Genomic DNA, 144,179 nt, shown 5'->3' with positions numbered 1-144,179 from the left:
TTTAGAGATAGAGGATGGTAACAGGCCCTTCCAGCTCTACTGCACAGCCCAAATATTCCCATATGATCAATTAACTGTCTAACTCTGTCCATTTTTGCAACATGGGAGGAAACCGGTACACCTGGAGGAAATCCACGAACTGCTTACAGTTGTCTGTGGATTCGAACCTGGGCTGCTGTAATGCTAACCTTGCTGCACACAGAGCTAAAAGGAAGAAGGTGAATCAATTAACACAGAGCCTTCAAAAGAGGATACAAGTCCAAGACTATACAGAAGCACTGGATTATCAGAGATGCTGACACTAATATGAAACTCAGATCAAGACACAAGACCTCACAGCTCTTATCCCGATGCCTTTTTCAGTAATCTTTTTCTGATATTGTTCCACCCAGCTCCTCTCAGACAGGTTTTGATGCTGTTTATGCAGAATTTTAAAAGTGTAACAAATTAATGATCAGATTATAACGAACATGGAGCAAGAGGCAAGAGACAAACACAGGTAGGTGGGTGTTTTTGGTCAGTGTGGGCATGTTGGGCCAAAGGCCCCATTTCCACCTTGTATGACTCTATGAAGCTGCAACTCTATGGCTTTGTATGTAGTGGAAAAGGCAAATGCAGGTATATTGCTAGAAAACCAAAACTTACGATTTGCAACGAGTATCGATGGTTAAAACTTGCTTGTCAAGACCAACTGTGACAATTAAAGATTCAATGAATGGCGAGAAACAAAGTGCTGTTGCAGGGGCTTTGTGAACCTTCTCAAAACTGTGCTGCAGCTGCATCAAGTTCAGATCCCATAATACAACTGTGCCATCATTTCCAACACTTCCCAAATGAGATGCTTGGAGGCAGGAAATCTGTAGATCATGGAGAGGCTGAAATAGGAAGCAATCTGTAAATTTATCCTATTTCCATTAGACAAACCTGATGCCAAGATCAATCACAAGTTAGGCAATCAATTTCATTCATAGCAACCATCTACAGCCCGTTCTCTCCAATCTTAAATTATCACATAACGTCCCCATCAACTTATCTCCAAAAAAAATACATTATCTATCCACAGAGGCTCAAGAATTACATTCTGTTTAGCGAAACAGTGAACAAGTGGTACAGAAGAGTATGGCATAAGAATATGTTCTTCATCCCACGAGTCTGTGACAAACGATGTGCAAATATTTTACCCATCATGATAACGCGCGTCCACCTGGAATAGTTTTTGATTTGCTGTAGCTATTGAACGGAACGCCCAAATAAATAGCTTTTTACTGTTTGAACTCAAGATGGAGGCCTGTGGAATTCTGAAAAGCACATACACATACTACATGATTGCATTTCAAATACAACGAACAGACATACGATTGTCTCAGCCATAAAGTAGTGGCTTTCAGACCCAAACACAGAAATTTAATTGAAAAATATCCAAGCCCCTATTCCAGTGAAGTGGAAGGTAGCTACACTGTGGAGATAACGTCTTTCATGCAAGATAATAAATTAAGATGCTGTCTGCTCTCTTAGATGTAGAGAAAATATCCTACAACACATTTTGAACAGCAATATGGCATATATTTCTGGCCCTACCAATCAACATCATTTCGAACCTCACCTGATCAGTATTCATCATCATCAAAATGAACTTACAAAGCACAGACTGTCCATCGCATTGACAACATTACACATAGAAGTAATTGAACAATATTTGGTGCTTCAGGACATTCTGAAAGAGCTGTGAAAAGCATACAAATACAAATTTTCCTCCTACTTCGTGATTTCATCCCAACTTTTAGATAGAAAAAGTAGTTTCCTCTGAAACATTTGTCCATTTCTCTTGCTTCCCAGTGATAACGAGTGGACTGACAAGAGTACACAGCTTCCAAAGCACAGATAACGATTGGCCATCTGGATTTTGGTGGGCAATTTTTGACCAAATAACTATTAATAAATATCCACACTTTTTTTTTTTAAAAAGCCTAGTTTTCTTGACTTTTGGTTCCACTTCTCTCCTGAGGTAACAATTCATCACATCAATCAAGCAGCTAATTTTCATCCAAGAGCTTGGACAGTAAATGTCAGCTGACCCTCAACCAAGAGAATGAAAGGGTATTCAAGCATGAACAGAAATAGACTGGTTTATTGAAAGCTCACAATCACAGATCAACAATTTCCAGTGAGGATAATTGGCAAATATTACAGCTTCAAGTGAATTGTCTCCTCAACCTGGAACAAGCTTGTGAAATATTGGGGTTGTCACATCAGTCACAGTAGTTTATTGGATAATGAAAAACACATTGAAAGACACAGCTAAGCAAGAACAACAACAGATAAATAGTCACTACTTACCAAGAGTAGGATGAACATATTCCAGGGAAATGCTGCCTCAAATTGGAAATAAATCTAAGCATTTTCCTTCCCACCCTTCAGGTCTATCTATTAGAAATCACATCATGTTCTTATTTTCCTTTTTATTCAAATGTTGGTCCTGAAACTCCCTGGAGTTTTTGCACAAGATAGTTTTGAAAAACAAACATCATTTTAAAATGTCTCAAATTTTTCTCTTTCAGAGAAAATCTTTCAGATTGCTAGTAAATAAAAATAAACTCCTCACAGTACAAGATTAGGTGAACCCACAGTAGTTCAATATTCACATTTGAAGTCAGCTGAAGTTAAGTCATAAACCTATAATTTGATATTAGGTATCAATCTATCAGTAACACTTTAGACTTACTTTATCATCCTCTTACTGCCTCATTAACCCATTTGACCAAGGACCTCTACAACTCATTACCATGAAAATCCAAGCCTCCTGACATCATCAATATTCATTCTGTTCGGTTCACACCTCCCACCACCTATTCTGCAAATTAAATGACCTTTCTCCCCCTTTCTTCCTTTCCCAGTTCTGACAAGGGGGCTTCAATATGAATGTTAACTTGGCTTCTCTTTCACAGATGACCTGCTGAGCATTTCCAACATTCTCAGTGTTTAATCGCAGATCAAACTTGGTCTGACTAACTCAAAAGGAGTATACGAGGACTATAACTTCCTTGATTAAAACAGGTCCAACTTTTAAAACATTCATTATTACTTCATGGAATGAACCATCTGTAGCAGAGCACAAAAATGATTTGTTAGAATTAACTTGTGCTGTCAAAATTGACAGAATCTAAACCACATCCATTCAAAGTGTCAGAGCTCCTTCTCGTGGTCACTGCACACTTTACCTGCCGACTGCGACAACAGAGCTTGGTGGCAACCTCATCAGTCTGCATGCTGTGAAGAACAATTTCACCACTTCGAGACCCTGAGAAAATCCAATGATCACCCGCATCATTAACGAGACAAGTCACAATATCCCGGTGACCCTAAAAAGAAGAAATAAAGCATCCAGCGATTCTCTTGACACTGAAGCACCATTTCTCACACTTCCATTACTCACAATAATTCTCAATACTAGAACTAATGCTTATTGCCCCCATTTCATCATTTCTGACTACTACCCGTAGAACAACCCATTTACGAATACAGACTCAAGTGGGAAAATGTAGCCATTTTAACTAACAATTTGACATTTAGCAAATGTCACGAGCTCCCTTCAGAATAGATATGGCATTATGGAAGGTGGAAGGCTGAATCTAAAAACACATGGTGCAGCAGCAAATAATTGAAGCAAAAAAAAATAATCAGCACCAAATTTTAATCATTACTCAACCAAATTCAACTTCCCAATATTTAGAAACTTTTGGGAAGTTTTAAGATAATGGAACAGAAAGGTCAGGATAAAGAGCTTACTTTAAGATTTACTCAGTCATTTTTATTTTCTTCATGACCAAAGTCTTCCTCAAAAATACTAAAAGTATTCACTTCTACACCATTCACCACCCACTCCCAATAGATTTCCTCAAGCCCTTCTGAATGCTTCTTTTCATGGCCTTAGACCTTGCACCCTGAAAATGGCTCGTTAATTTTGTTGTTGTTTAAGAAAAAAAGTTTAATTTGAATGACTATTAATTGTAAAAACTACACACTGTTGAAAATAATAACCTGCATACCAGCACAAAAAAAATGTACAAAGGACACTACAGGAGGTGCCGCAAAAGTCAAGCGATTTTGGAAGGGTGCAGTTGATATGACCAAAACAAAGGTGATAACCATCTTTTGCATGCCACATTTATGCAAATTAATGAATAATAGAATTGCTTTTGGCATTCGTAGGAAAGAGTTGGCGTTTTGGCCAAGACCTCAAAAATCCAGACTTCCTTGTGTATGCCAGAGCTTTCTTGGCACTTCTAGTTGCCAAAGATTGCAGCAGGATCTTGATCAGTCAAGCATGGGGGATAGAATTAATGGAACTTAATGCAGAAAAAAAATGAAAGGTGCTGCATTTTGGGAGACCAAAGTGGGTAGGACCAAAACAGTGAATGGTAAGGATTCTGGAAGTGTTGTTGAGCAGAGAGATCTGGTACATAGTTCCAGTAAAGAGGCATCACGGGTCAAAAATGCTCTAAGTACATTGGCCTTCATCAGTTAGAGAACGGAGTATAATAGTTGGAAGATCTTGTTACAAGTAAAACTTAAATGTATGTAGACACCATGGTTGAAGTAAAAACACAATGCTGGAGAAATTCAGCAAGTCAAACATTTGTCTTATATAGAGCAAGAATAAAAATATATCCTGTCATTTTAGGCTTGAACCCTTCATCAAGCTATGGAAAAATCTCAGCAGGCATCCAAGTAAGATTGATTCTGACTTCTGCCGCCATTTTTCCATAGCTTGAAGGGCTCAAGCCTAAAACATCAGTTATATACTTTTATTGTTGCTCTATAAAAGAGAAATGTTTGACCTGCTGAGTTTCTCCAGCATTGTTTTCAGGACATGTTGCAGTTGTACAGACTGGTGAAGATCCATTTGGAGTACTGTTTCCAGTTTTGGTTACCATGCTGCAGAAAATATGTTGTCAAGCTGGGGAGTGTTAGGTCTGCTTTGTTCATGAATGAGTGAGACAAACACCAGGCTGAGTCGAAATCAGGGTTCTTTGTTCTTTATTACCGGATTGTAACACTTGCAACTAACCATGTTAGTCGGAGAATGCATTCTGCCGTTATCAGCAAAATGGTGATTTTTTATACCCTTGGATACATGCTTAGAACATCATCATATCATTACTTGTCCAATGACCAAAACTGTTGCTATCCTTTCCCTGCTAGCTTCCTGCCTCTCAATCCATCAATGTCTCTCTTATCTTGTAAGTACAAGGATGCATTCACATCTTGTTACAGCCCTGTACAGGGTAACTCCTTACACATTCCCATCTCATGATGTTTTACCTTACAGGAGGGAGAAGAGAAGATTCACAAGGATGCTGCCAGAACACAGTGGCCTGAGCTAATAGGAGACGTTGAGCAGGATACGGCTTTATTTCTTGGATCGCAGGAGAATGAGCAGTGCTATCATAGTGATATGAAATCATGAGATAAATAGATCAAATGAATAGAATAGTTTTCCCCTACAGTAGGGGAAATTGGGAACCAGAGAACATAGGTTTAAGGTGGGAGGAGGCAGAGGAGATTTGAAAGAACTCTAGAGGTAAATCAGGAATGGATAACAAACTTTAGTTGCACTCATTTCCTGAAGCTACATACCATGTAAGATTTCTTCAGTTTTTTGGTTTTTATGTCCCACAGATTCACAGCACAATCTGTTCCTCCACTCAAAATCAAGTTCGAAGTAGAGTTCAGTGAGACACACGTCTGTCCACTCTGCCAGAACAAAACATAAGTTAATATTTATGCCCAACAGTTAAATCCAACAATCTGCATTCATAGTCCAACACAACTGCACATCCTTTCAACAGATCTCTCCAATTGATCCCAATCCCTTGCCCTTCCTGCTTTGCCATGCATTTCCAGATTCACCACTTGCCAAGGAGGACAAGACTGAGGGATGCATTAGCAGAGTTAACAAATTAGGCAATGTCATATTAACAAAAACAAAGGTGATCTGAGTGAAATGAAACAATACAAGAGGCACTTGGGATTTTGATATCCATTTATTTGGAGGTTAAACACAGACAGGGCTGATTGAGGGAAATATTTTCCAGAGCACTACACAAGGAGCAGGTATGACCTGTGTAGAGCTCGTCGAAAGAATCAAAGACTTGTTGATCCAAACCAAGGCTTTTATTAGCAAAAGACAGGAGCTCTTCACAGGTGGCCGACTAGTCCGGAATGATCCGATCTGGCTAGGGACACAACTCTTTAAGGCCCAGACAATAGGTGTGGCTTAGCTCTCAGCCAATCGCTGTAACTATATACACTATATACATTGGTGATAGATCTGTACTATCACAACCTGCTAAACCATCAACCAGTGAGAATTGATTCCAGACAAGAATAGAAACAATGAAAGACACTCGACAGCTGAGGCAGGCTATAAATGACATAGCCTGCTACAAAACTAAATCCGATGCAATTGGAAACAGAAAAGCTTCTCTCGCAGATGAGCTCAATGCCTTCTCCATCTGATTTGGCCTCCAGAACAAGGAAGAGTGACTACACATCCCCACATACCCTGATGATCCTCTACAGTCAGAGAGTTATCATGCAGGCTGCCTTCAGGAGAAGGAATCCAACGAAAGCATCGGTCTGGACAGAATACCCAGCTGAGTACTGAAAACCTGTGTTGACCAAATGGCCAATGTATTCAGATATCTTCAACATCTTACTCCAACAGGGCATGTACTCACCTTTTTCAAAAAGGCCTCAATTGTATCAGTGTTCAAAAGTGATGATCTGCCTAAATGAATATTGGCTGGTGACACTCATATCTACAGTCATGAAGTGCTTTGCCAGGTTGGTGTTGAAGCATATCAGCTCCTATCGGAGCAGTGACATGGATCTATTCCAATTTGCCTACCACAGCAACAGATCTCCAGCAAATGTGCAGAGGCATCTCACTGGCTACAGTTTGGTATTCAACACCATCACCACCTCAAAACTAATCAGCAAACTCCAAGACCTGGGACTCAATACCCCACTGTGCAATTGGATCCTGAATTTTCTCACCTACAGACCCCCAATCAATGCAGATTGGCAAGAACATCACCTCCACAATTTCCATCAGCATCGGAGAATCACAGGGCTGCATACTAAGCCCCACCATGCCCCCACTCCCTTTACACCCAAGGAGCTGATTGTAGACTTAGGAAGGGAAAACCAGGCAGTGATCATTTGGATTCAGGTGAGAAAATATAAATTCCTGGGAGTCACCATCTCAGAGGACCTTTCCTGGACCTACACAATGTCATCATGAAGAAAGCATGCCAGCGTCTCAACGTCCTCAAGAGTATGCAGAGTTTCAATACAACATCGGAAACTTTGGCAAACTTCATTGGAATGGGTCTGATTTGGGCAGACGTCGAAAAATTCATAGGAATCAGAAATGTCAAAAATTAAATGAAAAACGCAAGGTCATTATTAAAAAACCATACAAGGCCCAGCATGGTAGGAAGCCGACTATCCACATTAAGCAAACATACCAAAAGTCACTTTTAAGAATAATGAAACAAATGTACAAGTATAAATTATCAGGAGGTAATGCCTTCACAAAAAGAGGTCATATCTCACAGCTTTTTGGAAATGGGCATCTAGAGGATGATCTGGCAAGAAAACAGAATCAATTTGGCACATTTAGACTTGAGTAGATTTTCCATAAATGGAGAGGTGGTAGATCTTAAAGTTTCAAGGCCAAAAATGAACTCAATGAAAAGTTAGTAGGTACAAGGAGATGCCTGCAAAGTGGGAAAGAATCAGAGCAGGACTTTAAAATGTTTCAGAGAATGGGTTATTTTTGACCCCCAAGGGTAGAAGGGAGATTATTACAACCAAGTATCTAGTAAACAGAACAAGTCTGCAGACACTGTGATTCTATTAAATACACGAAATTGCTGGAGAAATTCAGCAAGGCATGCCTTGACAAAGGGTCAGGTGTGAAACATTAGTTATACATCTTTAGTGAAAGATGAACATTTGTTCGTGATAGTTTATTAAAAGGATAGTTTTACTGTACCTGTTCTGCAAGACTGAAAAGTTGTACTGGATTGGTTTTACAGCTGGACACCGAAATGTTGTCTCCTCCGCTGGAAGCACTCACGAGAAATTGATGTTTTATTGGTTAAAGAGGAACAGCCACTGTGACAACTCGGTTCTAGTAATGATCTACATTCCAACTCCTACATTACATATTCAGTTTGAGGACATGGACGATCAAGTTTGATTTACAATTGGCATAATAGATTGGTTTCATAAGTTGGTCTTTTTCTCCAACAATTTTGTCTGGATTTCACACAAGAACATTTTCCAAATAAATGTGTTCCTTTAAACAATGTTGAGGGAACATCCAGCTAGAGGGACAGTGTGCTGGCATCGACTGGGCACTTTGAAAGGGGCTATTCTGCACTCACTGGGTCCCAACCTGAAAATAAATATATTCAGGTTTACAAGGAGAGAGCATAACAAATTATACATCACGACACAACTGCTGTTTTGGATAGTTGAAGAATATGGCTAGCACGTGGCCTTGTATACAAGCAGAAAAACTCTGAAAACATTCATCAAGTCAGGCAGCATCTCTGGAAAGAAACAATATTTTCCTCTATTTTGAGTGAAATTTCAACCAAGTTTAAGTTTATTGATCATGATTGTAGAAGTACAACCCAACAAAACAGTGTTCCCAGCCCTCGGTGCAAAACACCTCAAACACACATAAAGATGCAACATACATACAAACAATGCATATGTACTATATGCATATATAAATATAAAGACCGCAGAGCCCACCTCACTGACAAAAGGCAAAGGAGGAAAAACCCAACACCCAACCCCAACCAACCAATTTTCCCCTGCAACCGCTGCAACCGTGTCTGCCTGTCCCGCATCGGACTGGTCAGCCACAAACGAGCCTGCAGCTGACGTGGACATTTACCCCCTCCATAAATCTTCGTCCGCGAAGCCAAGCCAAAGAATATAAATATTAAAATAAATATTATTGTTTAACAAATAGTAAACTCAGAGGGCTTGTATGAGCATTTCATCAGTCATTCAGCAATTGCACTGCCCATGGGAAGAAGCCACTTCTCAGCCTGGTTCTATTACTCCTGTATCTCAGAGTAGCTGAAAGAATGCTGTGTGCTGGGTGGTAGAGGTCATCAAGGATTTTGTGAGCCCTCTTTAGACAATGATCCTAGTATATCCCATTAATGTCTTAACATAGTTTCTCTGTACATCAATGCTCCCCAAGTGCTTGGAGTGTTTCCACATTTACTCATAGAAACGTAGGAGTAGTCCATTTGGCCCTTCAAGCCTGCACTGCCATTCATTTTGATCATGGCTGATCATCCACTCAGTACCCTGTTCCACCTCTCTCTCTCCATACCCCTTGATCCTCTGAGTCACAAGTACCAAATCTAACTCTCTCTTAAATATAGCTATGGAACCAGCCTCAATTACTTCCTGTGGTAAAGAATTCCATAAATTCACCACCCTCTGAGTGAAAAATTTCTTCCTCATCATCTCAGTCCTAAAGGACTTCCCCTTTATCCTTAAACTGTGACCCCTGGTTCTTGACTTGCTCAACATTGGGAACAATCTTCCTGCATCTAGCCTGTCAAATCCCTTAAGAATTTTGAATGTTTCTATTAAATTTCCTCTTAATCGTCTAAACTCCAGCAAGTACAAGCCCAGTCATTTAGCCTTTCTTCATATTCAAGTCCCGCCATCCCTGGTATCAATCTGGTAAACCTTTTCTGCACTCTCTCCATGGCAATGATGTCCTTCCTCAGATAAGGAGACCAAAACTGAACACAATACTCCAGGTGAGGTCTCACCAAGACCCTATACAACTGCATCAATACCTCTCCGCTCCTGAACTCGAATCCTCTTGAGATTAACGCCAACATACCATTCGCCTTTTTTACTGCTTGCTGCACCTGCCTGCCCACTTTTAATGACTGATGCACAGTGACACCCAGATCTCTTTGCATCTCCCCTTTTCCTAATTGGATACCATTAAGATAGTACTCAGCCCTCCCATTCTTTCCTCCAAAGTGGATAACCACACACTTATCCACATTATATTGCATCTGCCATGCATTTGCCCACTCACCCAACCTGTCCAAGTCACCCTGCACACTCTTAACAGCCTCTACACAACTCACAATCCCACCCAGCTTCGTGTCGTCTGCAAACTTGGACATGCTGTTTTATATTTCCTCATCTAAATCATTTATATATCGTAAATGATTGGGGTCACAGCACTAAGCCTTGTGGTACCCCCACTAGTAACTGACTGCCATTCTGAAAAGTACCCATTTATTCCCACTCTTTGCTTCCTATCTGTCAACCAGTTCTCTATCCACCTCAATACCATATCCCCTATACCGTGTGCCTTAAGTTTGTATAGTAATCTCCTGTGTGGGACCTTATCAAAAGCCTTCTGAAAATCCAGGTAAACCACATCTACTTGTTCTCCCCTATCTACTCTACTAATTACATCCTCAAAAAGTATACGCTGATCTTTGTGAGGTTTTTCAGTTGGTTGTTTTTCCAGACTCTTTTGTGTAGTCTTCCAAAGGCGCTATTTGCCTTGGCGAGTCTGTTGTCTATCTCATTGTCGATCCTTGCATCTGATGAAATGGTGCAGCCGAGATAGGTAAACTGGTTGACCGTTTTGAGTTTTGTGTGCCCAATAGAGATGTGGGGGGGCTGGTAGTCATGGTGGGGAGCTGGCTGATGGAGGACCTCAGTTTTCTTCAGGCTGACTTCCAGGCCAAACATTTTGGCAGTTTCCGCAAAGCAGGACGTCAAGCGCTGAAGAGCTGGCTCTGAATGGGCAACTAAAGCGGCATCGTCTGCAAAGAGGAGTTCACGGACAAGTTTCTCTTGTGTCTTGGTGTGAGCTTTCAGGCGCCTCAGATTGACGAGACTGCCACCCGTGCGGTCCCGGATGTAAACAGCGTCTTCATTGTTGAGGTCTTTCATGGCTTGGTTCAGCATCATGCTGAAGAAGATTGAAAAGAGGGTTGGTGAGAGAACACAGCCTTGCTTCACGCCATTGTTAATGGAGAAGGGTTCAGAGAGCTCATTGCTGTTTCTGACCCGACCTTGTTGGTTTTCGTGCAGTTGGATAATCATGTTGAGGAACTTTGGGGGACATCCGATGTGCTCTAGTATTTGCCAAAGCCCTTTCCTGCTCACGGTGTCGAAGGCTTTGGTGAGGTCAACAAAGGTGATGTAGAGTCCTTTGTTTTGTTCTCTGCACTTTTCTTGGAGCTGTCTGAGGGCAAAGACCATGTCAGTAGTTCCTCTTTAATAACTGACATCTTTAATAACTGACTAACATTTTCCCCACTACAGATGTCAAGCTAACTGGTCTATAATTGCCTGATTTCTCTTTCCCTCCCTTTTTAAAAAATGGAGTTACATTAGCCACACTCCAGTCCTCAGGAACTACTCCAGAATCTAAAGAGTTTTGAAAAATTATCAACAATGCATCCACTATTTCATGGGCTACTTCCTTTAGCACTCTGGGATTCAGATCATCTGGGGACTTGTCTGCCTTTAATCCCTTCAATTTATCTAACACAACCTCATAACTTACACTCATTTTCCCCAGTCCTTCCATCACATTAGCCCCGTGGTCTCCTATTATTTCCTGAAGATTATTCATATTTTCCCTAGTGAAGACCGAACTAAAGTAGTTATTTAATTGGTCTGCCATGTCCTTGCTCCCCATTACCAATTTATCTGCTTCTGACTGCAAGGGACCCACATTTGTTTTTACTAGTCTCTTTCTCTTTACATAGCTATAAAAACTTTTGCAGTCATTTTTTTTAATGTTCCCTGCCAATTTTCTCTCATAATCTCTTTTGCCTTTCCTGATTAATCCCTTTGTCTTCCTCTGTAGAACTCTGAATTTCTCCCAATCCTCTGGTATTCTGTCTTTCCTGGCTAATCGATACACTTCCTCTTTACACTTGATACTCTCCCTGATTTCCCTTGTTATCCAAGGATGTACTACCCTCCTGGAGTTATTTTGTGTGCCAATTTACAGGAATTGCATTTAATTAGCACAACACTGTTACAGCACCAGTAACCAGGGTTCAAATCAGGCCATGTCTGTAAGGAATTTATACATTCTCTCTATGGCTGCATGCATTTCCTCCAGGTGCTCTAGTTTCCTCCCACCATTAAAAATGTACTGGGGTTGCACGCCAATTTGGTGTAATTGGTCAGGAGGGTTTTGTGTGCTGAAAGGTCCTGTTACCATGCTGCATGTCCAAATTAAATTTTAGACTTTAACAAATATTTTATTTAAAAGTTTTAAACAACATCTACAATTATTAAAAGAATAAATTGGGGAAAAAAAATAATACGTGTGGTGTGTGTATATCCCCCTATCCCTCCCTCCCTCCCTACCCATCAACCCCTAACATAAAAGGGAAAAGAAGAAAAAAGGAGAATGTCAAAAACAAAAATATAACCTCAATTCAAATAGCAATGGAGCTGAGAATTACCACTGGAATGAGCTGTTGAGAGCTCCTCAAACTTTTAAAACAACATGTTGCAAATATGGGCTCTGTATTTTCAAAAAGAAATATTATTATGTAGATTTCAAGTGGAATACAAGAACGTAATTCAACATGCCATCTCTGCATTCCTAAATCTATATCTGATTTCCAAGTAATGGCAATGCATTTTCTATAAATAGTTAAAGCTAATTGTAAGAATTCAATTTGATAGAGTTCATCTTAATTTAAGACTAATCATTTTAACATTACCCAACAAAAGTAAAGTCAGATCAAGTGGAAGTTTTATCTTTAATATTTTCTCCAAAAATAATTACATCTCTATTCAAAAAGGTTTTATTCTGCGACACTGCCAAGTAGAGTGGAAAAAATGAGCCTACTTCTTGACCACATCCAAAACATAAATCTGAGAGTGCTGGATAATTTGTTTTTAAATTTTTGGGGAGTTAAATATAGTTAATGTAAAAAAAAATTATATTGAACCAATCTATATCTTACATTAATAAATGTTTCATACTATCTTTACATAACTGCATCCAATCATTCTCATCTTTCTGTCTATCTTAATCAACCTCCCACATTAATCTTGATTTATGAATACCTAACAGGAGCTTTTCTTTGAAGTAATTTATACATTTCTGAAATAATTTATTCATATCATCCTTAGTTATTAATAATTGTAATTCATTTTGTCCAGATAATCTCAAATTTTGACCTAATTTTAACAAAAAAAAGTAGTATTCAGGACATAAATTTTTCCTTCATTTGTTGAAAAGTAATAAATTTACCAGCTTCAAAACAATCTTTTTTTTGATCCCCATTTGACTCCAAATCTTCAAAAATTGATTATTCATTGAAAAAGGAAGGTCTATTTTGATAGGAAGGCATTTTCATAGAAATTAAACCTTTTCCACCTAACTCAATCTATTTAATTTTAGACTTTCTGCACAAATCAGAAAGCGTGCAAAACATTGCGTAAAAAAAAATCCAATGACACAATCGCATTACCTACTTAATTTAACATTTTGAGTGCAGAAATAAAACTTTGTAGAATTACACATTTATAATGGGAGGACAGCTCAAGTGTTCAGACACCTCTGAGTATGCAAATTCCAGTGTTTGGTTGCAGGGTTCTGTCCAGTCACCTGAAATGTAGATTGCCAGTTATTCTCTCCCCTAGTCTAATCCTGAGAACAGATTAACATGATCTCTTATTAATTTTCTTCCTCCATGAAGTTATAATAATTCAGAATCAGAATACCTCACACACGATGCCCGATTTCAATGGTCTTAAAGAATCAGTGGAAGCTAAAAATGAGTTTTATTCTTTTGAAGGCTGTTTCACATTGTTAAATTCATGGCTGCTATCCACAATTCCATAACTCCTGATTAAGATCCAACATAACCTTCTCTTGGTTCCAGGAGAAAATTCTTTCTAAAGGAGGCCAAACTTGGAGGGAATTCTAACATGGGCATCAAAATGACAAAGCTACCATGTCCTTACATGAATATACATATTACTTATTGTCCCCAACTGACTATCTACAAGAATCCAGCAGCAATAAAACCTGGTGGCAAGCATTTGACCACAAATTCTTTTTAGATAACTGTAAACAATAAACTGCAGATGTGGGAAGTCCAAACAAAATAAATAAATCTGGAGGAACTCAGCAGGTCAAGCTGCATCAGTGGTTGATAAGAACTGTAAACGTTTCAGGTGGAAATCCTTCAAAAAGCCTAAGATTGCAGAGGGGAGATAGCCATTCAAATGAGGTCTGGGTAGGAGGCATGGGGTAGGGGCCAGTAACCTTGGAGGGTTGAAGGATGACAAAGAGATGGAGGGATGGAGTTAAGGAACATAGCCAGTTAAGTGGCAGGTGCCAAAGGGAGAGTGAGGCAAGAAAAACAACAAAAAGTCATTCAATTTTGCCCCAACCCCTTTTTGTTCACAGAAGTAGTCTCAGATTTTCCAGATTAATATTTACAAGACTTCAATACCATTCTTGGGGGAATAAAATACTAATGCCTAAATCCATAATTCTCATGGAAATTATAGATCCTATTGTTTATTAGCATTTTTTCCCATTTCATAGCAAATACCAAATATAACAGGTTTCAGAATTGGGCACTCTTGACCCTCTCACCAATACCACACTCATGCTCATTTCTATTATTTCTTTCTTCTGAATAAATTTATTATTGTAAGTGTGACTAAAGCACAATTTACTCACACGATGGAAATTCATCACTCCCTCTGCCAGCCATTCTGCACAAAGAGCATAACATTGTAGTTCTCGGGGCCTGCACAGCCAAATACAAGTCAGTGTGGCAGAGTATTCCTTCCTGCAGAAGTTAACACCAGTACCATCCCCTGGCAAGAACAATGTACTACAGCAATGAAATATCCCCAATACTTATGCCACATTATTTTTCTGAGAAAACAATAAAAGATGCTTAATTTTGGACTGTGGCTGAGTATAAATTTGAAGTACATCTTAATCAAACTACTAAATAAACCAAAAAAAATAAAGGAGTATTTTCCCAGAGAACTATCAGCAACTTTACTTGGCCCAAGACAAATGATCAGTCTTTATGAGCTACTATAACTAATGAGTACCAGAACCTCAAGTTTTGCTCTGCATTATTGCTGAATAATGCAAAAAAATTAAGTAATCACAATGAATGATAATTTAAAAACTGATCAATTAATCATATAATTAAGTACTGGACCACCTCTGAGACATTGAACCACATGATAATCTCCACCAACACTTAAAAAAAATTTTTCCCTACAGTTGACTTGTAATTTCCACCTTTCTGCCCCACTGGATAGAACAGCAAATTTAGTATGTTGCAATGCACAATTTTCTGCAGTGAATAGATTTTCTTCCATCTTATTCTGTGTAAAAAAATAATTTAAAAATTTTTAAATTTTTTTTTTTTTTTTAAATCACCTTTCCTGTGCTCCTCCAGCATTCATACACGAGCAAGTGTCACTGCATTACTTATCTATGAAGAGCACGATAAGTGACTCAGAATCATTTCATTTGATCAGTAGATTTTTCAATGCCACTCTAATGTACTCATCGCAACTGGTCCACGAGAAAGTCATTTGTGGTATTCAACACAAATTTCCTATTTTTCCGCTGCTAGTTTAAGAAAACATTCTGCAGTAAGCTGGCTCCAGAATGTAAAAATTACATGTGTTGAGGGACCCTTAATATTTAAGATGGGTCTGTTTCAATAAACAGAGAATAACAAAAGTGTTTCAAAATCTTTTTCATTTAACTTTTTTTTTAATTATCTAATATCAGGCTTGTCACCAAATAAAATTAGAAACATCCAAATACACAGATGAATGGCGCATCATACAATTGGAATAAGCAGGGAGATGAAGATGAAACTGTCAAACTGACATTTATCAGTAACTAGTTTAATCCAAGTGCAAAGCACATTTTTCAACTGAAATCCTGTGCCTCTCTTTTACACATACATGAATGGCGACAAACCATTCTCCTTAACGGGTTGGTTCTCAAGTTAAAGGATATTATTGGAGCTCCAGCAAACAGAAGACACGTCATGCTCTGATCCATGAGGGTTGAAGCAAGCTTCTGGAGAGAAGAGCAGCAAATTCCAAATCTGGATACAATTGCCTGCTGACACCAATTTCAAAGTCTCGCCCATGATCCTATAAAAACATTGAAAATTCAAGACACACAACAAATGCTTCCACAAGAAGCTTTCCACTTGCAGCTACACACTCCAAAGATATCAAGATTATACCACTTATCTTAATAAATTGTTTCTATTTATTGTGGTATATATTTTAAGCTAGTCATGTGCTTTTCTCCAAAACCATCAATTTTTCTTCTTCACTTTACCAGGACATTCCTTATAACTCCTACTATCATTCAGCCACTCAAGTCATTCAAACATTCCTAATCCATGCCCCATGACAGACGTACCCGTTTGTTTAATCTGTCCCTCCCTCCTTCCTCTTCCACTTGAATCTTATGATCACCAACTTATCCCAGTTCCAATGAAATATCAATAAGATGAAACAATGCCCAAACCAAATATTTCCAGCATTTGGTTTTTTTTAAATTTTCTCATATTGGAGTAGAGAAGTACTTTGGAGTACAGAATTGCTTTATCAACATTTCAACCTTTGGCTTCTAAGTAATTTGTTAAAATAACATGCTTAAAATAATGTTGTTACCTTTGTTTCATTCTCAGACAAACATTTGGCCAAACTTTGAACGATCTTCAAACAGAACAAGATCAGATTGTGGCCCAAGTTTTGCATTCAGGAGTATCAGCTTTGTCAAGGAAATAATACTTGAAAGCTCTCAACTTTACCAAATATTCAAGATAGAACTGTTGCCACTGTAACCAAATTCATTCCAGCCACTTCATTTGTTCAATAGGTGTTTAAAAACCCCCGCCCTTGTCATTTATTCTTTGCTCATGTGCAGTTCCAATACTGATAGTCAAATGCATTCTAGTACATACAAACAAATTATTCAAAACAACCTCACTCTTCTTCCCTCGTCACTAAACAACCAACCACTTCGGGACTCTCGTCAAAACTGTCCCATCATATCAAAACCTTGGCAACTTCCCCAGACTCGGATCCTTTGAAGTGCGTGCTATTTTCTCCCGTGAACGTGAGCCCGTGACCGAGCGCCGAAGTGCCAGCCCACCCGCGGCGGGAAGCCCATCCACCCACCCCAACGCGGCGGGAAGTCCAAGCCAGAGCCGGCTCACGCCTGGAAGGGTGGGGGGGGAAGGACCTCAGGCGCCGATCAACGTCCCGGTGAAAGCAACCTCCGTGCGACCCACCGCGAACTCAGTGTGGGAACCTCCGGACACACACGAGAAGAGGCGCAGAACCGTCCATAAAGGCGGAGTATGTGATACCCCCAATTTATTTCAACTGAAATCGTTGGGGTGGGTGGGGCAAACAGAGGCCACGTGACGAGAACCTGCCTCCCTCCCTCACCTTTTCGAGGCCTCGAGGGTCCTTGGACCCTTGACTGGGGCCATCAGACATATTACTAGCGTTGTTCACATTTATAGAGTTAAAGGAAGAGCTGGCAGGCACCCTTTTTGTTGGTGGTTCGTCCTTGAATTTACAGTGGTTCTCAACCTTTCTCATCCCACTTTAAGGAATCCCTATGCCCTCCACGCTCTGTGATGAGTAAGGGATTGCTTCAGGTGGGATGTGAGTGGGGAGGGAAAGTTGAGAATCACTGCTCCAGACCGAATTGTCACTGAAATATTTTGCTTGAGAAAAATTGTCACTGACCCATTTCCTTTGGAGTTATGAAACCATGCACATAATGAGTCAATCAAGTACGATTAAAACAGTAATTTTCAACCTTTTTCTTCCCACCCACATACCACCTTAAGCAATCGCTTACTAATCACAGCTCCTATGGCAAAGGGAATACTTTATTGTGAGTGGAAAGAAAAAGGTTGAGGACCACATTTTCCATTGAGATTCTGAATCATTACTACAGGATTGCTAATTACACAATCTAATCGCACTCAACTGCAATCTTTCTTGCTTTATTTTGCAAAGCTGATACTGCTAATTGCAAAACTTGGGGCACAAAATGATTAACTCTGTCGTGGTATTGATTTTATTCTGTTTCAAGATAGATTGGAATAATTCAAAGATGGACCAAATTTTTGTTTCAGAATTAAACTATTTCATCCATACCCTCTCCTGAAATTAGCCAAATTATGATATGGAAAGCTGTGCACCATGAATTTCTGGTTTATTTTGGTCTATTATGGTTTATTTTAACTTGAGTCCAGACTGGCACTTCATTCATACTTCCTTTCCTTGGGGTTCTTTCCTTTCCAACTCCCACCAGCCCACCTTGGGTCTCTTAACTATTTCATCCATACCGTCTTCTTGCTCTCTCCCACCTAGTTCTATCTGCCCATCATCACCCCTCCCTAATCTGGTTCTTCCCACCACGTGCTAGCCTCTGTCTCTGCTTCCTTCCCCCCACCCCCCCCCCCCCCCCCCCTCAGCAGGAGGACTACATCATTCCCAGTTTCACCTCAGACCAAAGTTCAAATTTATTGTCTGAGATTCTTTTACTTGTGGGCCAGGCAGAATTTCTACCTATCAGTAACTGTAAATTGTACTCAATAAAATGATGCATATACAAAAGAGAGAAATTTAAACAAACTGCAATATAGAAAGAATAGTATTCAGCTATAAATAATGTGAAAATTAATACCCTTGAAATTAATCTCTGATTTAGGAGTCTCATGGTTGGGGGGTGGGTGGGGCAGCAACTGTTCCTGAACCTGGCAGTGTGAGTCTTGTGGCAATTGTCTGTCTTACCTGATATCAGCTGTGTGTACAGAGCATGTCCTAGATGGTGTGGATCCTTGATAATTGTTGCTGCTCTCTGACAGCAGTATTTCAATGGCAGGAAGAGTTATGCCTGTGATGGACAGGGCTGTGCTCACCAACTTTTGCAGACCCCCATAGCATGCCATGATGCAGCCAGTCAGCACACTTTCCAATAACATCTATAGAAATTTGCCAAGGTTTCTAGTGTGATACGAAGCCTCGGCAAACTCCTGAGGAAGTAGAGCTACTGATGTGCTTCCTCCACAATGACATGTTAGGTCCTGGAGTGGTCGTGTGAGATAATGACTACCAGGAATTTAAATTTTCTCATGCTATCTATCTCCGATTTTCCCCAGTGATCACTCTCTAGTTTTCCCTCTAAAGTCTGCAATCAGCTCCTTAGTTTTGGTGACGTTGAATGAGAGGTTGTTGTGAGGTCACCATTCAGCCAACTTTTCCATCTCCCTCTTGTATAATGACTCATCATCCTTTTTTATATAGTTCACTGGTATCATCAGATAATTTGTAAATGGTGTTGTCTTATCGAGCCAAACAATCATAGGTGTAAAGCGAGCAGAGCAGGAGGCTAAGTATGAAGCCCTGTGGTGCTCTGGTGCTGGTGTAGATTGTGGAGGAAATGTTCTTATCATTCTGAACTGATTGGGGTCTGGAGGTGAGGAAATCCAGGAAATACAGTGGGGTATTGATACTCAGGACTTAGACTTTACTAATTGTTGAGGGGATGATGTTATTAAATGCTGAACTGTAATCATTAAAGAGCATACTGTGTAGATGACACTTTCCATATCTTTCTTATTTCCCAATTTCAAAATATGTCATCTTTTTAGAAACGAAAGCTTTGATATTCCAAATTACAATCTTATCACTTCAATAAACTAAACTTCGTAATTGTTGCTTTAGGTAGTCTTTAAGTAGTTGATATAACCATTTTATATAACTTTCCATCAAGATTTTCATAACAATTAATTAACAAAGCATTCAATTATATTTAAAGACATAATGATATAAGAAATGATTAAAACCAATAAGATGATAAGACAAATTCAAAGAAAAGTATTTTAATTTTTACACCTCCTCCGTGGTTCTTCGAAGACTGAATGCAACCTCCCCGTTCTCCTGAATATTATGGCATATGACATCATAGTAACTATGGTAACTCTACAAAAACAATTTATCCTTAAAGGGATAGTCATAGAATTAACAAAAATCAAAAAACACAAGGTTTTAACCTTTATATATTGATGTTTGCATCTTTGCTGTCCAGGTGTTCCAGGGTTCTGTGTGGGGCCAATGAGATGGCATCTGCCGTGGACCTGTTGCTGTCGTAAGCAAATAGGAATGGATCAATGTCATTGCTCAGACTGGAGCTGATGTACTTCAACACCAGCATCTTAAAACACTCATCATTGCGAACGTGCCACAAGTCGTTAGTCATTTAGGTAGGTTACCAGACATTTCTTGGGCACCAGTTACAATTGAGGCCTATTTGAAACAGATGGGTACCACGCCTTGTCAGAGTGAGATGTTGAAGATGTGTGTGACTACGTTGACCAGTGGTCAGCACAGGTTTTCAGTTCTCATCCAGATACTCTGTCTAAATCAGATACTTTTTTCAGATTTACTCTTCCGAAGGCAGCCCACACATCTTCTTTGGATGCTGACAGTAGAGAATCATCAGGGGACACGGGACTACGCAGTGGTTCTTCCTTGGTACAGTGGTCAAATCAGACATAGAGGTAATTGAGTTCATCTGGGACTGACGCTTTGCTGTCTGCTATGGCACCGAATTTGGCTTTATAGCAGATTATGTCATTCAGGAGTGAAAAATGAATCTCTGCAGGCTGTTATAAAATGAACAATAATGGAGGAACTCGGCAGGTCTCACAGCATCCAAAGGAGTTAAAAAAATATATAACTGACTCAGGCCCAAAACATCTTTACCTCCTATGGACACTGCGAGACCTGGTGAGTTTTTCCAGGCATTTCATTTTTTTTGTCTCCTTTAGGCCCTGCCACAGCTGATATGTATCATTCATTATTTCAGCAATCAGCATGTCTCATCCCTCCTTTTCACATCAATATGCTGATAATCTCTCCTCTGTGCTTTGTAATACATCCAAGACCTTTACAATTCCTGTGCCTCCACAGATGGCCTTTGACTGCTGAAGTTCTACCAGCAGCTTATTGATTGCTCCAGAATCCAGTATCTACAGTCACTTGTGGCTCAGTGATATGGCATTGTTTTGCCACTTGGTGGCATTAGCGTATCATGTTTGTCCAAGAGGACATGGCTCATTTAGAAGATAATGAACAGAGATGAAACAATAAGTCTTGGATTTCCATCACCTGAAAGCACCTTATAATCAATGAATTGTCATCAATTTCCTAATGTAAGATATGTGTCAGTAAATTTGAAGAGTTTGCTCCCATCAAGTGTTGCATTAATGATTAGATAATGTCTTTTTTTCAGCAATATTCCTTTAATTTGGAGATGCAGCACAGTAACAGACCCTTCTGGTTAACAAGACCGCTCCACCCAGTTATGAAGACACATTAACCCCAAATGTCTTTGGAACATGGGAGGAAATTGGAGAACCCAGAGGAAACCCACACAGATGAGAGGAGAACATACAAACACTGTACAGACAGCAATGGATTTGAACCCAGGTCACTGGCACCATAATAGTATTGTGCTAACTGCTGAGGAATAAATATTAGCTAGGACACATATGTCAAACTCTGGCCCGCTGGCCGCCGCGCCAGTATAGCGCATGCACAGCTAATACTACAAATCCCAGAATGCTTTGCAAATGCATTGCCGCCGGCCAGTCAGCCCGCTAATCGCCCCCACCTCCTCTCTTTACTTTCATGAGCATCTGCAACCTGTCGCCCAACTCACATGAAATAAACCCCTTACGAAAAATGGCCAAACGAAAGACAGAAAACAGGACCTTTCAACACAGGTGGGAGGCAAACTCTGACCCCAGAGTTTGATGAACTTGCATCTAAGAAGAGATGCCAAGTATCTGGTTTAGACCCAGGTGCATCAGAGTAAATCACAGTGTCGCAAGCTAAGCTTGGATTAATATTTTCTTTCGTTAACTTTGGACTGTTCATAGTTGAAAGATTGGATTTTTATTGAAGCAAGTTGTTAATTTTTTGACTTGTTGGCTTGTGAAAAAAAATACATTTAAAAGGAGCTTAAAGGCTATAGAGAAATATTATTTATTGAATATTTTATTTCTCATTTGTTAATGCTTCTTCTGGAAAGAGTTTAACCAAAACTATTATTAAACATTTATTTTAATAAGAAAAAGTTTAACATTACATATGTTGAAAGAAGAGAAAACATGTAGATGTTGTTGAAAATTTTCAATAAATATTTCGTTTGGCCCACAACTTAGTCCAAGTTTTTAATTTTGGTCCTCTGTGAATTTGAGTTTGACACCCCTGAGCTAGGACATGAAGGTTGGTTCCTTTTTGCAAAAGTGTCTTGGATTGTTGTCTACTCCAGAAAGTATTGCAAGGATTCTTTATGATGTCCTCTTTGGACTTATCCCACCTCTGTCAGTAAAGACTCTTAATCTTGCATGAGAGTGAAAGGCAAAAGTAAACCTGTACACACTGGTACTGCATACTGATCGGAACGTAGTGTAAGGTAAAACATCATGAGATGGGAATGTGTAAGGAGTTACCCTGGGCAGGGCTGTAACAAGATGTGAATGCATCCTTGTACTTACAAGATAAGAGAGACATTGATGGATTGAGAGGCAGGAAGCTAGCAGGGAAAGGATAGCAACAGTTTTAGTCATTGGACAAGTAATGATATGATGATGTTCTAAGCACGTATCCAAAGGTATAAAAAATCACCATTTTGCTGATAACGGCAGAATGCATTCTCCGACTAACATTGTTAGTCGCAAGTGTTACAATCCGGTAATAAAGAACAAAGAACCCTGATTTCGACTCAGTCTGGTGTTTGTCTCACTCATTCATGAACAAAGCAGACCTAACAGTAGCCAGTGCCATTAGTGGAAGTAGATAAAATAGTAATGTTTGCAGTAGGAAATAACCAGTGCAAAGTTATACTTTCAGACTTGACTATGGAGACAACTTTGATTCAGACCCTAACTGCAGAACCTCAGACTTCTTCCTCTGAGTGGTACCTAGTTAGTTACATTGAACATAACAAGATCTTCCTCCAATATAGCGTATTTGGTGAAGTGGAATTCATGATTGGTGACCTATATACAGTACATATATCTAGTCCATTTCAAAAATTTGTGTGTATTCTGTTCTCACAATCTAATCCCAGAGCTACATTCTCTGGGGCAATGTTATGGCACAGAAAAACTCGAGGTGGAAGGAGACTCAAGCAGGGATTGTAGAAGGAAAGAGATGTGTAATTAGGCCTGTCGTTGATGCAGGATACAGACAGTGTAAGGAGAAAAGGTAGGACAAAGGCAAATGAATAAATTTCAAAAATGAAAAATGCAAAATAGGTCTTGCATCGGATTGAAAATGAACAGATGATTCAAGATTCCTTTATTGTTTTGTACATATCTTCTTTGGCTTGGCTTCGCGGACGAAGATTTATTGAGGGGGTAAAAAAGTCCACGTCAGCTGCAGGCTCGTTTGTGGCTGACCAGTCCGATGCGGGACAGGCAGACACGATTGCAGCGGTTGCAAGGGAAAATTGGTTGGTTGGGGTTGGGTGTTGGGTTTTTCCTCCTTTGCCTTTTGTTTCTTTTTACACAAAATTCCCTTCTGCCTGCCTGCTGTTACAGTTCCAGGAACCTGGGTTCAAATCCAGCGCTGTCTCTAAGGAATTTGTATGTTCCTCCCATGTCTGCGTGGGGTTTCCCCAAGTGCTCTGGTTTCCTCTCACCTTCCAAAATGTACAGGTTTGTAGGATAACATGGGTGTAATTGGGCGGTGCAGGTTTAAGTGGGCAATATTGGCCCCAACCGTGCTGCAAATTAAAATTTTTAAAAGTAATTTTTTAAAAATTAAAATCATGGAATATGAAAATTGAAAAGATCACTTCACATTAGGCCATTTCAATCAGGCCAGAAGTTGAGATGTAAACGCAGAGAAACTCTGCCAAAACACATAATCACCTACCTTTCTGAATGTGCAGAGGTGGTCTCCAAGCCACATATTCCAACCCCTCTCCGAGAGGGATAATCTCCGCAGTGCAGCCCTCCGCAAATCGATCTGAATGTACAGCCACGCTAAGCGGCTGTTTAGGGGTGGCCTGATGATGCCGTCAGCCCACTACCCATCTCCCCACTCACCCCTCTCCCTCCAAGTCAGGGGCAGCGGGGAGCCCTCGGGGAAGTCGGCAGAGGGGGCTGTCAGCGGGGACCGTCGGGGCAGAGGGGGTTGTCAGCGGGGACTGTTGGGGCAGCAGGAGCAGTCACTGAGGACCTCATAGCAGTAGGAGCTATCAGCGGGGGCAGCGGGGACTGGCGGGGCAGCAGGGACCAGTGGGGAAGCAGGGGCTGTCAGTGGGTGGCAGATGCGGACTGCGACAGCCACACCGGCCGATTCGGCCTTTGGGGCCGCTCTCTGTGGCTCAAAACGGCAGAGTAATGGCCGTCTTCCCTACCCATAATCCCTCACACAGCTGGAACTGTTTTGGGAACCATAGAGCGGTTTCAGCTGCATGGCGGATTATGAGTAGGGAAGGTGGCCATTGATGACAGGTGGCACTATTTCACCAGTTGCCCCGCCTCCGTTGGATCCGGAGGGCCCTGCGAGGCGCCTCTGGATATGAAAGGGATACTGGAGCAGTCTTTTAGGGCTGCTTTTTGAAAGATAAGTTCCCATTTTTCCATCTGCTCCATATCCGGTCTCAAGGCGGAGGCCCGACATGAAATGGCCTGGAGGCACTTCAAAATAGTCTACCTTTTCTCAAACCTTTGGTAATTCTCTATATATTTCAGATTTCCAGAATGTTGTCCTCTCTGTGATCCCATAGGGTTCCATTCTGAGATAACTAAAACAATTGATTATTTTCCTCTGTTCCCTCTTTGGGTTATGGTAAGCTTCAGTCTTGCAGAACCCACTTCATTTTTCAGCTCAACAATAAATTAAAGAAAGATAGTAATGCAAAAGGCACAAATGAAATGCTAGACTTTCTATTGTCTACTGCTGACATGGTGATTGAGCATAATGACCTCTTTTTACCATTAATCTTGCAAATGATCTGTTAATTCCTGTAATCAGCAAAGCCTTTCAGCGGCATGTTTAGGGTATGTGGCAAGGATTGACAGGTAGCAGTGGGGTGCACCTCATTTTTTGTTGCCCTACTCCTACAGTTTTTCAAATGGAATAGAGAGCTGAAGACACATTTAAATTTTTGACACATGTTCCCTTGAAATGAAATTTTATAAAAAGCAAGATGACCCTTCTTCCTCTCGCTGCATGGCATATTTAGATATTGTCCCACAATTGTTAGCATGGTTTTAATACCATTCATCTGGATAGAAATTGCTCTATCAGGTAGATGCAGCATTGATTCAGGAAGGATGGGTCATGACTGACAAACTGACTGGTGTTCTCTCAGGATATAATGAGAGCAGTGGACAAAGGGGAACAGGTGAATGTTGTATACTTGGATTTCCATAAGGTTTTGCATGAAAGACCTATCCATAAAATAAGAATGTATGAAGTTGGGGGTAATTTATAAGCATGGATAAAGAATTGGCACTTCTCTAGTTGGCTATCAGTGGTGAGCGGCAACATCTGTCATGATCTGAATAAAGGGCAGAGCAGGCTCGACGGGCCAGATGGCTAACTCCTGTTCCCATTTCTTATGTGCTTATAACTGATGTCAGACTACCTGGTCAAAAGTTCTTTTGATTTCTGTCTTCCTTCTTTTTTAAAGATGAGGTGACATTTCCATTCTGTGGAAACCATTCCAAAGTTGTGGAATTTTGCAGGTCACAACCATGTTATCCTCAATATCCACAACTACCTCTTTCAAAACCATGGGATGCATAAAATTAGGTTATTAGCTTGTCTTTCAGTGCAATTAATAGCTGGACTTTGTCTGACTACCTCACTTTGCCACATATTTCTGGATTGGCCCTCGTTAGTTCAGTGGAATCGGATGGCTGCAATGTCCTGCTGGTGATTATGAGTTCACACTTGGAGGTCATCTTGAGAAGGAAAAATTCCTCTCTATTCCACCTCCACCACCACAAGCTGAGCATAATGCCTGCTAGAAACCTTTTCAAATAATTATCAAGAAGGAGATTTCCCTCCTCTAGCAATGCAATTGAACAGGGCAGAGAGTAATCTTGTTGCCCGTGCAATTTCGCAATTTCAGTTCAGTTTTTCTTTTACATTGTAATGAGTTGAAACACTGTCAGTTTTCTTCAGCTACCTTTTTGTATAACCCCATATTTTCTAAAGGAACGTTATAGTTTTAGTGAGTTCATTTGTCGCTAATTAGCACATGAATACGTAGATTCCTGTAAAATCTCTCATTTCCATTCTCATGGAATCGGAAATTAATGTTATTTTTTTGTCAGATCATGGAAGATCCAGCTGCCATACTTGTGCTGATGTAATATTTGTAATATTTTCCTTAAGTTTTTCCCAAAAATTGCTTTATACTGTTGGACTCTGGCTTTAACTTACTCTTAATTTAGTCTATGTGTAGTCTGAGTCCAGCGCGTTCTTTGAATGAAGTGATAGGAGAAGGTATTCGGTTCAACAGTCAATTTATTACACAGCACAAGAATAAAACTTAACAGAGCTCTGGGTCAGTCTGTTAGTTCATAGGTCACCTGCCAGTGAGCTACTCCCCGAGACTGACCCCTATTGTCCAGTTGGCACAGTTTATATAGGTCAATCTTATCACACAGAACAAAAGTTGTTTTCCCTGCTAGATCTTTTTGCATAAGGGTTATCACAAGTCATCTCCTGTTTTGCAGATTTCTGGGGTGTAGCATTCCCATGTTAATCCTCCAGGCCAGACTATCCTGTTGTTTAGATCTGAAATTAATTCATCCCCAGATATTTCTAATCACCATTCGGTCCCTGTCTGGCCAATTTCTGCTGTTCTCTTTAACACCTCCTCGTGCCTTAATCTTCCTCCTAGACTGGTTTTCCATTCCCTTTGATTCTTGCGGGCCATTCTTTGTTCTGATCTGGCCTGTGTCTCCTGTGCTACTTCCCACCTCCTTCAGTTGAGCATTCCTCCTAAATCGTTTTATGCATATCCTCTCCCTGTATCTTGGGAGCAGCCAATTTTGTTCAGCCAACTTTGCTCCATGCTGTGACAGCCACTTAGCCACATTCCTCTTTCCCTGACTCATGCAGTCCAAATAAACTTATTGATTAATCATTTATTTCATACTGTTTTAACCCCTAGATTCCAACAGTCCCCCTTTTGGTCTCATGAAAATGAGACCAACCACCAGTTAACTTATTAGATAGAGAAATCCGGGTTACATGCTAGGGTTGGCATTTCTGATCCCTTGTAATCATTACACTCTTGAGAGGGCAGTAGGGACAAATACATGCCTTGGGGTCTGGGGATGTCTCTCTGTGACAGCGCTCGTTGAAAGAGGCACTGGAGGCAGGGAAGGATGCATGGGATCAGAATCAATGCCAAAACCACAAATCCAGCAACTAGCACTATAGTATGTATCCATCCCCAGTCTCCAGAGAACAAATTTCCCAGCCATGCGCTGCCCAAGGGTCGCCAGGTCTGAACCGGGACGTGAGCTAATTTGCGAATACCTGAAGAAATCTCCTTTACTGCTTGCCCATTGTCATTGATTTTTAAACAACAATAGATTCTACCATCAACAGTCCCCGGAGTCCAATATGTTCTTTAAAGGGACCCGTTCAGAAAGTTCTTAGTCCGTAGTTGCTCACAGGTTCTCAGTCGCCGCCGTACGAATCTGTTCCAGTGTCCGTGCTGGTGGGTCCGTGGCTGCACACTGACTCCAATGATACCACGTCTCGCCTTTTCCCTTTAGTCGAACCGCGTGGGACGTCCTCTCCACCCCTCGGTAGGGTCCTGTCCACCTGGGCTCCGACCACTTTCTCTTGATGACCTTTAGCAGAATCCACTCCGCGACTGAAGGTATCGGTGTTTCCCCTTCTCTGTTGGGACTTGTGACCTGTTGTGAAAAATCTGACACCAGAGCCGTTAGTTTATCATAATACAGCTTGCATCCCATTGAACTTACCTCATTCTTCGTAGTCTGACTTCCGGCTCCCGGTCCCGGGAACTGGTGCCCCGTTCGTAGTTCATATGGAGTGAATCCTGTCACAGAACTTACCGAACTCCTTATTGACATTAATGCCAGAGGCAACGCATCCACCCAATTTAGTTTGGTCCGTGCCTGTACTTTCCCGATCTTACCTTTTATTGTTTGGTTCATCCTCTCCACTATTTTCTGCCATGTTAATGCCTTCATGGGTAAACGTAACATTTGGAGCATTCAGGATCTTTTCTAGTCTCGTCTGCCTTAACGAAGTCATTGTAAATGCTGTGGAGCTCACAAATGCTACAATACTATGTGTTGTTAATACTGTCAGGCCATGTCCCATTACTATGTGTGCCACCTTTTGTAGAATCTTTGCTACTCCTGCTGCATGTCTTGTACATGGTGGGTGTCTGTCTTCCGTTGGGTCTAGTGTGATACTCCCATACATGAGCACACATCTTCCACCCCCTTTTTTCTGAAAAAGAACACCATCAATTGTGTGTGCTTTTTCAGAAACATCCAAAAAGAAAGGTAGTTTATAATTTGGAATCGCCAAATCTGTAGCTGTTGTAAGAGCTTGCTTCAATAGAATAAAACTCATCTCAGCCTGTGCAGTCCAATCCAGTGTAGCTCCCAGGTTCCTCATCCCCTGCTCATTCACCAAAGTTCGCAGTGGATGTGTCAATTCACCATACGATGGGATAAACTGCCTACTATAACCTGACAAACCCAAAAACGAAAGCATCTCTTTAACTGTCTTTGGTTTTGTATGATGTATTATCGCTGTTTGATGTGCAGGGGAAATCCCTGTGCCTTTCGCTGAGACCATTCTCCCTAAAAAGGTGACCACCTGTCTGCAGCATTGCAGCTTTGAGCGAGAGACTTTAAAGCCTGCCTTAAACAGCTGCACTAGCAGGAGACAGGTGGCCTCCAAACAGGAAGCACGATCAGGTGCTGCTAATAGGATGTCATCTACATACTGGATCAGAACTACCCCACCTGGCAGTGCTAGCCCCCCCAGCTGTTCTTTCAACACCTGATTGAAAATCCCTGGAGATAAAATAAAGCCCTGTGGAAGCCTAGTATACCGCAACTTTCTACCTCTATACGTGAACGAAAACACATCTCTTAATGGTTCTGCCAGCGGCAAGCAAAAGAAAGCATTCGCTAAATCTATGCAAGAGAACCACTTGTGGTTGGGGGTTAAAGCAGTCATGGCAGTATATGGGTTTGGTACTGGAACTGTGGGTGTACTCACAATACCATTGATGCGCCTTAAGTCATGGGCCATCCGATATTTGCCCGTGTCTTGTTTAGGAACCGGTAAAATGGGTGTATTCCAACTAGAACGCGAATGTTCCAACACCCCTGAATACCTAAGGCCATCAATGGTCTTTGAGAAAACTTCCTCAGCATCAGGTTTGTGGGGATACTGCATCTGCCAAATAGGGGTGAAATCTGACAGTTCGAAGGTTATGGGATCAACCTGCTGACAAAAACCCACATCTGCTGGTCCCACTGACCACAGGTTCTCAGGGAGAGAATCTAGCATAGGGGCCGAGTCGGGGTGATCCATCTTCTCTCTACCATGAAAGCGTTCAATCTGTCTATGCTCAAGGAGGACTTGATCATGTGTCGGAGACAAAATTCTGTATGCCTGACCAGATGAGGAGAACTGCACTATCGGTATTTGGGTGTCAGACCAGTCCCTTAGGGACTTCAAGTTCCGACACATCGGTCCCAAATCTTTTGCCTGATGAGTAGTGCCAATTGCAAGGGTGACATGAGGAATGGCCTCACCTGCCATCTCATACCATTCCAGCTGTTCAGATGTCAGTGCCACCGCAGCGGCCACTCCCTCCTTTCCTATCACTATGTAGTCCGAATTAATTTCCCATTGCCTGCCCTCTACCTCTTCATAAAAGGCATGCTGATACATTTCATCCCCATCCCTATCGTAAAAGAGGGTCATATGGGGAGGGTCCGAGGGAGGGGTATACGGGTGTAACGTCTGGATCCACGGCTTCCATTGATTATAAAGCTTTAGCAGCCCTCCCTTCTGTGGGTCCTCAGGTTGCAGCAGCCCCCAGTAAATGTCAGCCCATTGTCCCTCAGACGCGGATCCTCCAGCTGCCGCCAACAACATCTGAGAACTGGAATGCAGTGTAGTTATTGAACAGTTCATAGACTATCCATTTGGAAAGGTGACTTCTATTCCGCTGGGTCCACAAAGGATCGATGCTCCGCACTTGACCAACAGGTCTCTGCCCAAGAGATTGGTAGGGCACCTGGCTGACAAAATGTACTGATGTGTAAAAGTCTGTCCTGCCACAGAAGTGACTAGTGGTGTAGAAAACGGCAGATTTTCTGGTGTACCCGAGAACCCTAACAGCTGGACGCTAGAGGATGATGTTTTATCTTGAAATTCAGTGCCAGTGAGTGTTGAAAATCTGGCTCCCGTATCCACTAAAAAGGATACTTCCATGTCCATAACTTTAATCTGCAGGAAAGGGTCTGCCAACCTAGCCTGCTCGTGGGTGCTCGGGCTCCGTCACTGTGGGCAATATTGCTCCTCCTCTGTCAGCAAAGGGAATTGTCTCCTCGGAGCTAGAGCCGCATAGGGTGCCTGATGTACCAGGGGTGGCACTGACGATCTCTGGGGCTGGACCCAAGGCTCCTGTTGTGGTGGTCCATAGCCCCTTGCCCCCGGGTCCCGAGGCTCCCAAACTAGGGGACAGTCTCTCTTCAAGTGTCCTGGCTGACCGCATCCAAAACATACGGCTGGCTGCCTTCGTGGAGCACTCCGAACTCTCCCTCTTACTCGGAATCCCCCCATTGGACCTCCCATTCTGCCCCCATCGGTGGGACCCGGTGCCCAATATGGGGCCGGGTGCCAATTAGTATCATTCCCTTGTGGTGGCTGCGGTGGCTGCTGAATCATCTGGTTCGCACCCTTTGAGGAAATCTTTTTTTTTTTTCCTCATTTGCCTTTTGCCTAGCCTCTGCCAATTGAAGCTTAAGGAGTTGCCAGACTCCGTAGTTTGTTTGTCCTCCTTTGGCTTAGCCCTGTAACGTTTCATGTGATGGGTCAAATGTTTTTCCCATTGCTCATTCGAGCAGCCAGGAATATCAGGGTTATTCTCTAATGCCTCCCTAACTACAGCTGGCAGTCCACTCGTTACTGCAGCCCTAAAGAGTGTAGTCTGCAAGGGATCTGTGGCTGGGTGTACTCCTGCCTTATCAGTCCAACTCTCCCTACACTGACTCAAAAAAGTCGAGATCTCCTCATCCTCCTTTATGGAAAAGGTCAGGGACTGCATGACACCGGGGGGAACGGGGAACTTATCTCTCATTGCCCCTCCTATTGCCGTAGCATGGTTGGCAAATGGCTCAGCATCGAGGCACCTAGTGATTCCTGCGATCATTTCTACCTGCTGAATCTCCCACAGCCCAAGCTGTTTCCCCAATAATGCTCTCCAATCCCCTATGGCTATCTTATGTCCCATCGTAACTTGGCAGAACTTTCCCATCCACGCTCCACCTCCCTCAGTCGGAGGTGGCATTTTATCCAAAATACAATTCATGTCAGTGAATGAGAAGGGTTGATACCTCTCCCCAATTTGCGGACCCTTATAAATTAGCGGCATCTGTCTATATCTTTCTGGAAGCCGTACTTCCCCCCTTTCCCGCAACGCATATCCCAAAGGGAAGCGAGGGTTCTCCTGACCCTGTCTTCTGTGTGTGATCATGCTTCCCTCTCTGCTTCTCCTAAGTACAGTAACAGCCGGATTTTTTCAAACCCTCGTGGTACCTTCCCCTGACTCTGCAGCTCTTTCCAAATCTGTTCGTACCGTTCCCTAGCCTGTCCTTCCTCTCCCTTCGGTCATCCTCCCAGTAATTGATTCCTTGTATTTTCCCACTGTCTGTCTACAGATGGGGGAACTCCTCTGTCTTCCCCGAACTCTTGCCCTACATCCCTTATTACTCCTTCCATCTCTGTTCCGATTTTTATCCCTTTAGACCTCGTACTCCCTGGCTCTCTCTCCTGGTAGGATTTTGACACCCTGCACTCTACTTCGACCCTTTCCACGTTATTATAACCACCAGATGACCAGCAGCTCCCTGAAAACAGGTGTTCCCCTTCAGGGATGATCAGAGAGAGAGAGCCAGCTGGGGGATTATGTGTCTCGTGGTTGTGTGAAGTGTCTATTGTTTGTTTTGCGGTTAGCTTGTTAGTTTCCCCCTTTGTGTGAAATGTACATTGTTTGTTTTGCGGTTAGTCTGTGTACACTGATGCCTCACTGTGTGACTGCCTATCCCCACTGTGTTTCCCTGATCCGTATTCTAAATACCTTGCCTCTATGCCCTCTCTACCCTGTAAAACAGTACAATCTGTAACCTCTGCTGCCCCTTTTTCAGAAGTACTTAAAACATCGAGAGTAATACAGTGATATACACAGCAACAATACCAGTGTGCATGAAAAAACAGTTAAATGCCGAACACCTTATACAGATACTTATTATACACTACTATGGTACACGATTCTTAAACAAATACTTATTACACACTATAGAAACAAATAACTATAACACAATACACCTTATACGGATACTTATTATACACTACTATGGTGCACGATTCTTAAACAAATACTTATTACACACTATAGAAACAAATAACTATAACACAATACACCTTATACGGATACTTATTATACACTACTATGGTACACGATTCTTAAACAAATCCTTATTATACACTATAGAAGCAAATAACCATCACCATACACCTTATACTAATTGGCCAAGTGTCTAAAGCTATCTCTCGAGATCGCTACGAGGGGACTCCAACCCCGTTCTACTAGGAGGACTCCAACCCCCTTTCTACTAGGAGGACTCCAACCCCCTTTTACTACAGGGGACTCCAACCCCGTTCTACTAGGAGGACTCCAACCCCCTTCTACTACAGGGGACTCCAACCCCGTTCTACTAGGGGGACTCCAACCCCCTTCTACTACAGGGGACTCCAACCCCGTTCTACTAGGGGGACTCCAACCCCCTTTTTGTTTTATTCTTTGGCTTTAACGAGGGCTTTTGCAGAGTAGTGACAACACACAATTTATCTTTGCCAATAGCAGAACTTCGTTAAAACAGGCGTCTGCTTACCTCCCTTTGTAGGATGGTCACTTGTTGTTATCACCACACCACAATCGACCGGTGTTTCGTATCTTTTTCTTCCGTCACTTCTCCATCTTCATCACGTCGGGGTCACCAAATTGTTGGACTCTGGCTTTAACTTACTCTTAATTTAGTCTATGTGTAGTCTGAGTCCAGCGCGTTCTTTGAATGAAGTGATAGGAGAAGGTATTCGGTTCAACAGTCAATTTATTACACAGCACAAGAATAAAACTTAACAGAGCTCTGGGTCAGTCTGTTAGTTCATAGGTCACCTGCCAGTGAGCTACTCCCCGAGACTGACCCCTATTGTCCAGTTGGCACAGTTTATATAGGTCAATCTTATCACACAGAACAAAAGTTGTTTTCCCTGCTAGATCTTTTTGCATAAGGGTTATCACAAGTCATCTCCTGTTTTGCAGATTTCTGGGGTGTAGCCTTCCCATGTTAATCCTCCAGGCCAGACTATCCTGTTGTTTAGATCTGAAATTAATTCATCCCCAGATATTTCTAATCACCATTCGGTCCCTGTCTGGCCAATTTCTGCTGTTCTCTTTAACACCTCCTCGTGCCTTAATCTTCCTCCTAGACTGGTTTTCCATTCCCTTTGATTCTTGCGGGCCATTCTTTGTTCTGATCTGGCCTGTGTCTCCTGTGCTACTTCCCACCTCCTTCAGTTGAGCATTCCTCCTAAATCGTTTTATGCATATCCTCTCCCTGTATCTTGGGAGCAGCCAATTTTGTTCAGCCAACTTTGCTCCATGCTGTGACAGCCACTTAGCCACATTCCTCTTTCCCTGACTCATGCAGTCCAAATAAACTTATTGATTAATCATTTATTTCATACTGTTTTAACCCCTAGATTCCAACAATACTCTTCGTGGTCTTTAAATGAGTGAAATCATAGAAATTGGCCCAGTGAAATCTCATGAAAAGATATAAGTAAGTGGTCCAGCCCTCGTAATTTAAGTATAAAATTTTGACATAGTCAGATTTATTTGATTGAAGCCTATCCATAATTTGCAGGATGTGTCATTTCTATAAAATATGTGTAATATCATGTATTGTCCATGTTTTCAGGTCCTCCATTATTTATGAGTGTGCAGGGAAGTAAGTTTGACTTAATTGAAAGAGAAGGGTTGTTATCATTTCACAGGACAGAGAACAGTACCATGACTATTCTTTGGCTTGGCTTCGCGGACGAAGATTTATGGAGGGGGTAAATGTCCACGTCAGCTGCAGGTTCGATTATGGTTGACAAGTCCGATGCGGGACAGGCAGACACGGTTGCAGGGGAAAATTGGTGGGTTGGGGTTGGGTGTTGGGTTTTTCCTCCTTTGCCTTTTGTCAGTGAGGTGGGCTCTGCGGTCTTCTTCAAAGGAGGTTGCTCCTTTGACTACAATGCAGGGAAATTGCAATATAGCAAGGGATTTGCTGGTGTAAAACAGAGAAATGACAATCAAGAAATGAGTTATGTTGTGTAATCTAATTTTTAAGATTGTTTACTTTATAGTGATCAAAGCAGCTGGAAATTTGGACTGGGTACTTTGATTCATATGGTGACTTCATATGGTATACAGTAGTAAGTAATAAATTCTCAACAGAACTAGAATACAGGGTACAGAATCTGAAAAATGAAGCAGTTTCTATATTTTCATCATTCACTCTTTGGAATTTTGTCCTGTATCAACTAAAAAGCAGTTTATTTTTCAATTGAAGGTACCTAAAATTCATTGGTTTAAAATTTAATTTGGTGATTGATGTCATTTGATTTATGTACATGAATTGAAGAGGGTTGAATTTTCCTTTTCTTTTCAGCAAGAACCTGAATAAACATGGTAATTTCCAAATGCACATTTGGCTACTGTGACATTTACATGAGACCAGACCTTTAAATAGATTGAGCACATTTCAAGAAATGTTAAGGAGTACTAAAAGCCAGGCTGAATGAGTTATCTCTGCATCAAAAAAAAGTCAAAACTTGTGAATACTCATATATCATGCATTGTGATCTTTACAGAGATTCTGGACTCATTCTGCAGACAAATAATTTTTTTTCTCTGTAATCAGATTTTTCTCCATCAGCAGCTCCTATGGTGGAGTCTTTTGTCGGGGGGGTGGGGGGGTATTGTTCCTGCATGCAAGAAAAATGGTTCCTAACCAGCTTCTGGATAGCAGGTAGGACAGAAACAGTGGATCTACTGGGACAATTGGGTTTGTGGAACTTTGGTGGGAGCTGGAACTGGGCAGTGCGTGATTGGAAAAAAAATTGAGAACAGAGTCTATGAGTGGAAACCATGGATCTGCTGGGGCAACTAGGTGGGTTGGCAATTGTATATTGCCCCCTGAGAATCAGAATTCAATGACAAAAACATGTCATGAAATGTGTTGCTTTGCAGTGTGACAGAATATAGATATGTTTTTGGGAGATAAATGTGGACAGGTTTGTTAGTGTAGGTCACTTACAAACACTTTAAAACAGATCTTATTTAAAATACTGGAGCTCTGCTAATGCTAGATATATCGGCCCAGAGCCTTAACAGAAGCTTTGGAGAGTGCCCAAGAGACTTCACTCATGGATTCTTGTTTAAAAAAGGCAACAGATGAAAGAACTTGTCAGAGCTGCTTTCTGTGTAGAGTGGAATTTCTTGTTCTAGGAGGGTCATGTGGTTTTGCAAGTAGGTTTTCTCTCTGAGAGAGAGAGAGATCAATTCCTCAGTTTTACAGTTAGCAACAGCAACTGGGACAGGAACAGGACAAGCTGGCAAGCTTGTGGAAAACCCAATTTGGAAGACGGGTTTTTGAGTTCTTAGTTCAGCCTGGTCAAAACCCTTTGTGGTTCACGCAAGAGGAGAAGACTGGGTGTCTAATGTTTCACTTGAAATATGGAAAGGAACTCTGTGGTAACCTGAAAGAAAGAGGTTATTATCTGGAGAACCCTGATGGGGCAAGTTTCTTCGGCAAGACACTGAAGTGGTTGATTGAAAAGGAATCAGTTGTGGGTGTACAGCATACAACATATCTTTCTCTGAAAACCGACAAGAACCTTCCTGAGTGGTAATCATTTACCTTTCAAGCACAAAAGCTTGGTGAACTTTATAAAAGTTAAATTCTTTGCACAGTATAAGAATTGCCTGCAACCAGTGAACTTGGAGGAATGAGAAGTGAGATTGAACTGTGAATCAAAGAACTTTTCTGAACTTACACACACATTACATACACGTGCACTTAGAATTAGAAGGGGGTTAAGTTAGGTTAGTTAAGTCAATAGTGATAAGTTAAAGTGTGATTCTGTTTTCATGTTTAAAGATAATTAAAAGCAACTTTTGTTTAAGTAATCATTTGTCTTGGTGATTATCTATTGCTGCTGGATTTTAGGGTCCTCTGGGTTCATAACAGCAGCAGCATTGCAGTGCAAATATTGCTATAAAATTACATTATAAAATAAATAAATTAGTAAAAAATTAGAGAAAGAGAGGTAGTCTCTGTGGTTCATTGTCCATTCAGAATCTGATGGCAGAGGGAAAGAAACTGTCCTTGTGCCACTGAGTGTTTGTCTTCAAGCTCTTGTACCTCCTTCTCGATAGTAGCGGTGTGAAGAGTGCATGGCCTGGATAGTGGTGGTGGTGGGGGGGGGGGGGGCGGTGGGGGGTTTCTTGAGGATAGAGGCTGCTTTCTTGGAGATGACCTCGATGGAGTGGAGACTAATGCCTGTGATGGCGCTAGCTGAGTTCACAATTGTCCGTAGTTTTTTTCTTTTGTCCTGTGCATCGGCACCTCCATACCACACAGTGACGCAACCAGTCAGAATGCTCTCCTGTAGAAATTTGCAAGAGTCTTTAGTGACATACCAAATCTCCTCAAACTCCTCCCAAAGTACAGTCACTGGCGAGCCTTCTTTTTATCACATCAACGTGGAGGACCCAGGACAGATCTTCAGAGATGCTGACACCCAGGAACTTGAAGCTCTTAACCCTTTCCACTGCTGACCCCTTGATGAGGACTGGTTTGTGATCTCCTGATTTCCCTTTCCTGAAGTCCTTAATCAGCTCTTTGGTTTTGCTTCCGATGATTCAGAAAGGTTCTTGTGGTACCACTTAACTAGCTGAGCTCCCTCCTTCGTGAACTCTACATCATTGCCGTCTGTGACTGCTGATGACCATGGAGTTATCGGTAAATTTGAATTGTGCCTAGCCACCCAGTCATGGGTGTAAAGCAAGTAGAGAAGTGGGATAAGCACCTGAGGTGCACCTGTGTTGATCGTCAGTGAGGTGTTTCTGATTGGGTTTGGTTACTGATCTGCAGCCACTTTCTTCATTCTTTCAATTATGTCTGCCAATGGATTTGTCAAGAAATCCTCATGTCTGGGAGCAACAGAATTTTCTGGGCCTTTCAGTCAACTGATACTCATTTTCTTCTGCAGGCCTTGTCAATGTAGAACACCAAAATTGCCACTGGGTTTGGAAAAAGACTGAGCTAACACTTAGCGGTACTCTAATCCACCAATCTATATTCATTACCCCTGTAAATATTTCAGGGAGTTGGTCTTGATCTTGATCTTCTGCAATAAGTTGAACTCGTTGGACAAAAGGATAAGCCATATGATTTGAGTGGGATAGTCTGTTAATTGACATTTCAGTGCTTTGGTGATGTAGTTCAAAATATATTTCATAAGTTTGCTGTAGAATTCTTGTGACACAGGAGTCATTCAGTCCATTGAGGCTAATCAGTTCCATTTCCCTACAGAGAAGAGGTGGAAAATCTTGTGATGTGATGTAAGAGTAAAACCCTGAGTCTCAATGTGGACAAGACAAAGAAGATGATCATGGACTTCAGTAGGACCAGGAATGGTAGCCTTCCACCACACATCAATACTTCTGTAGTGGATAGATTAGATAGCATCAGGTTCATTGGAGCCCTTGGCAACAGTGAAGCAGGCAAGGTTACCAGCCACCATTATGTTGACCTTCTACAGGAGCTCTATTGAGTGTCCTGGCTGGCTGCCTCACAATGTGGTACAGTTGCTGCAGAGAAATGGCTTAGAGGTCAATCCTCAGGACCATAAGAGTGGCAGAGAGGACTAATGCGATCTCCCTCCCCCGCCATTGACGTGATCTACTGGGATAAGTGTCTGAAGAGGAGGCACAGAATTTTGAAGATGCCTGTTGGGAAAGAGAGACAGGTGTATCAGAGTTGGCACCACCAGGCTGAGGAGCAACTCTTACCATGGGCAGTAAGAATACTGAACAACCAAAGGAACTGCTCACACTAACCATCTGAGACTCTGTTTTCGAGGCAATATTTTTTTATTGGTGTGTGTGAATACTTGTCCTGCTTATATATTATTTGTCTGTGTGTGCATTATATCTGGTTGTATGTCGGCATGTTTTGCACTGGGGACCAAAGAATGCTATTTTAGCAGGTTATACTTATGCAATCAGATGATAATAAACTTGACTTGATTTTCCTGCTCTTTTGCCTTGACCATATAGATTATTTTCCCATGAATTCTGATCTATTTTTCTTTTGGAAAATTTGATTGACACTGCTTCCACCAAATGTTCTATGGTTAAATGCCAAGTCAGCATTCTGCATCTTAAAAAAATAATCCCTGCATTCCCGCCTGTGACTTTTGCAGTTTACTTTGAATCTGTTCCATTGGGAACATGTATTATTGGGAAAAGAAATTCTCTTTCTACCCTCTCTCAACTCGTATAATTTTATGTGTATCTATCATTTCTCAAATATCTTTGATCCAAGAAGGCTGGGCTCCTCCAGTCTCACCTTGCCGATGAAATCACTTCTCTCCAGAACCATTCTTGTGAATATCAATCCAGCTGATGCTCAATGGTGCTTAGAGACAAAGCATAGGTGTCAACGTGGACAAGACAGCTTAAGTTTCTTCCAAAGTGATCTCAAAACCTTTCATGAAGTATACATGTTGTCATACTTTATGTGCAATGACTGACATTTTATCAGCATTAAATTTTATTTACTATTATCTGCTCCTTTAAATAATGTGACCAAATCATTCATTGCAAAATGTGGGGCTGGACATCGTACACTCGATTTGCTGTGATTAGTTATTGTTTTTTGGCATAAGGATGTAGCTGGCAACTTTTATTGTCCATTCTTTAAGAAAATGTTGGTGGTGAGCTCCCTTCTTGATCTTTTGCAGACATGCTGAGTTAAAAAAAAACAGTGTTGTTGGATGGTGAGTTGCATGCTTAAGACCCAGCCCTGATGCAAGACAAACTATGTATTAACAATGTTAACTAATGGTTAACAACTTAGAATGGAACCTGCATCCATCTGTATCCACTGCCCTTGCTGATGGAGGTTGTGGGTTTGGGAGATGTTATAGCACCTTGGACAGGCATTGACATGTAATTATGAGCTAGCTAACGCTTGGGAAACCTGCTGCATACCTGTTGGAGTTTGATAGTGCCTTCCTCATTGTGGATTCCATTCTCGTTGGTGAATTTGAGAGATCACACGACTAAATTTCACTCATGCCATGACCCCAATAGCCACAAAATGAGAAACTGAACTTTTGTCCCTACTTGTAAGCCAAACAGATGAATTCCCTTTATTATTGAAGTTCAAAGTTCATATTCAAATTTATTGTCAGTGCACATACATGTAATTCTTTTTCCTGTGGGCAGGGCAGAATTTTTACTTACTGGTAACTGCAAACTGTACTCAAGAAAATGGTACGTATACAAAAGGGAGAAATGTAAACAAAGAAATAAGATAAACTATGCAATGTGGAAATAAATAATGTCCAAAGAGTCTTTAAATGAGTCTCTGAATCTGTTGTTTAGGAGTCTGATGGTGGAGGGGTAGCAACTGAACTTGATGGTACGTCTTGTGGCACCATTACCTATTTTCTGATGGCAGTAGTGAGAACAGAGAATGTTCTGGGTGCTACGGACATTTGATGGTTGCTACTGCTCTCCGATGGCAATATTCCTTGTTGATTTTCTCGACGGTGAGGAGAGTTTTGCTTGTGATGTACTGGCAGGCGTGCAGTGCTGCTGGAACTTCAACAAGTCAGGAGACAGCTGTGGCACCTCATGGGGCAACTCGGGCACCTCCTTGTCGCCATTTTTGGTGAGGTCTGGCATTGCACTCCTGTGTACTAGACATTGTCCACTACCTTTTGCGGGGCTTACCACTTCGAGATAATGGTGTCACCATACCATGCTGTGATGCAGCCGGTCAGCACACTTTCCATTACACATCTGCAGAATTTTGCCAAGGTTTCCAATGGCATACCAATTCTCCGCAAACTCCTGAGGAAGTAGAGGTGCTGAGGTGCTTTCTTCATGATGCCATTGGTGTGTTGGGTCCAGGAAAGGTCCTCTGAGGTAATGACTCCCAGGAATTTAAATTTGCTCATCCTCTCCACCTCTGATTCACCAATGATCACTGGATAGTATACCTCTGGTTTTCCATTCCTAAAATCGACAATCAGCTTCTTGGTTTTGATGAAATTAAGTGAGAGGTTGTTGTTAGTACACGATTCAGGTAAGAAGAGTGCTGGAATGAAAATATGCCAAAGCTAATCAAGCTAGAGACATTTTAATTACTTGAGGCCTTCAAACCCAAAGACTAAAACACTGCAAAGTAAATCAAAACAACTGCAGCATTTAAAAATGTTTCTTTAGAGTTAATCATGAAAAAGAATTCCATGCAATGTGTTTTTTTATATGTCAGCAGAGCAGGTTTTTAATACCTATGTCATGTTTTATTTATATTCTTCCGATGCATTAATTATTCTGTAATATACTGACACATTCTCAGAGATTTGGCACTATAAAGAGTGATAGAATAAAGTGAAAATACAGCATCAATACAAGTGTTAAAGATGATACCTTGCCATTAACAACTTTATAATATTACAAGGTATTGAACTGAACTAAAAATGTGTGAATGAAATAAAATCAATCACACTAAATTCAACAGATTTTTCAATCCAATAACTAAGAGATTCTGCACATAATTATGCCTTTGATACCTAAATGCTAAACTCTATGGTAATTTAAAATGATGTAGTGACATACTTTGGAAGGATAGATGGATATGTATCTGAATAGACAGACAGAAAAGAAACCAAATTAATTTGTTACTTCAGGCCATTGTGGTTACTTCGAGAACTTAATTCAGTATAACCTGGCTATTCGTTGAGAAAGGAAATGTTGCATGGGATTGTTGAGTAAATTATTGCATGTGGGCTGCAGCAAAAACGTAATTTTGTTGAAATAATTTATCACAGTGTTAAGGTCATTGAAAATCTGAATCGAGATGTCATCTGTGGATCATGGAGGAGAAGATAATATTGCCAAGAAAAATTATCACAATCCATATTAGTGATTCAATATATAGGGAGGGATGATTTCTGGCTTGACTATGGTATATACTATATACTATTCTGTTGACATTTAAGATTGTTAATGCCTAACGAGGGCACCATGACTTGCAAGCTTTTTTTCTAATTTTTATCCTTTGTTTATCATGTTCATAAATGTTCATCTCTCTACTGTTTAGAGAAATTAATACATCCAGATGTATTATAATAAAATGACATTTACAATAATTACAATGAAACTGTTATGCATCTGGCTGACCAGATTTGTGTGATCTTACCAACAAGTGAAAACATACTCAAAAGGTATAATATTTCGAACAGACCTTGTAACATAGTTCCTTGCCCCTCCCACCTCTCCGAATGCCAAATGGAGCCAGAAGTCTTTTTCTATTGTGTGGTCCAAGTGTGCCAAAATATCTCAGCAAAGTCTGCTTGTAAAAAAATGACCACTGATGCAAAGGATGGGGTATTCTAGCTGCCAAAGGTGTAGCAAGGAATTCCCTTCACCAGCAAGATAAGCGGAAGGTTGTTGGCTTGCTGACCAGCAAGTGAGTCATCCAATCCAACTACCTTCCAACCTGGAAGGATAAGCTGGTTGATGAGTTTAGGATAAGTTCCAGGATTCAGGCCTGTGAACTTTTAATTAGGCAGTTATGGGATACTGGCATAATTGGCAAAGCTGGCATTTAATTCCCTTTGATCATTGCCTTGATAAGTGCATCGTGAGCCACCACAGTCAATCACTCGAGTCCTTAAAGTGGAGAAATTCCACAATGCTGTGAGGTCAAGAGTTCAAAAAATTTGACTTGGGAAAAAATTCTAAGTTCAAATAGATTGTAACTTGGAGGTGAATTTGAATTGACTGTAATAACTTTGCCATGTGCCCACTAGCCCTATTCTTCTCTGTGATAGGAATAATGTTTGGTCACTGTTTTTAAATATGCCCAAATTTCCCACAGTGTATTTTGGTATTAATGACAGCCCTTTGTGGGTGTAGTTGATGTTCAGGGCTATCTCAACCAAGCTACTATGTCAAGAATTTCATTGCATTTCGTGACTGTTGTTGAAGCTGCACTGTTCTACAGAAGCAGAACTATTCCATCTCTTTCCTTATCCATGCCTTGTAGATGCATGAAAGGTTTTGTCGAGTCAGGAAAATAAGTCTAAACATTCTTTTTCTTGCAGTTAGTTTTTCTTTAAAAAATTAGCCCTTTGAGAAAATGCAGTTGAAATGTTGGTGAATGTATTCCCACAATGCTGTGGGAAGGACATTCTAGGATTCAGACCCAATGTCAATGAGGGATCAGCAATATATTTTCAAGATAGGGTTTTGTGGAGCTTGCAGGAATTTGTGGTGTGTTTTCAGCTCTTGTCCTTCTTGCTGGTTGGGCCTGCAATTTAGAGAGATGCTGCTTAGAGTCAGCTCAGAAACTAACTGCACTACATTTTGCAGATCTTGCACACTGCACCAGTGAAAGATCTGCAAATGCACCAGTGGTAAAAGGAAAGAATGTTTGGGGTTGTCAACAGACACCAGCCAAGCTGCATAACCTCCTGAACTTTTGTGTTTTTGCTTTTGTCAAGTGGGTTGTTTTGTCCTGCTGACGTTGTAGAGCTCGTCGAAAGAACCAAAGACTTGTTGATCCAAACCAAGGCTTTTATTAGCAAAAGACCGGAGCTCTTCACAGGTGGCCGACCAGTCCGGAATGATCCGACCTGGCTAGGGACACAACCCTTTAAGGCCCAGGCAATAGGCGTGGCTTAGCTCTCAGCCAATTGCTGTAAGCACAGTCTAGATACAGTAACTATATACACTATGTACATTGGTGATAGATCTGTACTATCACAGACGTATTTTTTGAGAATTGTCATTGCACTCATTCAAGTAAGCGTAAGATATTCCATTATGCTTTTTACTGTGCTTTGTAGATGGAACAAAGGTATTGGGATATCAAGAAATTAGTAACTTGCCTCAGGATACCCAGCCTCTGATCTGCTTTTACAATTGGTCGTTGTGTGGCTGGTCCAGTTGAGTTTCTGATCAGTGGTGACCCCAAGATACTGGTAATAAGATTGGCAATGCGATTGAATTTCATGAATAGGTGGTTCAACTCTCTTTTGCTTGAGCGGCCATCACCAGGTACTTTTGTGGCATAAATGCCTGAACATTGCCTTGGTCTTGTTCTTTTCAGGCATAGGTACCAGAAATAGGCATAGGTACCAGAAATAGGCTATTCAGCCCATCAAGGCTGCCCCACCATTTAATCATAAGCTGATCCATTTTTCATTCAGCCCTACTGGCCATCTTTCTCCCCATAACCTTTGATGCCATGGCTAATCAAGAACCTATCAATCTCTTATTGTTGAGAGAATGCAAATGGAATATTGCATATCCAGAAGCAAACATCCTTCTTAAATTTTGGAAGGAAGGTCAATGATGAAGTAATTGAAAATGGTTTAGATAACGATATTGTCCTGACACCTTCCATTACTTTACCGCTTTTGTTTCTTATTAATTTACTCTCATTCCATTTTCATCCTTTATATCACTTTAATCAATGCCTCTACTTTTTAATAAGTTGGAGGAGATTTGGCATGTTGATTAATACTTTATTGAACTTCTGCAGGTTTACTCTGGTTGATCAGTTCAGCACAATACATTGTCTTCAGTCCACGATCATGTGCTGATCAATGATTTACTTCCACGACTGTGACTCTCCACTTCCCACGCAAGACCCCTTCTCCCGCTTTAAGCCTTCTTCCTCCTCTTGGACACCTTGATTGGCCAGCTGCCAACTCCGAATCTTTTGATCTCCAATTGCTGCCAAGACATCAAATGTCTCAACTTCACCACTCCCCTCTTTTACTCTAACCTTACCTCCTATGAATGCTCTGCCCTCCATTCTTTCTGGAACAATTCCAACCTTTCCATCAAAACCATAGATAAGGGTGGTGCTGATGTGGTCTGGCACACTTACCTCTACCTTGCTGAGGCCATGTGACACCTCTCAGACACCTCTTCCTACCAACTCCCTCCACAGGACCCCACCACTGCTCTTCAAGCCACTGTCCCCAACACCATCTCCAATCTCATTATCTCTGGACACCTCCCTCCCATGGCATTGTCTCCTATCGCTGCACTTCCCATTTCTACCTTTTACCCAAGGTGCACAAACCCAACCAGCCAGGTAGACCCATTGTTTCACTTGCTCTTGCCCCACCAAACTAGTTTTGTCTTATCTTAACCTTATCTTTTCTCCCCTGGTCCAATCCCTCCTCACCAGCATCCACGATACTTTGCATGCCCTCCACCTGTTAAATGACTTCATGTTCATCTTCACAATGGATATCCAATCCCTTTATAACTCCATTCCCCATACAGAAGGTCTTGGACCATTTTGCTTCTTTCTAGACCAGAGACCCAACCAGTCACCCGCCACTACCTGGCAGAACTGGTCCTCACTTTAAACAACTTCTCCTTTGATTCATCTCACTTCCTCCAAATTAAATGGGTCCCAGCTACGCTTGCCTGAATGTGGGCTTTCCGGAGCATTCCATTCTGCAAGCCTACACAGGCAAGACCCCTCAACTCTTCCTTCGTTATATTGATGACTGCATCGGGGCTGCCTTATGTACCTGTGATGAGCTCATCAACTTCATTCACTTCACTGCCAACTTTCACCCTGATCTCCAACCCACCTGGTCCATCTCTGACAACACTCTCCCTTTTCTGGATCTCTCTGTCTCCATCTCAGGAGATAAACTTTCCACAACTACCTTGACTACACTTCCTCCTACCCTGTCCCCTGCAATGATTCTATTCACTTTTCACAATTTCTCTGTCTCCACATCTGTGCCCAAAATCAGGTCTTCCAGTCCAAATTTAAAATGTCTGTCTTCTGCCACAAATGTGGCTTCCCCTCCACCACCATCAACTCAGCCCCGCCAGCATCCGCATCCAACATATTATCCTCCAGAATTTGTTCTGGTTTCTGCTAACTTACCTCCCCTTCCCCTCCTCCTGACTCTTCCCCTGTCTTCTTTACCTCAGCTCTCCACCCCCTTCCCTCTCTTTTTACCTATCCATCCCTCCTCCCCTGCTTATTGCTGTCCTCCCTCCCTTCTCCACCTATTACCTCCTGCCTTTGCGAACGTGCTCCTCCCCACATGCCTCCCCCCATATCTTTTAATTCAGGCAGCTGCCAACATTTTTCCATACCTTAATGAAGGCCTCAGGCCCAAAACATTAGTTATGCATTTTTATCTTTGCTCCATAAAATGCACTGTTTGACCAGCTGAGTTTCTCCAGAATTGTGCATTTACATTAACCTGTAGTGGTCTGGTTTGGAAACACAAATCCCCAGAAACTCATAAGTTTGCAGAAAGCAGCAAACCCAACCAAGCGGATGATGGGTTTTGAAGACATGTATGTGAGATACTGTCTTGAGAAGGCCACCAACATTATAAACAATCCCCATTACCCTGGTCACAAAACTTATTGCTGCTAGCTTCAAGGTGGATGGTCTCAAGTTTAGTACCTCCGGGATCAAGAACAGAATTTTTCAGTCAACAGGCTCTTGAATCAAACCATACAGACTCGCCTAGGCAAATAGCGCCTTTGGAAGACTACACAAAAGAGTCTGGAAAAACAACCAACTGAAAAACCTCACAAAGATAAGCGTATACAGAGCCGTTGTCATACCCACACTCCTGTTCGGCTCCTAATCATGGGTCCTCTACCGGCATCACCTACGGCTCCTAGAATGCTTCCACCAGCGTTGTCTCCGCTCCATCCTCAACATCCATTGGAGCGCTTTCATCCCTAACATCGAAGTACTCGAGATGGCAGAGGTCAACAGCATCGAGTCCACGCTGCTGAAGATCCAGCTGCGCTGGGTGGGTCACGTCTCCAGAATGGAGGACCATCGCCTTCCCAAGATTGTGTTATATGGCGAGCTCTCCACTGGCCACTGTGACAGAGGTGCACCAAAGAAAAGGTACAAGGACTGCCTAAAGAAATCTCTTGGTGCCTGCCACATTGACCACCGCCAGTGGGCTGATATCGCCTCAAACCGTGCATCTTGGCGCCTCACAGTTTGGCGGGCAGCAACCTCCTTTGAAGAAGACCGCAGAGCCCACCTCACTGACAAAAGGCAAAGGAGGAAAAACCCAACACCCAACCCCAACCAACCAATTTTCCCCTGCAGCCGCTGCAACCGTGTCTGCCTGTCCTGCATCGGACTTGTCAGCCACAAACGAGCCTGCAGCTGACGTGGACTTTTACCCCCTCCATAAATCTTCGTCCGCGAAGCCAAGCCAAAGAAGACATTAACTATAAACTAGTCCTGAATCATCAACCTGCACAATTGAAACATCACTTTTTTTCTTGTACTAACTGCAACTGTGAAAATTTATTTATGTATGGATCATTATGTGACCACGTGGATCCACTCTAATTTGCCTGCTGCAACAACAGGTCTATGTTAGATGCCATCTAACTGGCTCCACACAAATCCCTGAAATACCTGGACAGCAAAGCTGCATTCATCAGGATGCTCTTTATTCACTACAGTTCAGCATTCATCACCATCAACCCTCCAAATTGATCAGCAAACTCAAAGACGTGGTCCTCAACACCCCACTGTGTAATTGGATCTTGGATTTCCTCACCTCAAAACCAAACTCAGCGAGGATTGGTAAGAGCATCTCCTCCACAACCTCTATCAGTGCTGGAGCACCACAGGGTTTCATTCTTAGTCCCCTGCTCTACTCAATTTACACCTATGACTGTGTGGTTTGGTATGATAACACCATCAACAAATTTTCTGATGATACCACAGTAGTGGATTATATAAAAGGGGATGACAAGTCAGCATATAGGAGGGAATTGAAAACTTGGCTGAATGGTGTTCTAACAATATCGTTGAAATCAATGTCACCACAACCAAGGAGCTTGAGAGGTGATCGATTCAGTGATCATTGGGGTATCAGAAGTGGAAAGGATGAGCTGATTTAAAGTCTTGGGAGTCCCTATGTTGGAGGTCTTTTCCTGAATCCAACATGCAAATGTGATCATGAAGAAAGCCCCCCGACTTTCTCAGGATTTTCTGAAGGTTTGGTATGACATCGAAAACCTTGGCAAACTTCTACAGAGGGGTCATAAAAAGTGTGTTTACTGGCTACATCATGGCCTGCTTTGAAGGCACCATTATCTCTGAACGGAAAGCCCAGCAAAAGGTCGTGGACGCAGCCAAGTACATCGTAGGAAAACCTCTCCCCATCATTGAGAAAATATACATGGAACAATGCAGAGCAAGAATGCTCATCACACAGGACATTCTCTGTTCTCATTGCTTCCATCAGAAAAGAGGTACAAAAGCCACAAGACTCATACTACCAAGTTCAGGAACAGCTGTTACTGCTCCGTCATTAGACTCCTAAACAACAAACTCAATCAGAGACTCACTCAAGGACTCTTATATTGGCCCGTGATTTATTATTGAATATTTATTTTCTCTATTGCACAGTTTATTTGCACTGCCTTCTTATTTACATTTCTCTCTTTGGTACACCTATCTTTTCTTGAGTAGTTTTTTTTGCACTACCAATAAGTAAAAATTCTGCCTGGCCTGCAGGAAAAAGTACCTCAGGGTTGTAAGTGATGACATGTATGTACAGTAAAATCCCCATTATCCAGCACTTACATGGATCGCAGATGCCAGAAATGCAAACTTTCTGGTTGACTGAGATTCACTCATCCAATACCTGACTAATACACCTGGTATGAAGAATGTACCATTTAAAGCACAAAATATAATGTATTTGAAAAAAAAAATTAGTATTGTAGTCTTTAATTATCCAAAGTTCACTTTCATCAAGTAATTCCCGTAACTTACAAAATATAAATTCGAACCCTGGTCGCTGGCACTTTAACACAGCACAGCATGATTAAGCCCATTCCTCCAAGTTTACAGATAAAGCCTTATTACTATTCTTAATAGTAATAAAAATAAAGACTCACTTGGCAGGGATAGGGAGACACTTTGGCAGTGTCACCCCAGCGGTGAGCGGCATGGGTGGCATTTCATTCCAACACAACTTTTTTGAAACTTTATTCAAACAGCGTCTGCAGGCAAGGCATGACCGGGGTGCACTGCTGGCTGAATGTATGTTCCCTTCTTCATAAAAGCAACGAGACTCATCTCCATGTATATCACGGTTAGGCCCTGTAACATGAAATCAAAGCAGGTTTGGTGGGTTCACAGAGAAACGAGTCCAGACAAAGGATGAAGTAATGGGGAAGGCACAAGAGCACATTCAGTACTTTAAACAGTCACATCGGATACAGCAATTTCCGATACCAGTGGCTGTTCTCTCTCTCTCTCTCTCTCTCTCTCTCTCATACACACACACACACACACACACACACACACACACACACACACACACACACACACACACACACACACACACACACACACACACACACACACACACACACACACAGAGCTCCTCCAATAGAGCAGTGTCAGGATTGCTGGGGTGTCTGGCCAATCTCAGGCGTATTCAGGCTATTAGGCTTCTGGATAAATTTTGTATACTGCAGTGGTTCTCATCCGTTTCTTTCCACTCACATACTTCTTTAAGTAATCCATCAGTGTTGATTAGTAAGGGATTGCTTAAGGTGATATGTGAGTGGGAAGGGAAGGTTAAGAATTACTGCTCTAGACCCAATTGTTACTGAAATATTTTGCTTGAGAAAAATTGTCATTGGGCCATTTCCTTTGAAGTTATGAAACCGTGCACATGAGTCAATTAGGTACAATTAAAACAGTGGCTTTCAATCTTTTTCTTTCCATCCACATATCACCTTAAGCAATCCCTTACTAATCACAGAGCACCTATGGCATAGGGAATACTTAAAGTGGCATGTGAGTGGAAAGAAAAAGATTGATAACCACTAGTTTACTGCAAGGCAGACACCACTTTGTCAAACCTTGATTGGCAGGTGATGCGACTTCTGACTTGGTCCCAGACAGAGAGGTCACATGACTCTCCACAATCCAAATTCCCATTAGGTTTCAGACAAAAAAGGCCACATGACTCTCCACCATCCACACTACAGGCCCTTGGCTCACCTTCCTTGCAATGAAAATCCAACTCACCTCCACGCAAGTGTCCCGTTCAAGCCCTCGATGCTTCTTCTTTGTGCTAACTATCCCACTCCCCTCTATGCAACAGTGAAAAGAATGCTCGTGCGCTGAGGGGATTTGCTAGTTCAGTGAATCAAACCTACCCGTGTTCTATGAAGTCCATCTGCCCAGTCTTATATATTCAATTTATTTATTTTGTCCTCATTTTGCTGGTGGTTTTGAGTTCTGGTTGATTGAATTCCAGATAATGTACTCCAACAATTCATCTGAACTTTGAATGTTGTATCCTTTTATATTTATTCTCTCTTTCTGTCTTGGCATATTGTGATAATTAATTTATGCTTGTGTACCTATATGGCTGAAGCAAGTGAGAATTTTGGTGCATCTGTATGTACACATTTGACAATAAACTTCATCTCCTTTCCCGGTGATCATCCCTTACTGTGTCTTCTTGGCAATATTAGGTTTTATTTTCATATAATACCAAGTTTAATCTCTTTAATTTGCTATTAACCTAAATTACCAGTAGATTTTTAAAAATTTCCCAGTGTAGTAAAAATTCAATAATGAATTATTTCTTCTAAATTATTGATGTTATTTTTTCATATTTGTGCTTTATTATTTAACCTCAATTTGCCAAAGCAACCAAAATCTGTTTGATTGACCATATGTCTGTGTAAAGCAGTTTAACCCAATTCTGATTCCCTCTCGAAAGCCCATTTTGGAGAGCACATCCATCATGTATGTGTGCAATATCCAGTTGAAAGCCTTCTCCTAGTCTAAGCTGAACAGGAAGGTATCCACTCCCCTGTCCTACACATAGGCGAAGGTATCCCTGAGCAGTGCAAGGTTGTCAGAGATCTTCCTGCCCAGAACCATGTAGGTCCGGTCAGGGTGGATCATCTGCTCCAGGGCAGACTTGACGATTGACAATTAACTTGGGACAGGATTTTGTAGTCCACATTTAGCAATGAAATGGGTTTTCAATTCCTGATATCCTCCTTCTCCCCCTTTTTGTAGATGAGGGTAATGATGCCCTTCCTCAAGCAGTCTGACATGCTTCCTGTCAGGAGCATAGCATTGTATACTTCCAACAGATCCGGGCCCTCCCCGTCCCACAGAGCTGTGTACAATCCAGCTGGTAGGACATCGCTTCCGAGAGTCTTTCTTGACCAAAAGGAACGGAAGGAGTCAGTCAGCTCACCCAGAGTAACTCGCTGATCCAGATCCAGAGATTCCCTCTTAAAGGACAGAAAGTTTTGGGAGACCATTCTGTATGTAGCCTTAATGTCATACCCTTGAGTCTAGAGCTGGATGAGGTCCTTACCCGGGAAGAGACATATAAGGCAATTGAACAACTGAAAAGTGGCAAAGCAGCAGATATGGATGGAATCCCTCCCCCAGACGTCTGGAAGGCTGGCGGCAAAGCTCTGCATACCAAACTGCATGAGTTTTTCATGCTCTGCTGGGACCACGGAAAGCTGCCTCAGGACCTTCGTGATGCCATCATCATCACCCTGTACAAAATCAAAGGTGAGAAATCAGACTGCTCAAACTACAGGGGAATCACGCTGCTCTCCATTGCAGGCAAAATCTTCGCTAGGATTCTCCTTAATAGAGTAATACCTAGTGTCTCCAAAAATGTCCTCCCAGAATCACAGTGTGGCTTTCGCGCAAACAGAGGAACTACTGACATGGTCTTTGCCCTCAGACAGCTCCGAGAAAAGTGCAGAGAACAAAACAAAGGACTCTACATCACCTTTGTTGACCTCAACAAAGCCTTTGACACCGTGAGCATGAAAGAGCTTTGGCAAATACTAGAGCCCCTCGGATGCCCCCCCAAGTTCCTCAACATGGTTATCCAACTGCACGAAAACCAACAAGGTCGGGTCAGATACAGCAATGAGCTCTCCGAACCCTTCTCCATTGACAACGGCATGAAGCAAGGCTGGGTCCTCACACCAACCCTCTTTACTATCTTCTTCAGCATGATGCTGAACCAAGCCATGAAAGACCTCAACAATGAAGACACTGTTTACATCTGGTACCGCACGGATGGCAGTCTCTTCAATCTGAGGCGCCTGCAAGCTCACACCAAGACACAAGAGCAACTTGTCCGTGAACTACTCTTTGCAGACGATGCCGCTTTAGTTGCCCATTCAGACCCAGCTCTCCAGCACATGACGTCATGTTTTGCGGAAACTGCCAAAATGTTTGGCCTGGACGTCAGCCTGAAGAAAACTGAGGTCCTCCATCAGCCAGCTCCCCACCATGACTACCAGCCCCCCCACATCTCCATCGGGCACACAGAACTCAAAACGGTCAACCAGTTTACCTACCTCGGCTGCACCATCTGATTCAAGGGTCGACAATGAGATAGACAACATGCTCGCCAAGGCAAATAGCGCCTTTGGAAGACTACACAAAAGAGTCTGGAAAAACAACCACCTGAAGAAACACATAAAGATCAGCGTGTACAGAGCCGTTGTCATACCCACGCTCCTGTTTGGCTCCGAATCATGGGTCCTCTACTGGCATCACCTACAGCTCCTAGAACGCTTCCATCAGCGCTGTCTCCGCTCCATCCTCAACATTCTTTGGAGTGACTTCATCACCAACATCGAAGTACTCGAGCTGGCAGAGTCTGCAAGCATCGAATCCACGCTGCTGAAGACCCAACTGCGCTGGGTGGGTCACGTCTCCAGAATGGAGGACCATCACCTTCCCAAGATCGTGTTATATGGCGAGCTCTCCACTGGCCACCGAGACAGAGGTGCACCAAAGGAGAGGTACAAGGACTGCTTAAAGAAATCTCCTGGTGCCTGCCACATCGACCCCCGCCAGTGGGCTGATCTCGCCTCCAACCGTGCATCTTGGCGCCTCACATTTCAGCGGGCAGCAACCTCCTTTGAAGAAGACCGCAGAGCCCACCTCACTGACAAAAGACAAAGGAGGAAAAACCCAACACCCAACCCCAACCAACCAATTTTCCCTTGTAACCGCTGCAACCGTGCCTGCCTGTCCCGCATCGGACTTGTCAGTCACCAACGAGCCTGCAGCAGACATGGGCATACCCCTCCATAAATCTTCGTCCTCGAAGCCAAGCCAAAGAAGAGAAGAAGAAGAAGAGTCTGGCTATCGACTTGAGTAGTTTTGCATGTCCATTTGCTCAAAACAAATGCAACATTATTTATTAATCTTGTTTGTTCTTTTGGAACTGATTTGACTGACAAATGCAAACATATAGTAATTGAAGGGAACCATTTAAAAAATAACTCAAAACTTGTAAAGATATTGAATTACATGGATCATTTGAAAGTCTTTGAGAACTACATCTCTTATTCCCCACACATCTGTTCTTGTCCCTCTCCCTGGTGATTCCAGCAGCTGGATAGTTTTTCTTTTCCCATTCTCTGGTTTCTCTTGCCACAAATCTGCCTAACTGGCTTGGTGCTTTCAGAATTTCTGTTTTAGTACATGATAGGGATATCATTCGTGCTGATGGCTTAATGCATCTTGGTGCCTCACAGTTCGGCGGGCAGCAACTTCCTTTGAAGAAGACCGCAGAGCCCACCTCACTGACAAAAGACAAAGGAGGAAAAACCCAACACCCAACCCCAACCTACCAATTTTCCCTTGCAACCGCTGCAACCGTGCCTGCCTGTCCCGCATCGGACTTGTCAGTGGTGGCTTAATGCAGAATTTTGCACTTGGAACAGTGGAAATAAACTTTTACTTTTCAAATAAGAAGCATCAAGTTAACCCTTGTGAATAACCTGCTCCAGTTAAATTGACATCAAGATTATCCCATTCAAACAATTGGATTCTTTGTCCAGCAGGTTTTAAAATGTGCAGGGTAAGGGGTATTTAAATTTGCTGTTCAGAGAATTTGTTTCACTAATCATCAATGATAATGAGAGTTTATTGTGAATATACACAAAAATAATGTACACGTGCACCAAAATTCTTTCATGCTGTAACCAGGTACATAAGATACATCAACTATAATCATATACGTTAAATTACTCTAGCACGGAAGGAGATAATAAATAGTCACTTAAAGTTAGTGCAAGAACAAAGTGGTGTTTCAATAATATTTGACAGGCCTTTTTGATGGTCCCATAATAGTTTCTGCTTTATGTAGTAAGGGGAGAGTCAAGAGCCTAATACCTTGTTAGCCTGTTCTTGATCCCATAAGTGCTGAATTTCAGGCTTCTGCACCTTCTTCCCGAAGGTCGCAGCAAGAAGAGGTTGTGACCAGGGTGATGGAAGCCCTTTATGATGGCTACTACCTTGAGGCAATGCCTGAAAAACAAATGCTAACTGCCTATGATGGAGTTAGCTATGTTTCCTACTTTCTGCAACCTTCTGCGTTCCTAGGCCCTTGAATCCCTAAACCAGACTGTGATGCAACGTGCATATGTAGAAAAGGCTGATAGCATCTTTGAGAATATGCCAAATTTCCTCAGACTTCTTAGAAAGTTGAGTATTGGTGCACCTTCTTCGGAGATAAGGAATCCCAGGAACTTGAAGATACTAACTCGTCCACTGCTGTCCCATCAATTAAGAGAGGTATGTGGTCCCTTGACCTTCACTTCCTAAATCCACAAGTTCCTTGGTCTTGTTGAGGTTGAGAGCAAGATCAAGTTCTCGATCTCCAGACTGTATTCTGACTCATTCCAAGTTATTCGGTCAGCAATGGTGGTGTCATCAGTGAATTTTATAGGTTGCACTGGAGACTAACTTGTCTATACAATCAAGGGTATTTAGGAAAAAGAGTATGGGACTAATGTCCCGTGTGATGGCCAGTGAGGAAGGAGGTGATGAAATCAATCTACATGAATTGTGACCTGCTGATACGGAAGTTGAGGATCCAGTTACACAGAGTCCCAGATCACTTCGTCTGATAGGTTTTGGTGATGTAATGGTGTTAAATGCCAAGCTGCAGCCAATAAAAAATTGTCTAATGTACATGTTCTTAAGGTCCAGATGATCTAACACAGAGTGGAGGGTGAGTGAGAAATAAGGAAGGTGCAGGACTGGTATATTCCAGTCCTGTTGTGAAGGTAGGTAAATTGAAGTGAGTCCAGGTCCTTCCTGAAACGGAGGTAATTTGCTCCACAATCAATCACTCGAAGTCACAGTAGACGCTAGTGCTACTGGCTGCAACAACTCCAGCCACTTAGTCTGCAGCGGATTTAACGATGCAGCCAGGTAAAACATCTGGGCTGGATGCTTTCCAAGGATCCACTCTCCTGAAGTTTGAGTTCATGACAACCTCAGAAACTTTGATTCGTTGTGGGCTGCAGGGGTCCATGAGGGTTCTTCATCTTTTTCCTTTTCAAAATCAGCATGAAAGGTATTGAGTTCATCCAGAGGGATATATCTCAGCTCATGATACTTTCTTATTTCACCTTCTGGAAGGTAATGGCGTGCAAGCCCTGCCACAGCTGACAGGTGTTTGAGACTCCTCACTTGGTCCAGAATTGTCTTTGCATTTCAAGGAGGTTGCACCTGGTATTTCTGTATGTTTCTGAATCTCCTGACCAAAACTCCACAGATCCGTTCTTCAACAGTTTATGGGTTTTCTGATTAAAGTACAGCCAGATAGTCTTGGTAGGTACACTCTTGCCAATGCATTTCCTGATAAAGTCAGTAACAATTGTGGCATATTAATACAGATCCACCACTGAATCCTCTCATGTTACCTAGTTCACCAAATCCAGACAGTCATGAAGCCCTTCTTCTGGCTTCCCAGACCATCTCCAAATAGTCTGTTCCTCCTGTGCAGTGCTCTTCTATTTCTGTCTGTATGCAGGAAGGAGAAGCACAGCTTGGCTGGTCTGACTTTCCAAAGTGCAGACATGAATGGAGCTGAAGGCATCCTTCGTGGTAGTATAGCAGCGGTTGAGAGTGCAGTCCCCTGAAAATCGCAAATGTCCTGGAAGCATCTTTAAGCTAGCCTTGCTGAAATTCCCAGCAATAATGGAGAAGACATTGAGATAATCCATATGATTGTTGATCATCGCCCATGTGAAAAATGACTAGGTTTAGGGGTGTCATTCTGGAGGGATCCTATACACTCAATTACACCAGATTGTGCAGGGAATTGAAGCATTTATTTGTTCTTTAGGACAGAATATTTTTTCACAATCTCTTTGTTTAGTTCCTCTGCTGCCAAGTCTCCAGTTTCACATTTGTCCCATGACTGTTAATTTACCTCCTGTTAATTGCACTTTTGTTACATTCTGTTTGATCCACATTCAGTTTTCAGATTTAATGTCAGAGTACATACAAACATCACAAACAACCGTGAGATTCTTTTCTCTGAGGGCGAGGCAGAATTACCACTCAGTTAAAAAAAACTGTGCACAGTGTATACATGTGAACAAATAAAAAAAAACTGTAAATAGATAATGAATGTAAACAAACTGTGCAATACAGAGAGAATTAAAAAATCAGTGAAGCGCACCAGAGTCCTTAAATAAGTTTGTTGAGCAGTCTAATTGTGGAGGGGTAGCAGCTGTACCTGAAACTGGTGGTGCGAGTCTTATGGCACCTATACCTCTTTTCTGATGGAAGCAGTGAGAATAGAATGTGAGCTGGGTCGTGTGGATCCTTGATGATTGCTGCTGCTCTCTAATGCCAGTGTTCCTGTATATGTACTCAATAGTGGGGAGGGTTTTGCCTGAGATGTCCTGGGCTGTGACCACTACATTTTGGAGGGCTTTATGCTCAGGGGAATTGGTGTCCCCATACCAGATCATGATGCAGCCAGTCAGCATACTTTCCACCACATATCTGTAGAAATTTGCCAGGGTTTCTGGTGTCATACAAAACTACCATAAACTTCTGAGGATGGAGAGGATGCCATTAGTGTGTTGCACCCAGGAAAGATCCTCTGAGATAGTCACTCCAAAGAACTTAAATTTGCTCACCCTCTCCACCTCTGATACCCCGATGATCATTGAATTATGCACCTCTGCCTTTCCCTTCCTGAATTCAACCATCAGCTCCTTGGTTTTGGTGACATTGAGTGCAGGATTGTTGTTGGTGCACCATTCAGCCAAGTTTTCAATTTCAATCCTGTATGCTGACTCATCACTTTAATTTATACATCCCCCTACAGTGGTATTGTCAGCAAATTTGTAGATAATGTTATTATCTTACTGAGCCACAGAGTCGTAGATATTAAGTGAATAGAGCAGGGGGCTAAGAATGCAGCCCTGTGGTGCTCCAGTACTGATGGAGATTGTAGAGAAGATGTTACCAATCCTCACAAATTACACAGTAGGGTGTTGAGTCTCAGGTCTTGGAGTTGGCTGATCAGTTTTGAGGAGATGTTAAATGCTGAACTGTAATCAATAAAGATCATCCTGATGAATGTACCTTTACTGTTCAGATGTTCATGTAGTCAGTGAGATGGCATCCGCTGTAGACCTGTTGCTACAATAGGCGAACTGGAATGTGTCCATCTCATCACTCAGACAGGAGCTGATATTTTTCAACACCAACCTTTCAAAAAACTTCATCACTATTGATGTAAGTACCACTGGTCGATAGTTATTAAGGTAGGTTACTGTACTCTTCTTGGGCACTGGTATGAGTGATACCTGTTTGAAACAGGTGGGTAACACACCCTGCTGCAGTGAAATATTTAAGATATCCGTTAAAACTTTGGTAAGTTGGTCATCAGATTTTTAATACTTGGCCAGGTTCTCCATCTGAGCTGGATGCTTTCCTCAGATTCACTTTCCTGAAGACAGCACGCATGTCATCCTCAGATATTGACAGGATGGGATCATCAGGGGACGTGGAGTGGTGGTTTTTCACTGTTATACTGTTGACAAATCAGGCGCAGAAATCATTGAGTTCCTCAGGAGGAGAGGTTTTGCTGTCTACTACTTGACTGGATTTGGTTTTGTCACAGATTATGGTATTTAGGCCTTGCCACAGCTGTTGGGTGTCCTTTGTTGTTTCCATTTTCATCCGCAATTTCCACTTCACTTAGGAGATAGATTTTTGTAGGTCATACCTGGTCCTTCTATATTGATCTGGATCTCTGGACTTAAATGACTGTGATCTGGCTCTCAGTAGGTTCTGGATTTCATTGTTTATTCAGGTAATTTCTCTTGGAAATCTTCAGGGTACAATGTAATTCACAAGCCTGGTGGATGAGCATAATACTGAGTGGAAATATATGGAAACACAAAGCAAGTGAAAAGTTGTCAGATTTACCAGGGTTATGAGCATTGCTGAGTCCTGCTGCCACAGACAGAAGTTGGCCATGAAGATAATGTGATCTGATATAAAGAAACACTATTACAAAGAATTGGTTTTTGCTAGTCTCTGGAGATTGTCTGCTGGGTGTTGGTTAATTTCTAACACTAATGAGGGCATGGTAATATTTGAAAATAGAGGGAGTAAAGATTGATAGGATTGGAAAGGTGCTTAGAGCACTAGGTTGTGGCGGTGGCATAATAGTTTAGCAATTTTGTCCTTTGCAAAACTGATGACTGGGAATAGCATTGGCAAGTGCAATTACTTTAGTACTGGAGGCATGTTTTACTTGTGACAGCTGGTGGTGAAGAAATTGGAAGGCAAAAGACAGAAAGATAACACCAAGGAAGTTAGCAGCTATTGGTTGCTCCAGACAGAGTGGGTTGGTTGGACAAATAGTCTGGGATCCTGTTGACAGTTTAATTAGGGATTTCAATCATCAACGAACCCTAGACACTTTTCTTGCATTACTCTTTTAATATTAATGTCGTAAGATGGTTATAATATGAATGTTTACACTATGATGCAGCCGCAAAACACCAAATTTCATGACTTGTTTATGTCACTAAATTCTGATTCTGAGAAAGACCAGTTCAGATGCTCAAGATAACATGACACTATTGCAGTTTGCTGAAGGATAACTTGAAACCCTTGCAAAAATAGCACAACTGGGGGAAAAAATACATCCCAATTTCATTGTTTTAACAGTGTAAATTGTCACTTTTTGCATAGAAAAGCATCAGAAGGCATATCACAGGATGATCTACAAATACTTTTTAAATCAATCCACATGATAAAGATAGATAGCCAAAATATCTGCAGAAGGTGGAAAGTGGTAAAGAAGCATAGAAATTTAGTTATTTCCAAAGTTTAGGAGTCTGGAAGTTGCTGGTGTGGCTGACATTGGTAGAACTATTAATACCAGGGAGGTGGGAGAACTTATAAAGTGGTGATACACTAGAGCTTTTTTAAGGGATTCCTTTTATCTACCCTGTGAAATTCAGTTTGTATGTAAAATAAAGGACATATGAAATAGATAGTTTCTGAATTAAATGTGTTAATTGAAAAGTGAGAGTAGAAAATTGAAGAAGATACTTAGGGAGTATTGAATCTCGCCATCTGTGTCCACTGTTTGGCTGGTAAAAATGTTTGGTTGTTATCTTCATCCTATAGGCCTCCTGTGTGGTTTTCCATTGCAACAAATAATCAGATTGTTATTCATATCATCCCTAAGACACAGCATCACTCACTGTTCCTCTTTACACTTCCCACTGAACATACAAAACTCACTGCAAAGCTTATGGACCTTACTATACCTGCACAAGAATGTCTATGATTGGAGTTGAATGTGCACCTCATGTTTCAAATTGTCTCAGAATTACTTGTTTCAGAATGAAACCGTCCCATGAATTACTTGGGAAATGTGCACCGTTTTGTTATATTCTGGGAGAAGAGGAAACCATTAGCAGATTACTGAGTGATGTTATGATGCATTTTGGAGTCAAAATAATGTCATCCTGATGCTTTGTCCTTTGGGAAATTAGCAAAATTGAAGAACTTACCAATGTTGGCAGCCTTTTGTATGTGTGTTACAAAATGGGGCAGCTCATTTAACATAGCTGTTAGTGCAATGCTATTCCAGCACCAACTTTAGTTCTGTTTTTACAAGAGAGGATACAAATAACCTCCCAAGCATGTTGGAAAACAGAGACTAATGCAAGGGAGGAACTGAAAGAAATCAGTATCTCTAAGGACATGGTCTTGGGGAAATTGATGGAATTGAAGGCAGATAAATCCCAAGGGCCTGATAATCTACATCCTAGGGTACTTAAGGAAGTGGCCATTCAGATAGCAGATGCTTTCAGAATTATTTTCCAGAACTCGATAGACTCAGGATCAGTACCCATGGATTGGAGGGTAGCTAATGTTACCCCACTATTTAAAAAGGGGTGTAGAGAAAAAGCGGGGAATTATAGGCCGGTGAGCCTTACATCAGTAGTGGGCAAAATGATGGAATCCATTATTAAGGATGTAATAGTGGAGCATATGACTGGCAGAGAAGGGATCGGACAGAGTCAACATGGATTTACAAAAGGTAAATCGTGCTTGACAAATCTATTGGAATTCTTTGAGATGGTGACAGGTAAAATAGATGGGGGAGAGCCAGTGGATGTGGTGTACCTGGACTTCCAAAAGGCCTTCGATAAGTCCTGCATAAATGACTGGCTTCCAAAATCAAGGCTCATGGGATTGGGGGCAAAGTATTGATGTGGATTGAGAACTGGCTGGCAGGTAGAAGACAGAGAGTTGGGATAAATGGCTCATTTTCTGAGTGGCAGGCGGTGACCAGTGGGGTGCCACAGGGATCTGTACTGGGACCCCAGCTGTTCACAATTTACATTAATGATCTGGATGAGGGGATTGGATGTAATATCTCCAAATTTGCAGATGACACTAAGCTAGGAGGGGTTGTGTGCACGGAAGAGGGGGTCAGGAAGCTCCAGTGTGATTTGGATAAATGAGGGTCTGGGCAGATACATGGCAAATGCATTACAATGTGGATAAATGTGAGGTTATCCACTTTGGAAATACAAACCGGAGGGCAGATTACTATTTGAATGGCAATAGATTAAGAGATGGGGAAGTGCAGAGAGACCTAGGGGTACTTGTACACCAGTCTCTGAAGGCAAGCATGCAGGTACAGCAGGCGGTTAAAAAGGCAAATGGTATGTTGGCCTTCATATCAAGAGGGTTTGAGTATAGGAACAAGGATACCTTACTGCAGCTGTACAGGGCCTTGGTGAGACCCTACCTGGAGTATTGTGTGCAGTTTTGGTCACCTTATCTTAGGAAGGATGTTCTTGCAATGGAGGGAGTGCAGAGGCGATTCACCAGGCAGATACCTGGAATGGCAGGAATGACTTATGAGGAAAGATTACGCAAATTGGGATTGTAGTCGCTGGAGTTTAGAAGATTGAGAGGGGATCTCGTAGAGACATATAAAATTCTGGCAGGACTGGACAGAATGGATGCAGATGGGATGTTTCCAATGATGGAAAAATCCAGAACCTGGGGCCATGGTTTGAGGATAATAGGCAAACCATTTAGGACCGAGATGAGGAGGAATTTCTTTACCCAGAGGGTGGTGAATCTGTGGAATTAATTGCCACAGAGGGCAGTAGAGGCAGGTTCATTAAATATATTTAAGAGGGAATTAGATATATTTCTTCAGTGTAAGGGTATTAAAGGTTACGGAGAGAAGGCGGGGACGGGGTACTGAACTTTAAGATCAGCCATGATCTCGTTGAATGGCGGAGCAGGCTCGAAGGGTTGAATTACCTACTCCTGCTCCTATCTTCTGTTTCTATGACCGGGATTCCAATCTGGTGCTGCTTGTAAGGAATTTGTATTTTCTCCCCGTTCCTATGTGTGTTTCTTCTGGGTGCTCTGAGTTTGAGGTCAATTGGGTGTAATTGGGTGGCATGGGCTCATGAGCCAAAAGAGCCTATTACTGTGCTTTATGTTTAAACTCAAAAAGTCAATGAACAAAATTCTCATTCTAATGGGGCTTGACATGATAGGTGCAGGTATAATAGATTCTCTGCGGGGTGTCCAGAATTCCACAGTGAGTCAAGCCAAGTGGGGATAGTCATTCAGGTTTGAGATGGGGTGGGGAGGGTGGATGGAATTATTTACCTTGGGGCTGCTGAATCTTTGGAATTTTCAACCCAAGAAAGCTATGGATCTTCAACCATTGAGTATATTCAGGCAAGAGAGGAATACATTTTTCAATATTAAGCAAATTGTAATAAAAAGTTCATGTAGGAACTGCCACTCTTAGCCACCCTCTTCCCACTGGCACAAAGCCAGAACACGATAATGCTTTGTGGGTAATTCCGATCCTTACCTGTGACCCATTATGTTTGGCCTGCCCTCTATAGTCCATCGCCAAACTGGAATGTAAATCATTGCTTTTGTATGTTAAAATTTACAGTTCTGTAAGTACCGTATTGAAAGTCCAATTTCACGTCTCTTTGTTTTATTTTTAGTCTGTTTAATTCTATTTTCAAACTCTGTGAAGCAGTTTATAGTTTTTTCCTGCTTAATTTACTTGGACCATTATCGGCATGAGCTGATTTAGATGACTGGTTTTATTAATACATCGCAACTGCTCATTCCTGGCTAATTAACACCAAGAGCAAAATAAATCCTATGGTCTCAGCAAGGTGAACTTCTTTTCACCAGATAGGAAATAAAATTTGTGAAATAAAGACCTAATGCTCTGTTAGATGCAGACTAAATAGCCCTGACAATCACCTAGATTTTATCCAGTTACCAACACTGGGCAAGAGAGAGCTTTAAATAGCTCGTTACATCGCTGAGAACCTATTAAAAATTTTCCCCTGATGTGGCTTCATTAATATTTGTGAAAGTTTCCTTCCATTAAAGTGTTTTCCATATGCTGACCAACATGGCAGATGTTGAAATTGGAAAGGAAGGCAGAGAAATCCAGAGTGCAGCAGCATAAATGTTTGTGGCATCCAGTTTATTTTTTTGTGGCATTCCATTTGTTTTCCCCAGAATCATGTGTTTCACTGTTATCTTTATGGTAAAGGTCATCAGGTTCATCAGCCCAGTTTTTTGATATCCTCACCGGGTGTGAGGATTTTGAATGATTTCTGTTTAATTAAACTGCTATGCTCGAACTGTAAACAGTAATAATGGATCAAAAATTTCAGGAAACATCATTAGTGATTTGTAGGCCAGATTGTAATTATGGAGAGGAGAGCTTGCAACATCAACTTCTGGAAATAAGACAGAATTTGATAATGGTAAATAAAATAGGCACAAATGTGCGATGACAGGAAGTATTTTTTAGAAGTATATATAGAAGTAATGTATCTGGATGGTGTCATTACTGTAGACTTAGTTGTAATTCACCAATTGTTAACCAAGAAATCAGGCATTACTAGCCTGGCATACTGCAGTCCTCATAAATAAACCAATGATTATATTGCAGCATAGTTGAAACAGAATGATTTTAAGTGTACATCTTTTATGATTGTGCAAAAGCCAACAATTTGGATTTCCTTGAGGAACTTATAAACATGGGTTATAAACATTCATAAGATAGTCAAATAGTAAAGAACTATGTTGGCTTTTTCCTCACAATTTCTCACATGCAAATTTTCAAAGGGTATGCTTCCAAACTTTGCCCTCTTATTAGATTTTTTAGGGATGAGTATTACAAGAACAATTTGATAAGAACACACTAGGGCAACCAACACTGAACAACAAATTTTTTTTCAAAAAGTTTGCTTCCTGAATAAAAATTTGAGGATTATGATAGACGACTTCAAGATGACTACAGATTGTTTCAGATTTTCTGCATCATGTAGAAAGTTGCAGAAACATTAAATTCACTTTTATTGAATTTAGCATGTTTCATCGCATCATGATGCCGACATATTGCATGAGTTCAACTAACCTAAAAATGTTTTGCCGCTGATTTTCATTTGTATTCAGCATTTGATGGCTTTCGTGTCTGTGTCCAACAATAGTTGGTCAGCATCGGTGGATTCCAGTGGCTCTGTAATGGTTTTTCCATGGCCACAATGTCCTGGTAAAAAATTTTCACCATGCCCCAAGATCAACAGGGAAGAAGTCCAAATGCAAATGCAGAAAATTAATTTTCAATGGCATGTTGTACGGCATGGTTTTGCATGCTTGAAGTAGAGTTAAAATATGACAGGAAATCACAAAAACAATTTATATCTTAAAAAATAGTACATGGAAGGAACATTTTAAGGTGATTTTTGTAATCAGCAACCCAAAATCTATAAAATACACCCAAAAATATTCAGGAATCAAAATCTTCATTGTCTTGTGTACATTGTCATGAATCCTTTTCATTTTAGTTTTGTATAAGTTCAGTCACTCTACCCCATCGTTCTCCCTATTCTGTTGTCAGTCTCATTTTGGAAGAATTGAACAGAAAGGATCCAAAGTTATTTTTTATTAATGCTCAACTCTATTCTAACAAAACGTGTAAAGGTGTAAGTAAACGTATTCCTGTATATTCACAAACTAAAACACTTTAAAACATTTTCTTTTCATACAATATTGACACAACTGATAGAATTAAAATTGTTAATAATCCAATGGCTGCACTGCATACGTATACTCTAACAATATTACAATCTAAGTTAATATCTATTGCCGAAGATACCACATCCTCTAATGCTAAGTCATTAACAAAGATGAACCTTTAACCAATCCAACACATTTTGTACAGAAACACACCACAAACAGTCCTCATAGTAATCTCTTATTTGCATTAAATAGTGAGAGGTATAAGGAAACACGTGCCAATTGAAACAAAATTTTTTGAGAAGATTAAATATTGAATAATGGATACCTGTACAATTCAAAAGTTAGTTTCACTGTGGATAGTGGGTTAAGGCACAGGCCTGCAGACTGGCAATTTCCACTGACATTCCCACCAAAATTCCAAAAAAGGTGCATGATCCCACAATTTGGAAACACAAATGGACCCCAGTTGACAAACCTGGGAGGAATGAAGCTTTCAGAGCATGGACCTTTGCACTATTTTCATTACATGGCAGTTGGATGAGAAAGTGATGACATGTCTGCACAGAAATGCTGTCATCATGTTGTGTACAGAGAAATTGGAAGAGAGGCTAGCAGACAGTTCCTAGTGATGATAATGTTCTTTAAACACTCCAACCTTAATTTAATATTGACAGTTTTAAAATGTATACCTGCCAAGTCCATGAGAACGATGTGCACATATACAGTATGTATTGGGAGCATTATCACACAGGTTGAAAGGATAAGGCAACGGCTAGTGTGGAGTCTACTTTTCCTAGTATTTGTGTTGCTTTTATTATTAAGTGCATTTAACCTGGAAATAATTTGACCATTAACATCAAGGCAAGATGCCATGATATTTGAATTGTGAGCTGTGCTGGTACCTTGTCATTTTATTCCAAACATGGTAACCCAAACTAAAGAAAAGTAAATCTTACCAGTTATCAGGATCCTGAAAAAATTGTAATTAGGTTTGACGTTTGAACCACATAAATGTATTGTATTATTTTGCTGTACAGTTTAAGTTCGCCACAATGATAATATAGACAATTATTTCAGTAAATACTTCAAGGCCATTACCCATACTGAAGTGTGATCATTAAATTATAATTTAGGGTTGAAAGCTTTTCTTGACATCCAGAGAAATTGATGGACAAATATAGGGAAATAGGACAAACTCAGGTGGGCACTTTGGAATGGTGTGAACAAGTTGGGCCGAAGGGCTTGTTTCTATGCTGTACAGCTCCATGAACAAATTTAAAATAAGTACAGCGAGAAAACAAGGTTTCCTGAAAAGTGAAAAATGGAGTTAGATAATTTTGTTGCTGTACAATAATTTGCATTTTAAGTTGGTTAATTCACATACTGTATTTAAAGAGAAATAGTTCTTACAAACAACACACATTAGCTGTAATGAAGAACACACTTTATTGTGTTGGCAGACCTAAGACTCTATACCTGAATGTGATAAACTAATCCCCTGGTATTTTAGTGACCTTTAGCACCAAGAAAACAGAAGTAGCACAAGGTTCTTTAGGCATCTAGAGGTAAGGTCAACACTCTGATCCCAGGACATTCTACGATAGCATTTTAACCGAAATGAAGGACCTTCATTACTCCAGATGAGAATTCAAAATGAATCTCATGAATTTTTAAAAAGCTTTAACAGTTTCTCAGTGTTTCAATTTAAAAAAAAACTGGGTTGCACGCGATATTTTATCCCATGATTCCAAATTAAATTGTCCAAAGCTTTCCTTCTGAAAGCTGATTTATGCTGGAATCAACCAAACACCTTTCTTGCATAAATTCAAGATGGTCATTAGATCAAAGGGAGCACCATAAGGTTTGTATATTAACAGCATGCCCACTGTGACTAATCTCATCCTGTTGTCATGTTGAAGAACACAGATTTGTTTTCAAAACACTTTAACAAATTCATGACCGCCTACAGTAAAGATGAGTACACAAATTAAACCACTTGTTAAGAGGAGTACTTTTTTCCTTCCATCAATGGAAGGCCAGTGCAGAACTAGAAAGCCATAATTATTGATCCTCCATTCTAGGACTGAATTGGCCATTCTTCCTGTCTCTACCAGTTGTTTGTCAATGGGACACATTATGGCCAGGCCTGAATAAAGAACATTGACCATAATTAATAATTAAGGTTCTGAGCCCATATATTCCATCTTATTTTTTAAAGTGAACTTCTGGAAATTTGAAGTCCATAAACTGGAAGAACAGGATATGATATTAAATAATGTTCATGAGAATGGTTAATGAATGTAATGTCATTATCTGGGACTAGGTCCAACCAGACTACTTAATCATTGATACTGAATATTTTTCATGACTGCATTTTTGAATGCCACAAATTGCAATGGGAGTTGTTAAATTCTATTCTCAAAAGTTCCATATAATTTTAAACTTTTTTATATTTTTTTGTTCACGGTTCCCAGCAAGTCGAGGAAAAACCTCTTCTTGTGGTCATGTCTATTGGATCAGATAAGATGAAGAGAAATTATCTGATTAAAATGACTGTCACATCCCCAATATTTTGAAAAGTTGTAATAAAAAAAAATTCTTGATATGTGAGAAATCACCCAAGACCTGACCTTACATTTCTTTGGCCCCATAAATATTGTCTGCAGCATCGCTTTGTGATTGAGGCATTTTTCTCTCTGCTTTAAAATAACATTGTTAAAGTTAGCATTTTAAAAAATTGAACAGACGTGCATCTAATCAGCAAAATATTCTGCATCTTACTGCATAATTACAGGGCCCATATATTTACAGTATTGTCTAATGTGCATATTATTACAACAGCCCACAATTGAGCTGTTCTATCAAACAAATTTATAGCATTCATCAAGATCAACTTGTATTTCTTGGATTGTATTACCAACTGGCATTGAACCTATGGAATAAGAGAATGCTTGTCTCGGGCCTGGTGGCTGTTATCAATGGCATTGATGACAGGCTGGAGGAGTTGTAGGAGGGGGAGATTGCTCAGGGAAGTTCAGGACACAGCAGGGTGATCTGGCATTGTAGAGTGGAACAGTTCAGGAGATTGAGATTTTGAACCTATCAGTGAGTTAGTGGTTTAAGCAAACACAGGAGGTTGTGGGAAGAGATGGCCAGTTAGTAACTGGGCAATTCAGGGTGGGGAATCAAATCAATGAGTTTTTAGAATAGTAGGGTGGTGTCTGAAGAAATGAGGATCTGAGAGGGTTCCAGCTTCGAGGAATATATGGTCTCATTTCCACAGCACTCTCAAGGAAGCATGGAATGAAACTATTTGATGAAGAACTGATGCATGGGTAAAGTTCACAACTTCCCAGGTAAATTTCCAGTGTGGTGCAAGCCAACCCAGAAATTAAATGTGTTCCAATTCAGGAAACATGCATTTTCAGATGTATGAGATGGAAAGAAGTATAGCAATGTTCAAAGCATATCCCAATTTATTCAGCATGACCTCAACAGGTGAATAGTTAATTTGTTGAGCTGTCAGATTTACTTTATCTCAACATATTTGTCTTTCTTTAGATGGTATATGGTTAGTGCAGCGGTCAGCGCAATGTTATTACATCACCAGCAACTCCGATTAGAATCCAGCACTAGAGATTGTACATTTTCCCCAGGTCGTCTGATTTCTTCCCACCCTCCAAAACATACAGGGTTGTTGGCTAATTGAGTTTTATAGGGCAGCATGGGATTCAATGCTGAAACCAGATTATATAGTGTTGTAAATAGAATTTTAAAAATATTACAATTTATAAAGTACTTAAAAGGCTTATTATGGTGGATGCAGGGTAAATGCTTGGCTGTGGAGTCTGAAATCACAGGTTTCTTCAGAATAAATGGTAGGCCGTTTGTAACAGAGCAGAGGTGAGATTTCTCCTCTCAGACAGTTGTGCACTTTTGGAATATTCCACCCTGGGTGGATGTGGAGAGGGCTTTCAGTGGGCTTTATGATTTTGCAGGTTCCTTAGCTGAAAGGTTTGTCATGGTCACCCATCCAGTCCATGTCAACAATTCTCCCTCTATCCTGCTGGGAAGTGGGTTTGGATGCTGAGTATGGACAACCCCACATTAACATTGATCCTTGAGTTGAATCAAATTAAATTATTTATTCTCACATCTACAGAGAAAATCTTTGTTTGGCATGCTATCCAAGCAAGTCAACCCATACTTGACTAGAGCAGGTAGGGCAATAATAAAAACAAAGCGAATAGTATAGAGAGCACCATTTCGTGTTACAAGACAAAGTGCAGGCTTAGAGGAAAGTACAATTAAAGTAGTACAATGGCATCTTGACCTCCATAAATAGTCCAGCACAGCCCAGAAATTTTCCAAAAGAATATAATATACCTCAGCCTGTAAAACCTGATGCCGTGAATACATTGTTTATCAGAGAAGTCCAGGAATGATGGACTGCTATCTCTGAACTCTGCCTACAGATGGGCATGTCTTTACTTTCTGCCATATTCTCTAACCCTGAGCAGCCTGCCACAGCCATGATAATGTCTCCAGTGACAGAATGTTGTCATCACTGAGGCACTGTGGAATGAGTATCTCATCAGCTAAATGATGGAGCATGCACTACTCGTGAATTGCTGCCTAATCTGTAGACTCTGTAAGGTCTTGAGCATCTTGCAGTCTGCTGATACAGCAAAAAGAAATCACTTTTTCTTGTTCCATGACAGTTGCAGTATGGAGCTTTCAGTTCCAGCTTTGTCAGTATGGGCAATATATGAAAAATAGCATCAGATGCACACCCAGTGATGTTAGGAAAAGGTAAGGCATTATTGTATGGATCATACTGATCTAGTTTCATGATCAGCATTATTTCAACCAGAAATATTTATTCAAGGTAAAATCAAATGTTGAATGATTTTTTTTCCCCCTGAAAATAACCAATAAATAGTCCAAATTCTAGGCAATAACATTTAAGCGTTAAATGAACTGGCAGTCAACAAAGATGATTTCAATGGAATAGAAAAGTAGCAAGAGGAAAATATTAACAGTAATGCACAATAAAATAAAATGGCCATGAGAGCTCAAATGATGTGTACAAAAGTAGCAGCTATAATTTTCATTTTAATCTCTCTGACATGGTCTACCTGATTTTTGTTGGAGGAAATATGTTTCCATTGGAATGTTTATTGAACTTGATGAATCTTTTCTTAGACACAAGAAAGACAACAACCCCACCTCCCCAAGGGAGAAGGTAATATCAAAGTTGGACCTACTTAATCAAGGTAAATTAATAAAACAAATTGAAGTGGCTATGTGGGAATTATTAATATCAGAATGCCTAACTTTCATGTTAAATTGAGATCAGTGTCAATAATAAAACAAACTGCACCATAGGAGAACAGTGTTCAAAATTAAAAGCTCAAAGCAAGAAATAAATGAGACAGAAAAATTTCATTTCTTGATTTCATTGCCATCTGCACTAGAACATATAAACATTACAGTACAGTAATGCCTACAAAAAATTCACCCCTACCTCATAACCCTCTTTTTTTTATTCATGTCCCTCAGAGTCTCTTAAATGTCCCTACTGTTCCAACATTCACGACCAACCCTGGCAATACATTCCAGGCACCCACAACTATCTGTGTAAAAGAACCCCTGATGTCTCCCCTGAACTTTCCTCCCTTCACTTTGAATAGATGTCCTCTGGTGTTTGCTACCCCTGCCCTAGGAAATAGGTGCTGACTGCCTCTCATAATCTTGCAGACCTCTATTAAGTCACCTCTCATCCTCTTTTGCTCTAAATAGAAAAGTTCGAGCTCTACTAACCTTGACTCATCGGACATATTTTCAAATCCAGGCAACATTCTGATAAATCTCCTCTGCACCCTCACCATAGCTTTCATATCTTACCATGAGTTACTTGTAACCTGCCTTCTCTTAGCAAGGCAGGCTTCTGATGTTAGGAAAATGGGTGTTATGGACAGCGAGGGAGAAGGGTGAGAATAATCATCACGTATGTTTAGGTCAGCACAACAGTGTGGGCCAGAGACTATTCTGTGCTATAATGTTCTATGATGCGAGTCAAGGATATTTTTTCCAATAATAATATGCATTCATCAACACCTGACAGATGTACAAGTTGATTAATATTGAGCTGACCACATTTGCTGCTAGATGTCCAGATAAAATGTGGAACTCACCTGGAACGATTCAGACAATGTTAACTTCTGGTTGGGGCTGGATGGTCCTAGTAAGACCTTTCAAGGTAAAGATATCTTACCGTTATGATTGTAATATCATACGGCTGGAGGGGAGGAGTGTGTCAAATCAGCCACGTACAGTTAAAACACCAAATCATTTAACAGTCACACCCACCAACATCGCTGTCACATCACTGAAGCATGACAATCAAAATCATTCAAAAATGTTAAGACTTCTATTTCCAAATGTTCTAAAAGTCAAGAACATAACCATTAACAAAAACCTGTAACAATTAAAAGCAATCAGTTTGGAAATATAAAATACCAAACAGAGTCCTTTTCAGGAGTTCACCTGCATAGAAATGAATGGTAAAATCCTCTCTGTGCCAGAAGCAGAATGTTAACGTGGGTCCCTCTAAGTTCTGATGATCACCATAGATTCATATTCATAAGCTGGGTTCCAAGAGAACAATGAGACGAGCATTACAGAACATACAACCAGAACTTCATCACTGCCATATTGTCATTACCACACATAAACTGTACCTTGTTTCATGAGCATTTGCCAGCTGAAGCTTCCAGTGAAGTTCATAACTAAATCATGCTTTCATTTCCAAAGTGTACACACGGCGTGTCGTCCCTTGAAGAAAAGTAACCCAACTCCACTGCATGTCCAAGACAAAGTGCATGAAATTACCCCACATATCTGTCACTGGATTGTGCATTGAATCCATTTGCAGAGCACAATTGTGAATTATATTTCCTCACCTGGTATTTAATTTGTTAGTTATTGGACTGTGGTTAAATAAAAATAATTATTTGTGTATTTAATCAACTTTATTGTTTATTTGTCAGTTTTTATAAGTTGGGGCAGAGCTCTGTTGCTCTGGAGTCACCAGTCTGTCTCTGGACCTTGTTGTTTATTTCATTGTGGCCTCTGCTGTACTGGGCCTGTCTCAGCCAGCTGCATTCAGATAGTGCCTAGCTGTCACATTAGTCTGTGTTACTGTCTAGTCGTCAGTGTCTTGATGTATTCAATCAGTAAATATTCAAAAAAATATTTCTTGCACAAATGTTTATTAAAAAACATTGAAACAAATGTCAATGCTTAATAATAATTAAAAAAAGCACTCACCCTTTTCCATGCAACCAGATTTACCCATTCATTGGAGCAGGAATTGTACTTGACAATTCTACTTAGGAAGCCCCAGATGGCAGCCACAGGGTGACGGGTGCCACTGGTAGTTTAGGTCAATGCAAGACACTGTAATGAAACCCTGCTTGTACCCCAGCAACAGTGCTGGCGTTAAGGAATAAGATCTGCCTCGGATTAAAAATTTTAAAGATATATTTTTTTTAAATTTGCAACAATTTTAAGAGTTAAATCTCCCATAAAATTGAAAACTTGCTCAAACCTGTATTGTTGCTTTTTTAGGAGTTACCAGCCTTGCTACCTGACTAAGGCTATCAGGGTTCTCACCATACACTGTCTGATTCTTTGTTGCTCTTATGGTGATGTTATACCTTCCTCCTCATCTCCTCAAGATGGACAGTCAACTTGGTTTCCCCTTCACATCTGTCTTAGGTAGTGTGACAGGGTGGAGAGCATAGGCTGTTCACCACATCAGTCTTAATTCAACCCATTTACAATTAAATGAATCGGAAACTATTATAATTCATATAAATTATGACTATTAATGGAAAAAGTGTTACTTCTGGTTACTGTGTAGTAACAAAGTGACCCACAGCATTGATGGATTGACAAACTGAAAGCAGCTTTCAATTCTACACAAGAAAGCTCACCTGTAGATAGTCCACAATACATATCATCAACACACTGAAGTAAAATTTTCAAAGGAATTCTTATGTTTTCTTTTTAAATGGACAAATTTACAACAATTAATGCATTCACCCCAGTAATTTAGCCGCACCTCGTCCTCTGCTCCCCCCCCCCACCAAAAAAAAGAAAATTGGAAGGGCCATAAAAGCAAGGAAATATTGAATAAAATAACCAGGTGCAGGAACATAAGTCAGGCCATCACACGTACCACCACCCCTTCATCGACTCCATTTATAACACCCATTGCCTTGGAAGGCTCATCCCATCCCAGACACACAACTCCCATCAGGAAGAATATTCATGAGAATGAGATTGCGCACAATCAGATTCAAGGCAGTTTCTTTCCCCATGTATTTGCACTCCTGAATCAAATGCAAAATCGAAAAATTGTGTTGCCTTTGGTCTGTACCAACTGAAACCTCTGTATCTCTGAACATTTGTTCTGTGTCTTACTTGTTGTACAATGTATGGGATGTGTACTGGCCTGCTTGCAAAACCACCTCTTTGTTGGCACATGTGAGAACAAATTTGAATTTGAAAAGATTATTATTTTGGGAAAAGAAAATTAAACACTAAACACATACTTTCACAATAATTTTCTGTAGACATTGGTTCACCTTGAAGAATTCACACCTAAGGTGCAACCAAAAGTAACAGTGTCACACAGATTGGAGAAAGTCTTTCACCCCCATCATGTTCATGCCAGCAATGGACAAATTTTCCAATGGGACCGGCTCCTGCTTTATTCCCAGTTCTGTAAAGGTTTTTTTTCATGGATCCAATATCCTTTTGAAAGTCAGTAAATCTATTTAGAATGCAGCAACTCCAGTGATTTAAAATAAAATGTCTTCATTTCCCTCCTTCCGCTGGAAATATTTCAATTTATTTTAAACCTGTGTCCTTTTGTTACTAGTTCATTGGTTTGGAATTAGTCTAATAGGTTATGACAGCTCCTAGTTAGATGCTCTTCAATTGGCAGGCATTATTTACTAATTTCCCCAAAACATGTGGTTGTCTCCTTTAACCTCGAGTCATGCCTTCTATGTCGTTGAAACTGACAACTTCTCATATTAATCAATGATGCCGTATCGAAAAGGCAGTAATAACTGAATGCCAGAAGTGGTGGGAAAAGGATAGTACTCAAAATGTATTCAGAGATACATTGTAAGGAAAGATGAAGATGGCAGGGAATGAGCTGTTGAATGTGAGATGAACTTATTTCTAGTTGGAGTAGAAAGGTTCAAAAGAAGATGTGCCCAATCAGAAGAAATAATTAGTTATGTTGTTGTTGAGGGTTTGAACAAGAAGAGTCATAAATTGGGGTGAGGGTTTTGAAATAGTCATGGGCCATTTGAAAGTAGGCATACACAGATTACTGAGATAAAGGGTCTAAGTAGAACACAAGATATGGATGGAACTAGGAGGGCATTGACATGTATTGATATGTGAAGTTTCAATACACATGGACTGATATTTCACAAATCAGTTTTTCAATTTATCCATTGATATGTGAAGCTGACCAAGATTTCAGCAAGTATTCTGTGAATGGTACATTCACAGCAGACATACTGTGCATCAGAGGCAGGCAACATTTACACAGTAGTTAATGTCTTAACATAACGATTATTATGAGTGTCTTTATTATATCAATTATTATATATTATCATTTATAATATATATTGTTTGTGTAATATATTATAATATATCCATTAAATTATATATAGATATCAAACACAATGTATCTATTATTGTTAATATAAAAGGAACTGGAACTAAAAATAAGATAATGTTACAGAAGCACGATTGTTTGTATTTTAATATGGAACACCTGATACATGATTAAACAAGTTTCTTCCTGTTATTTACTGGGTATTTTAATTAGATATATTTATTTATGTCTAACCTGATCCATTAGAGTCTTTTGTCATACCCTTTGTCTAAAAATAAAAATACATCCAGCATGAGTGAACTGAGAATCCATATAAATGAAAGCAGATGTTAAGTCCCTCATCTTTATTCACTCCAGGGATCAAAAGAGTTAGCCAGACAACTTGCCTTGATCTTCCCATTTGCAACTCACAAAATCAGAGAATAGAGGTAAAGAGAGTGCAGTGGAAACCTATTCATTGGTTTTAAAGTTGATATTTTAGGACATGCCACTGAATGTACAACCCATACATGTAGATGGATACATGTGGATGGAGAACGTAACGCTTGGACAAGGAAGTGCAAGTGATTACAATCATGTGAAAGGTGGGGGGGAACAAATTAAGAAAAGCCCATTTTTTCCCTGTGAGAACCAGAATAGCAGTTCTGATCCATTTATGAAAAAAGGTCACTGAAATGAAAAGTATTCCACTGGCCAATCTCCAGCTTGTTTGGCCTGATGGCAAAGTCTCCCTTACTCATGCCTCCCCAACTAAAATTCCATCATCCATCCGAATGGAATGATATTTGGAAAAGGACAGGCAGGCTTCCTATAGCTTCCTGAATGTGCTCAGAGGACAAAATTAACATTAATATATAGCATAAAGGTATGTTTTCCAACAGCGCATTTTTATTCTCACTCAAGAGATCACTTTCCCAAGGGAAAAGGAGCCAGAGGTGCTCATTCAACCATCAAATGGATAATATTGACTGAGGCAGTGCGTCTGGATATCTCTTGGTTATCTCAGTGCTTGGCCATCAGATATGAACAAAACAAGGGCTTCACGTCAACCAGAGACAGAATTCTATATCATCCAGTCACCTTCCTATCAGCACTCAGTGATCTGAACTGCATGGCCAGCAGCAGAGAAAAAGACCATTATGAAAATCTTAAACAGTCAAGTAAATTAATTATCTGTAGATGCTGGAAATCTGAAACAAAAACAGAAAATTTTGGAAACAATCAGCAAGTCTGAGAGCATCTGTGAAGGAAAAACATATTTATAGTTAAGAGGAGATCATCTGAGAAATTAATTCTTTCCCTCGTTCATCCTTCTCGCACTTTCTCTGCAACTTAAAACAAGCTTGTTCTTTTCTTTCAGGTAGAGTCTGTTCCTTTTTTCCACAGATGTTGCCTGACCTGCAGGGTATTTCCAGCATATTCTGGTTTTATTAATCTTACCTGGAAAGGTCTAACTTGTGTCTTTGATCTCCGTCAAAGCCATCACCCATCTCTCAAGCTGTGTAGCAAGAGGACAGTCCTCCTGATGTGCAAGATTCATGCCCTGTGAACACCAGCTCAGTTGCTCATAGTTTGGCAGATCTGCTAAGAGTGAGAGATTTTCACATGGAGTTATAACCTTCACAGAGGAGTGAGAGGTGACAGAGATGGCAGTTAAAGGCTGGTGTTGGAGGGTTCATTATGTTCCAAATGCTGCACAGCTTGATAGATGCTTAAGTTAACAGCATACCTTTGCAAAGCACTGTATCTGATGCATTGGTAGATGTTTCAGCACCACTGTGTGTATTTGCAGAAAATGGAGGAGCTCCTTTCTTCAGATGAATGGCTCAGTCTTGCAGCCCTTCCAAAAACATTTCTGAAGAGACTAGCCCACTCCATTGAGCTTGAAATCTCATAATTCAACAGTGAATGAAGGTTCTTAACAAGGAATTGAGCACCATGAATGAAAGCTTCCTTTGGATGACATAAAGGCCAACGTTATCTGTCCAGTGTCCCAATGATCAGCAAAGAAGTGTTCACAAGGGAAGGAGTATGGTGATAAAGGTAAAGATCATGAAACTGTGATCAAAGTGTCTATTGGTTTTTACCAGCCCTTCCCTTATCCTATTCTATATCCATTATGTCTCAAATGATCAATTCTGCCCTTGCACCAGTGCAAGTTGAGCAATCTATAGAAGGACCCTCAAGAGCTTCAAACCGAGGAATGATTACCAAGAGCATCTTTTTTCATTAGAATAAGGATTTGAATAGCCAGTCTTTATGCCCTCTGAAGCCATAGGTAGATATTACTGGAAAAGCAAAAATAAATGTTTCTGCCTGCATGAGTGGTTTAAGTAATTTTTGCTTGTACATTAGTAAAATTAATTTTTGCTGCAATTTCCCAAATTGTGTTCTTTGACCTTTTAAATTTGTTACTATGTTTTACAGCACAGAAGTATGCCTTTCAGGCTGACCAAGTTGTTTACCCGAACTGGTCGATATGCCTGTATTTGTCTTGTATCCCTCTAAACCTTCCTGACTAAAATAAAAATTTGCATTAAATAGGGAGCCAGGGAATGGTTTTGAGCAGCAGGGGTTGATCAAGGTAAGCTTGTGGGACTGGACTGTGTTGCTGTCAGATGGTAAGACAAGGGAAAATTACTATCACGATTTTCATCAGATAGCATTGCAGGAGTGTAACTGAACCTTGCTGATCTGAGGGTATCCCAGATATGCTATGCAACAATAAACACTATTTCCCAACAATGCCTGAATTCTCTTCATCTCCTCCTGTATCTTCCTCAAGAGATTGTTTCTTCTCTGGCTGTGTCCAAACTTCATTTGTTAGACAATGTTTTGCATGCACAGAAGACCAACACTGGAGATGATGCATTTTGAAGGGTACTCCAAAGAGGCCAAACCATCTAAAATCAATTTTCCAACATTCCAATACCCTCCTTAACAACATCTCTGGGAGACAAAGGGCTTTAGTTGCTCATTGTTTACACATTCACTTGCGTTTCCTGTGGTTATCGCCTGTGAGATTAAATGTACCAGGAATAGTGCTCAAGGATGAAGAATTCATGCACTTATTTGTATATGCCAGTACGTAAAGAAGGATAACCTGAATTTTCATAGAGTAGAAGCCACAACCTCTGATGAAAACTCCTGGTTAATGGGGCTCAGTGAGAGTTGCACTCACGAGAAGAGAGTTGGAGCCACAAACCTCCTCACTCTGGTCTGTGTCATAGACAGTGAAACTTGTGTATGGGCCAAGTCTTGCAAACAAGCCAACTGCCTCACTGTTTTATGAGCAGCCAAAAGCAAGGAATAGGAAAAATCCTAAAATGTAGAAGTTTGAACTGTTTTACAACTGCCAGCAGATTTTGTTGTAGGAAGTTATAAAGATATATCACAACCTGCCATGTTAGCTGAGCCGCGAAGGCAACAATATTCAAGGAAACTCGGCTGTTAACCCTGTGTGCAGGATATAGCCTCGGATGTGCTCCCACATTTCATAAGCCCTTCTCACATATGCAGCCAAAGGTGGGTCCAGAGCAGGCCATTTGCTATTCCTGAGGATCTTGTGCTTGTCCACTCCACGACACCTTTGGATGCCACAGTATCGTTGCACAAATGGCATCCATGCTGAAATCCTTGTAGAGAACTGCTAACCACAGTAATCAAGTAGCCAAGGTCCAAACGTGTATAACTGAACAAAAAAAGTTGACAAAATTAGCACTATATCCTCTCAAAATTTTCTCCAAAGCAACACAATGTCTGCAAGGCACCATTCACAGTGACTCAATATAGCAGATGTAAAGCTTTACCTACTACCAGATGTGCTTCATCAGTGAGTTGCACTTAGTTTGACAAACCAAGATACAAAAGATTTTTTTTAATTTGAAAACAGTTATAAACTTGCTATTTAAGGAGCAAATAACAAATTTAAGTTGGTGACGTCCCTCCCTTGTTGAGTGGTTATATCAGAGAAATGTCAAGCTCTTCACTGACATATTTGTGGATTTAAAACTTTTGCCACGGTAGAAATGCACCCACTTTCAATAAAATTCCACCCACCCGCATCCCACCACCAGGAAACAAAAATACAAAACAGTAGACAAATAAAGAGATTTATATTTTCTGTCTGAACCATACCAATTGAAGTTCCTTTCTATCAACTTTAATAGACACAGAAGTTGAAGCGGTAAAAAAAAATCTTTGACACAAACTATCAATGCCAAAATATAAATGGCAAATGTGTCTCCTCCACGGCTAAAAATTGAGGTGATTTACCCACTAGTTTTGACCTTTAGCAGCTTTTTTAAATGAAGAAAAATCACCATAATTCTATGGAGTTGCAGTTCATTTGCAAAATCTACCTCAGCAGTGACATTCCCTGCATGTAAGTTGGGCAAAGCCATTGAATCAGCAATATATGGGTCTTTTAGATAGTGGATCAGGCAGTATGTGGCCAGCATATTAATTCATTTGCCTGGTCACTTCTATCTCCTTTGCAGTATATACAAGGAATCACCCAGACTCCAGCCAATCAATGGTCAGTTTCTAAAGGGATATTGACGATAACTTAGTGAACAAATGTTTTCTCACATGAAATTTTTTTGAAATAATTTTGTTGCAAAACATGAATAGATTAAAGCTACTTTTGTACACAACAGTTTCATCAATCTGCACAAGGACACTTTTGGCCATCAAATACTGTATATGGGGATCAATGGTTAGCACACAGTTATTTCTGTGTGGGGTTCTGATGATGTGAAATAAATAATAATCCAATCAAAGAACACCTTTTCATTTGTGCATCCAGCCCAACTGCTTTACTGTGAATGTCAATGGTAGCTTCTGTTATTGTACAGTGTAAACCAATTTGTACAGTGTGGATTGATGGGAGCTGCCCAGTAGTCCTAGAGCATACTCAGTGCAGACTTGTAGCCTTGTAATAATTAAAAACCTGTTGGTTCAAGTCACATTGGAATGTAGAAAGGAAGAATTTGTGTTCCCTGTATAATGCATGCCTCAAAAAATTCATATTGTGAATGTCAGTAAGTATTTGTTTTTTTTCAAGTACTCAGTCAACTAACCAACTTGGGAAGTACAGTCCTCTGAGACATATTGGGGTTGGGATCATTATTTTGATTGGATCGCAATTTGTTGGCAATGTTGGCAGAAGAAGGAGGTAGTTTTGCCACTGCATCCATGAGGGCAGTAGGACTTGCTGACATGCGTTTTACAAACGTTGTTTTGTCATTTGTTGGAGGCTTTGGCAGGCGTCTTCGCAGCCAAGGGTGCCTTAAGGCCTGTGCTGGTGTCATGCGTAAGGTAGGATCCCACTCCAGGCAGTGTTTCATGAAGTCAATGAAAGATTGGTCATCACAGCCCTTTAGAGCACTGATCCAGTCCCGTTGACCGGGAGGACCACGATTCTTTCCTCTCCGTGATCGTCCACCATTCAAATGCACAGTGCCATCAGGAAGTGTCACAACAGAGGAATATCTAGGATAACCTTTGGAACTGATGAACATCTTGGCCCTTTTGGAACATTCTAGCAGCATTTTTGACGGCATTCCTAGTAATTCTATCATGCAAGCCAGTTGATCTCCTTCATCTTCCCCTGGTAACAGTGGATGCCCAGTCAACAGTTCAGCAAGAATGCATCCCAAACTCCACATGTCAATAGCCATCCCATAACGTGCTCCCAAAATTACCTCAGGAGCTCGGTAAAAACGTGACTGAATGTATGTGTAAATTTTTTGATGGTCATAGCAACTGGACCCAAAGTCAATCACCTTAACTCCACTACGGCCCTGTTGCTTCAGCAGGATATTCTCAGGCTTCAAGTCACAATGGATGATATGGCTCTTATGCAAAGCATCAAGGCACTGCAGGATGGAGTGTGCAAATTTACGGACCAGGGGCAGACTGAATCCTTGGAACTTATTCTTTTTAATGAGTTCATAGAGGTTCATGCTGAGCAGCTCAAAGGTCATACAGATGTGGTTACGGAAGGAAAAACTCTCATAGATATGGATCACATTCATGGTGTTGTCCTTGTCTTGCTTCCTCAGATGTTCCAGTATCTTGATCTCCTCAGCTGCTTGCCTGTGAAATCTTTTTTCATTCCGTACCATCTTCAAGGCTATATATTGATGGAGTTTGTGATCATATGCCTTCACCACCTGTCCAAAGCTGCCTTTCCCGATTACCTTGATGACTTCATATCGATAGGCTATGTGATCATGTGGCACGTAGAGATATGAACCCTGCTCGTCATCATAGCTATTATTATTTGGTGCTCCAATAATGCCTGGTCTCTTTTTAGAATTTGGTCCAACAAAATATATTTCTGAATAGCTAGCTATTTCCTGTTCTTCATACGGTGTTATTTTGTGTATATAGTGTTTCTTTGCCTCCACTGCAGTCATTGGTTCTCCTTTAGATCGAGTAGAGACATCATAGGATTTAATGGAACTGGAGTTGCTCTTTAGATGGAGAGAGCTCTCCAGTTTAATGGTAGGCAGGAAACTCTTATCATTGACACTGAGACTACTGGCTGGTGTTGCACATGCTGTCTGTGTTTGTTCATTTTCTTCAAACAGTTCTTGACCTTGGAAGTGTTGATCACCTCCCACACAAAACTGATCATTCATGATATCTGAATAGTCAGTCTCCTGAAACAAGAAGAAAAACCAGATTCCTATGGTGAGTGCTTCTCAACAGCAGCATACCTGTAATAAAAATTGTGTAAATAATGCCTTTAATTGGTATGTTCCAACTTAGAAGGGACCTGATTGTCTCTAAAAGTTCATTTAATCTCAGGCTCGATTATTATACTTGCCTCTGAGGGATGCACTTTTCTTGAAACTTTTGGGCAATACAAGAAAATAAATGTTACCTGAACACCAATCCCTTCCATAAAGTCTACCTGTCATAATCTTTCAAAGTTTTCTTGCATCTTCAAGTTTTGATGTTGAAATCTACACACATTTCACCTTCTGTAAGTCAGCCACATTGGTCCTCAATCTCAAACCCTAAAAGTGTCACCATACTTGTATTCACTTTGTCCTAACAACCATAGAACAATTACAGCAAAAAAACAGGCCTCCTCGACCCCTCTTGTCTGTGCCAAACCATTTTTTTTCCTAGTCTCACTGACCTGCACCTTGCCTACAGCTCTCCATATCTCTTCCATGTACCTTTCCATATTCTTAAATGTTAAAATTGAGCCCGCAATTACCAATTCAGCTGGATATTCATTCCACACTCCCATCACTCTTTATGTGAAGAAGTTCCCCCTACACTTATTCGATTTCACCCTTAACTCAAGTCCTCTGGCTTGAATCTCATCTACCCTCAGTGGAAAAAGCCTAACTACATTTATTCTTTCTATCCCCCTCATAATTTTAAATAGCTCTATTGAATCTCCCCTCATTCTTTTACGCTCCAGAGAATAAACCATAACATATTTAATCTTTCCCTGTAACTCTGTTCCTGAACTCCAGACAACATTCGAGTAAATGGTCTCAGCAAACTTTTCATCTTATTGATATCTTTCTTGTATAATTAGGTGACCAGAACTGCACAAAATGGACCAAATTTGGTCTCACCAATGTCTTATACAATTTTACCATACCCTTCCAACTCCTGTACTCAATACTTTGATTTATGAAGGCCAATAGGCCTAAAGCTCTCTTTATGACCCTATCCACCTGTGACTCCACTTTCAGGGAATTATGTCTGTATTCCCAGATCCCTCTGTTCTACCGCACTCCTCAGTGCCCTACCAATTACTGTGTATGTCCTTTCTTGGTTTGACCTTCCAAAGTGCAACACCTCACACTTGTCTGCATTAAACTCCATCTGCCATTTTTCAGCCCATTTTTCCAGCTGGTGCAAATCCCTCTGCAAGCTTTGAAAACCTTCTTCGCTATCCATGACATCTCAATCTTAGTGTCATCTGCAAACTTGCTGATCCAATTTGCCCCTCCCTACAGGCTCCAGTATAAGGGTGACTGTTCCACAGCCCCCTGTTATTCAGTGCAGGACAACTGAACAGTGGGTCTATGCTAAGTTCTCAAATGAATAAAAGCCTATTGGTTTCCCTACAATAGTCAAGTGATTCATGGTGTATCAAATGGTCCCAGTACTGATCTCTGAGGCACACCACTAGTCACAGGCCTCCAATCTGAGAAGCAATCTTACACCAGTAATCTCTGGCTTCTCCTGTCCAGCCATTATCAAATTCCGTTCACTACTTCACCATGAATACCCAGCGATTGAACTTTCCTGTCTAACCTCCAATGAGGGACCTTGTCAAAGGCCTTACTAAAGTCCATGTAGACTACATCCACAGCCTTTCCTTCAACAACTTTCCAGGTATCCTCCTCAAAAAACTCTATAAGATTGCTTAACCAATGACTCACCACACACAAAACCATGTTAATTATCCTTAATCAGTCCCTGGCTATCAAAATAATTGTATATCCTATCTCTTGGAACACCTTCCAATAATTTACCTACCACTGACGTCAGGCTCACCAGCCTGTAATTTCCTGGGTTACTTTTGGAGCCTTTTTTAAACAATGAAACAACGTGAGTTAACCTCCCATCCTCTGGCACCGCATCCGTGGCTGAGGACATTTTAAATTTTTTTGCCAGACCCGCTGCAATTTTTGCACTAGCCTCCCTCAAGGTCCAAGGGAATATCTTGTCAGGCCCTGGGGATTTACCCACTCTTGTTTGCTTTAAGATGGCAAGCACCTCCTCCTCTTTAATCTGTATAGGTTCCATGATCTCACTGCTTGTTTTACTTATTTCCCAGAACTCTGTCCGTTTCCTGAGTTAATACAGGTGAAAACAAAATTAAGATCTCCCCCATCTCTTTTGGCTCCGACTATCCGGATCTTCAAGGGGACCAATTTTGTCCCTTATCATCCTTTTGCTTTTAAATGTCTAAAAGGTAGGTCACAAACAAGTTTCCATTTCTTGCAGCAGCACGGCACCAAAAAAAATCATAAGATAATACTTCCACATCTCTGTCATCCAGCTTTAAATCGAGACAAAACTGAAAAAGAAATCACCCCTTTGAGTTGGCTATCAAAGAGTCAGTTATACAGTAGAGAAATAGACCTGTTTACTGACCTACACAAATTCTATTCTCCTGCATTTGTCTGCATCCATCAACACTTTGCCTATTTATGTGTCTGTCTGTCTAAATCTTTCTTAAACATGGTAAAAAGTGAGTGAATCTACACCTCCTGAGATAGCAAGTCCCAGACATCAATCCACGTGTATTGTTAAAAAAATGTTTCCCCTTAAATCCTATCACATTTAACCTTTTCCCCCTCATTTTTGATATCCTGACCATGGGGAAAAGATTTTTAACTATCCTCCTCATTTATTCTTCATAATTTTATGTACCTGTGTGCAAGTCATCCCTCGGCTTCTTCACTCCAGGGAAAGCAAGCCCAGAATATTGGTTATCTCCCCATAACTGAAGTCAACCAGTCCAGGCAACATCCTGAGCACCCTGGCCAATCTGCCTATCTCTTCCCTCGACCTAAATGCAGAGTGTGAAACTGCACTCATTCCCACTTTCACAGCAGTTTATTAAGGGCCAATCTGAATAATGACTATATGGGAAATGAGAAATGCTTCTGTAGATGAGGAGAGATGTTTAACATGCAAGCACACTGTTGCATTGTATAAAATATGATTGTCGCTTTATATAAAATGAAAAGCTATTAATTATGATGTAAAAAAGTACATATGGTGAGCCAGAAACATATAATTATTTTGTTAAAGTAAAAATTCAATAAGTTTCTGGAGGAACGCCATCTTAGAACAGATTTATTCATTTCAATTCCATGTGAACATTAGGTGACACCTGGTTCAATGTTAAGGCATATAATTAAATATGACCAAATACCATGATCAATTCAGTAATAGTTTTCCTTCCACTTTATTCTAATATCATGCTAATTTAATGCAAACTAACCTATAAAACTGTGCTTTTCTCTGATGGCTTCATGTCTTTTAATCAGCTAACTGTGATTATCCCAGATGTAACAAGGGCACATATCGAGAGAGGAGACTAGTTGCTTTTACAGGGCACTTCTGGAACCAAAGGATTTATCTCATGGCATCTTCGTCCTGATTGTATCTCTGGAGATTGATGGTGTAAAGTTGAGGCTTCCTTCTATAGTTTACTGTGAAGCGAGAAATTAGAAGCCTTGCATGTGTCATTTTCCTGTAGCTCAGTGGTTCCCCACCTTTTTCGTTCCCCTCACATACCACTTTAAGTATTCCCTGTGCCATAGGTGCTCTGTGATTAGTAAGGGATTGCTTAAGATGGTATGTGAATGGAAAGAAAAAGGTTGAAAACCACTGTTTTAATCGTACCTAATTGACTTGTTATGTGCACAGTTTCATAACTCCAAAGATAATGGGCCGAGGACAATTTTTCTCAAGCAAAATATTTCAGTAATAATTGGCTTTAGAGCAGTGATTCTCAACCTTCCCTTCTCATTCACATACCACCTTAAGCAATTCCTTACTAATTACAGAGCACTGATGGCATAGGGATTACTTAAAGTGGTATGTGAGTGGAAAGAAAAAGGTTGAGAACCACTGCGTAGCTGCATAAGAGTCTCCAATTCTTTCCCTTTCTATGCCCTGTGACAAGAGTTGAGTGATCATTTCTTTTGTGGGCAGCAGATATTTGAACACATGAATATCCAAAAGTGCCCTTTCTCTCATAAGAATAATGCACCATTTTTTTTGCCATAGTAAAGCTCAATCAGGTTGGGGGAAGCAAACTGTGTGTCATCTGTTGTTGGGGAGAAATTGGAAGAGATTGAAATATTAGCCTAATAAGGTGGATGAAGGATTGTTCAACATCTTTGCTTTCATATAAACATCTCCCAATATTACTGATCCATACACATACTGTTGCATTGAATCCCGTTTTGCATACTATTAAATCTAGTAAATACGCAAAAGTGCTGGAGTAACTCGGCAGGTCTCGCCCGCAGTGCTAGAGAAACTCATCCAGAGGAGGCAATATATATAACTGAAGTATCTTACCTTGACAAAACACTCAAGCTCAAAATGTTGGCCCAAAACTCTGGATGAGTTTCTCTCGCACTTTTGTGTATTTACTACAAACACAGCATTTGCAGACTTTACTCTCTGTGAAAGCTTTTGCTGGAGTTCTGGTTTGACAACTGAAGACATTTTGTTGAGGCAGAGTATAGGGTTTTTAATCAGGGGTTCTTACAGTCGTTCTGCTCTCACATTCTTCAGTGCAAAAACATTGTGAACTTTTCCAACCTGAGACTGTATGAGCAGATACCTTATGCAATTGCTTGCTCTTAGAACTAGTTTATGGTAGTAATGATACGATAGAGCCCATAGGAAGAGCAAATCTAATGTTACAAGTAAACTATCTGAGAATGCATATGATCCCCATATCATCCTCGAGATTTCCAAGGAAGTTCCCTTCTGTGTTATACTTGTGTTATACTTGTGCTCTGAGAGAACTCCTTTTCTCGCCATAACAACAAATGAAAACATGTCTGCCTCTCACTGATTTTATTTCGTGGTATCATGCAATTCAAATGAGACATAGATAAATTATATGCTATCACATCATTAGTTTGTGCTTGGTGCAACAGATATACAGCATATTGGTCTCTTAATTACAGTTGAGAATCCATTGCTGCACAGTTTTGCTTCAGATCCTTGTTTTGGGTAATCAGTAGATGATGGGGGCCTCTCACCTCATTTAGGGTGGTCACAATGCTTCAGATTTGCATCCAGAAACTTTATAAGCCATGGAGTTTTTGACATTGTAACCAACTATCTATAATCTACTTTGGGGGAACAAAAAGTACGATTGAATTTTAAAAGCAAAAGTTTTAATTTCAATTTGTAAAGATGTGGAGCCCATTCTTGGAATGCTATTATGATTTGGAAAATTAAGAACGCTGAAGACTCTGGGAGTTCGCCATCCGATGCCTAGATGTTGCTATCTGATTCCAAACATCCTTTTGTATAACTAACGGACACTTTATTAGAGGGAGGGGGTACATTAGTTTTAGTTCTATAGGTTTTCATTTTTTTCTTTTTTATCTTTTTTTTTACCTAACAATCTGGTAAATGGGTTTAATTATGTACATTAAGAATATGTTAATTGCTTTTGTTTCTCATATGAATAGGCAACTGGCTATTGCTGTTATATTATTCTTTCTGATTTTCTTTACATGTATATAAGATGACTGGTTATATATCTCATTGAATTTTGTATGCATGTTTATATATTAAAATCAATAAAAAATATTTTAAAAAGAAAGCAAAAGTTTTATGAGGATGTTACTGGAACTGGATATCTTAAATTATAAGGAGAGGCTGGTCAGGCTACACTTTCCTCTTTGGATTGTAAGAGGCTGAGAGGGTTTACCATTAAAGGCTTATAAGGGTACCACGGTTTGTATAGCAGTTAGTGTAATGCAGTACAGCACCAGCGACTGGGGTTTGAATCCTGAGCTGCCTGTAAGAAGTTTGGACATTCTCCCTGTATCTGCATGGGGTTCCTGTGGGTGCTCTGATTTCCTCCCACCGTTCAAAATGTACCAGTGTTGTAGGTTAAATGGGTGTATGTGGGTGGCACAGGCTCGTGGGCTGAAAGTGCTGTATGTCAAAATTTAGGGGCAGCATGGTTAACATAGCAGTTAATGCAATGCTGTTACAGCACCAGTGACTGGAATTTGATCTGGTGCTGTCTGTAAGGAGTTTGTATGTTCTCCCCATATCTGCATGGGTTTCCTCTGGGTGCTCTTTCCACTGTTCAAAACATAATGGAGTTGTAGGGTTTTTTTTCAGACATACAGCAATATAACAGGCCATTTCACCCCACGAGTCCATGCTGCCCAATTTACACCCAATTAACCTGAACCTCCAGTACCTTTCAAATGATGGGAGACACGCAGACACGGGGAGAACATACAAACTCTTTACAGAGAGCGCAGGATTTGATACCCGGTTCCGATCAATGGCACTGTAAAGGCATTGGGCTAACCGCTACACCAACCAAACCACCCCAGTTTAATTGGGCAGCAAAAGCTCATGGGCTGAAAGGGCCTGTTGCCAAGTTGTATGTCTAAAATTAAATTTTAAAATTGTGACGGGATTTTTTCCAGTATAATGGAATCTAAAATGAAGGAGGGCATAGAGTTAAGGTGATAAGGGCAAGATTTAAAAGGGATCTGAGGGCCACCTTATTCCCATGGAGGGTGGTGGGTATGTGGAACAAGCTGCCAGAGGAAGTAGTATAGGTGGGTACAATTTTAACATATGAAAGTTATTTAGACAGGGACATGGATAAGGTTAAGAAGAATATGGGCTCATGGGATTAGCTTGGGTGGACAACATAATTGGCATGATAATTAGGCTGAAGTGTCTGTTTCCATGCTGTAAAACTCTGAAAGCCTATAACAAATTACTGCAGATACTGGAAATCTGAAATAAGAACAAAAAATGTTGGAAGTTCAGGTCATGTTCTGGGATGTAAACACCCTCTTTCATATAAAAGGCAGTATCTTGCCACAAACTACACTCTCCCATCCCCACTGCTTCCTGAGGTTCTGTTCAGTCAGTGATCCAGATGTACTCCAAAATCTGAACAGATCCTGGATAACTGGAAGACATGGCTGCTAGCCCATGCTAATGCTGGGAAATTCATTCAGCTTCATGTATCAGCAACAATCAATACAATTGCTTTACCTGTGAGCAGGGAATTGAAAGATGGCCAATCTGTCATCAATAATCACCTGTGTTCTGACCTGAGATAAGGCCTCAGGCCCAAAATGTCAGCAATATATCTTTATCTCCTATGGATGCTACAAGTCATGCTGAGTTCCTCCAGCATCTCCGTGTGTTTTTAATACAATCACATCATCTGCAAACTTTTGTGTTTCAGTCAGCCAGTTTGGAGTCACGCAGTTAGTCATACATGAACTATTTTTAACATAGAGAATAAATCATCAACCTGTTGTATATGAAGAACATGACATCAGAAAAATGTTGAAAGCAAATTTAAAGAGTTTTCCTGGTATCATACTTCTTGAGATAAAGCAATGGAAAAAGATCATGTGGCTGACTGTCGTGAAGATAAATAGGACATTTACAATGAGTGACATATAGTATCAGGCTATTTTAATGTCCCTTCTGTTTCTAGAAGTGAAGGGTCGAATTTAGGACACCAGATTCAAATTTTGGATCTTCGTAACCCAATTATAAAAATATAAATAAAAGATTCCATCTACTCTCAAAGACTAAAGGTAGGCAGGATTATTCAGTTGTCTTTGACAAATGAAATATTCCGTTGTCTTTGACAAATGAAATATTCCAACTGAAGGAAGATATGAATGCATATTTGGTGCAAAGGAAGTGCAGAAAAATATACCTCAGGGAGGCAGTGAAAGGGTGTGTGACCTAACTTATCACAACCATCTCAAAGCCATTTAGGAAAGGGGAATGAATGCACCAATAAAATTCCCCAAAATGGAGTACATCAATAAAATGAAAATACTTAACATATTGCAAACACAGTTCTTGCTGAAAATAGGTAACAATGAAAATATGTTTACAGATTCATTCCAAATAAGCTTACTGGGCTAGAGGCTTTATGTTCCAGGTCATTGATATTCCAATCCTTTTACATTAATTATGCATCAAAACATCCTGCATGGTTCCTCAGCATTGCCCTGTGATGTGGATTTTTACTCTGTGCATCCGAGAGGACAGTGCTAAGATTTCCACTTGTCATCAAGTTTTTTCTTCTGTAATAATATTTCTGGAGCTGCTTGCTCAAGCAAAGTTCTGTAATAATGGCACTCTTGAGCAGCCTACAGTGTCTTTCAAAAGTAGGATAAGGGATTACATTAAAGGATATCAATGTCCCATGGATATAAAAGGTTGAAGACTACTGTGTTCTAGGAAACTTGATGAAGTCATCAAGATGAACATTTAACACAGTTTCTCTCTCCAAAGTTGTTGCCTGATCCACTGAGTAGATCTGGCACTCTCTGTTTTATTCCAGATTTTCAACATCTGCAGTGAATGAATGGCTTTCCTCAGATGTTTCGATTTCCACCCACATTCCAAAGGCATGTGTGTTGGTAGATTAATTGGCTATTGCCTTTAATGAAGATGAAAGTGGAATTGATGGGAAGAAGATGGAAAATTATTGGGGGGGGCGGCGGGGGGGGGGGGGGTCACGAAATTGATCTGTGAACCAGCATGGATCTGATGGGCTGAATAGTCTTCAATATTGCAAGAAAATATGGATCAATAAACATGATCATGCAATGGAGATGACCAGATCACTTTCTTTGTGAGTTTGGTTTAAAGAGCAAGATTTAAGATAACAAACTCCATTATTTTATATCCAGAAATCATTAAATGAATACTTTCACAACAATCACAGCATCTGCAGACTTCTGTGTTTCACATTCTAATTTTCTTGCCTTTTTCACTAGGCTCCAAAATATGACTGGTTAGAGAAGGAAAACCAACCAATATGTGTATACTTGCATATAAGCACTAATACCACCAATGCATCCAAATTAGACAGAGAAACATTTATTTTTACAGAGGTAACTCTAAATTTGGTTTAAATTTTTTTTACAAACTATAAACTATTTTTAAAAATTGATAAATGATAAAGGTATAATAAATGTATATATTTTTTCTGAGATTTATGCATTGGTAGCAATTAGTCATTGCCATCGATGCCATTGCTACACAGATCATAATCCTGATCATACTGACTTGAATTTCTTCATGAAAAATATATGTCTACATTTTTGCAGGAAGTTTTTCATTGCAAATGGTGCCCTGCAGATGGTATGAAATTTGGAAAATTTACCTTACTGATCCAAGCTCTGCACGGCTGTTGACTTAGCTTGCACGTGATTGATGCAAGATCACTGAAGCAACTTCCAGTCGGTGAATGCACCTTCTGATGGCCACTTCATCATTCCTATGGCTGCAGCAACTCGTCTGAGCCAGCTGCCACTCAGCCAATGATGTCATCACTCATTGGTACTCAATATTTAAATGATGTTCAAAAACCTAAAGACAGAAAAATGTAGACAAGAAGGTGTAAATCAGAATTATTTTGTCACTCCTTTGAGCTTTTGTATTAGGGATTTTTATAAAAATCTAATTTTCTCTCTTTTTAAAAACACAGAAAAACTGGAATCTTGTTCATTAGTTTATTGCAAAATGACATTCAGCATTAAAAGATTAGCCTCATTTACCAAATTACTGAATAAAATATGTTATCGCTATTAGGTCTTATACTCTAATTTTCTAATATAATGTTCCAAGCAAAATAACAAGAATTGCTTGAAGAAAATTTTTGTGTTAGAACAAAGAACCACTGGATGCATGAACAAATAATCACTTTCCTGCAACAACTGTACAACTAAAACATTTTGAAATCCAATTCATGGTAAATTGAAACAATTTCCAGTGTAAATTATTGGTTTACCCATCTGACATGTTGCAACAGATAAAGATTGCCATGATTTCAGCAATTGCTGTTTTGTTTGGTCTGATAGGTGGGCACTTAGAAGTCACTTGACCCTGGAGGCAAGGGCATATCCAACATGGCCCTTATCCTGATGACCACCTTCATGTGTGGCTGCATCTGGCTCTGCATGGAACCAAAGTACGAGGTCACCAAGAACTGCTATGTGCTGGACGGGGCCTAGCCCCAACTGTTATGCAATGTTCAAGTCAGTTACGACTTCAGCTATCCTTCATGAAAAAAGTGTTCCAGACAAACACCTTCAACCACAAGTCATCAGATAGTGATCAGTACTGAATGTCCTGCAGTCACTGAAAAATAAGTATTCAATGGATACTGCAGGATGGTTTCCAGAAGAGATTGTCCACATCATCTGGCAGAATGCCTCATTGTCAGAACATACTAACAAGCACTAGGATCTGGCCTGGCTCATGATAAAAGAGCCCTCCTTGTTGGATACTTACTGTATACCTGGAATTATCTCCCCAACACACATTTCCCTTGAGGACTATGATGGTGAGGAGATAAGCACCCACCTTTTTGCAGACTGCAAATGTGCTAAAAGTGTGTGGACAAGGATTCAAGGGTTCTTGTCATGGTTCATCTCCAGAAGACCCTCTGATTTATGGGATGTTTCCGGGGACACAGATAAGGTAAACATCCAGTACTGCCGGATGATCATTAATTCATTGAAAGATTCTGTGGACTGTCTAAAAGCCATTGGTCTTCCAGCACAGTGAGATGTCTGGAAATGTTGCTGAATAGCACATTCCAGGCTGCAGGTATACATGCTGAGGAATGTGTTGAAGCTTGTGGCAGCTAATGCAAAAGCTTTGTGGGGAAAGACCACCATCTGAGGTCCTTCCACTTCTGGGTATTGAGGTGCCGAGACTGGAGGGGAAGGGGGTGGGGGTGGGGGGAGTAACCTCAGAGGCCACATGAAGGATAGTGGTGTATGTAGGATAATGGTTCACACTACATTGTACAGTTACGAAATGTACATACGAACATGACACTTGTGAATAAAGTTAGTTTTGAACAAAAAAGAGTGAGTAGCAGATGATTCTCCCAGCATGTGGAAGACAATCAAATGGGGACCAACATAAAAAAAACGAGTTCCAATTTGATCCACATTTTTCAAAGATCTTAAGAATTCAAAAATCATTAAACTGCTCAAAATCAAAATTATAATGGATGGCCATTTGCTGTGAAGATAAGGGGGGAGGTGATGTTGTTTGCCAGTATTACAGTGCCCCCCATAACGTTTGGGGCAAAGACACTTTTTTTCCCTGTGCTCCAAAAACTTAAATCTGAAATCAAGGAATTCACATGTAATGAAAACGCACATCACTGTTTATGTATATATTTTGATTTCACCAGAAATTACAGCACTTTTTATACATTGTGTCCTCATCTTAAGACACATTTGGCTTCACAGGTGCTTGTGAGTACTCAGGTGCAGGTATAAGAAAGCTTCTGATCACCTTTGGAGTCTGTAGTTGCCATTTTTCACCATGAGGACCAGAGTTGTGCCAATGAGAGTCAAAGAAGCCATTATGAGGCCGAAGAGACATCAGTAAGAGACATCGTCCAAACTTCAGGACTACCAAAATCAACAGTTTGGAACATCATTAAGAAGAAAGACCCTACTGATAAGCTCAGCAATCAGAAAGGGACTGGTTTTCCAAGGAAGATCTCCACTGCTGATGACGGAAGAATTCTCATCATAACGAAGAAAAATCCCCAAACCTATGTCTGACAGATCAGAAACGTTCTTCAGGAGGCAGCTGTGGATCTGACAATGATTCCTGTCTCCAGAAGACACCTTGGACAATAATACAGAGGCTTCACTACAAGGTGCAAACCATGACAAAGGTGGTAAGCAGTTCCTTTCTGCCTCCACACTTTGCTCTTGCCATCACTCTGATTCAGGTTAATCATGGTCTCATCTGTCCACGAGACTTTTTTCCAGTATTCTGCAGGCTCTTAAATACTTCTTGACAAACTGTCATCTGCCCATCCTTTCCGTGGCTAACTAGTGGTTTGCATCTTGCAATGCAGCCTCTGTATTTCTGTTCATGGACACGAGTCATTAATGTGTTTTAGACTGCAATGTCGGGAAAACCTCTGAAAAAAATTTGCATAATTACTGCCTATGTGGTCGTTCAGTCTAGGCACCTTTTTAGACTGCAAGTACCTGAGTGCAATAGTCCCAGTGATTGGACGTGCAGTAATGTGGATGACCGTCAACAAATTTTTCTAGTACAATTTACACAGCAGGCTTCTTCCAAAAAGTTGTAGGGGTCCTGCAGGATAAATTGCGGTGCAGGAATTAACTCAAAATTCCTGCACATTCCGTTTTAGATTGCCCGTGTAGCGGCAAAATTCCCTGATTGTGCTGTTACATGCTTGCAGTCTATAAACCATAAATGACACATCCACACCTGCCTCCTGAAGAGTATTTCTGATCTGTCAGACAGATGTTTGGGGATTTTTCTTCATTTTGATGGGAATTCCGTCATCAGTAATGGAGATCTTCCTTGGAATACCAGTCCCTTTCTGATTGCTGAGCTCATCAGTACACTCATTCTTCCTAATGATGTTCCAAACAGTTAATTTTGGTAATCCTAAGGTTTGGACGATGTCTCTTACAGTTTTATTCTTGTTTTTCAGCCTCATAATGGCTTCTTTGACTTTAATTGACACAACTCTGGTCCTCATGTTGAAAAATGGCAACTACAGACTCCAAAGGTGATTAAAAGCTTACAAGAAAGCTTTGGTCTCTTATACCTGAACCAATGAAGCAATTAAACATACCCGAGTACTCACAAACTCCCATAGAGCCAAATGTCCCAAACATGATATTGCACTGAAATGGGGGAATAATGTATAAAAAGTACTGTAATTTCTACATGGTCAAATCAAAATGTGTACAAATAACCTTGATTAAAATCAGGAAAGTTAACTTTAATTACGTTAACTGTTTGATTACAAATTTAAAACTGTGGAGCACAGGAACAAATAAAGGGAAAAAAGTGTCTTTGTCCCAAACATTATGGAGGGCATTGTATATGTGAATCAGACAGCAGCTTGCAGCAAGCTTATTTTGCTGCTGTGAAACATTACTTTTCTTTCAGTTATTTAACACCAGCATCTCACTGGTGGCTCTCTATTAAATTAACTTAAATGCATCAAATACATATTCTAGGAAATGTGCAGCTCCATATTCCAATCTGAGCAGGCTTCAACAAAGTCAACTTTCATTTCTGTGAAACAAGTTTTGTGATGCTACCGATTATATTTTATATAATTGTGGGATTTCATTTCTTTAGCTTTCAATTATGTTGGGAGTTTAATTTTTTTATTCTTTTTCTCTACTTTTCCAATGTTCATTTTTTAAATTTTTTCATCCGCTTATTCTAATTAACATGACTAAACTGAATTTGAGCAGCTCATTAACAACAATTTAACCTTATCCAAAAAGGAGCTGCACTGTAACTTGGCCTGTTCACATGAGTCCAGATGGCTTGTTGAATGCAGTGCACCATTTGCATAGGTAGCTAGGACCAATTTGCCATGGAAAATCCCACTGAATGCCTGTAGCAAGTGCACAAAACAGCAGATGCTATTCATTTGCTATTCATAGCAAAATTTGACATGTTATATGATCATTCAAGGTTAGTTTTAGATTTCACTCATTCAAGTTTGAGTAAAATATATTTTTTATGGATGGGCTTTCTATGTTTTGGCCAATTCAAATCCATTCCTCACAAAATGGAGCAGAGTTACAAAAAGAAAAACGAACACCTGGTGATTTATGACTTGTACCACAGCACTCCAAAACCAATGTAACCCATGAGGGTGGGGAAGAATGGTTTCCTTTCATGTAAAAACTCAGTTCCAAAGGACATCAAATAGCTTTCAAATGCTGCATCTTTTCTGCAGACCATCCAGTTCCAGAAATGCATCATGTCAGAAAGCATGAAGTATATTCATGCAAAAGGATACTTTTTCATCAAGATGTTCAATTGAACTTTGACCCTCCTCAGATGAGGATTGAGTCTATGACCTGTCTTGTATAACACTGGTAGCTACTTTAACTTAGATGGAGGAAAGAAGTAAAGATCGTGGCGCTTCTGGAGCCAGTGTAGAAGCAGCGTTGCCACTGGTGTGGATCCATGGGGCGTGAGGGAGCCGAGATGCAGCACGCCTGCAGGGTCCAGCCATCCAGTCGACTGCCTTCAGGTCCACATGGGGTTTGAACAGCCCGCTGAAGGAGCCGACTGTAGTTTTACTTAAGATCCCGCGACATCGGGGTCTGCATCCAAGATGGCGGCACTTATTGATCAGCAGCAACCACGAGGGGCTGTAGACTCTGGGGAAGCGGAGGACTGGAGCAGGGTGACAGAGTTCAGGAAAATCACACCATAATGCCCCCAGCTGAGAAGGATAAGCGGAAGAGATGACCCACGGGACTGTAACCATGGAGGTGGACCAGCAAGGAGGCTCTGTGGCTGAGGGACCAGTGCAAGCAGTGGGCTGCTGGCAACACAAGGCGAACTAACCACAGAAGCTGCAGGTTGATGGAGGCTGCTGTAAGGAAACTGGCTCGATCTGGCCAGAGGAGTACCAGGTATCAGAACCGGATGTGAGGGGGTGTCGAGGTGTCCCTGACCGTGTCGGAGGTTCAGATCTGGAACTCAGGTCGCAATGGTTTGCAGAGGTTGCAGAAGCAATAGAGGCAAATTTATGGACACTCGGTGACTCTGGAGAACTTTCTTTTGCTTCTCTTTCTCTGACCGTAAACAATGTAAGAGGCACTTTGGCAATCTCTGCCAGTGGCGAATCTGTCTGCCTTGTAGCAGGCAAAAAGGAATTTCATGTAATAGGACACCGTTTTATTACTATGACAATAAATTGAATCTTGAATCATGATATGTACAGGACATGAATTCACCAAGGGCTTACTATTGAAATAAACACTACTCAGAACTCACCAATCACTATTGCAATCATCTTCACTAACTTAAAATGGATTTCTCTGGATCACCAAAGCCTGTCTGACAATGAATTGTAATAATGAAAATAGGAAATTTTAATGACAAAATGGCTCTGCTCCAAAAAGTGATTTTTTTTCCCCCCAATGATCTGTTGCATTAAGGTGCTTAAATCCTGTGATAAGCAACATTGCAATTCAAACTTCAGAAGGGCTGGTGCCTTTGTGACTGGATAATCAGACTTTTTGATACATTGCAATTCTGACAAGAGCTTAACCCAATCAGAAAATCGGGACCATTCAGCATTTGATTCTTCTTTCCCCACGTATTTTAAGAAGATGGTGCCACATTAAAGTTTGAAAAATTGATCATACTGCAAAATATTTTTTGAACCAGATTTTATTGGGGAAATCTACACTATGGTTATTTATACTTCATTGATACAATGACTGTATGTTCACTCATTGGCAGATGCAGGATTAAATTCATAACTCCAGAAGTTGCTCGAGTTGCTTTTTAAAATTGTATCTACCTTCACAATAATTATTGCAGAGTTGTTACATTTGTGTGCTTGCTGGGAACTGAACAATTAACGTAATTAAAGTGAACTTTCCTGATTTTAATCAAGGTTATTTGTACACATTTTGATTTGACCATGTAGAAATTACAGTACTTTTTATACATTATTCCCCCATTTCAGTGCAACATCAAGTTTGGGACATTTGGCTCTATGGGGGTTTATTATAAATGCAGAAATGTATTTCTTTGGGTTATGAATATATTTTTTCGGTTTGTAAAATGTAATAATTTTAATTTGGTTGCTTTATTGTCATTTTTATGCCGTCTCTATTCTTTTTCCTTTCTCTTAATCCAGTTTCTTTTTCCCACTCTTTATTTTATTCTGTGCCCAATTTGTAACAGAATTCTCCCTCATTCATTCATTCCTTCTGCTGTTGTTGCTTCTGGACTCAATCCTTAACTCGCCCTGATTAAGGAGATTGCCTAATGGGTTCCCTGTTCAAACAGGTCCTTGATTCTCAGCATCATATTTGGCCTGCACATTCAGCAAAAGAGTTTGAGAGAGACATCAGGAGATAGCAAGCAGCAGACACAGTTGAATGTCCTCCCCACTTTAAGACTTTCTTCATTAGTCAATATTATGTAGCGACACGTTACATGGACAAAGCAAAGAACAAAATCATTCAATATTCGGCTTAAGTGCTAGTCACTCTCATCAATGAAAGTGACTATCTTGCAAATTGTACGAGTAGTACCTGAAAATGGTCACAAAATGTCATTCCCTCTTTGTGGGGAGCCACTGACTGCAGCAGTGCTGACTGTAAACACTCAATGTGTGGCAAAATATTATTATTAATTTGTATTTCATTATCCTGTTGTACAATGCTTTATAAGGTTCCAATTGCCCTTTTCAATTATGTACCTGTGCCACGGTTAGAACATGCAAATTAAGCATGATAAAGCACTTCATAAGTAAGGTGAATGAGTGAAAATTATTCAATTAATTAACAAAACTATGAAAATTATGTTTTTTGCTTTATGATGTCATAGTTTTCTGTATGGCAAGAATACAAAAGTGATGTCATCGGATATGTTGTCACTCTCGAGATTTAAATAATAGATTAATGAATTACATTCAATGGATATCACTGGGTAGCCATTTTGGTCGCTATAGTACAGTACTCAAATATTATTAGCTGAATGGATGGTAAGATCCTGTTTGATTGAGGTAATTTGTAATATTTTTCCCCTCTAAAATTTTGGATGTAATTTTTATGATTGTTTGATTTAATTGGGTGAGCCATGTTCTTGCTGTTGGGGTCAAGTTGGCACCAGATTTCATTTGACATTTGTGTCACATGAAATTCCCTCTGTATCACAATTTGTAAAATAAACTCTCTGACATCTGCTTTAACAAATGAGGTCAATTGTGCAAATAATTGTGCAAATAATGTTAATATTGGATGACACTAAAGGTGTAATTCAGAAAAGATTAAATTCAGCCGAAAATATTTCTGAGAACTGTTTTGCAAATACTTTTTGCTTTTCTTTCCCCAATATTTTTACTGGATTTTTACAGAAACAGTACATAAATAGAAGTCATTAATCCAAAGTAATATATGAAAAAGAATGTAGAAAAAAACCATTATATAAGAAAAATAAAACTGTTATATATGAATTCAATATCCATCACAGTCAGAGTGAAAACATTTTATAATTTCTTAAGACTCTTTTTTTTAAACAGAGTGCAGCTATGAGGGAGGAGCTAGCCAAAATAAAATGGAAAGATACACTAGCTGGGAGGACAACTGGGGAAAAATGGCAGGTATTTTTGGACATTTTTCACAGGATTCAGGACAAATTTATTGCAAAGTGGAGGAAAGGCTCTAGGAGATGCAAATGGCAGCCGTGGCTAAGTAATGAAATCAAGTGCAATATCAAATCCAAAGCGAGTAAGTATAAGATAGCGAAGCGGAGTGGGAAGTTAGAAGGTTGGGAAACCTTCAAAGAGCATCAGAGGGTAACTAAGAAAGTCATAAGAGAGGGGAAAATGAAGTACGAGAGGAAATTAGCAAATAATATAATGGAGGATAGCAAAAGCTTTTTTAAATATGTGAAGAGGAAGAAATTGGTTCGGTCTAAAATTGGTCCATTACGAATGGAAAAGGGTGGAATTATTACCGGAAACAAATACTTTGCAACTGTCTTCACCAAGGAGGATATAGGTTATGGTCAGTTAGGGGGTAGTGGTCATGCAGTATCAAGAGACTTGGGGAACTTTCCTGGGGAAGTAGGGGATCTAATGGATATCCAGATCCAGAAGCAGGAGGTTGTGAGTAAATTGTTGGGACTGAGGGCTGATAAATCCCCAGAGCCTGATGGGCTGCATCCCAGGGTGCTTAAAGAAGTTGCTATGGAAATTGTGGAGGCACTGGTCGACATTTTCCAAAGTTCCATAGATCCGGGGGAGGTCCCTGCGGATTGGAGAGTGGCTGATGTGGTGCCAATTTTTAAAAAGGGAGGGAGGGAGAAAACGGGAAATTATAGACCGGTCAGCCTGACGTCAGTGGTGGGGAAGATATTGGAATCTATCATAAAAGGAGTAATAGCAGAACACTTAGGCAGAAATAATAGTATAAGGGCTAGTCAGCATGGATTCCTTAAGGGTAAGTCATGCTTGACTAACCTTCTGGAATTTTTCGAGGATGTGACAAAGAGGGTGGACTTGGGAGAGCCAGTGGATGTAGTGTATTTGGACTTCCAGAAGGCCTTTGATAAGGTGCCGCATGGGAGACTAGTGGGCAAGATCAGGGAGCATGGTATTGGAGGTAAGGTGCTGACATGGATAGGAAATTGGTTAAGAAATAGGAAACAAAGGGTTGGAGTAAGCGGGTCTTTTTCAGGATGCCAGGATGTGACGAGTGGAGTGCCGCAGGGATCGGTATTGGGTCCTCAGTTGTTTGTAATTTATGTAAATGATTTGGATGAGGGGATTATTAATAACATGAGCAAATTTGCAGATGACACTAAACTGGGTGGCGGTGTGGGGTGTGAGGAGGATGTCAGGAAAATGCAGAGGGACTTGGACAGGTTGGGGGAGTGGGCTGCTGAATGGAAGATGACATTCAATGTGAGCAAATGTGAGGTTATCCATTTTGGGGGCAATAATAGGAAAGCTGAGTATTATTTAAATGGAGACAAGCTAGGGAGTGGGGAGGTGCAAATGGATCTGGGTGTACTTGTTCACCGGTCACTGAAGGCTAACATGCAGGTTCAGAAAGCTGTGAAGAAGGCAAATGGCATGTTGGCTTTCATAAAAAGGGGATTGGAGTATAGGAACAGAGACGCCCTTCTGCAGTTGTACAGGGCCCTGGTGAGACCCCACCTGGAGTATTGCGTCCAGTTCTGGTCTCCAATTTTGAGGAAGGACATACTAGCTATAGAGGGTGTGCAGCGCAGATTTACAAGGTTAGTTCCAGGGATGGCGGGGTTGACATTTGCTGAAAGGCTAAAAAACTGGACTTGTATCCGATGGAGTTTAGAAGGATGAGGGGGGACATGATTGAGGTATACAAAATTATCAGGGGGATAGACAGGGTGAAGTCGGATTACTTGTTCCCAATGATGGGGGAGACGAGGACTAGAGGGCATAGTTTAAGAATACAGGTAGGCCCTTTAGGACGGAGATGAGAAAACATTTTTTTACCCAGAGAAGTGTGAATCTGTGGAATGCTCTGCCACAGAGGGTGGTAGAGTCAGATTCGCTGATTATGTTCAAAAGAGAGTTAGATAAGACTCTAGTGGGCAAAGGAGTTAAGGGTTATGGGGATAAGGCTGGAAAGGGGTACTGATAGTAGTGATCAGCCATGATCTGTAAAATGGCGGTGCTGGCTCGACGGGCCAAAGGGCCTACTCCAGCTCCTATTGTCTATACTGTCTATTGAGTGAGTGAACCACTAATAATGCCCAGATTAGTATTTCTGTCAGAACAATTAAGGATGGTCTCAATGGGGGTACTTTATAAATCTGTACACCAGTAATTTCCAGACTTCTGTGAAATGGGAAATAAGGATTTTGGATTTTCCATTCCCTCTGCATCCAGAACATGCTCACTCCATCCCATCATCTATTGCTTGATTGTAATGTTAGTGTCATGCAAGCAATCTTCTTTTAAAAGTTGTCTCCATGAATCCTAGCTCTCAATGCATTTAAGTAAAGGGATGGGATTTCCTGAAGTCCAACTCCTAGTTCTCAGCTGCACATATGCTCCCATTTCTCACTCAGATGATTCCTGGATAACCTCGCTGATAAGATTCTTGGCAGAGAGAAAGTGAATGAGGGGTGAGAAGCAGAACAATATTGTTACCCGTCCTCGGTTGCTACACTTTCAATTTGGATTGGTTGCATTGAATCAAACAGCATGGAAACAGGTCCTTCACCACATTGATCAACAAGCAACTATTGACACTAAATCCATTTTATTCTCTCCACATTCTCATCAACTTCCTCAGATTCTACCATTCACTTAGGGTGATTTTCAATTGCCAATTAACCATGCAACCTGAGCATTTGGGATATATCTTTGGGATGTGGGAGAAAACTGGAACACCTGATGATTTCTAGGAGGGTGACAGGAAGGACAGAAAACCACACATAGATAGCACCTCAGGTCTGTGAGGGAACAGCGCTATTAGCAAAATCACTGTGCCATCAATGACAGCAGAATAGTTTTTTAAATATATTTTATTTATGATTTTTCCAAACTCAAGGCAGTTCCAATAATTCACAGTACAACAATCATGTTCATCAAGTATATTTAAACTTCTTCTATTGAGTCTGGTTTTATTGCCCCCACAACACAAAATAACAAAAAAAAACACATTAACCATTTAAATAAAGAAACTTAACTTACATGAAAAGGCAAAAATGCTTATTTAACATTAAAAAAAACAAGACGCCACTGACCAAGGACAAATAACCAATTAAAAAAAAGAAAAGAAAAACACTGTCGGAGCTCAACGTCCATCCTCCAGGTCTCTTAATTCATCTCATTTTGACCTGATTGAAGAGTCAGGTCAAGTCGAGATGATCAGGAGAGGAAGGGCGGGCAGACAATGAAGCGCAGGGGACCACACTATACCCTTGCACCTATGTACCACAGGTATGGTTGCCAGATTTTAAGAAAAGTTTCATATTTTTTTTCCTTAGATTATAACTCTCTCCAAGGGATACAGCTCTGCATTTCCATATTCCAATGTGCAATGCCCAGAAGAGAGTATGACTTCCAGGTAACTGCTATGCACTTCCTGGCCATCGCCAAAGCAATCAACACAAATTGGATTTGAAATGTGGACAGCTTCATTGTAAGTCTTACATCCATGATATTTCCCAACAGTAATAACTCTGGGTCCTGTGGAAACTCTTTACCTGTGATTCTCTCTAGGGATTGGCCAAGCTGTACCCAAAAGGGCCTCACCTTGGAGCATGGCCAAGTTGAGTGTCCAAAGGTTCCTGTCTTTATGCAGCACCTGAAACATTGATCCAAAATTTCTGGTTTGCCTTTATTCAATTTCTGTGGCGTAAGGTATAGCTTGCGAAGAAAGTTATACTGCACCAGTCTATATCGTGAAATAATTATTATGGTCATGCTATCACAACACAGGTCAACTAGCACTGCTCATCTATTGTAACACCCAGGTCTGACTCCCATCCCTACCTTGACCTATGAAGCTGCAGTTTTGGGCCTTTTGGTTTGAATATGGAATATATTCCCGAAATAAACTTTTTTGTGTTCCCTCTTCGAATCAGAGTCTCCATGTCTTTGCACTCTGGTAAGGCCATGGTTGGACCCAATTTGTCCCTATTTGACAAATCATATTTAATTCTTAACTGCTCAAATGACATGATCTGCCCCTGCTCATAACAGACCTCAATACACCTGATCCCCTTTTGGCACCAGGTGTCCTATTTGACAAATCATATTTAATTCTTAACTGCTCAAATGACATGATCTGCCCCTGCTCATAACAGACCTCAATACACCTGATCCCCTTTTGGCACCAGGTGTCCAGGATCTTGTTATCCATAGTCAATGGTGTGGTGTAACACTATTGGTGGGACATAGAGCAGGGCGATGATGTCATGGGGCGGGACTTCCACATCTTGAAGAGAGAGGCTCAGGACTAGCAGGGAAAAGCTTGCGCATGTAGATATTCACTAAGTGTACAGTAAAATAAAATAAGCTACGAACATGACTCCAGGTTCAAGATCATTTTTATAATGAGCGTTTCTGAACCCAATGCAACATGGTGTCAGAATTGGAGCTTTGAGCCACAGAGAGAAGGACAGGCTATGAAAGAATAAAAGTGAAAGAGGTGAGCTCAGAAGTTTCCTCGGTATGGTAAACCAACTAGGGAACTTCATACCAAACCTGGCTGAAAAGGACCAACCACTGAGATACCAGTTGCCCAAGAAATACCAGTTGAAATGGGGACATGAGCAACAGAGGACATTTAGTAACTTCAAGAATGAGCTATCATCCACACCAGTACTTCAATTGTATGATCCAAATAGGCGCTGAGAATATCAGCTGACACTTCATCATATGGACTGGGAGCAGTATTACTACAGAGGGATGGAGATAATTGGTCACCAGTCACTTATGCTTCCAGATCGCTAACAGAAACAGAGGAAAGGTACACGCAGCTGGAAAAAGAGGCATTAGCACTGACTTGGGCTTGCGAGAGATTCAACCATTTTATATTGGGACTACATTTCGTGTTGGAGACAGACCACAAACCACTTGTGAGTCTGCTAGGTGGGCAGGCGCTGGATTCACTGCCGCCATGGGTAGAGGTTCAGGATGAGGGTGATGAGATACTCATACATGATCTCCCACACACCTGGGAAGCACCTCACAACTGTGGATATACTCTCTCTCTCCCCACTACAAGACAGAACCACGAGTGCTGACAAAGACTTTATGGAGGACACAAATACTTAAATCGAGACGGTGATGGAAAGCCTCCCAACAAGCGACAGATACCTGACAGAGTTCAGAGACCAACTATGCACTGACAATGTGTGTGCGCAGGTCATGAAATACTGCATTGAACGCTGGCCAGACAGAAACCAGTTACATGTCAAACCCTACTGACAAAAGAGGACCGTTCTGAGTGTGCATAATGGACTAATCCTGCATGGTATGAGATTAATTATTCCGGCTAACTTGCGGAACGAGGTACTAGAGAAAATAATCGAGGGCTACCAGGAGGTTGTAAAGTGCCGGGAATGTCCCAATCAAACAGTGGTGGCCAGTCTGAGTAATCAAGTAAGCAAGATTGTCTTGAGGTGCAGACAAATGTAAGAGAACAGCTGATGCCGAGTAAATTCCTTGACAGGCCATGGGAAAAACTTGGCGTAGATATTCACTCTTGGAGAGAACACATACTTATTAGTGGTGGACTATTTCTCTTCTTCTTCTTTCTTTGGCTTGGCTTCGCGGACGAAGATTTATGGAGGGGGTAAAAAGTCCACGTCAGCTGCAGGCTCGTTTGTGGCTGACCAGTCCGATGCGGGACAGGCAGACACGATTGCAGCGGTTGCAAGGGAAAATTGGTTGGTTGGGGTTGGGTGTTGGGTTTTTCCTCCTTTGCCTGTTGTCAGTGAGGTGGGCTCTGCGGTCTTCTTCAAAGGAGGCTGCTGCCCGCCAAACTGTGAGGCGCCAAGATGCACGGTTTGAGGCGTTATCAGCCCACTGGCGGTGGTCAATGTGGCAGGCACCAAGAGATTTCTTTAGGCAGTCCTTGTACCTTTTCTTTGGTGCACCTCTGTCACGGTGGCCAGTGGAGAGCTCGCCATATAATACGATCTTGGGAAGGCGATGGTCCTCCATTCTGGAGACGTGACCCATCCAGCGCAGCTTGATCTTCAGCAGCGTGGACTCGATGCTGTCGACCTCTGCCATCTCGAGTACCTCGACGTTAGGGGTGTGAGCGCTCCAATGGATGTTGAGGATGGAGCGGAGACAACGCTGGTGGAAGCGTTCTAGGAGCCGTAGGTGGTGCCGGTAGAGGACCCATGATTCGGAGCCGAACAGGAGTGTGGGTATGACAACGGCTCTGTATACGCTTATCTTTGTGAGGTTTTTCAGTTGGTTGTTTTTCCAGACTCTTTTGTGTAGTCTTCCAAAGGCGCTATTTGCCTTGGCGAGTCTGTTGTCTATCTCATTGTCGATCCTTGCATCTGATGAAATGGTGCAGCCGAGATAGGTAAACTGGTTGACCGTTTTGAGTTTTGTGTGCCCGATGGAGATGTGGGGGGGCACTATTTCTCTAGATTCATAAAAATTGCACAACTCAGCCTGACATGATCTACCAATATAATTGTTCATTTAAAATCCATGTTTGCACAGCATGGCATTCCAGAGACATTAGTAAGCAACAATGGTCCACAATTCTCGGGACAAAACATGAAAGCCTTTGCAGCAGATTATGGGTTTAAGCATGTGACCAGTAGCCCTAAGTATCCACAAAGCAATGGTGAGGCAGAGCGAGCAGTATAAACAGTGAAGAACCTGCTTAAGAATGCAAAAGACCCTTACCATGCACTATTGGTGTACAGAGCCACATCACTGAGCAACGGCTACAGTCCAGCCCAATTGCTAATGGGATGTCACCTTCACACGACTCTACCAACTCTTCCAGAGAGATTGCAGCCAGAACTCCCAAACATGCTACAACTCCAGAATAAGGAGAGGGAGGAGGTGTAAGAATGTGAAGTGGTAATAACGAGAGACATAGAAGAGTGACCTGAAAAAGCTGGCACAAGGAGATGAGGTGTGGATCTCTGATGCAAGACAGCAAGGAACAATAACCTCTGTGCACCACAGTCCACGGTCGTACATGATTAGTGGACCACAACAGACACTGAGATAGAATCGCCAACATCTTGTTCCCATCCTAGAGTCTCCAGATGAAAAGCAACAAGAGCACGGGCCAGAAATGGACACTCCTGCAAAAGCAGGTCCAGAGACTCTGCTGACAAACACAGAGTTTGTCTGGCATAATAAGAATGAGGTCGGGACGAGAAGTCAAGAGACTGTAGAGACTGAATTTGTAGACTGTAAAACACCCAGAGTCAAGAAAGACGTGTATTATAAATATTATATGTGTATTTGTATCTGAATGCATAACGGTAACTGTAGTGAAAGTAAGGGGGATGTGGTGTAACACTATTGGTGGGAAATCAAGCAGGCTGATGATGTCACAGGGTGGGACTTCTGCATCTTGAAGAAAGAGGCTCAGGACTAGCAGGAAAAAACCTGTGCATGTAGATATTCACTAAGTGTATGATAAAATAAAACAAGCTATGAATGCAACTCCAGGCTCAAGGTCATTTTTATTACAAACATGTCTGAACCCAACTCGACAAATGGTATTAAATTATTTTGAGTTGGGGGGTGGGGGGTTTGGAGACAACCCTACCTTCTAGCCAATACATTGGTTAATTTTGTTCTGCATAGAAACATAGAAGCATAGAAGATAGGAGCAGGAGTAGGTCATTCGACCCTTCGAGCCTACTCCGCCATTCAACGAGATCATGACTGATCTTAAAGTTCAGTACCCCGTCCCCGCCTTCTCTCTGTAACCTTTAATACCCTTATACTGAAGAAATATATCGAATTCCCTCTTAAATATATTTAATGAACCTGCCTCTACTGCCCTCTGTGGCAATGAATTCCACAGATTCGCCACCCTCTGGGTAAAGAAATTCCTCCTCATCTCGGTCCTAAATGGTTTGCCTATTATCCTCAAACCATGGCCCCGGTTTGAGTGTATGTTTTAGCAACGATTTGTCCTTCTTGCCGGATAACAATTTGGCATCCCACTTATAAATAAATTCTCCCGCTACTTTCTCACCTACTGCGTGCACACCAATTTGTGCCCAGGATAGTGTACCCACCGCCACCCCCCCCCCCCCCCCCATGAAAGAGGGAGACGATCCACCTCGACTGGACTGCCCAATAATATATTTTGAAATCTGGTAATCTTAATCAACCCAGACTATATTCCCATGTTAATTTCTGCATGGAGATCCTGGATACCTTTTTGTTCCAAAGAAATCTACTTACCTGTTTGTTGAGGTTTTGAAAGAATCTCCGGGGAATCGCTATGGGCAAAGTCTGGAAGAGGTATTGGAGCCTCGGCAAAGCATTCATTTTTATACAATTGAACCTGCCTATCAATGTGATAGGCAAGGTCAGCCACCTAGTTAAGACCTCCTCAATTTCTTTGAGCAAGGGGATATAATTAGGATTGTACAAATTTGATAAATTGTTATCGACCCCCATTAGCGACCATCTCAATTGACTTTTTTTCAATTCACTGTAGTCCCCCTTTGTGAGTGGCATGGCATAATTTTGCTTTTATCCCAATTAATTCTATACTCAGAGATCTTCCCATAATCTTCCAGTGTGGAATGAAACCTGGCCAACGTGTTTATATCATCAACAAACAGATTAATTTTGGGAGGGGGGGTGGGGGTGGCTTGGGAGGAGGGAGGGGGGGGGGAGAAAAAGTCACTGTATATGTGTGAAAAAGAAAAAGTGTGTATCAGGGCTGATGTGATTTATGGTGTGAAAAATAAAAAAAATTTAAAAAAAAACAAACAAACAGATTAATTTTGTGTTCTTACTGGCCCACTCTGAAGCCCGTAATGTCTGGATCTTGGCGAATGGCTTCTGCTAACGATTCAATAGCTAATATGAATAGAGCCAGAGATAACAGAGAGCCCTGTCTGCTAGATCTCGATATTTGCCTAGACAGCAGAATAGTTTTTAAGTTGAAATACCATGTGGCCTTTCTTGAAAGCCTTGATGAGCAGTGATGATCATTATTTGTATCTATGTGCCAAATAATAGGAGCAGAATTTGCTGCTTTTGGAGATTTCTTTGGTGCAGCAAGATCCTGTTCGATGGGAAATAGCACTTTGGATCATTGGTGTCTGCGATATTTAAATACTGAACTACCAACGTGACCTAAAATGTGACAGGGTTATGGCTGCAGTGGTGAAACATACCTCTAGCAATTTGTTAATGTGCATGTAGTATGGGCCTTTACTGTGAGCAAATGAAGCATCTGTGGCTGATATTTGAGTCAACTCCTTTTCATATGGATAATGGTGTGATTTTCAGCCTTATAATGTTATCTTGAATGCAGGTTGATTACTTTAAAGAAAAGGTTGCAATGCAGTGGAGCTGGAAAATGCCACTAAAATTATAAATTTACTTTGAAGGAGATTGACTTTGAGTTCCATAATAGCAAACATCACTGTCTGTTATTACTCAACTCCTCCATCTCCCCAGGACATGGGGAGCAACCATTCACCCTCACCTACTGCCAACCCCTATCTCCCACACACTTCTGCATCTCTACCTGTACCCAGTCAATAGGAACAGAAACTGGTCCTCTCTACCAGGCAACTGCTCATTGCAGGGCATCAGTAGATATCTGCAGCTTGCTGACTTTGTTTACAATGGGCACGCAGCATCAGCCAATTCCTTGGGGTTTCACTACTCCTTTGCAGCAAGCAAACTGATCTCGAAGCTCCTGCCTGCATTCCTGCAATGAATGTACGCTCAGTATGGCAGTATCACCACACATAGCAACTTGGATGGCTATAGAATCGTGGTGGGCGAGTGCAAATGACAGAACTAGTTTCCTATCACACTGTTAGAGATTGTGGCTCCAGAGAAAATGAGTGTGATATTATTGTGAAGATTAGGATAAAGGTACCAATCACAGATGAAGCCTAAGGCATTAATAGATGAATTACTTTGCCATGTTTTAAATTTTATCCTGTTTCATTTACACTGCAGACAAAGGTTGCTCTCAGATGCTATGATGCAAATGCTGGGTTTTTTTTGGTGGCAATTGTCATTTTGGTTTCATTGTTTTTTTAATTATCTGTGCAAATGGAAGTTGAGGGTCCCTCGCTCAGGAGCAGAAACCTTGAAGAAATGTTGGTAATTTTCTTGGAAACACTAGCTTGAAGAGATCTGAATGGACAATGTCTTAATTACTCTCTCAATAATAGGAATTCATTGCGATTAGAATTTATGCAGGATTTATGCATGCATAAAAAGTCAACCTCGTCAGATTATAGGAGTATATTTGAATCACAGGGCTAAATGTAGGATCTGCCTTTTCATTTTTTACGAAGGGACAAAAAAAGTTAAAAAATACACATAAATGGAAATTTTCAAAGCAACCCTTAACATGGTAAACTCATTAAATCTTTCAGTGCTATGTCATAACCATTGCTAGGAAATAAGACAATGATGTCATTGGATGTAATAAAAACAGTTACTGACCAGTAACAGGTACATGTCAATAAGGTGAGAAGTCGTGGGAAATGGGATTTAAAGTGCTCCCTTTTGGACTAATTAATTCAGCTCAAAAATACCTGACAGCAGAGGTATTCAACTACAAAGTGAATGCAACAGGTTCCTCATTGAAGAGCAATCAGATATGGACCATCGAGTTCATCAGGGAGGACTCTACTATGGTCCATATCAAGAGTTCCTTTAATAGATACATTGCTGCAGACAAGGATGGCAATATCACCTGCGATCAGGAAGTTCCCACTTCAAATTGTGTTTTCCTCATGATGCTTCATCCAGATGGAAGAGTTTCCTTTCAATCAGAGCCCTCCAAACGATATTTAGGTGGAAATCAGGATAATATCATATGCTTTGCACAGGCTATCTCGGAGAGTGAGAAGTGGATGCCACACCTGTTCATTCATCCCAGTGTCAACCTGTTCAACCCAAGCAGTGATAATTATCTCCGGCTGAATGAGACAACTGGTCAGGTATGTTGTGATAAATGCTTACCCTGGGGCTCTGATTGTGTAATGACTCTTTACTTTGATATGAAGGAGAAAAAATATGGCATAAGGACAAAAAATGGAAACTTCATTACTTTCAATGGGAAGACTGAGCCTGAAATATCACAAAGGACATTATATCATCTGCAGATAAAGAATGGGATGATCTGTCTGAAAGACATGAATGGAAAATTCCTGTCTGTGAAGTACTGCACTGTTAAAGCAATAAAAACTTTGAATCCAAGTGCAGATGAATTGTTCATGATTTATCCATCTCCTGGGCATTTCCATATCATGTCTTTGGCCAATAAGAAGTACATGTCTTGCAATGCTGGTCCAGATGTCTGCTCAGATGTTGATGTTGCAAAGGATACTGAAACCTTCCAAATTATGGAACATCCTACGAAAATGAAAGTGTGCTTCATACACAATTCAAGTTATTACCTTGCAGTTGGTGCCAAAGGCTTCATTGAAATCTGTACTGAGCTAGAATTTAACTGCTGGTTTCAAATAGTGTACAGTGGGGTGAAAGCAGCTCTAAAAACATCAGATGGGAGATATGTAACTGTAAACAATAGTGGCCAGCTCTTGGTGGGGTCAAATTCGATTGGAAAGCAGGAGGAATTTATCTTCAAACTTGCCAACCGATCACAATTAATTCTTAAGTGTGATTTTGGTTTTATTGGCATTTTGCCTGGAAAGCACATTTTGGTGTGCAACAGGCCCATTTATGAGACAAGCAAAATTACTCTAACTGATGGTGGTTATTATCAGTTCAAGCTAGTGTCTCTGGACAAATACTGGGAAGTTGATGAAGAAGGTTTGATCAGTGTCACAGGAGAAGCCCCAGTCAACTTCATTATTGAATTAAATTCTTCAGATCAAATAATCCTAAAAGGACCTAATGGAAAATACATTGTAGCAAAATCTGATGGCAGTTTCAAAGCTGTGGGAGAAGATGCCAGCTCTGCCACTTCGTTCTGGTACTAAATATCCGAAACAGACCAAACTCAGCTCTAAGCCAAGTTAAATTGGCTTGAACAATAAAATCAAATAACATTTCAGTCAAAAGTATTAAACAATATTTCTGCTGTCAGTTTTGAGTTTCATAATATTTAATATATTGGCAATATTTTACTGCTAATAGATGTGCAGCTGGTCTCTGGTATATGCAGGGCATTATATATAGTAGTGGAATGTAAAAGAAAATCTTTCTTCTCCCACTGAATTAATTATTCATCATGCAATAGGCATCGTAAAATATTGATGAGAGAATCACCTGAGGAAGAATATTGTTCTTGCATAATTTCAAGAGGCAGCATGGTTGGCCTAGCAGTTACCATTACACCTTTACTGCGCCAGCAATTGGGACCGAATCAGGGTTCAAATGCCATGTTATCTGTAAGGAGTTTGTATGTTCTCTCTGTGCTTACGTGGCTTTTCCCAGGGGCTCCGGTTTCCTCCCACCATTGAAAATGTGTTGGGGCTGTAGGTAAATTGGGTGGCAAAGACTTGTGGGTTGAAATGGCCTATTTTAAAAAAATTACACCTGCCAGGAGCCCAAGGTACCTGCACCCCCAACTCCTGCTGGGAACCTGAGGTCCCCGCTCCTGCTGGGAGCACGAGACCCCGCTCCTGCCAAGAGCCCGAAGTCCCAGCTCCTGTCGCGAGTCTGACATTTCTGCTCCTGCCGGGCCCCCCTCCCTTCCAGGCCCCTAGGCTTAAGACTACTCAGCCTAATGGTTGATCTACCACCACATACAACCCTGAGATTCCTTTTACTTGCAGGTGCACCAGAGTTACCACTTATTGGTCGTGCAAAAAAAATTGCACACAGCATGAGTATGTAAACAAAGAACTATAATCAGATAAAGAATGTAAACAAACTGCAATACAGAGAATAAAAAGAAAATCAATAAGCGCACAAGAAAGAGTACTTAAATAGTCCCTGTTTGAGTTTATTGTTGAGGAGTCTGCTAGTAGAGGGTAACTGTTCTTGAACCTGGTGGTGTGAGTCTTGTGGCACCTATACCGCTCTACTAGCAGTGTAGGTGCATGTGCTGGGTGGTGTGGATCTTTGATTATTGCTGTTGCCCTCCAACAGCAACATTCCTTGTTGGCGTACTCTATAGTGGGGAGGGTTGTGTCCACAAGCTTTTGAAGGGCTTTATGCCAATGACCAATGAAGCAAGATCCTTCAATACTTATGTAAATATAATGAGTCCTTCATGATTAAACTCTTTGCATCATATCGGCATTAAACTGAAAGCAATTAAGCATCTTTGATTTCTGCTGATGGTTAATTTAATTATTCATTGTGAAACTCTCCACTGTTCTACTTTATTGCAATCTTAAATGATAACCTTAGAGACAACTTGCTAATTTTTTTCTCACTAACCAACCAACTAAATTTGAGGTAAATAAATTGTAATTATAATGATCGTCAATTTATGACAACAATTCTTAGCTTTGAGATCAGGATTAATTGGCAGAAATGTTAAAATATGAACAACTAATCATTATCCGGATTTCTAAAGAGCAAGGTCAAGGGCTTTTATGCATAGCAATGTGGATAGACCTTGCAGCTTTTCAAAACTGAAAATATTTTGTTCTTATCCATTTCTAATATGATTAAATATTCATTTCTTCCACAAGTTGCATCACCCTTGAATGATATTTCCTAATTAGCAAAAGAAGAATTTTCAGGAAAGGGAGAATATTTAGGAGAGAAACCTTGACAAATTTCTACTAATGTATGGTGGAAAGGTTGCTGACCAGCTGCATCACAGTCTGGTATGGGGACACCAATACCCATGAGCGTAAAGCCTTCCAAAAGATAGTGTACACAGCCCAGGGACATTTCAGGCAAATCTCTACCCATTATCTATACAGGGAACACTGCCATTGGACAGCAGCAGCAATCGTTAAGGACCCACACCACCCAGCAAATGCTCTGTTCTTGCTGCTACCATCAGGAAAGATGTACAAGTGCCACAAGACTCGCACCATCAAGTTCAGGAACAGCTGCTACCCCTCCACCATCAGACTCCTCAACCACAAACTCAATCAGGGACACATTTAATGACTCTTACTTGTGCACTTTATTGATTTTTTTAAATTTTCTCCGTATTGCACAGTTTATTTACATTCATTATCTGTTTGTTGTTCTTTATTTGTTTACATATATACATTGTGTACAGTTTTTTTTTGCATGACTAACAAGTGATAATTCTGCCTCGCCCGCAGAAAAAGAATCTCAGGGTGTATGTGATGTCATGTATGTACTCTGACAATAAATCTGAAATCTGAGAGATTTATGGATTTGGATCCCAAGGTCCCTCTATCCTTCCACACTGTTAAATATCCAACCATTCACCCTGTACTCAGCCTTCAGTTTGTCCTTCCAAAATGCATCACTTCACACTTATCTGGATTGAACTCCATCTGCCACTTTTCTGCCCAACTCTGCATCCTGTCTATGAAAGCCTTCACCACTATCCTTAACTCTTCCAACCTTTGTATCATCCACAAACTTACTCACCCATCCTTCCACTTCTTCATCTAGATCATTTATAAAAATCACAAAGAGCAGGGGTCGCAGAACAAATTCCTGTGGAACTTCATTAGTCACCGACTTCCAGGCTGAATACTTTCAATCCACTACTACTCTCTGCTTTCTAGAAGCCAATTTTTAATCCACACAGCCAAGGTTCCGTGGATCCCCTAACTCATGAATTTCTGAACGAGTCTTTCATGGGGGACGTTGTCAAATGCCTTACTAAAATCCATATAGATTACTCTACTACCCTACCTTCAATTTCTTTTGTTACCTCCTCGAAAAACTCAATTAGGCTTGTGAGGCATGACCTTCCTATCACAAAGCCATGTTGACTATCCTTGAGTAGACTGTACTTCTCCAAATACTCATACATCCTATCCTTAAGAATCCTCTCCAATAGTTTGCACACCACTGATGTAAGATTTAGTGGTCTATACTTCCCAGGATTCTCCCCGTTACCTTTTTTAAAACAAGGGGACCACATTTGCCATTCTCCAATCCTCCAGCACCTCCCCTGTAGCCAAGAAGGACTGAAAGATCTGAGCCAATGCACCAGCTATCTTTTCCCTTCCATCCCACAGCTATAATTGCATCCGGTCATCAATCTGAATATTTTTAAGATCCAACACTTCCTTAACCTCAACCTTTTATCTTGTGAATACTGAAGCAATGTATTTATTTTGGATTTCCCAAACTTTTTCAGACTCCAACCACATGTTGCCTGCTTTATCCTTAAGTAGCTTCACCTTCATTCTCATCATCCTTCTGTTCTTCACATACACATAGAACACTTTTGGGTTCTCCTTAATACTACTTCCCTTTGAGTTCTTCTAAGTCCTTAATATTTTCCTAGCTACCATATAATTCTAATGAGCCTTTTCAGTTTCTAACTTCCTAAATCTAATGTATACTTCCTTCTTCCTCTTAACTCACTGCCTCATCTGTTTTGTCAACCATGGTTCCCTTTCCCTACCATCTTTTCCCTGTCCCAGTGGGACAAACCTATCCTGAACCCAGTGCATGTGGTCCCTAACCGTCCTGTACATTAGTTATGTGCTTTCTCCCATGAATAACTGCATCCAACTTACTCTAGCTAGTTTATGCCTCATCCCATTATAATTAGCCCTTCCTCAATTAAACACTTTCCCATTTTGTCTGCTTTTGTCCATAGCTATACTAAAGCCAAGGGAGTTATTTGTAGTCTCTCTCACCAAAATGCTCCCCCACTGAGAGGTCCGCCACCTGACCAGGTTCCTTAGCCAGTATTAGATCCAGTATGACCTCTCCTTTCATCAGCTATTCCACATACTGTGTCAGGAACCATTCTTTGACGCACCTGTCAAATTTAGCCCAATCTACCCCTCTTGCAGCCAGGAAGTCAATCTTAGGGAAATTAAAAATTCCCATAAGAACAGTACTGTAATTTCTGCACAATTCCAAAATCTACCTGCTTATCTGTTCCTCGGTGTCCCAAGGGCTATTTGGAGTCCGATAGATTACTCCCAGGACAATGTTTGCTCCCATCCTATTTCTGACTTCCACCCACAATGACTCAGTAAACACTCCCTCTGCAGCGCCCTCCCTTTCTCTAGCCATGATTCTATCCCAGACCAGTATTGTTACGTGACCCCCTCTCTTACCTCTCATCTTATTCCTCTTAAAAATCATGAACCCTGGTACGTGCATGAGCCATTCCTGCTCTTCTACCAACTAAGTCTCTGTAATGGCCACAATATCGTCATTCCAAGTTTCTCCTTTATTCCTAATACTTCTGGTGTTGAAATAGACAAATTTCAAACCCTCCTAACTGATTATGTTACTTCCCCTGCCTGTCCTTCCAAACCACATTGCATCAGGCTTTCCAACTTCTGCCCTATTCTCTGCACCTACATTGTAGTTCCCAACCCTCTGCCAAATGAGTTTAAACCTTCCCCAACAGCTCTAGCTAACCTGCCTGGCATGATATTGGCTCCTCTCCAGTTCCGAGACAGCCTGTCCTTTTTATACAGGTCGGACCTTCCTCAGAAGAGATCCCAATGATCCACAAATCTAAACCTCTGCTCCCTGCACCAACTCTTCAACCATGCATTCATCTGCCACAACTTCCTATTTCAAGCCTCACTGGCGCGTGGCACAGGAAGCATTTCTGAGATTACCACCCTTGAGGTCATGCTTTTCAACTTCTTTCCTAACTCCCCATATTCTCATAGGATCTCATCCATACTCCTGCTCATGTCATTAGTCACCATGTGGACCTAGGTATCTGACTGCTTGCCCTTGCACCTGAGAATGCTGTGGACTCTTATCAGAGACATCCCTGATCCTGGCACCTGGGAGGAAATATACATCCAGGAGTCTTGATTTTATCTGATTGTATAACTAGCGAATCCCAATCACTATAGCACTCCTTCTCTTCTGAGCCGAAGGGCCAGACTCTGCACTAGAGATGTGACTACCACAACTTGTCCCTGGTAGATCCTCCCCCCAGTAGTATCTAAAACAGAATCCCTATTGTTGAGGGGAATGGCCATAGAGGTGCTCTGCACTGTCTTCCTGTTCCCCTTCCCTCTCTTAACAGTCACCCAATTACCTGCCTCCTGACTTTTGGAGGTGACTTTTGGGGAAGGAAGAGACTCCAGGGATCCTCTCTGCCAATCTTATGGTCCTGTGGATTGACCTCAGATCCATTTCTCTGTAGCAATAGTACCACACTGTGATGCAGCCAGCCAGGATGGTCTCAATATATTTTCTATAGAAGGCTGACATAATAGTGGCCGGTAGCCTTGCCTGCTTCAGTCTTCTCAGAAGGTTCAGTCACTGTTGCACCTTCCTGACAAGTGAGAAGACATTGAGTATCCAGAATAGGTCACTAGTTAAGTCAACTCCAAGGAACTAGGTGATGGCCACTCTCATCACCTTTGTCTTGTCCATGTTGAGACTCAGGCTGTTACTCTTGCACCATTTCACGAGATTTTTCACCTTTTCTCTGTAGTATGACTCATTGTTTCTGATGAGACCAACTACTGTTGTATCATCTGCAAGCTTGATGACACCATTGGAGCTGCATCAGTAGTGTGATAGTGTGAACAAGAGCGGGCTGAGCACACAGCCGTGAGGTGCGCCAGTGCTTAGCGTGACGGTGCTCGATATTCTGCTACTGACCCGGGCAGACTTTCTGTTAGGAGGTCCAGAATCCAATTAGAGAGAGGAGTGATGAGTCCCAGGGAGGACAACTTCTCCACCACCTTCTGGGGAATGATCCTATTAAATGCCAAGCTGAAGTCAATAAACTGCAGTCCGGCATACGAGGCGTTTTCTCCAGGTGGGCCAGGATGGAATGAAGTGACATCTATAGGCGAATTGAAACCTATCCACATCTCTGGGAGGTCAGCTTTGATGAGTTCCATGACCAGAAGCTCGAAGCATTTCATAATGATGGAGGTAAGTGCCACAGGTCAGTAATCTCCCTGAAGCTCCTGTCTATCACTGCTTCTGCCTCCCAAATGATCTGGAGTCCATCCATCTCCAGTTTCTGAACTCAGCCTCCAGGAATTGATGGCAAACATTCTTTCTCTGTCCTGAACTTTGCATCACACATTCTACATCACTTTCAATCCGTGCCAACACACAGAACTAAAGGAGTGTTAATGTTTCAGATGACATCTTAAAACAAAGCCATGACTGAATCTTTAATTACTTTTGAACTGCATGTCAGCAGTAATCACAAAACACTTTACAACACCGGGAGGATATGAAATATGTTTCTTCGATCATTACAATCCTGGATCTTGCAATGTGGATGTTGGTTACCATATTTGCTAACTTAACTACAGCAACTCTACTTCATAAATAAGCATAATCTGTAAACTCTTTGTCATGTTACAAAGTTATCCCATACAGTATATTCAAGTTTTCCATTTTCCACAGATGTGTAGATCTGTTGAGTATGAAACAGAATCAGAATTGTATTAACATTGCAGGACCTCAGACACAAAATTATTTTGGCCACACACTCTGCACCCTAAGGGTCCCTGAGAGAAAGACAATGATGGAGATTGGCATTTCCTTCAGCAGTGCCCCCATCTTAGTTTCACTAAAATCCTTCTCATTCAGGATTTACATTGCAACCACATGAATTCATATTCACTACATTCATCCCATACACATTCACCTTTGTTGGATCAGGCCGCTCAGCATTGATTCAACAACTCACATGATCCCCTCGCTTTTGACAGCACATTCCAATTGCACCACATGAACTTCACACACGACAAATCAACACCAGAAGACTTTCTCCTGCTCATCCTGTCTGACCCCCACAGAAATCTACCCAAGTAATGGTAGAATGTCAGCATTCATTTGTTACTTTACTTGGTCCACGATCGAGAAAAAGGTTGCCATAGGAGAGAGAGTACTTCCCATGCTGAAATTTTCACTTTACTGTTTCGTTCTTTTCACAGTGAAATGTGGTCAAGTGCCAAGTTTTTTAAAAAAAAGCATAGCAACTAATGGAGACCTAGAACTATGCCAAGACAGATAAGCAATCAACATCATGCTTTATTTGGTTTATTTGGTTTTTCTCTAGAAGAGGAACCCACAAGTGAACCCTAGCTTTTGCTTGGATGAAGTGGAAAGATATTGTTTCACCCACTCACATTCAATGGTTACATGATATCATGTCTAATTTAAGTTTGGAAAAAAAATTAGATATTGAAGATGTAAAGCCTGAATTTGATAAGATGTGGAGCCCATTCATGGATTATTATCATAAATGACATGGATGCTCCAGGGATTCCCAATCTGGTATCTAGAGGCCATTATTTGATTCATATTTACATTACATACAGATAACTTTGTTCAGAGGGAGGGGGTAGATAAGTAGGGATAATTTTTTTTCTTTTTCATTATTAAGACCAGTAAGTAAAGGGGGATTTAACTACAGGTTACGGATTATATCACAGAACAGCATGATCACATCAGAGAAGTATAAAATATCTCATGTAAGGTGATTTTATGTGTATTGTTTGTTTAATTTTTGTATTCAATATTGATTTATTGTACGAGGAATGATTTATTGTTTAATTCTTCTGATAGAATTTGATGTCCTGAATGAAATAAATTAATGTAACAATTATGGTTATGTTTCTAATTTTCAATTGATATGTGACACATAAATGATGTGATTTGATTTATATGATCATTGATGTACCTTGTGTAAAGGGTTTTTGTTAAAAATATTTTAAAAAGAAAGCATGATGTGGCACACACAGTAAATCTGCAGTCCTGGATGGGGATTGACTGCTGTAGTCTGAGGGACTATTGCAAGGCTACTGATGGAAATCAAATCATACATCTAAAAACTTCAGTTAAAGTTGAGGTCCAGTGACCCAATTCGAATTTTTGAAAGAAACACTTAATTTTAGAATATGTGTGGATGTACAGAGTCAGAGAGATACACCCCAGAAGCAGGCCCTTCAGCCAAATAAGTCTATGCTGACCATCTACCACCTATTTACCCTAATCCTATTTTTTTTTAAATATTCCCCATATTCCACTCAACTCCCTCTTAATTCTACTATTCACCTACGCACCAGGGGCAACTTAACCTAAAACCACACACGTCTGTGTTGCAGGATAAAACCGGACCATCCATTGGAAACCCCTATAGTCACAGGGAGACTCAAGACTGAACTCGGGTCTCTGGCACTGCAAAGCAGTGTCACTAAAACTGTGGAAGTGCTGATGTATGTTCAACTTGCATCATAGACTGTCATAACTTACCCTTCCAATTGTTGTTTTGAGTCGAAGACCTTAAGTTTCAAAGTGTCACTGCTATGGGTGCATCGTAAGCCCAAATCATTGCTCTCTGGTTTTCTTCCTTTGAGAGGGGACTGATACCACAATATTACAGATGGTGTCTCTGCACCTACCTCACTCCAATACCTTGTGTTTCTATTGATCAAAAATTGATTTGTTTGATAGAGACTCCTGTTGTTCACACAACTGGGCTGGAGAGGTTGCTCGTGTCCTTGCTTCAGCACTTCACCATTTCAGTGCTCTGTTTCTATGCCCTTATAATGTCTCATTGATTTAATTCAACCTTAAATATCACGATTGACCAGATGGATAAAGCTTTTGCTGATAATGTATTCTGCATCTTAATAACACTTGGCCTCTTCCTTTGACCTTCAAGTATGTTTCCCGATTATTTACCCGCTCATCAAGCAGATATGATGCTTTGCTATGGAGAGAAATAAAGGAATTTTTTCAAATCTATAAACTTTCAACAAATTTGGAAAGCATTACAGCAACTCAGTTAGTAATGCCATTTAACTGTGATAAAGGCCTAAGTCGTGCTAAAATTAACCTTTTTGGTAAAATGTTTCTAAGTTATCCCTCAAATTTGACTTCAAATCACCAAGGAAAAATCTACAGGAGACCAACATGATTGTCAATTTGAAATATCCCTACCAATGATCTTGCACCCAAGAGAGTCCCGTTGAAATTAAGTGTCATATCAGAACAGTTCTGATGAAAGCTTAACGATTTGAAGCTACAACTCCATTTCTCTCTCAACAGCTACAGCCTGACACGTTTTTTGACAGCATTTTCTGCTTTTGTATTATTTGCACAAAGTATTACAGAAATGCAGAACACTGCCCTCAGGTTTGATGGAACTGTGCAGTGCAAGGGTGTTGCACAGATGAAAGGATACAGGTCTAATTGAACAGTAGAACAGGCATGAAAAGCTGAGTGGCTTACTGTGGTCCCTGCGGCCAAGCTTTTAGCTCAAAGGAAAGTTCCATGCATTAGAGACTATTTTTTTAATTGAAAAATTCAAAAGAATGCATTTCAAAAAATGAACTGCCCTACAGGGTATCTTTGAATGTTTTCTGTTCCACTTCTCTGCCCACATGCAGTCTATATTGTGAAGAATGAGACACCTACTGGGTGAGAAAGCTACAGGACAAAACTGAGGAGAGCTGGTGTGATACTAGAGAAAAAGTTGTTACAAGGCACTGATTTCAGATTTCTTATCAGAGTACATATATGTCATCACATACAACTCAGATTATTTTACCTGGGGCCAGGCAGAATTACCAGTTATTGGTTGTGCAAAACAAAACTACACAACATACACATGTAAACAAATAAAGAAAAGTAAACAAACTGACTGTGCAATACAAAGAGGGAGGAAAAAAATCAATAAAGTGCAAAAGTAAGGGTCTTAAATGACTCCCTGATTGTTGTTGAGGAATCTGATGGTGGAGGGGTAGCAGCTGTTCCTGAACCTGGTGGTGCGAGTCTTGTGGCACCTATACCTCTTTCCTAATGGCAGCAGCGAGAACAGAGCATGCTCTGGGTGGTGTGGGTCTTTGATAATTGCTGCTGCTCTCCGACGGCAGCATTCTCTGTAGATGTTCTTGATAGTGGGAGGATTTTGCCTGTGATGTCCTGGGCTGTGTTCACTACATTTTGGAGGGCTTTATGCTCACAGGCATTGGTGTTCCCATACTAGATCATGATGCAGCCAGTCACATACTTTCCACCACACATCTGTAGAAATTTGTCAGGGTTTCTGATGTCATGTCAAACCTCCACAAACTCCCGAGGAAGTAGAGTTGCTGATGTACTTTCTTCATGATGCTATTAGTGTGTTGGATCCAGGATAAATCCTCCAAGATAGGGATTCCTTATAACTTAAATTTTCTCACCCTCTCCACCTCTGATCGCCAATGATCACTGGATTCTATACCTCTGGTTTTCCCTTCCTGAAGTCAACAATCAGCGACATTGAGTGCAAGGTTGTCAAGTTGTCAATCTCCCTCTTCTATGCCAATTCACTGCCCCTTTTTATACAATCCACTACCATGCTATTGTCAGCAAATTTGTAGATGGTGGTGTTGTCGTATTGAGCCACATTGTTATAGGTGTAAAGTGAGTAGAGTAGGGAGCTAAGAATACAGCCCTCTGGTGCTCCGGTACTGAAGGAGATTGTGAAGGAGAAGTTCTTACCAATCCTCACGGATTGTGGTCTGGAGATGAGGAAATCCAGGATCCAATTACACAGTTGGGTTTTAAGTGCCAGGTCTTGGAATTTGCTGATCAATTTTAAGGGGGATGATGGAGTTAGATGCCAAACTGTTGAGCATCCTGATGAATGCATCTTTGCTATTCAGATGTTCCAAGGCTTTGAGTAGAGCCAGTGAAATGGCATCCGCCATAGACCTGCTGCTATGATAGGCAAATTGGAATGGATCCATGTTGCCGCTCTGACAGGAACTGCTTCAACACCAGCCTTGCAAAACATTTTATCACTGTGAATGTGAGCCCCACTCATTGTTAGTCATTTAGGTAGGTTACCACACTCTTTTCGGCCACCAGTACAGTTGATGCCAGTTTGAAATAGGTGGGCATCATGCTCTGCCAGAGTGAAATGTTGAAAATACCTGTGAATACATTGGTAAGTTGGTCAGCACAGTGTTTTAATACTCAGCTGGGTACTTCATCCGGACCAGATGCTTTCCTCACCTCCACTCTGATGAAAGGAGCCCACACATCATCCTTGGATACAGACAGGAGTGGATTATCAGGGGACATGGGGGTGCATGATGGTGGTTCTTTCTTGTATTTGGAAAGTGGGTGAGAAGGATGAGGAGGGGAGCTAGCCATTGCTGGGTGTCCTTGCCATCACCAACAATGATATATGAAATGATATTCCTTACTACGTTACATGATTAAATTTAACATCTTTTCATAAATCTAGATATACTTGCCTGGATTTTAAAAATCCTACCCAAAATTGTGACCCTTGTTTAAAATACATGCTGCCTCCTCAAAGCTTGTGGGCCTTGTAGGGAGTGCTGCCTGCAAAACACATATTCCATCCCATTTAATTGCTTTTAGGTCTCATATCTCCAGGGATTGATGCTGATCACTCTGCATCATTATGGGCTTTCACCTGGGGCTTTGGATTCCTCTCATATCACAAAGAACTGCTGGTAAGTGAATTAGCACTGTAAATTACCCCACAAATGTAGGACAGTGGCAAGAACATCAAAAGTGAGTTGAAGGGTGTGTAAGTTTCATGCTGACTTCCAGGAAGTCAGCCTGAAGAAAACTGAGGTCCTCCATCAGCCAGCTCCCCACCATGACCACCAGCCCCCCCACATCTCCATCGGGCACACAAAACTCAAAACGGTCAACCAGTTTACCTATCTCGGCTGCACCATTTCATCAGATGCAAGGATCGACAATGAGATAGACAACAGACTCACCAAGGCAAATAGCGCCTTTGGAAGACTGCACAAAAGAGTATGGAAAAACAACCAACTGAAAAACCTCACAAAGATAAGCGTATACAGAGCCGTTGTCATACCCACACTCCTGTTCGGCTCCGAATCATGGGTCCTCTACCGGCATCACCTACGGCTCCTAGAACGCTTCCACCAGCGTTGTCTCCGCTCCATCCTCAACCTTCATTGGAGCGCTTTCATCCCTAACGTTGAAGTACTCGAGATGGCAGAGGTCGACAGCATCGAGTCCACGCTGCTGAAGATCCAGCTGCGCTGGGTGGGTCACGTCTCCAGAATGGAGGACCATCGCCTTCCCAAGATCGTGTTATATGGCGAGCTCTCCACTGGCCACCGTGACAGAGGTGCACCAAAGAAAAGGTACAAGGACTGCCTAAAGAAATCTCTTGGTGCCTGCCACATTGACCACCGCCAGTGGGCTGATATCGCCTCAAACCGTGCATCTTGGCACCTCAGTTTGGCGGGCAGCAACCTCCTTTGAAGAAGACCGCAGAGCCCACCTCACTGACAAAAGGCAAAGGAGGAAAAACCCAACACCCAACCCCAACCAACCATTTTTCCCCTGCAGCCGCTGCAACCGTGTCTGCCTGTCCCGCATCGGACTGGTCAGCCACTAACGAGCATGCAGCTGACGTGGACTTTTACCCCCTCCATAAATCTTCGTCCGCAAAGCCAAGCCAAAGAAGAAGAAGTTTCATGCTCCATGGATATAATGATTGCGGGTGGGGGTGGGGATGGAGGGTGATGTGATGGCAAAATGGTACTGATAGGATTGCCCTTCTAAGAGCTGGTCTATACCCTAGGAACTGAATGGTGTCTTAAGTCTGTAAGCAAGCTGTATTCTGCAAACAGTGCACAATGATCTCAGTTGTTTCTGTGCATATCTAAGATGCGAACCTGATCTTCAGTTGTCAATTAGTGCTCTTTGAGGTTACATTGTGATGTGAATAATGCAAGTTAACAGCTATTTTAAATCACTAGGGTTGATGTCACACCCACTGCCACGGATTTCCTCCCGTACCAGACCATACAGAATCCTTAGTAACGTTTTTTGTACCAATGTCACTCAAATTGTAATTCCCATATATCATTGAATATAATGGCAATAGTAGTGAGATAAACAACTAGCAAAATTAAAATTACACCTTTAAATTACAATATCATAAGCACAGCAGCAATGAAAACAACAGCGCATGCTTGTAGCACCTGCAAATGAAACCACATGATTCAAAGCATCATTGTAATTGGGAAATGACAGCTCTGACTGGAGCACATTAGAAGGTTCAAAAAGTAAATTAGCATAGTTTTAACTTCGTAGGTATATTTATACATGTAAACTGGGCTTACGAAAACATATTTGTTGTTATAAATTACTAAAGGGATATTTTTATAAAAAAATAAATTTCTGCTGAAACACTGGACGAAAATGTTATAGACAGTCATTTTGGTGTCACCCCCTCTGACGGTGTCACTGGTGTGGTCCGCACCCCCTCCCCCCCTTAATGACGACAGTGTTTCAAATGCAGATCTATCCAAGTTGCGCAGTTTATGCTCAGAACCTGTTGGGAAACTGTGAAACAAATCACTTCCTTTCTTCGGCATGGTTTGTTAAATCTTAGTTGTCAGAGACCTGTTGTTACCTTGAACATGCTTGTACTCCAGGTGCTTTATTGATTGCCTTGTAGCTCGTGGCTCCTGCTTGGTGGAATGAATCACATCCTTGAATGTAAGTGTGTTCTTTCTCATGCAGCATTCTAAATTAAGTCAAGCCTCACGCAACATGAATGATTACTGAGTTTAAATAGACATAAAAAGTAAAATCCACACAGTAAAGTTTCATATTTTGGTATTTATGTCGACTGGGGCTTTTCTCCTGTTTATTACCTAGTGCAGCTGCTCATCCCTTTCCCCTTGAGTCATAATTTCTTTCCCTATAATATTGCTCAGAGCACCACTAATTTCCCATTCCATGCAGTTCATTTAAAAAATAGAGCCTAATGTGTATGAACATATGACTGTGTAGCTGAAGCACAAAACTATTTCTAAATGATAATTTGTTTCCCTTGGGTGCGAATTACTGAGCTTTCATAGTACAGTAATTCCACCCTTATCTGCGAGAGATATGTTCCAAAACTCCCAGCAGATGCCTGAAACCGCAGATAGTACTGAACCCTATATTAAAGTTTAATTTATAAATTAGGCACAATAAGAGATTAACAACAATGATGTGTACGTGGAGGAGAGGGGGTCAGAGGGTTATTGGCGGAGAGCAGGAGGTTTGCGCTAGTGGAGTTGTTCTAGTGAACCGGTGCAGACTCGAAAGGTCAACCTGGCCTGTTTCCGCTCCGTAAATGGTTATATGGTTATAACTAATAATAAAATAGAACAATTATAATAATATTTTTAAAAATTACTTGAACACAAGCACTGAGAAATCGCGACTGTCCATCTGATAACTGAGATGGCTCCTAAGTGACTAACGGGTGGGTAGTAAACAAAGGAATGATTCATGTCCTGGATGGGACGGTACGAGATTTCATTTCACTGCTCAGAACGGCAAGCAATTTAAAACACACATTGTTTATTTCTGGAATTTTCTATTTAATATTCTTGGCCTGTGTGAGAGATGGGAAAACTGATCTAAAATTATGAACATGAAGGAAACTGAAATTCATACATTAGTAAATGGCTGTAACCAGTACAAGCAGGATGAGCTTGGGAATTAGGATGCAGGAAAGCAGAGTCAGCACGATTAACATAAGAATCTTCTAGTCTTTGTGACAAGATCAATGAGCCCACCAAAAGAATAAGATAAGGAGCGGTAAGGAACAATAGAGTGTAGGAAGTTGAGGTAGTCTGGATGAGATAAGGGTCTCCTAGCCCTAGACAGAAGTACCAAGTTCTACATATCTAATTAGTTAACCTTACATAGATTTACAAAGTTATACATATTAAATTAGTTAACCCTAGACAGGATTAGCGAACTCTGCATATCAAGAGACTGTAGCTCCGAGAATCAGGAAGGTGTGAATAAGGACAATAACATGAAGGGACACCAACAGGATACCCCCTGGTCCACCAAGTGCACAGAAACAGCACGTAGGCAGGATTGCCTAATGCCAAACCTCTCCAGCAGGAGGCAGAAGAATGTAAGGGGGGGGGGGGGGGGGGTTATTCCTATACTGAGATAAACTGTATAAAAGTTGGGTGAGCCCCAGTGTATGTGTGTATTCCCAGGGTAAGGGGAAGCACCCAACTTTGCATTGTTGTTGTAATAAATGTTCTTTGTTCTCAATATTTGTCTCGAGCAATTTCTTTAAAGGTACTTCTGTTTCTAACACCTGTGTTTGACCGCGGGTAACTGAAACTGCAGAAAGCGAAACTGTGGATAAGGGGATAGCTGCTCTTAAATAGTATCAAAAAAATTGAGTCAATAATGAAAAGTACTTCCTCTTCTCCAAAAGACTGGACCACATCACAATGTAAAATCACAAATCAGTGCTCAGTTTTGCAAATGGCATAATGTGACAGAAAGGGGCCACTTAATATGGAGTTTATAAAATGGAAAGGGTATGATTTTGATGACATCACCTGGAGAATTTGACACACCGCAGCATGGATGAGAGTTGAAGTGGCAGTATTGCTAATGTAGTGGAAGCAATGGGGAAGGGACTGATTTATCTCAGTGAGAGAATAATAGGAGTATCAATTGCATTCTCATGTATCTACTGGAGTCAATACAATTACAATGTTTATCAAGGATTAAACGAAGAGTCACAAAGTGGGACAACTTCTTGTTAGAACTTACATTGGGAAAGGCACAATAGGGAAAATGACTTTTTCCACAAACATGCTTCCCATTCTAGGACAATTCCTTTACTGTTGCTCAACTTCTGTGGGATGTTTCAGGAATTTATGTACAAGCAGAAATAAGCCAAATGACCCCATTCAATTAGGTCATGCCTAATCCCAGGACTCAAATCCAGTTTCCCAACCCATCTCATTGGCTGCAATTCCATTGTGACCCCTGACAGCATCCTGCAGCACTTTTGACTGAGAAAATTCACGACTTACAATACTTAGAGTAAAAGTATGAAAATAATAAATAAATTAGTATACTTTACAATACATGAAGAAACAGAGAGACTGATCGAGATTCTAAATAAAGGAGAATGGAAACAGACAAAGTTAGTTATATAGAATGTCAAATCAAAATTTATATTTTTTGTTGGCCTGTGATGTAAATACTGGTGAATTCGGTGGGAGTGAATTACATGGCTCAGCAATAGGTCATGAAGAAGTTTGTAATTCATTCCCTGTGATCTACTGTCATCTATTCAGTGCTCTATACAGTTGCATTTTCATTTTGATGTACAAATTACATTGGAGAACAAATCAAAACAAGTCACATTGAAGATTAAATTACAAATCATGTCTCAACATGAACAGAAATAAAATAAATGGAGGACAAAATAGAAGCACTGTTATTTTAAAAGATTAAGTTTGATGCCCACTCAACACAGTGAAGAGGCTCGGAAAAAAATTCTTCCTAGGTAACTTTAAAATGCAACTCCTTGCTATCCCCCAAGGGCAGGAAATCAACTACCAGTTATCGCTTGGTGCCAGGACAATAACCTCTCCTTCAATATCAATAAGACCAAAGAGCTGGTTATAAACTTCTGGGGAGGGGCAAAGATCACTCACCAGTCCACATCAATGGTGATGAGATGGAGATAGTAGATAGTTCCAGGGGGAAATCTCTCCAGTGATGTGACCAGGAAGTTGCATCAGTGCCTCAACTTCCTGAGGAAATTTGATTGTGTCCCTTCCATCCCTCAACAAGTTCTATGGGTGCACCATCAGGGTATCCACTATGTGGTATGGGAATGGTGCTGACAAAAACTGCAGACAATTGTGATGTTAGCTCAGTCCATCACACACACACACCCTCTTCTCCTCCAGTGTCTCCATCTATTATCTCACTGCCTTGAAAAAGCAGCCAACATGTTAAAAGACACTTGTCACATTCTCTTCACCTTCCTCTAGTCAGGAAAAAGATTCACAAGTGCGAGACCACGCATCACCAAATACAAAGAATAATTTCTTTCCTGGCATTATCGGATTCCTAAATGAACCAAAAAATAGAAAAAAATTGCATTGCTTTACCAGTACCAATGGATCTCTCTATAGCTCTGCATCTTACTTCTACAAAATAAATGAGATGTCCACTTGTCTCCTCACCAAACTACTTCTTCCACAGCCTTCTTGATATGTGATAATAAACTTCAATGCAAAGGCTGATGTAAAACAGATTTGAGAACATAGAGCAAAATGGTGAGCAAACAAAACATTGAGGTTGAAACAATTATACCACTATTGTCACAGTTTATTACCTCTCTTTATCGTGAATGACTTACCTTCCTCCACCTGATCCCTTGGTTTCTCTTGTCTCTCTCTCTCTCTCTCTCTCCCCCCCCTTTGTCTGGCACCTGCCAATCAATTGTCTCTGTAGTGTACACCATCCTTCACCCCTCCCTGGTTCACCATCGACTCCTGTCCAACTGCTCCCACTCTATCCTCAATCATCCTGGCTATCTACCCTCTGCACTCTCAGTCTCAATGAATGGATGCAACCTGAAACTTTGACCATTATTTTTCTCCCACTGATGCTGCTCCACATGCTCAATTCCTCCAGAAGGTTGTTTTTATGCATTAGTTCAGAGGCATAAAGTCTGATGAGTGCAAGCAATTAATGTTAATTTTTTTTTATTTAAAATTTATTTTAAAAATTTAAATGTAGACATGTAGCAAGTCATTTTGGCCTAGGAGAAAGTGCCGTCCAATTACACCCAATTAATCTACGACCCCGGTAGGCTTTGAACAATGGGTGGGAACCAGAGCCCCCCAGAGGAAACACCGAGAGAACATACAAACTCCTTACAGACAGCGCCGGATTCAAACTTCGGTCCCAATCACTGGTGCTGTAACAATGTTATGCTAAGCTCCAGGTTTACCATGCTATGTAATGTTCTCATTGATATTCCACTCTACAATTTGACGACCACTCACAGATATCTTTGAAGCTGCTTAATTTCCACCTTATGGGTTTTCAAGCATCCCATCCATGATGTCCTCTTGTTGTCCCCTCTGATTCAATCTCATGTCACAGTATTTGGAACAACCAATTGGAAGAGGGGCCATACTGAATCTAGAACTGAGTAATGAACCTGGTCAGGTGGCAGACCTTTTGATGGGGGAGCATTTTGGTGATAGTGCTACAACTCCTTGAGTTTTAGTATAGCTATGGACAAGGATAAAAGCAGACAAAATGGGGAAGTGTTCAATTAGGGAAAGGCTAATTATAATGGGATGAGGCAGAAACTAGGGAGAGTAAATTAGGAACAGATGTTCACAGGAGAAAGCACAGCAGTAAAGTGGAGGATCTTTATGGACCACTTGGACTGGGTTCAGGATAGTTTTGTCCCATTCAAACAGGGAAAAGATGGTAGGAAAAGAGAACCACGGATGACAGGAGAGGAAGAAGGAAGCATACATAAGGCTGAGGAAGCAAAATATAGAGAGAGCTCATGAGAATTATATGGTAGCCAGGTGTTACGATCCCAAAGGACCCCAAAACCCAGCAGCAATAGACATTCACCAAGACAAGTGGCTTTCAAATCAAAAGTTATTTTTAAATCAACTTCAAACATGAAAATAGAATCAAACATTAACTTAACTTTATACTTAACTAACCCAAATTAACCCCCTTCTAATTCTAAGTGCATGTGCTTGCAAAGTGTGTGCAAATTCAAGAAAAGTTCTTTGGTTCACAGTTCAATCTCACTTCTCCTTCTTCCAAGTTCTCTGGTTGCAGTCAATCACCATACTGTGCACAGAATTTAACATGTGTAAAGTTCACCAGGCTTGGTGCTTGAAAGGTAAACATTTACCGCTCAGGAAGTTTCTTGTAGGGTTTGCAGAGAGATATATTTGTTGCTCCAGGATTTCCACAACTGAGGTACTACCACTAGTCTCTTCAGGGTTCTCATTGATGAAACTTGCCCCATCAGGGTTTTTCAGATGGTAACCTCTTTTTTCAAGCTACCATAGAGTTCCATTCTTTCCTCTATTTCAAGAGAAATATCAGATAGATTGCACTTCCAGCCATCTACTGCTCTGGAACTTGCTTTCATCAGTTTCAAACAAATTTTCCTGGATTGCACTTTACATTTACTTGTCAGTGTCCCACACACTGACTGAATGAGCTGTTAACTCAACTCTCTCTCTCTCTCTCAACTAAAACTCCAAAGACAGCATGTGACTCATGTCTTGCCAAACCCCCAACTTCTCCAGCAAACAGGAGTTCTTCCTTCTGCTCCCATCTGTTATCTTAGGTAAACAATCCAGGAGTGACCTTTCTATGAGCACTTTGCAGAAAGGGTACTGATAGACAGCATGACTCCAGCAAGACAATGGTCAAGGATTTTATGAAATAGTTCAATGAACACCTACTTCTGAAAGGTGCTTACATTCTCCAAAGATCCTGCAATGTGAATTCTTCAGTCTTTCAAATAAGATCTGTTTTAAAATGTGTGAATGTATGTGACCTACTCTAAAATCTTATAAATTCTCCCCAAATATTAATATTGTTACACAGGAAGGAACTTAAAGGAATTAGGAGAGCTCGAAGGAGGCATGAGAAGGCCTTGGCAAGTAGGATTAAGGAGAACCCCAAGGTTTCTATGCATATGTGAAGAACAGAAGGATGAAGAGAATGAAGGTGGGGGCGGGGGGGGGGGCGATAAAGGATAAAACATGTGCCTGGAGGTGGACCATGACGGTCTAGTTGATGTTCTGCTTCTGAAAAGTGGAAGCTTATTCACCAAATATTATGGAGTATAATATATACTCCAGTCTGGGTACATGGGTAAACTACAATATGAATACTTTGCTTCAGTATTCACCATGATGATCTAGTTCATGTTCTGCTTCTGAAAGGTGGAAGCTTATTCGCCAAACACTATCACCTTGATCAGGGTGAGGTTAGCATAGAACAGTCTTGTGTGCTGGACAATATGGAGATTAAGGAAGAGGAAGTGCTGGATCTTCTCAAAAACATTAAGATTGTTAAGTCCCGGGGCTAGACGCGATATTCCCCAGGTTGCTGTGGGAAGGGAAGGCAGTGATAGCTAGGCCAATAGCTATGATCTTTAAATCCTCCTTGGCCACAGGGAAGGATTAGTGAATGGAAAACCTGGCCCATTTGTTTAAAAAAGGTAATAGGGAGAATCCTGGGAATTATAGACCAGTAAGTCTTACATCGGTTGTGTGCAAACTATTGCAGAGGATTCTTAAAGATAAGATTTATGAGGATTTGGAGAAGTACAATTAACTCAAGAATAGTCAATATGGTTTTGTGAAGGGATGGTTATGCCTCAAGCCTAATTAAGTTTTTTTTTGAGGTAACAAAAGAAATTGTTGAAGGTAATAGTAGATGTGAACTACATGGATTTTAGTAAGGCATTTGACAAGTTCCCCATGAGAGACTCATTTAGAAAGTCATGAGGCACGGGATCCACAGAACCTTGGCTATGTTGATTAACAATAGCCTTACATGTATAATGCAGAATGTAGCAGTGGAAGGAAAGTATTTGGCTGAGAGATCAGTGACTAGTGGGGTTCTGCATGGATCTGTTCTGGGACCCCTGCTTCTTGTGATTTTTATAATGACCAAGATGCAGTAGAAGAGTGGGTCAGGTAGAGTGCAAATGATATGAAGGTTGGATGGTGCTGAAAGTTGTAATAGGTTATAAAAGGATATTGACAGGATGTAGATTTGGGAGGAAAAATGGCAGATGGAGTTCAATCCAGATAAGTGTGAGATGATGCATTTTGGAAGATCAAACCAAAAGGCTGAGTACAGAGTTAACAGACTGGAGGAAACGAGGGACTTCAGAGTCCAAATCCATACGTCTCTCAAGGTCGCTGCACAGGTTGATAGAATAGTTAAGAAGGCCTATGGGGTGCTGAGCTTCATTAATAGGTGGATTGAGTTCAGTAGTTGAAAGGTCATGTTGAAAATCTACAAACCTCTAGTGAGACCACACTTAGAGGATTGTGTTCAATTTTCATCATCTCATTATAGGAAGGATGGGGAAGCTATGAAGAGTGCAGAAGAGATTTTCCAGGATCTTTCCTGGATTGGAAAATAAGTCTTATGAGGCAAGATTAGCAGAGTTGAGACTTTTCTACTTGGGATGAAGGATGAGAGGAGACTTAATAGAAGTCCACACGATTCTGAGAAGCATAGATAGAGTGAACAGCCAGCGTCTTTTTCCCAGGACGGGAATAGCAAAAACCAGGGGAGATCCGTACAAAGTGAAGGAAGGCAAGTTTAGGAGAGACATCAGGATTAAGTTCTTTTACACAGAGTTGGAAGTGCCTGGAATGCCTTGCCAAGGATGGTGGTGGAGGCTGAAACGTTAAGAGCACTTAAAAGACTTTTAGACAGGAACATGGATGAAAGAAAAAGGTTACGAGGTAGAAAGGGTTTAGAATTTATTTTGGTAGGAATATATCTGTTAGCCCAACAGGCCTGTACTCTGCTGTCATGCTCTATATGTCTGTTCATCAACACTAATTCACTATGACTCGTGTCCAGATCTGTTGATTTTCATCTTTCATTTCAACTCGTTTTGACAGAAGTATTTTTATTCCCATCACATCAAGGATTGCAAACATCAATTACCTGGGCACCAGTTTTCCTCCAGCTCCTTCCCTTTGCTTTTCTCAGACCCTATCCCTTTAACCACTAATTCTTTCCCAAGTTTTCACTGTCCACTCTGACCTGCAGGAGAGTTTAAGTTTTAGCCCTTGACGCTCTCAACAGATTACAGCCCATTTAGAGCTCAACCCAAAACTAAAGTCTTTATTCTTTTTCTTTCCACTTCTTGGTATTTTCATTAGCCAGAGTTCTTCACTGCTTTATGATTATTTCTTTCTCAAGTCTTCAGAATTCTTTATCAGATTTGCAGCAACAGGTCCACAGCAGATGTCATATTTTGGGCTCTACACAAATCCCTGGAATGCCTGGACAGCAAAGATGCATGCATGAAAATGCTCTTCATTCAACACCATAATCCCCTCAAAACTGATGATCAAACTCCAAGACCCATTGTGTAATTGGATCTTAGATTTCCTCACCCTCAGACCCCAATCAGTGTGGATTTGCAAGAACATCTCCTCCACAATCACCATTAGCACCAGCGCACCACAGTGCTGCATACTTAGCCCCCTGCTCTACTCGCTTTCCATCTACTACTGTATGGCTTGGTTGACAACACCATTTACAAATCCGATGATACCACAGTAGTGGGCTGTATAAAAAGGGACAATGAGTAAGGATACAGGAGGGAGATTGAAAACTTGGCAGAATGTTTTACGAACAACAAATCTCAATCCATATCATCAAAACCAAGGAGCTGATTAAAGACTTTAGGAAGGGAAAACCAGAAGTGTATTAACTAGTGATCTTTGGGAGATGAAAGATGGAGAGGGTGAGCAAATTTAAATTCCTGAGAGTCACCATCTTGGAAGACATTTCTTGGACCCAATATACTAATGTATGAGGTAAACCACTGTATATATGTTTTGGCTGTGTTAATACTGGTTTTAGTTTGTCTGGACACACCCCTTGCTGATTGTGCCTGTGGCTCCCCCCACAGACCCCTGAATCAAGACGATTGTGCCACAGCTTCTTCCTCAGTCCAGGACAGTTGACCAGCATGGACGTGCCTCCATTCTGTTAATAAAAGCCTACAAGTTTCTATATAACTTGTAGTCTTTTGAAGTAACTGATGGTGCATCACGTCATCATGAAGAAAGAAGTACGTCAGCGCCTCTACTTCCTCAGGAGTTCACAGATGTTCAGTATGATATTGGAAACCTTGGCAAACTTCTACAGATGTGCAGTAGAAAGTGTGCTGACCAGCTACATCACAGCACCTGTACCTCTGAGCTGAAAGCCCTATAAAAGGTAGTGGACACAGCCCAGTAAATCACAGACAAAACTCCCCACCAATAATGCTATCAGAGAGCAGCAGCAATGATCAGGGATCCACACCACCCAGCCAGTGCTGTTATCGCTGCTGCCATGAGGAAAAAGGTATAGGTACCACAAGACGCGCACAAGGTTCAGAAACAGATCCTGCTCCTCCATTAGACTCCTGAACAGCAAACCCAATAAGAGGCTTATTTAAGGACTCTTATTTTGCATATTATTTATTATTAAATATTTTTTCTGAATTTGCACAGGTTTCCTCCTTAATGCTCTATTTTGTATACGTACCTTTCCTTGAGTACCGTTTACACTACCAGCAAGTAGAAATTCTGACTGGCCTGCAGGAAAAAGATCTGCATTGTACTCTGATAATAAATCTGAACTTGAGCTCCTTCTCATTGAATTCTTAACATCTTTTGGTTTTTTAAAAAAAAATCATTGTAAATTTCTACCACAACATCAGGAGGCTCAGATTTTTTAAATCTGCCCATTTATTTAACCCTTCTACGCCTGAAGGTGTTACAATCAATTCTCCAACAAGTACATATAGTCTGTATCTCCATTTTTCAGAATCTGTTTTATACTCAACCACCAGCTGATTAGTGTCAGTATTCATACTGTAGTTTACCCATGAACCCAGTCTGGAGTATATATTATACTCCATAATATTGGTTGATATTGTTTGGTGAATAAGCTTCCACCTTTCAGAAGCAGAACATCAACTAGACCATCATCCTCCAACACGCATCAAGCCCTTGTTACCCAGGTTATCACTGATCTCATCTCTCCACACGCACCAACAGTCTTTACGCTCACATTCTCTTAGACTGCTCAGTCACTTCTACCTTCCAATGATAACCAGTCTTGACTACTTGAGGAAATCCATGTTGCACTATTCCTGCTATTTTGTTTTTTCTTCCTTTTGCCCAAATCCCTTCCAAACTTGGCTATGCAATCATGAGTCGCTGCACTCATTTCAATTTGTCTATAGAAGAAACCATACCATAGACGATGCCATTGGCTTATCAATTTACTCTCTCCTGGCCCACCTGGAGAATGACTCTTTATATGCCAGGCTGCTGTTCATTGACTTCAGCTTGGTGTTTAATATAATCATTCTCCAGAGGCTGGTGCAGAAGCTGTCCTCGCTGGGACTCAACACCCCTCTCTGTAACTGGATCCTGGACTTTCTAATGGAAAGACCGCAATCTGTCCGGGTCAGTAGCAGAATATCAAGAACCGTCATGCTAAGCACTGGTGCAGATCAGGGCTGTGTGCTCAGCCCACTCCTGTTCACACTACTGACCCATGACTGCATTGCCAGATCCAGCTGCAACAGTGCCATCAAGTTTTCAGATGTCACAACAGTAGTTGGCCTCATGAGTTACAAGTTGAACTACAGAGAAAGGGTGGAAAATCTCATGAAATGGTGCAAGAGTAACAACCAAAGTTTCAATGTGGACAAGTCGAAAGAGATGATCGTGGACTCCAGGAGGACCAAGAATGTCTACCTTCCACTACATATCAACTACTCTGTAGTGGAGAGCACCAAGTTCCTTGGAGTTCACTTAACGAGTGACCTATCATGGACACAACATCTCCTCACTTATCAGGAAGACGCAATAGCAACTGCACTTCCTGAGAAGACTGAAGCAGGCAAGGCTACCGGCAACCATTATGTCAATCTTCTATAGGAGCTCTATCGAGAGAGTCCTGGCTGGCTGCATCACAGAGTGGTACGGTTCCTGCAGAAAAATTGATTTGAGTTCAATCTAGAGGAGTATGAGAGTGGCAGAGAGGATCACTAGAGCAGTGATTATCAACCTTTTTCTTTACACTCGCATATCACTTTAAGTCATCCCTATGCCATCGATACTCTGTGATTAGTGATTGCTTAAGGTGGTATGTGAGTGGGAAGAAAAAGTTGAGAATCACTGCTCTAGACCCAAATGTTGCTTGAGAAAAATTGTCATTGGTCCATTTCCTTTGGAGTAATGAAACCATGCACATAATGAGTCATTTAAGTACAATTAAAACAGTGGTTTTCAAACTTTTTCTTTCCACCCACATACACCTTAAGCAACCCCTTATTAATCACAGAGCACCTATGGCATAGGGAATACTTAAAGTGGTATGTGAGTGGAAAGAAAAAGGTTGAGAACCACTGCACTGGAGTCTCCCTCCTGCCCATCGACATGATCTATCGGGACGTTGGCTGAAGAAGGCGCACAAAATCAGTGAGGCCCTCTTCCACTCCACAAATAACATCTTTCAAGTGCTTCTGTTGGAGAAGAAATACAGGAGGATCAGAGCTAGCACCACCAGGCTGAAGAACAGCTTCTTCGCACAGGCAGTGAGAATGCTGAACGACCAAGGAACTGGTCAAACTAATGTTATGAGCCCAGAGAACCCCAAAATCCAGCAGCAATAGAAATTCACCAAGACAAATAGTTTAGTATTAACTTAACCCCCCTTCTAATTCTAAGTACACGTGTATGTAAGTTCAAAAAGGTTCTTTGGTTCACAATTCAATCTCACTTCTCACTCCAAGTTCACAGATTGTAGGCAATTCTTATACTGTGCACAGAATTTAACATTTATGAAGTTCACCAGTCTTTGGTGCTTCAAGGGTAAATAGTTACTGCTCAGGAAAGTTCTTGTCAGTTTTCAGAGAGAGAGGTTTGTTGTTCCTGGACACAAACCTATCCCTTTTAATCTGGCACATTAGCATCTTGCTGAAGAAACTTGCCTCATCAGGGTTTTCCAGACAATAACCTTTCTTTCAGGTCACCAGAGTTCCTTTTTGCTTCCTTTATTTCAAGAGAAGCATTATGCAGCCAGTCCTCTCCTCTTGTATGGACCACAAGGGCTTTGACCAGGATGAACTAGGAACTCACAACCAGTCTTCAAAATGGAATTTTTCCACAAGCCCAGCTTGTCATGTTCCAGTCCCAGCTCCAGCTGCTGATCTGTCAACTGAATTCTCTCTCTCTCTCACACCAGAGAAAATCACAGGACCCTCTTTGAACAGCAAACTGCACTCAGACTGCGGCACCTGACCTAATCTTATGAGTTCGTTCATCTGTTGCTTTCCAAAACAATAATCCACAGCTTGTCCAATTAACACCTACTTTGAAGAATGCCTATAAGGACTTCACAAGTTTCCCCCCCCCCCCCCCCCCCAAAGGTACCCGAACCCTGGACTATCTGGCTTGAGCAGAGGTCTGGCATTTTAAATGAGATCAGTTTTGAATTGTTTGTGTGTGACCAACACTAAAAACCCTTCCACAATTTATCACCTTTAAAACATATCTATATACAATATAAAATATAACATGTGTCACATTAAACATCTGAGACTCATTTGTACAAAAACAATATTTATTTACTTATTTTTTATAGCTAAATACGTGTGTGTGTCTGTGTGTGTGTGTGTGTGTGTGTGTGTGTGTGTGTGTGTGTGTGTATTTATATATTACAAAAAAACTTTTCTGCAAGTGTATGATGTCTGAAGGGCCCCACACGTACAGGGGACAGAGTATCGTGGTTGATCAAAGATACTGCTGGATTTGGCAGTCTGGACAGTGTGCTTGGAGGAGCATCTCAAGCCACTGGAATGGTCAGATAGTGTGGACTTGTAAGGGGAGGAGATTGTCCACCATCTTGTGTCCCTCCTCAAATAATCGAAGTTCACAGGATGTAAGAGGAGCCATCGAGGGGTCGTTTGGCTGCTGACAGTCTTCCTGCGGCAGACACGAAGCCTTGTGATGACAGGAACACTAGATTGCTCAGTTAAAATATGAGGTGTAAACACACTGCAGCATTGCTCCCTAATGGGGAAACCTGGCCCAGAGAAAATAAAGGCACCCAGCTAGCATACAGGAGGTCATTGTTCAGTAGTTTGAGCTATAGTTCCATATCTATGAAGCGCTTGGTACCAGCATGAACATACCTCATCAGAAGAAGGTATCTGGGTGGGTTATACAGTCAGGAAGCCATCAGGCTCAGAAGGTAGAAAAGAATGTAGGGTTAACTTAAGACTGGATCAACATAATCGATATTCACCTTCAGGAATCTGGAAGGATTATTGTGCAGAGAAGCTGAGCAATGGATGGAATTCATCCGCAAAGTCACAAGTAGGCCTGTCCCTCCCATTGGGGCCTCCTCCAGGCCACACTAAAGCCCTCCATGAAGCCGTGGTCCACTCCGCTGAAGTAGGATTGTGGCCAGATCTCCCAGCAGATTCGTTCAACTGTCATTTCCCATCCAGGAATTTCAAGGCCCAATATCCCAGACCATGTCACCAAGATACAAATAAACATTTGGAACGCCCCATTTTTTTCTTCACCGTCCCTTTGGATCTTCCCACCACTGCTAAGGGGACAGCACTGCCCACATTGGGAATCACCAATTTAAATTAATGAGATCAAGGTGTTTGTTTTTAAATCCATGGATGACATTGTGCAGGCAACATGTATTGCACATCTTGAAATATCTATGAGAATTTGGTATTAAGTCAGTTTCTTTAGCCACTGAGTTCTCCTGGTAAATATTTGCCTACAGTTTAGAGAGTTTTCCCCTCAAACTTTTCTGGTGCAAAACTGTAACATCAGAAAAGTAAAAGTGCCAAACTTTATTTCGTATCCTCAAACTGTCAAAATTTGGCAGTTGGGTTGACAAAAATAAGCTTCAAACATACATTCTTGAACAAGACAATTATTGACGGACACTCAATAGAATTCTATAAAACATTTAAAGAGTTACTAATTCCTCCTCTCCTGGAACTAATGAACCAGATTGAAGAAACACAAAACATGCCAGATTCATGTAAAACAGCAATAATTACAGTAATACCAAAGACAGGGAAAGATCCACTCACACCAGCATCGTATAGACCAATATCTCTACTTAACTCAGATTATAAGATAATACCAAAACTATTAGCAAACAGGTTGGCCAACTGTGTACCAAAAATAGTAAAACTAGATCAAACTGGATTTATTAAAGAAAAGACGAACAACGGACAATGTCTGTAAATTCATTAACTTAATCCATGCAGTACAAGGAAATAAGTTGCCAACAGTGACTGTTGCTTTAGACGCAAAGAAAGCCTTTTACAGGGTAGAATGGAATTATTTATTCAAAGTATTACAGAGGTTCAACCTACCAGAGAAATATTAATTGATTAAACCATTATATAAGGGTCCAATGGCGAAGGTGACAGTAAATGGAAATATAATCGAAACAATTTAAATTAAGCAGGTCAACTAAGCAGGGATGTCCACCATCTCCCTCACTGTTCGCTTTAGCAATAGAACCATTGGCAGAACTGATAAAGACAGAAAATAAAATAAAAGGGATAAAAATAAAAGAGAAGGAATATAAAATCAGTCTATTTGCAGATGACATCATAGTATACTTAACAGAACCAGAATTATCAATAAAAGAATTACATAAGAAATTGAAGGAATATGGAGAAATATCGAGGTACAAGATCAACGCAAATAAAAGTGAAGCAATGCCAATGAATAATGCGGATTTCACAAAGTTTAAGAAAGAATCACCAATTAAATGGCAAACACAAGCAATCTGATACTAGATAATAATCTAGGCCATCTATACAAATTAAGTTATCAGCCATTAATGAAGAAATTACAAGATGACTTAGAACATTGGAAAGATTTACCACTAACACTGATAGGAAGGGTGAATTGCATTAAAATGAATATCTTCCCAAGGATAGAATACCTATTTCAATCATTACCAATTCCTTTAACAGAGAAATTCTTCAATGAGCTAAATAATAAGGAAATTCTTATGGAAAGGGGGGGAAACCGAGGATAACGCTAGATAAATTAACAGAATGGTACAAACAAGGGGGTTTGCAGCTACCAAACTTTAAGAATTATTATACAGCAGCACAATTAAGATATCTATCAGATTTTTATCAAACAAGGGAAAAACCAGATTGGACCAGGATAGAACTAGATAAAATAGGGGAGAAAGTACCAGAACATATACTTTATAAGTGGGATGAAAAACTGGTGCAATATAGAAGTTCACAGTACTGCACCATCTACTCAACATTTGGAAGAAGATTCACGTAGAAAGGAAAAAAAAAACAAATTACCAACTACCAAAATTATTATTGACGCAAAATCAAATAATCCCTTTCACAATAGATAACCTTTCCTTTAGAGAATGGGAGAGAAAAGGGATCAAAAGAATAGAAAATTGTTTTTCAGGAAATAAATTATTATCTTTTGAACAATTGAAGTACAAATATGGAATAACTCATGGTACAATGTTTGCATACCACCAACTGAAAACCTACTTGAAGGACAAATTGGGAAGCAGGCTGAGGTTACCAGAAGGAAGCAGTTTTGAATATGTGATTACAGACACAATGATAATTAAAAGATTTATAACAAACATGTACATCAAACTGAAAGAGAAAGAGAACGATGAAATAGGCTGTAAACCCAAACAATAGTGGGAACAAGATCTAAACACAAAGATAAACATGGGAAAAGCTATGCTCCAGAACTATGAGAAATACAATAAACATGAGGTTACGCATGATGCAATATAATTGGTTACACAGGCTATACACCATGTCCCAAAAGTTAAATAAATGGGACCCAACAGTATCAGATGGATGTTTTCACTGCAAGAAGGAAACAGAAACAAACATACAATTTGGGCATGTGAGAAAGTGAAAAAGTTTGGGAAGATCTAAATCAGGTATTAAATAAAATCACAAAAAGCAACATACCAAAAAATTCAGAGATCTTTCTTCTAAGTAATATAAGAAGAATTAGGCCTCAAACTGGATGAAGCACAAAAAAGATTTATTATGGTAGCCTTAGTTGTAGCAAAAAAATGTATAATGTCAACCTGGAAATCAGAAGAGAGCCTGAGAGTACAGCAATGGTACATAGAAATGAATAAATGTATTCCATTGGAAAAAATAACATATAATTTAAAAAATAAAGTCACATTATTTGAACAAATTTGGGAACAGTACATGGAACACAACAGAGAGGGCCTACTGCGGACCTCCACCCCCTAAAATGATAGAATGAGAAGACGACAAAATGAACTGACCCAATGTGTAAAAGTAGATGACACACAATTTTCTTGTTTATTTTCATTGTATGATGATATTGTTTAATGGGCTTATTGTATATGTTGAACATTTAATAGGTTTGGAGGGGGGAAAAAGGGGAGAAAATGACACTGTCTATATTCAAGAGGGAAATGTTTGTGTGTATTTTGGTTAATATGATTCATAGTGTGAAAAATTTTTTAAATTTAAAAAAAAACAAGACAACTATTGAACCAAACGTGATGAAAACAGCCTTGAGCCAAGAGTCTAGAGTTCATTCAATACAAGATTCTGTGGATACTGGAAAGGTGACACAGAGATCCTTACAAATAACTTTAGTTAATAATAGCAGTAAATCCATGATTTTTATGATGTTTTACTTCTTACAGAAGCCAGTGTTTTTGAGAATCATGAGATCCTGACAAAACAAGATGAAATAATAATGGTGACAAGGGTAATTTGATTTATTATCTAGTTATCGTTTCCAAAGAAACAGTCAATTTGAGCTGGATTTCATTCAAAGTATTTGCAAAAGTAAAATAGCAGAATATAGCAAAATAAATATAAAAATCAAAGCAAGAACAGCAATAATAAACGTTAAAGGAAATGCTGAATTTTTTTTTAAAGTAATGAATGCAAGTGATAAATTGCCATTTAGTCCCAGAGTCATTTCCAGGCATTGACCAGCTTGTCATAACAAATAAATGTCCTGTAGCTATCTCTATAGAAAGCTATAACGTAGTTGAAGAGTATTAATTAAAATACAGCCCATCACCGCCCACAGATCTGAAATTATTTATTGCCTTTCTTCTATTGTAGATCTTATATTTTACTATCACAGCACACTAAGATGAAAATAGTTTGCTCATGATTAATTATTTTATTTGTCTTGGTATTGCTTATTTTTGGAATAGGTGGGGAGAAAAGGGAATGGAATTAAATGGGAAGATTTTCACTTGGGTGGAAGAGCTGATTATACAAGTTGGAATGAAACCTGGATCAGATTTATAGATTGGAAGATAAAACAGCAATGAGAAATTCACGGGTTTCTTAGAGATTCAGATTCTTATAAGGAAAGAATTAGGAGTAAAAATTAGCTATCTACCCCTTCAGGTTTGCTCCATAATTCATCAACCTCTGCTCCATTTTTCCAATCGCAATCCTCATACCCATTGGTTCCATTCATACACAGAAAACTATCATTGTTGATAGTTTATTTTATTGGCTGGTTTATTGGTACAATCAGCATCAATCTCTATTTTGAATGAACTCAATAAATGAGCTTCCACAGCACTCCAGGGTGGACAATTCTCACCAGAATCAAAATTTATTGTCATAAACACATTATGAAATTTGTTGATTTACAGTGCAAGTATTGCTATGAAAATAACATTTAAAAATATATATAAATTAGTGCAAAAATAAGAGAAAGTGTGGTAGTGTCTGTGATCCATTCAGAAATCTGATGGCAGAGGGAAAGAAGCTGTCCTTGAGCTGCTGGATGTTTGTCCTCAGGCTCCTAAACCTCCTTTCTGATGGTAGCAGTGTGAAGAAGGCATGGCCTAGTTGGCGAGTGTCCTTGCAGATAGAGGTCGCTTTCTTAAGACACCACCTCTTGTAGATATCCTTAATGGAGTGTAGACTGATGCCCACGATGACTGTAGTTTTTTAAAAATTGTCTTGTTCATTGCCACCTCCGTACCAGACAGTGATGAAACCAGTCAGAATGCTCTTCATTCTGTAGACATTTGCAAGAGTCTTTGGTGATATACCAAATCTCCTTAAAAGTCCTCATGAAGCCTTCTTTGTGATTACATTGTCAAGAAGGCTCTAGGAAAGATCTTCAGAGATGTTAACACCCAGGAACTTGAAGCATTTCACCCTTTTCTGAGAGTAACTATTCCTTTTCATACCAGTCGTCAGGCTGACATCTTCCATTGTATTTTGTAACCACTAGTTCAAACTGAGTCAGAAGAAAGAAAATGCAAGATAATTCATGTTTCATTTCCCCTTGGTACATGTTTTATATAAAGTAAAAAATATTAAAATAGTAAAGAGAGAGAAATTAATAAGGTAAAACTTAGGGAAAAGAAGTTGGAATAAATCCAAGGAAATTGCTGAAATTAAAGGTTCATATCGATGTGTTTGTGGCATGTTTAAGGGAGAGAAATAAATTAGTTTTTGAATAAGCCAATTACTATTGGGATCTGTTTCATGCTCAAAGTGAATAACCAAGCAAAATGTTATCCTTGGGAATTTGGAACACTTTGGAGTTTAAATATTAAAATATTAAATGTTTATCAAGTAGATTTTTAATTACACATTTGGCTTTTTTCTTATTTTTGCATCAACTCTCAAAAGATAATTGAAGATCAACTTGGAAAGCAGAATGTTTTCAATAAAAATATCTTATTAAGAGCTCAACAAGTTGACAAAAAACTTCAGAGCAATTTTCACCAAGTCCTATAAATCAACCATATTAACTAAGAACTGACCTGAAATCGTTGAACAGATCAATGGAGTCATGAATAAGAAGTTGTAACAGTAAATCCAGCTTGATTCTCTAAAGTGATGCTTTGGAGAGATTATACATCTTTAATTTCATTAATTCTCAAACAATTTCTCCAAGGAGGCTGCACCAAACCAGTAAGATTTGACACTTGATTCTTTATACAGTGAACATTGAATGGAACATAATGACATTCTGTCATAGTTGAGGTGGAGTTTGGGGATTCCGATGATGTCACAAACCCCACTGCAATACTCCCCAGTATGCAGTCATTGGTAAAATTAATACCAAAGGCACAAAAATATGTAATTGAATCTGAGGGCTGTAAGGTGAATATTTTTGCATTGCATCATCTATTAACATGGCAATGAAAAAATATGAATACAATTTAAAGAGAAGTATTGGGGGTTATTTTACAGCTGAAAAGTTGGCATGAAATAGTATGGTGTAGCAATTAATTTTAGCTCACCATCATCAAACAAACAAATGCCAATCTCTGGCTGTGTTCATCTCTGCACATGTTAAAATTATTCTTCATTCGATTCTTTCGGTTAAGTGAGTTTGAAGGGCATCTGCAGACTACAACTTACTCAGTTTCCATTCTTTTCTTTGGCTTGGCTTCGCGGACGAAGATTTATGGAGGGGGTAAAAAGTCCACGTCAGCTGCAGGCTCGTTTGTGGCTGACAAGTCCGATGCGGGACAGGCAGACACGATTGCAGCGGTTGCAGGGGAAAATTGGTTGGTTGGGGTTGGGTGTTGGGTTTTTCCTCCTTTGCCTTTTGTCAGTGAGGTTTCCATATTGAGATGCAAATAGTGGAGTTACCTAGATTGCTTTGGTTTGCTGGTTTCAATAAACATCAATCTCTGATGATATGTAAAAAGCTTATTTTTGTTCATTTAGATTCAGAAGTAGTGAAAGTTTCTGAATTGTTGATCATTACAAACTCATTAGAAGGCCTTCACTGAATTGTTAAGTAATTAACATTTCATTGTAACATTTTTGTACATGGGCGTGAAAGTTACTAAAGCAGTGGCTTGGACACAAAGATATTTTCAGAAATATTAATCTACCATTAGTTCAGAGAGGGCAGGGGGGGCAATTCTAGAAACAGGGATGCGACAAGTGCACAAGTTGTTGGGTTCAGACTATGAAATAACAAATGCAACTAAGCAGGATAAGAGGAAAGAATCCTAGTGGGTTTCCCTTGTATAAAGTTTGGTTATTCAATCTTGGGTCTCTGCTATTAGTTACCAAAGTCAAATGTCATTCAAGATCCAAGACATTAATGAAGATTGTCAAAGGATTGAAATTTAATACAAGGTACAATTCAATTAATAATAATTATTATTCATAATTCTTTTATTTGTTTGGCTTTGGTTTATTTTTGAAATTACCCATATAACTTCAAATATTTCAATGAACATTTTTAAAATAAAATCTTTAATCTATTTTAATGATTTTTTTTTAATAACGTGAAATTTAAAAATTATTAATATTGATGCCAGTGTGCATACAGAATAAAGGCCAATTTTCCAACTGCAAAAACCTGGGGGTTCCTCACTGGTCAGCCTCAAGCCATGTCACTGAGTACATCCTGTTGGACTCCAGGATGTGGGGGCCATGGAGTCAGTTTTGTAAAGTGCAGAT

The 144,179-nt window shown here is 40.7% G+C and overlaps 2 protein-coding genes across 3 annotated transcripts; one reads left to right on the top strand and one right to left on the bottom strand.

Moving 5' to 3' along the window:
• Positions 1–78,181: 78,181 nt before the first annotated feature.
• LOC138762639 (dual specificity tyrosine-phosphorylation-regulated kinase 2-like) lies at positions 78,182–142,698 on the bottom strand. Of its 2 annotated transcripts, none has more exons than XM_069936261.1 (3): positions 142,517–142,698; positions 89,912–90,117; positions 78,182–80,654 (listed from the first exon to the last, which is right to left on the bottom strand). In XM_069936261.1, the coding sequence occupies exon 3, from the start codon at positions 80,631–80,633 to the stop codon at positions 79,059–79,061; it is 1,575 nt and encodes a 524-aa protein (XP_069792362.1). In that variant the 5' UTR covers positions 80,634–80,654; positions 89,912–90,117; positions 142,517–142,698; the 3' UTR covers positions 78,182–79,058. The 2 variants fall into 2 exon arrangements, with proteins under 2 accessions (XP_069792362.1, XP_069792363.1); XM_069936262.1 differs by lacking the exon at positions 142,517–142,698 and adding an exon at positions 97,016–97,058.
• On the top strand, positions 108,453–110,077 carry LOC138762638 (fascin-like). Its single transcript, XM_069936260.1, has one exon. The coding sequence runs from the start codon at positions 108,508–108,510 to the stop codon at positions 109,969–109,971; it is 1,464 nt and encodes a 487-aa protein (XP_069792361.1). The 5' UTR covers positions 108,453–108,507; the 3' UTR covers positions 109,972–110,077.
• Positions 142,699–144,179: the final 1,481 nt, after the last annotated feature.

Source organism: Narcine bancroftii, chromosome 5 (genome assembly GCF_036971445.1).
Source record: "Narcine bancroftii isolate sNarBan1 chromosome 5, sNarBan1.hap1, whole genome shotgun sequence".
Classification (NCBI taxonomy): Eukaryota; Metazoa; Chordata; class Chondrichthyes; order Torpediniformes; family Narcinidae; genus Narcine; species Narcine bancroftii.
This window is presented reverse-complemented; position numbering and strand designations above follow the sequence as displayed.

What these genes read in the sequence shown, in the direction of transcription:
- LOC138762639 (XM_069936261.1), bottom strand. Translation starts at nt 80,633, where the DNA reads ATGAATGATCAGTTTTGTGTGGGAGGTGATCAACACTTCCAAGGTCAA.
- LOC138762638 (XM_069936260.1), top strand. Translation starts at nt 108,508, where the DNA reads ATGGGATTTAAAGTGCTCCCTTTTGGACTAATTAATTCAGCTCAAAAA.